The 144,179-nt window shown below is 38.6% G+C and overlaps 2 protein-coding genes and 2 pseudogenes across 3 annotated transcripts; 1 reads left to right on the plus strand and 3 right to left on the minus strand.

Annotated features, from left to right (window-relative positions):
- Window positions 1–20,247: 20,247 nt before the first annotated feature.
- CDC73 (cell division cycle 73) lies at window positions 20,248–111,551 on the plus strand. The gene is made up of 17 exons (XM_006061422.4): window positions 20,248–20,442; window positions 22,963–23,068; window positions 26,586–26,655; window positions 28,630–28,692; window positions 28,772–28,824; window positions 31,970–32,058; window positions 35,796–36,012; window positions 39,677–39,775; window positions 41,620–41,698; window positions 43,545–43,609; window positions 83,373–83,430; window positions 89,535–89,570; window positions 89,870–89,957; window positions 97,965–98,126; window positions 101,366–101,466; window positions 107,869–108,010; window positions 108,902–111,551. The coding sequence occupies exons 1-17, from the start codon at window positions 20,312–20,314 to the stop codon at window positions 108,936–108,938; spliced, it is 1,596 nt and encodes a 531-aa protein (XP_006061484.1). The 5' UTR covers window positions 20,248–20,311; the 3' UTR covers window positions 108,939–111,551.
- On the minus strand, window positions 64,209–71,842 carry B3GALT2 (beta-1,3-galactosyltransferase 2). Of its 2 annotated transcripts, none has more exons than XM_006061421.4 (2): window positions 71,278–71,842; window positions 64,209–66,867 (listed from the first exon to the last, which is right to left on the minus strand). In XM_006061421.4, exon 2 carries the CDS (start codon window positions 66,741–66,743, stop codon window positions 65,475–65,477), a length of 1,269 nt encoding a protein of 422 aa, XP_006061483.1. In that variant the 5' UTR covers window positions 66,744–66,867; window positions 71,278–71,842; the 3' UTR covers window positions 64,209–65,474. The 2 variants fall into 2 exon arrangements, with proteins under 2 accessions (XP_006061483.1, XP_025141892.1); XM_025286107.3 differs by lacking the exon at window positions 71,278–71,842 and adding an exon at window positions 67,286–67,600.
- Window positions 90,547–93,891, minus strand: LOC102398496 (annotated as a pseudogene).
- On the minus strand, window positions 94,535–95,668 carry LOC102396888 (annotated as a pseudogene).
- Window positions 111,552–144,179: the final 32,628 nt, after the last annotated feature.

A 144,179-nucleotide genomic window follows, 5' to 3' on the forward strand; every position in this document is an offset into this window, starting at 1 on the left:
AGGAAACATCAGTATGAACAAAGCTAGTGGAAGTGATGGAATTCCAGGTGAGCTATTTCAAATCCTATAAGATGATGCTGTGAAAGTGAAACACTCAATATGCGAGCAAATTTGGAAAACTCAGCACTGGCCACAGGACTGGAAAAGGTCAGTTTTCATTCCAATCCCAAAGAAAGGCAATACCAAAGAATGTTCAAACTACTGCACAATTGCACTCATCTCACACACTAGTAAAGTCATGCTCAAAATTCTCCAAGCCAGGCTTCAGCAATACGTGAACCATGAACTTCCAGATGTTCAAGATGGATTTAGAAAAGGCAGAGGAACTAGAGATCAAATTGCCAACATTGGTTGGATTATCGAAAAAGCAAGAGAGTTGCAGAAAAACATCCACTTCTGCTTTGTTGACTATGCCAAAGCTTTGATTGTGTGGATCACCACAAACTGTGGAAAATTCTAAAAGAGGTGGGAATACCAGACCACCTGACCTGCTTCCTGAGAAATCTGTATGCAGGTCAAGAAGCAATAATTAGAACTGAACATGGAACAGCAGACTGGTTCCAAATTGGGAAAGGAGTACATCAAGGCTGTATATTGTCACCCTGCTTATTTAACTTCTATGCAGAGTACATCATGAGAAATGCTGGGCTGGATGAAGCACAAGCTGGAATCAAGATTGCAGGGAGAAATATCAATAACCTCAGATATGCAGATGACACCACGGTTATGGCAGAAAGTGAAGAAGAACCAAAGAGCATCTTAATGAATATGAAGAGGAGATTGAAAAAGTTGGCTTAAAACTCAACATTCAGAAAACTAAGATCATGGCATCTGGTCCCATCATTTCATGGCAAATAGATGGGGAAACAATGGAAACAATGTGAGACCTTATTTTGGGGGGCTCCAAAATCACAGCAGATGGTGACTGCAGCCATAAAATTAAAAGATGCTTGCTCCTTGGAAGAAAAGCTATGACCAAACTAGATGTCATATTAAAATGCAGAGACATTACTTTGCCAACAAAGGTGCATCTACTCAAAGCTATGGTTTTACCAGTAGTCGTATATGGATGTGAGAGTTGGACTATAAAGCAAGCTGAATGCCAAAGAACTGATGCTTTTGAACTGTGGAATTGGAGAAGACTCTTGAGAGTCCCTTGGACTTCAAGGAGATAAAACCAGTCCATCCTAAAGGAAATCAGTCCTGAATATTCATTGGAAGGACTGATGCTGCAGCTGAAGCTCCAATACGTTGGCCACCTGATGCGAAGAATTGACTCATTTGAAAAGACCCTGATGCTGGGAAAGATTGATGGCAGGAGACAGGGATGACAGAGGATAAGATGGTTAGATGGCATCACTGATGCAATGGACATGAGTTTGAGTAAGCTCCGGGAGTTGGTGATGGACAGGGAGGCCTGTCGTGCTCCAATCCAAGGCGTCACAAGAGTTGGACACGACTGTGTGACTGAACTGAGTTGAACTCTGAGTAGCTACAGAAGTGGTGTTTTGGAGGCAAAATTGTGATGTCTACAATGGCACAAGAAGAAATATGCCAGCTGTTTATTTACATGAAAGCTGTGGCTATAAGAGGGGATGGCCAGTACAGGTAGATCAAGGATACATTGTTAATTACAACCTGTGAGTATGCCTGCTAAGTAGCTTCAGTCGTGTCTGACTCTTTGCAGCCATGTGGATCATAGCTCTGTCAGATTCCTCTGCCCATGAGATTCTCCAGGCAAGAATACTGGAGTGAGTTGCCATGCCCTCCTTCCGAGGATCTTCCCAATCCAGGGATTGAACCCACATCTCTTACGTCTCCTGCATTGGCAGGTGGGGTCTTTACCACTTGAGCCAACTGGGAAGCTCCAAACAATTTTAGGCATTCTATAGTTGTTTTCATGATTCAACATGTTATTCATTAAAATAATTAACATATCTTTCAATGTTTTTTCAAACTTGTTTTTTATATTTTAATTGTCAATTAAAGCTCACACATTGTGTTTACATTAAAAGCAGTGTTTTCCCCTTCCTAGCATTGAAAGTCACCAAGATCTAATGAGATCTCCTTGAAAGAACCTTAAGGGAGTTTCTCTAGATTGGTCCAGCCTGTGGACCTTAGCCATCTAGGAACACTTGTAAATTCTTCCTCCAAAACTCTTCCTTTAAATAGAATGTGATCATGAGTCCTCAAGGATCAGCTATTGTATTGCTGTTGTTTATTTAGGGCTGTCATAAAAAAAACTACCACAAACTTAAAAGAACAGAAATCTATTCTCTCACAGTTCTGGAAGCCCAAAGTCCAAAATCTGGCAGGGCTGTGTTCCTTCTAGGGGCAACTATAGAGGAGAATTAATTTCCTTCCTTTTCCACGTCTGGTGGCTCCAAGTGTTCCTTGACTTGTAGCCACATCCCTTCAATCTCTGCCTCTGTCTTCAGATCCCCTTTGCATCTGTTAGTCTCTTACAAGAACATTGTGAATAGAGTGAGGGCCCAGCGGGATAATCCTGGATGGTTTCACCTCTAGGCCCTTCACTAAATTACCTCTGCAGACTCAGTTTTCTACATAAGGTAGCATTCCCAGGTTTCAGGGGTTTGACCTCCACATGGTGAGTGAAGGACCATTTTGCAGTCTACCACACATAACACAGCCTAGAGAAATCCTGATATTTCGTTGAAGTCCTGTGTGTTTTGTTAAAATCCTGTGGATTTCACATTATATTCATTTTCTAGGTTTGTTTTACTGTATTACTTCATCTTTTATTATGTCAGCCTCTGTTCTAGACATAGGATACAAAAAGGTATCCCTCATAATGAGGAACTAATAAGAAATAACACTCTATCTTTTCAACAATTTTTATTAAATTTTTATTATAGTTGATTTACAATGTTATGTTAGTTTCAGTTGTGTAGCAAAGTGAATCACTTTTATGTATGTACGTAGTATGTATGTGTGTGTATATATGTGTGTGTGTGTGTGTATTTATATATATGGGCTTCCATATGACTCAGCGGGTAAAGAATCTGCTAGCAATGCAAGAGACACAGGGTTCAATTCCTGGGTTGGGAAGATCCCATAGAGGAGGAAATGACAACACACTCAGTATTCCTAGCCAAAAAATTCCATGGACAGAGGAAAGACTACAGTTCAAAGGGTTGCAAAGAGTTGCACACAACTGAGCAACTAAGCACACAAACATACATACACACACCTGCGCGTGTGCACACACACATATATATATTCTTATTTTTTTTTTAGATTCTTTTCTGATATAAGCCATTACACAGTACTGTGAAAGTGTTAGTTGCTCAGTCATGTCCAACTACTCTTTGCCACCCCATGGAGTGTAGCTGCCAGGCTCTTCTGTCCATGGGATTCTCCAGGCAAGTAAACTTGAGTGGGTTTCCATGCCCTTCTTCAAGGGATCTTCCCAACCCAGGGATTGAACCCAGGTCCCCTACATTGCAGGCTGATTCTTCACTATCTGAGCCACCAGGGAATTGACATATACACACTATTATATTTTATGTATAGTAGTGTGTATATGTCAATCCCAATCTCCCAGTTTATCCTTCTCCTCCTTTATCCTCTGGTAACCATAATTTTGTTTTCTACATCTGTAACTCTACTTCTGTTGGTAAATAAGCTCATTTGTACCTTTTATTTTTAGATTCCACATATAACTGATATGATATTTGTCTTTCTGTATCTGACTTACTTCACTCAATATGACAATCTCTAGGTTCATCCATGTTGCTATGGATGGCATTATTTTGTTCTTTTTTATGGTTGAGTAACATTCCACTCCAAACATAACATTCCAAAATCCCTGCAGATGGTGACTGCAGCCATGAAATTAAAAGACGCTTACTCCTTGGAAGAAAAGTTATGACCAACCTAGATAGCATATTGAAAAGCAGAGACATTACTTTGCCAACAAAGGTCCGTCTAGTCAAGGCTATAGTTTTTCCAGTGGTCATGTATGGATGTGAGAGTTGGACTGTGAAGAAGGCTGAGCGCCGAAGAATTGATGCTTTTGAACTGTGGTGTTGGAGAAGACTCTTGAGAGTCCCTTGGACTGCAAGGAGATCTAACCAGTCCATTCTGAAGGAGATCAGCCCTGGGATTTCTTTGGAAGGAATGATGTGAAAGCTGAAACTCCAGTACTTTGCCCACCTCATGCGAAGAGTTGACTCACTGGAAAAGACTCTGATGCTGGGAGGGATTGGGGGCAGGAGGAGAAGGGGACGACAGAGGACGAGATGGCTGGATGGCATCACCAACTCGATGGACGTTGAGTCTGAGTGAACTCCGGGAGTTGGTGATGGACAGGGAGGCCTGGCGTGCTGCGATTCAAGGGGTCGCAAAGAGTCGGACACGACTGAGCGACTGAACTGGACTGAACGTTCCATTGTATACATGTACTATATCTTCTTTATCCATTCCCCCATTGATGGACATTTAGGTTGGTTCCATGTCCTGGCTATTGTAAAGTGCTGCAGAGAACACTGGGATGCATGTATCTTTTTGAATTCTGATTTTCTTCACATATATGCCCAGGAGTGGGGTTGCTAAGTCATATAGTAGCTCTATTTTTAGTTTTTTTATAGAACCAGCATACTGTTCTCCATGGTGGTTGTACCAATTTAAATTTCCACTAATAGTGTAGGATCGTTCCCTTTTCTTCATACTCTCTCCAGCATTTACTGTTTGTAGATTTTTGATGGTGGTTGTACTGACCAGTGTGAGACAATACCTCATTGTAGTTTTGATTAGCATTTCTCCAATAATTAGTGCTGTTGATGTTTTCATGTACTTTTTGACCACTTGTACGTCTTCTTTGGAGTAATGTCAATTTAGATCTTCTGCCTAGTTTTGATGGGTTGTCTGTTCTTTTTTTATATTGAGCTGCATGAACTACTTGTATACTTTGGAAATTAATGCCTTGTTGGTTGCTTCATTTGCAAATATTTCCTCCCATTCTGAGGGTTGTCTGCTTGTTTATTCATGGTTTCTTTTCCTTTGCTGTACAATAACTTTTAAGTTTAATTAGATCCCATTTGTTTTTTGTTGTTTTTATTTTCATTCAATAAATTTTTGAACATTGTAAAGTTCAGTGTAAACTTCATCATTTACAAAGACGTGTCATATTTTTACTTTGACATCGCTGTTAAAAACACCCCCATCTGAAAAGGTAAAAACAAACTTATGTGTGTCCATCCACTGTCTCATTCTGAACAATGTCTCCCCCTTGTGTTTTCCTCCCAAATACACTCCAACTCTAAATTAAAAGCACATTAGTTTAAAACTTGGAGAAGGCAATGGCACCCCATCCAGTACTCTTGCCTGGAAAATCCCATGGGCGGAGGAGCCTGGTAGGCTGCAGTCCATGGGGTCGTGAAGAGTTGGACACAACTGCGTGACTTCATTTTCACTTTTCACTTTCATGCATTGGAGAAGGAAATGGCAACCCACTCCAGTGTTCTTGCCTGGAGAATCCCAGGGATGGGGGAGCCTGGTGGGCTGCTGTCTATGGGGTCACACAGAGTTGGACACGACTGAAGCGACTTAGCAGCAGCAGCAGCAGCAGTTTAAAACTATGCCTGAAATTCATTACAAGCTTTTTGGCATTACAGAGTTTCTCATTCAACAAGTACAAAAATTAGAACACATTATCTCACAGGAAAGCTTGATAAGGGCTCCAGTTTTTCAAACAGCAGCCAGTTTTCCTATGCTCTGACATCAACTGGGTGTTCTGCAATTCTATTTAATTCTGACACTAACTACCCAGAATTGACACAGACCCCAAAGATCAAGGGCTCAGTCCTACAACACTGTCTCCACTTCAAACACGAGCCACTAATGGGGTGTCCAGGCTGCCCACACTTTTGCCTAGCTAGTAACTTACAAGTTACTATGACCTCACCTCAGGTTCAATAATTGACAAAACAAACAAAACTCAGGAGAGCACTGTATTTACAATTACAGTTTTATTATGTAGGATGCAATCCAGGAACCGGCAAATGGAAGCAATTCTTGGGGTGCAGTTGGGAGGAGGTTGGGTTCCAAAGTCCAGTACCCTCTCCAGGAGCAGCACCCTCGCAGCAAATCACCCTGTTCACCAACCTGGAAGGTCCCTGAAACCTTGTTACTCCAGAGTTGTATTAAAGTCCCATTGGGTGGGTGACGCTGATTGGACCACTGACTTAGTAGTACTTGAAACAGTCCCTTCCTTTGAGATGTGTATTTGGGGAAGGGGCAAGAGGTATTGAAAGTCCATCTTTTAAGCAGAGCTAGCGCTTCCCTTTGGAGAAGGCAATGGCACCCCACTCCTGTACTCTTGCCTGAAAAATCCCATAAATGGAGGAGCCTGGTGGGCTGCAGTCCAGGGGGTCGCTAGGAGTCGGACACGACTGAGCGACTTCACTTTCACTTTTCACTTTCATACATTGGAGAAGAAAATGCAACCCACTCCAGTGTTCTTGCCTGGAGAATCCCAGGCACGGGGGAGCCTGGTGGGCTGCCGTCTATGGGGTTGCACAGAGTCGGACACGACTGAAGCGACTTAGCAGCAGCAGCAGCAGCAGCGCTTCCCTTGAAACTAAATGTGGGGCCATCAAGAATAACTTCACAGGGTCTTCCCTGGTGGTTCAGGGTTTAAGAATTCTCCTATCACTGCAAGGGACACGGGTTCGATCTGGGAAGATCTCAGGTCTGGGAAGATCCCACTTGCCGCAAGGCAACTAAGTCCGTTTGCCACAACTACTGAGCCCATGAGCTGCAACTCCTGAAGCCCATGTGTCTTAGAGCCTGTGCTCGGCAACAGGAAAAGCTACGGCCTGCGCATGGCAACGAAGAGTAGCCCCTGCTCACTGTAACGAGAGAAAGCCCGAGTAGCAATGAAGACCCAGCATGGCCAAAAATAAATGAATTAAAAAAAAAAAAACTTCATTAACATAAACTCAGTTATGAGAGAAAGAGACTTGTTATGGATAACAAGACACTTCAATCACTCAGGAAATTGCAAGAGTTTTAGGAGCTCTGTGCTGGGAACCAAACCAGAAGCAAAACTCAAATATATATTTTTTTATTACACCACAAGGACCTATCTGATCTTTTTGTAGAAACCCAGGGTAAGCCGTAATGAATGGGCATGTCAAATGTTATTTAAGTTCTTATACTCAGAAGGCATATAGCTAAGGTTCCTAATTCAAGAATGAAATGAATAAGAAAATATCTTTTGATAGGTAGATTAGAATATCAGCCAGCATAGCAAGAAGGGAAAGGATTATGTCAAAAGTTACTCAGAATCTGTAAGTGTCAAACTAAGAGATATCTAAATGCTCTAGCCTGGAGAACAGGGGACAGAAAAACAGATAGGGAGTATTTTATACCCATATGGAAGACTTGGAGAATTCCTCAACCAAGTATGCCCTGGACATACTTAAGAAGGAAATGAAAGATAAATCGTGAATTAGGGGAACTTTTAAAAAAGTAGCTCTACTACTTTAATTCACTGAAGATTTAGCATCCAGTAGGCTCTAATGAAGAGTTTCCTAGGTGGTGCTCGTGGTAAAGAACCCACCTATCAATGTAGGAGACATGAGACACAGGTTCCTGGTTCAGGAAGATCGCCTGGAGGAGGCCATGGCAACCCATTCCAGGATTCTTGCCTGGAGAATTCCATGGACAAAGGAGCCTGGCAGGCTACAGTCCATGGGGTCATAAAGAGTCGGACACAACTGAGCAACACACACACACACACACACACACACACACACACACACATGCTCTAATGAAAATATTTATTTAGCTTTTATTTTTTGTCAAGCACTTCTTAACTTCTGTGTCATTTCTACATTCCTAATATGTGTGTTCTTAAGTCTCTGGTCAATAGACTTGGAATGACAAGACCAGAAAATATGTTTTGAAGTGTGAGCAAATTGTTTTTTTAAATCTTGGGTGAACACACAGATACAGAGAACAAACTAGTGCTTACCAGTGGGGAGAGGGAAGAGAGAAGGAGCAAGATAGGTGTTAGGGATTAAGAGGTATAAACTACTATGCATAAATAGATAAGCTACAGAGAGAAGGAAATGGCAACCCACTCCAATATTCTTGCCTGGAAAATCTCATGGACAGAGGACCCTGGTAGGCTACAGTCCATGGGGTTGCAGAGTCAGACATGACTGAGCGACTTCACTTTCACTTTAAGGATATGTTGTACAGCACAGAGAATAGAACCAATATTTTATAATAACTATACATGGAGTACGACCTTTAAAAGTTGTGAATCACTATATTGCATACCTGAAACTTCTATAATATTATAAATCAGCCATACCTCACATTAAAAAAAGATCTTGAGTAGTCTTTAAGCCTTGCACTAGACAAATTAATAACTCAGAGTGCCATCTGGTGTTAAACAAACAGCATTTGTGATAAATGTTTCCTAACCTTTGCATTGGAGAAGGAAATGTAAACCCACTCCAGTATTCTTGCCTAGAGAATCCTGTGGACAGAGGAGCCTGATGGGCTGCCGTCAATGGGGTCACACAGAGTCAGACATGACTGAAGCGACTTAGCATGGATGCGTGCATTGGAGAAGGAGATGGCAACCAACTCCAGTATTCTTGCCTGGAGAATCCCAGGGACAGAGGAGCCTGGTGGGCTGCCATCTATGGGGTTGCACAGAGTTGGACACGACTGAAGCGACTTAGCAGCAGCAGCAGCAACCTTTGCGTGCCAAAGTTTTATCTCTTCTCTCTGTCTCCATGGAGGTCAATATTGCTTTGTGCTGTCCTATCTGTTTTCTTAAGAGGAGGCTGGACTTGTTACAGAACTCAGGTTCAGCTGTTTGCTGCTCAAAAGCCAATAATCCGAGGGCAAGTGCCAATAGAAAAGAAATGGTGATTTAACCAGAAAAGTTGACAATCTGGACTCATATCCAGAGACCAACACCAAAGATCCTGCTCAACTACGACGATTTTTAAAGGGAAAAGTGGGGTGAAGGGAAGAATCTCGGTGAATCACGGAGGCAGGTAGTTGGGTTCTGCATCATTGTCCCTTGTAAGCAGACAGCAGACTGGCTGATTCTTTCTTCAGATGTTATCTTACCTGCAGGATCTGCCTGCAGGTCCTTAGGAGGTCTTTGGGGAGAAAGAGTTTATCATTCTTCAGTTATTTAATTCTTAATTCTTACTTCTTTTTATCTAGGAAAAAAACTGACAGATTAGACAAGGCATGGTGTGCATTTAGGAGAGCATAAGTCTGGGGTTAGGCTATATTGCCTAGTGATCTCATTCTTAGGTTCTTTCAAGGTCAGAGGGGACAGAAATGGGTAAACAGGAAAGGGGCAGAAGTTCAGTTCAGTTCAGTAGCTCAGTTGTGTCCGACTCTTTGCGACCCCATGAACCACAGCACGCCAGGCCTCCCTGTCCATCACCAACTCCCAGAGTCCACCCAAACCCATGTCCATTAACTCGGTGATGCCATCCAACCATCTCATCCCCTTCTCCTCCTGCCCTCAATCTTTCCCAGCATCAGGATCTTTTCAAATGAGTCAGCTCTTTGCATCAGGTGGCCAATGTATTGGAGTTTCATCTTCAACATCAGTCCTACCAATGAACACCCAGGAATGATCTTCTTTAGGATGGACTGGTTGGATCTCCTTGCAGTCCAAGAGACTCTCAAGAGTCTTCTCCAACACCACGGTTCAAAAGCATCAATTTTTCGGCGCTAAGCTTTCTTTATACTCCAACTCTCACAGCCATACATGACCACTGAAAAAACCATAGCCTTGACTAGACGGACCTTTGTTGACAAAGTAATGTCTCTACTTTTCAATATGCTGTCTTTGGTTGATCAGAAGAGCTGCTTTCAATGCCCCATTGTCAAACATCATTTCGTTTCTGTGGGACTGGGGGCCAAGGTTTATCTTTTGTAACTTTCTCATGCTGACATAGGGCGCCATCTCCTCCGAGGGGAAGATGTCAACACAGGTCTGTAGCATCTCTTTGCTGACAATTTTATCTGCCCCCTTACGTATATGGGCAGAGCAGGTTACAATTATTTTGATGCCCACAAAGATATAGATTACTATGAGCAATCATGTTAATCCCATGCTCTTGAGGCCAGTTCTTAGAGTCTCAACAACCATAGATTCAGTACTATTCAGGTTGGAATAGCTATGTCATGTCCTCTGGTGGCAGTTACAGTATCTGTAAAACAACTCAGTGATGTGCATCAGACACTGAGTCTCTGACTCTATTGTCCTAATCATCTACTGCTTGAGAATGCTACTCTGTGATTTTGGGAAGCCTGGGAGGCTTCAGCTTTTCTACAAGCAAGAGTGGCACAGTTCCAGGTGGGGAGGTGCAGAGAGGAATTCCCCGTGATCCACTGGTTAAGACTCCATTTCCATTGCAAGGGGTGTGAGATCTGTCTCTGGTTGGAGAACTACGATCTAATATTCTGCATGGCACAGCCAAGAAAATATTAAAATGATAGTAATAATAAAAAAAAGTGGCAAGAGACATAGAGGGACTTTGGTATAACCTGTTTCGTTTTCCTTGAAGTTTATCTTTTATTATTTCCAAAAATCCACGCAAGACAATGTAGGCAGAATTATGAAGGGAAAAAGTTTTCTGAAAAGAGAGGCGAGGCTATAGTAGCAAAAAAAAAAAAAAAAAAAAAAAAAAAAAGGAAATTAATGGGAGTGAGGGACTGAGAACTTATACAGATTCTTAGATTTGTAAGAGGAAGATATTGTTATCTTTCAAGGGACCAAATTCTCATTGAATGGTCATGGTGGTAGCAGAAGTCAGATTAGAAGTGACTGGCAAAGGGATTGATTGTGAAGCTGTGGATGAAGCAGGCCCAGGTGGTCTGGACAGCTGAGGTGAAGGAAGGAGAAAAAAAGGTAAAGGGGCAGGTCTAAGGCACACAGAGAATCTCTCAGCAATGCTCCAGGTCTGAGCTAGAAGGAAGGGACCTGGAGCCTGTAGAAGACCACTGCTGTCTTCACTCCATCCTCCTACTAGGTAACAAAGATCAAAATGCTGGACCCTCTCCCAGGTGAAAAGGAGGTTTTCAGCACGATGAAGAGGGGAAAATAACTCACACTTAATGATATGTCAGATGCTGCATTTGAGTGATTCCAATATAGAAACTCACTTGGCAAACAACAGCTTACTTGGAAAATCCAGTTGACCCTTGAACAATGCTGGGGTTAAGGGCACTGCACAGCTAGAAATCCCCACGTGTAATTCCTAGTTGGTCTTCTGTATCCTCGATTTCTCTATATTTAAGGTTCTGGATCTGGGAGTCCAACCTACCTCAGATTGTGCAGGACTGTAGTATCTACTGTAGAAAAAAAATCCATGTACGAGTGGACACATTAATTCCAAATCTGTTGTTCAAGGATCAAGTGTACTTGACATGTTTTTTCATTGACTATTCTTAGCCACTCTATGAAACAGGTTTGTTCTTACCTCCATTTTACATATAAAAACCCCAAAGCACCACAAGGTTAAGTAACTTGTCTAGAGTTACGCAGCCGATAGATTGGGTTTTTAATCCAAGTAGTCCGAAACCAAACCCCAGGATGAAATATTTCTATCTCTAATCAGTAATGAAAACAGGAAGGGCAAGTAACAGGACCAAGGCTATACTTACTGCTGACAGAATTGAAATTTGATTTCAGGTTTCTCTAATTCAAATCTCACCAACGTTCCAGTATGCTATGAGGATCAAGCACAGAAAAAAAGGCCCACTAAACTGTTCGCTGCAAATGTAAATCTTACTGGGCACCTGAGGAGGGCCCAGCTAGGCCAACAGTAGTGAGAGAAGTCAGTCCGGCCCTCTGTCTGTCCACAAAGAGAAAAGTTGTCCTTGCCATCTAGGGTCTGGGTCCACACCAACAGCGAGGCCATGATGCTCTCCTGCTAAATACAGAGAATTTTACAGAGCACTAACTTCAAATGAGATCACTCTGTGACCACGATGGATCAAGACAAAACAAGATCACTCAGGAATCAGATCTGAGCACACATCAAAGCATGAGCACTATTGGGGCTCCTTTGCCAGTTACAGCTTAGGTTGCACTTCATTCCTCTCGCCTTCGAGATAAGACCAGATCTGGACCTTGACTGTTCCCATATAGCCTTTGAGTGAAGAATGGTTTTTAACATTTTTTAAAGGTAAAAAATAAAAATAAAAACAGAGAATAATATGTGAAAGAGACCATAGGTAACCTGCAAAGCCTAAAATGTTTTTTCCATCTGGCCATTTACAGAAAAAGTTTATCAACCATTGTGTTGGAGAAAATTAAGATATCCAGTCATAAGCTGAGAAAAGCTCCACATCCATAAATACTTTCCCAAATTACCTAAGTCAGGCCCCAAAGCCTACAGTAATCCTAACATCCTGTTACATAGATACTGTACAGATACACATAATGTGTAGTCTTTCTTAGAGCAAATAGTCAGTATGCCCAACTTCCTTTGACTAATAAATGTATCAAGAACAACAGCCAGCAAACTCAAGCCAAATCCTCTCTGTGGCCTTTTTTTCCTATGACTTGAAAGCTATGAGTGATTTTTTGTAAATCAAAGGATTGTTTCAAATCAAACAAATAAATGAGGAAGAATATGTAACAGAGACTATATATGTCTCACTAATGCTAAAATATCTCTTATTTGACCCTTCAAGAAAAATTTGCCAACTCCTGGTCAAGAACTGTGAAGGGTCTGAGATTTTACTGTACTTACAAGCTGCCAAGCTAATTTGCATCAGTTTCATAGATGATGACAAAAGACACAAGATTCCTGGATCAGAGAAGGACTTTATTACTAGAAGCAGTAGCTAGATTGTCAGCATGTTTACACTGGTTTCCTGAGCCCCAGTTCTAACAGGGAGATGTGGAGGGCCAGATGACACCAGTATATTCAGGGTGTTGCTTTACAGAAAAAGAACCCAGGGCTAAGCAGCGTCCAGCACTTTTCAAGCAATAGCAAAGGTTATAACAAGATGCCGTTACAGAAGTGAGGTTGCAGTTACCTTGACATTTAGTTGCCTCTATTACTTTACACAGAAACTATTTAGAATCAGAAGATGGGTGAGCCTTGCAGTCTGGCAGCCTCAGAAAGAACACATAGGGGCACCCAGGGCCCTTGATGGACTGCCTCTCCCCTACAGTGGGCTCCTGGTGGTCACTCTTTGAAGGTCATTGACAGAAGTGAAATTTCCACCAAGACTGAGTTCAGATCTTCATGGCTACAAACAGGACCCACAACTTTCTAGGCTGGACAGCTGAAATCTCTTCCATAGTCTCCTGATTAAAGCCCTCATTCCTGGAATGGGGTGGAGAAGGCAATGGCACCCCACTCCAGTACTCTTGCCTGGAGAATACCAGGGACAGAGGAGCCTAGTGGGCTGCCGTCTATGGGGGCGCATAGAGTCGGACACGACTGAAGCGACTTAGCAGCAGCAGCAGCAGTATTTTGTTGAGGGCCTTCGTGTTGGGTTTTACTTTCTTTTCCTTGGAATAAAGTGTCAGGGATCCTTCTGTTATTTGATCAGAAGAGTATCTGTTATCAGATATCTGTTATCTGAACTGCTCCTTAGTGAAATTGTTTTCTAGCTTTCTAACATTTTTTTCCCTGAGGCCTGTCTGCTTCTTTTGTTGTCTATTAGAAGGAAAGTCTATGGGAAGAGGACAGGCAGAGACCTCATAAGTCTATGCTTGAGCTGGTCCTGGGCTGATGAGCGCAGTCTCCTTGGACCAGTGTTTCTGAACCAACTTTGCCTCAAGTCTCTGTTTTAAAATTATATGAAGACTTTCTCCTGAGTATTGTCTTTGTGTCTCTGATTCCTTTAATTCCACCTGCTTCAAAGCAAGAGGTTTGTCCAACTTGTGTTTGGTGATGCTGAGCCTTTGGCCAACTTCCAGAGATGCAGCGTTGCACAAGCATATCTTTGGGGAACACTGCAGTTCTCATTCCTTGCAATCGAAAACTGCCACTTCCATGTCCCAAACCTTCTTCCTTCATGTTTCACACCACAACATTAACTTGTATGCTTAGCTTTCTAACTGGCATAGTTAGGAATATCTAGTCCAGATAAACAGTCAAAATATTAAAAAAAAAGTTGTCAAACTCTTAGCGTTTATTTTGTGAACCCTGAGAAGTGTTTATACTGAATAGCCCTAGTTATATACTTATAAGAATACAAAGCTTAACTTAATTCCAAAAGAAAAGAAGACGTTATGGTATGTATTTTACATTTTAATTTACTATATAAAAATAATGTCAACACAATATTTTGTTTTATACAGGACTAGGGTTAAACTTCTCGTGATTTAAATTTCTTAAATTTGCAAAGTTGGTTTTATGAGTTAAATGAATTATCATTGTTTCTACAACATGGTTAAAATTATATTCGTATATGTGTGCATATATAAATACATATATAAAAATAAAATATATGTTATTGTATTTAACTAAATGAAATGGTAATAACAGATACCTTTTTCAATAGTTAAATTCTTAGAATGCTACAAATAATGAGGAATTAATGTGTTAGCTAAAAATCATAAATTCCAGATCCTTAACTAACTTTAAGATGTGAGACACAGAATTAAATTAACTAATAACTAATCTTTTGATGCCTGGACAATTTCTAAGTAAAAAGCAGAATGAAAAACCATGGTTCAGTTCAATTCAGTGCAGTTCAGTCACTCAGTCGTGTTCGACTCTTTGTGACCCCATGAATTGCAGCCCACCAGGCCTCCCTGTCCATCACCATCTCCTGGAGTTCACTCAAACTCACGTCCATTGAGTCAGTGATGCCATCCAGCCATCTCATCCTCTGTCGTCCCCTTCTCCTGCCCCCAATCCCTCCCAGCATCAGAGTCTTTTCCAATGAGTCAACTCTTTGCATGAGGTGGCCAAAGTACTGGAGTTTCAGCTTTAGCATCATTCCTTTCAAAGAACACCCAGGTCTAATCTCCTTTAGAATGGACTGGTTGGATCTCCTTGCAGTCCAAGGGACTCTCAAGAGTCTTCTCCAACACCACACTTCAAAAGCATCAATTCTTCAGCGCTCAGCTTTCTTCACAGTCCAACTCTCATATCCATACATGACCACAGGAAAAACCATAGCCTTGACTAGACAGACCTTTGTTGGCAAAGTGATGTCTCTGCTTTTGAATATGCTATCTAGGTTGGACATAACTTTCCTTCCAAGGAGTAAGTGTCTTTTAATTTCATGGCTGCCGTCACCATCTGTAGTGATTTTGGAGCCCAGAAAAATAAAGTCAGCCACTGTTTCCCCATCTATTTGCCATGAAATGATGGGACCAGATGCCATGATCTTTGTTTTCTGAATGTTGAGCTTTAAGCCAACTTTTTCACTTTCCTCTTTCACTTTCATCAAGAGGCTCTTTAATTCTTCACCACTTTCTGCCATAAGAGTGGTGTCATCTGCATATCTGAGGTTATTGAGATTTCTCCCAGCAATCTTTATTCCAGCTTGTGCTTCTTCTAGCCCAGCGTTTCTCATGATGTACTCTGCATAGAAGTTAAATAAGCAGGGTGACAATATACAGCCTTGACATACTCCTTTTCCTATTTGGAACCAGTCTGTTGTTCCATGTTCAGTTCTAACTGCTGCTTCCTGACCTGCATACAGGTTTTTCAAGAGGCAGGTCAGGTGGTATGGTATTCCCATCTCTTTCAGAATTTTCCACAGTTTATTGTGATCCACACAGTCAAAGGCTTTGGCATACTCAATAAAGCAGAAATAAATGTTTTTCTGGAACTGTCTTGCTTTTTTGATGATCCAGCGGATGTTGGCAATTTGATCTCTGGTTCCTCTGCCTTTTCTAAAACCAGCTTGAACATCTGGAAGTTCATGGTTCACGTATTGCTGAAGCCTGGCTTGGAGAATTTTGAGCATGACTTTACTAGCGTGTGAGATGAGTGCAATTGTGCGGTAGTTTGAGCATTCTTTGGTATTGCCTTTCTTTGGGATTGGAATGAAAACTGACCTTTTCCAGTCCTGTGGCCACTGCTGAGTTTTCCAAATTTGCTGGCATACTAAACATAATTTTTGTTTACTCCTATTTTTAGGAAAGGAAATGGATTAACAAAATACACATATGTCTCTGGGTGGTATGTATGCTTATTTTTACTACCTCCAAATTATTAAAATGCTATAAAAATGCACATTCATGGAGAAAAAAATTAGTGAGATAATTACTGGTTTCCTGTCCTCCAATATACTCTTTTTAAAAATTACTGTTTAAATTTTGGCTGTGCTAAGTCTTTGTTGCGGTGCATGGGCTTATTTCTCTAGTTGCAGCTTGCAGGGACTTCTTTAGTTGCTGTGCATGGGCTTAGTTGCCCCATGGCATGTCAGATCTTAGTTCTCCCACCAGGGATCAAACCCAAGTCCTCCGCATTGCAAGGCAGATTCTTAACCACTGGGCCACCAGGGAAGTCCTGCTGGGCTTTATAGTAGACTTCAAATTGAGGATTGTTAGGAATTCTTTAGAAGATGATAATGACTGTGGAAAATGAGCAGCTTTCATTCTAAGACCAAGAAACAAAGCTAATTTCTCAATATTTTTCTATTTGTTGTTGTTCAGTTGCTAACTCATGTCTGACTTTGTGATCCCATGGACTGCAGCATGTCACGCTTCCCCGTCCTTTACTATCTCCCGGAGTTTTCTCAAATTCATGTCTATTGAGTCAGAGATGCTATCTAACCATCTCATCCTCTGCCATTCCTTTCCCCGTTTGCCTTCAATCTTTCCCAGCATCAGGATCTTTTCTGATGTGTCAGCTCTTCGCATCAGGTGGCCAAAGTACTGGAGGTTCAGTTCAACATCAGTCCTTCCAACGAATATTCAGAGTTGACTGCCTTTAGGATTGTCTTCTTTGATCTCCTTGCAGTCCAAAAGGACTCTCAGAAAAGGCTTCTTCAGCACCACAATTTGAAAGCATTAGTTCTTTGGTGCTCAGCCTTCTTTATGGTCCAACTCTCACATCTGTACATGACTACTGGAAAAATTAATTTTCTAACTTTTCAGCTCTACAACTGATCTTGCCTTTTATTATATTTTGACAGCAACATTACTGAACCAACATTAGTGGGGCAGTTTTAAGGGATTTTAAAACTAAATGATCTACAATTTTTAGCCCTTTGTTACAGGCAATAGATTATTAATGCTATATCTTACTACATTAAATATCATTACTCTCAAGGTGTGGAGAAATGGTACCCCCTTCTATACTGTTGGTGGTAATATAAATTGGTGCAGCCACTATGGAGAACAGTTTGGAGGTTCCTTAAAAAAGGTAAAACTAGAACTACCACATGATCCAGCAATCCTACCCCTGGACATATATATGGAGAAAACTCCAATTTGACAAGATACATGCACCTCAATATTCATAGCGGCACTATTTACAATAGTAAAGACATGGAAGCAACCTGAATGAATGGATAAAGAAAACGTAGTATGCAATGGAATACTACTCAGCCAAAGAAATAATGAAATAATGTCATTTGCAGCAATATAGATGGAGCTAGACATGATCACACTAAGTGAAGTCAAAGACAAATAGTATGACATCACTTATATGTGGAATCTAAACTATGATACAAATGGACTTATTTACAAAACAGAAACAGGCTCACAGACATAGAGAACAAACATGGTTATCAAAGGGGAAAGAAGGAGGGATAAATTAAGAGTTGGGGATCAGCAGATACAAACTACTGTACATGAAACAAGATAAACAACAAGGGCTTACTGTATAGCCTAGGAAACTACATTCAATATCTTGTAATAAACTTTAATGTAATAGGAAAAAAAAGACTCTTACCCTTCAAAAAAAAACAAAAACAAAAACAAAAAACAACCACATAATTTACCCCCAGAGAAACTGTTTTTGCTTATTGCTATAAAACTGAATGTTTGTGTCTTCCTCAAATTCATAAGTTGAAATTCTAATTCCAGAGTGATAGTACTAAGAGTGAGACCTTTGTGGGGGTGACTAGGACCTTACTCAAAAAAGACCTCAGAGACCACTCTTCTCCCCACCAGATGAGGATGCAATGTGAAGACTCAGGTGTTTGAAGCAGCAAGCATGCTCTCACCAGACACTGAGTCTACCGGTGCCTTCATCTTGGACTTCCTAGCCTTCAGAATTATCAGGAGTAAATTTGTCTGTAGGACACCTGCTGCTGCTGCGTCGCTTCAGTCGTGTCTGACTCTGTGCGACCCCATAGACGGCAGCCCACCAGGCTCCCCTGTCCCTGGGATTCTCCTAGTATACATCATTCTCTTGTGGCAGCCTTAATGGACCAAGTCGTTGTTTGTGTGGGAAGTAAAGTTCAGTATCTTCTGAGGAGACTCTAATTGACTCTCCTAATGTATCATACTTCCTTCCTTGGAGAAGGAAATGGCAGCCCACTCCAGTAGTCTCGCTTGGAAAATCCCATGGACGGCGGAGCCATGGTAGGCTGCTGTCCATGGGGTCGCAAAGAGTCGACACGACTGAGCCAAGAGAAGAATGTATCATAGGACTTCCCTGGTGGCTCAGACAGTAAATCGTCTGTTTACAATGCAGGAGACCCGGGTTCTATCCCTGGGTTGGTAAGATCCCCTGAAGAAGGAAATGGCAATCCACTCCAGGACTATTGCCTGGAAAATCCCATGGACAGAGGAGCCTGGTAGGCTACAGTCCATGGGGTCGCAAAGAGTCGTATCATAAAACCCTGACTTCCTCTGCGGTGAGATAGTCAAGAAGTACTGGATGTTCTGGATACAGTAGTACTGGATACAAGTATAAATAGAGTAGATAGTACTGGGGATAAATAAAAAGGTTCTTTTTAACGTGTTTGTGGTGAAGTTTAGGAAAATACTATTGTAACAGGAAAATCTACAGAATAGTCAAAATTTCTCAAATTCAGCTGCAAAATGGCTGAAGAGTGAATACAGAAAAGTGAACCACATTCTTCTACAGATCTCTCTGCAGTGCACATAACGAAAATTGCTTTCTTTCAAATCAGGTAAAAGAATTTGGTTATGTCAATCACAAAGTTGACTTTTCCCCTTTTCTGCTATAGTAAGAGACTTTTTTTTTAAATGGCCCATGGGATATGTTTAAGGTAGACATGCCATAGTAAACTGAATTTATATCAATAAATTGAGCTTGTGTTCTCAACTCTCCTATTAGCATCTCGGAAGACAGCTATTAAACTGTAGCCCCTTGAGGCTGGCCAGGAGAAGGGGACAAGATGGAAAAAGCCACCATCTAAGGAACTGAGAGGTGGAAGACCCAATATTTATGATTTTTTGATTTGCGTGATGCTTTTACCTTCCATGTTCTCCATTAACCAATTGATTATGTGAGAAGGTGTGTAACTTGACTGAGGTCAAAAAGCAGCTAACCACCACCAGTGTCCCGGCATTGATCTTTGGGCTTTTTCACTAGGCAAGTCCACTAAAAACACAAAATAAGAAATAACCCCCAAAGCAACACCTTCCCCCAAACACCTTTCCCTTCTATAGGGGTTTATCAAGAGGCCATTTGATAGGCGGGTACGACCTCGTCGGGACGGCAACCTTGGCTCGGCAAACCTCTCACCAGGCTGCAGCGGGGTTAAAGGAGAGACCACACTGCACTGGCCAGGGGCCAACACTGCGGGGCCGTCCGGCAGCACTCAGCGCGCTCTCTGCGGACTGACGTCCCAAACCCCCAGCGCAGGTGCGCGCGCACCTGTCGCCTGCCGCGTGCGCGCTGCGCGTGGGGGCGGGGTCGGGGGCGGGGAGGAGGATGAGGTACGTGTTCCCGCGCGTGCGCCGGTCAAAGCTATCCCGTACGTGCGCCGTACGTGGGCGCTGCGCCCCCGCGTCCTGTGAGTTGCGGGCCGGGAGTCGGCCCCGCGCGCCAACTGGGAGTCTGGGCGGGGCGTTTCCCGGGCGGGCGCGGCGCCCCCTGGCGGCGGGCGGCGGCGGCGCGCACGGTCAGGCGTTCTCCGCGGGCAGCCCGCGGCGGGGCCTTGCCTCCTAGCGCGGGGTCCTCGGCGGCCTGGGTGGCTCCTTCCCCCGCTGCTGTCGTAGGCGCGGACGGCTGCCAGTGCGGCTGCAGTTGGCTCGCGGCGGCGGCGGCGGCGGCGGCGGCGGCGGCCGAGGCAGAGGGGCGGGGGGTGGGGGGGTAGAGGCGACAGGCGAAGGGGGCGGCGGGCGCGGCGGCGGCGGCGGCCGGGCCCGGGGCCGGCGGCGGCGAGGGGGGCGAAGATGGCGGACGTGCTCAGCGTCCTGCGACAGTACAACATCCAGAAGAAGGAGATTGTAGTGAAAGGGGACGAAGTGATATTCGGCGAGTTCTCCTGGCCCAAGAACGTGAAGACCAACTATGTGGTTTGGGGGTGAGTCTGCTGCGGCAAGGGGCAGGGCTGGGCGCCCCCGGGTCCCTCTCTCCGAACCCTTCCCCCCCGCTCCCCTTGGGGGTGGAGGAAAACGGGTGCTCCGGGGAAAAGTTTTCCCGGGAGCAGAAGTTGCAGCTTGTCTGTGAGGAGGGCGCGGGAGGAGCGGCGTCCGGAGGGGTCTCTCCTCCGCGGCTCCGTGTGGAGGTCTCTGCCTCTGTGTGTGGAGAGCCGGCCGGGTGCATAGGTGCATATAAAGGAGCTCCCCGCCGCGTCCTCGGGCTGCTCTTTTTGTCCTTTAGTAGTTGTTTTTTAAATCTGTCTCGGAGGCTGTTCTGCGTTGGTCTCTGCCGGCCCTTGGCAGCTCCTGGTCGGTTCCGTCTTCTTTCGCGATTCCCTCAAGCAGAGAGAGAAGGGAACCCACTCCATCAGGTTAGGACGGGAAAAAGATTTCGGCGACCTGGGACGAGTCGTCGGAATCTGTTGGAGTTGAAGGCAGGGGTCTTCCTCAGGGAGAAACTTCCTGCTGAAATGAAGTCAACTTTGCCATTCTAAATGGGGAACGGGTAGAGTGTGCGACTGGGGGAAATGTGTGTGAAGAGAGTGTTTCTGGCAATGTTGATCCCGGTGGGGGTTGCCCGAGTTTAAGTCCTTAAGGAAGACACCTGAAGGGAGGTCTGTGGGTAACCTACATGGGAAAAGTATCTGAAAAAAATAGATATATGCATATGTATTTCAAAAGAAAAAAAGGTCTGATCATCGTGAGGGGCTTTTTGAGTGAACCCTCTCTCAGTGGCGTTTCATTTGGATAGCTAGAACCCTAGACGAAAACTTCCATACTTGCTTTGCTTGATTGAATGGGAGCAGTGGACTTGAGGAAGAGTTGATAAAAAGCTAGGGGAAGTTTAGTTCCTTGGTTTTTATTTATTTTTTTGGCATCTTGGGCTGCTTATGGTTTAATTAGCTTTGTGCAGGTGGCTAAAATCATTCTGAGTTTTCTGTGTTTTTTTTTTTTTTTCCTTTCAAAAGGAACTTGCACAGGCAGATTTACATTTTAAAAACAGCTTATGTGAAGAAAAGTCTATTTGATTTGAGGAGGAACAAGCTGGAAAAGGTTAGGAGTCCTCTGCCCCACACATTGTGTAGGAGCTCAGCGCTGATTGGATTTTTGACTGATTGGTTTTTCTGGAACAAATGGTTGAGTATTCACAGTGTAAGGCTGTTCAGTCCGAGAACTGGAAAATATTTTGAAAACCTGGGTCGGTGCCTCAAAGGAGGTTACCTCAGTCAGAGTGGAAGAGATGACACACAACTTGATAAGAATCGAATTCCAGTTCCTAAAGAGAGCAATCACTTCTAACTGGGAAAGTTTTCATAGAAGTGTGTTTGGCCTATGGACATGCTAGGTTTTTCTTGAATAAATGAATGAACAATGTTAAGGAATGGATAGGAATTCTGAGGACGAAGTAGTGGGCTAGGTCTTTGCAGCTGAGGGAACTGCATGCTTAAAGACCTGAGAGCTGGAAAGGAAATGTTTTGATAGCTGAGTGAAGCCAGTAGTAAGAAAAGTGTGCTTAGAACAGTAGATTTCAAACTTTTGCAGCAGTGAATCACACCAGTACATGTATTTTCATTGAGTGTTATTCTCTGTATAGGGGAATGCACACATATGCATGACATTAATATTTACCCTTACTGAATGCAGTGCAGTTTTTTTTTTAATACATCATGAAGAGATACAACTTGTTGCTCATGTATTATTTACTTCACAGTACAGTGATTGATAAGTGATATGTGGTTTGAAGTATATTGATTTAGAGAAAAAGTGGAAATAGAGGCTAGAAAAATAAGTTTGAGACTGATTATATTGAGCCATATTCAGATGGATTTAAACAATACATTGATATTTCTAGATGGGGAGAATGTAATAGGACAGTGGGATTGGACAGTAACATTTGTTGAGCAAGTAGTATTACGTATTTGCATGAAAGGGCTTGCACTCCTGGACGACTGTTTTATCACAGGTAGAATTAGTTTTGGTTTTACATCACTGGTTTAATTTGAGAGAAGTCGTAAGAATCATAAGCATCTCTGAAGTTAATTGTAGTGTTAAAGAATGTTGGTAAGGGTGTTTTCTCAGCAGAATCTTACTTAGAAAACATGATAAGTTTCTTGCAGGTTTAGCCTAAGTGACTAGTGTGCTTCTTTTAATCAGTTTGTTTCTCTTATGGATCCTTCCTAACTGATTAGGTTTCTCTATTAACAAAGCCCAGAAGCTAATTTGGACCAAATTCTAAAAAGTCTGTAGTAATAAAGTTTGAATAGTACTTTCCTTACCTCTTGCTTTTTGTCATTGTTTGCATTTGTATTCCTTTTGCCCAAATGACATTTTCACTTATTAGATTTCATACTCTTAAGAATATTTTTCTTTGGATAGCACCGTGTGTGTGGATAATATTATATGATTAAGCCCAAGGAGTTGTATTAGAATTGTGAGTAACAATCTTGTCTTAATCATTTCAGGACTGGGAAGGAAGGCCAACCTAGAGAGTACTACACATTGGATTCGATCTTATTTCTACTTAATAATGTGCACCTATCGCATCCTGTCTATGTCCGACGTGCAGCTGTAAGTAGAATTCATATAGAGACTTGTTTTGAATTTGATAGTTGATCCTATTGGCGATAACTTCCCTCATGAGTTTCAGATCAAAAGAATGAAAGGTTTATCTGTAAGAAAGTCTCCTGGAGGGTCAAAGTTAGATCAATTTAATTTATGTGGATTTTTTTAAATTTGTGATTTTCTTTTTTAAATTTGTGAGTTGTGGGTAATGTTTATAGTAGTAGGAGTTTCAGAGCTGTTTTTTAGGGATGTTTTAAAAATTGTGTAAGCCTGTGGGAAGACCCAGATATTCAGAACTCTAGTTTCAGTTCAGTTCAGTTGCTCAGTCGTGTCCGACTCTGCGATCCCATGGATTGCAGCACGCCAGGCTTCCCTGTCCATCACCAACTCCTGGAGCCTACTCAAACTCATGTCCATTGTATCGGTGATACCATCCAACCATCATCCCCTTCTCTTCTCACCTTCAATCTTGTCCAGCATCAGGGTCTTTTCCAATGAGTCAGTTCTTCACATCAGGTGACCAAAGTATTGGAGTTTTAACTTCAGCATCAGTCCTTCCAGTGAATATTCAGGACTGATCTCCTTTAGGGTGGACTGGTTGGATTTCCTTATAGTCCAAGGGACTCTCAAGAGTCTTCTCCAGCGCCACAGTGCAAAAGCATCAGTTCTTCGGCGCTCAGCTTTCTTTTTAGTCCAACTCTCACATCCATACATAACTACTGGAAAAACCATAGCTTTGAGTAGATGGACCTTTGTTGGCAAAGTAATGTCTCTGCTTTTTAATATGCTGTCTAGGTTCTTCCAAGGAGCAAGCGTCTTTTTATTTCATGGCTGCAGTCACCATCTGCAGTGATTTTGGAGCTCTAGTTTAATCTCAAAGAAAAAAGGATTTTTTGGCATCAAAAAGAGTCAGGTTTATTAGACAGCTCCCCCCCTCCTTTTTTTTTCAGGGATTCTAGTTCCCTGACCTGGGATCAGACCCATACCCCCCTGTAGTGGAAGTGTAGAGTCCCTACCACTGGACTGCTGGGAAGTTCCAGTAGACAGCTTTTTAAAATGAATTTTTTAATCAACAAACTTTTTTCATTGTTTATAAATTTATTTGTTTTCAGATGATTGAAAGGTGCCTGCTTTCTGCCTCAGAGTGCTTGAACACAGCTTCTTTGAACAAGAAATATGTGTTTAGTGTGTATTGAAAAATGCACTATGTGGGGTGAAACTATTTGTGACTTGGGAAATTGTGGTATAAAATAGCATCTTGCTCTATAAAGCTCTGTTAACTCAGATCTTTACAAATGAAATCAGGCACTGATTAGAATGTTTTGTTGAATAGGTCCATTCATTTTGAGGTAATAAAGATAGTCCAGACTCTTATGTTTAGGTTTACATTATGTCTCTGGGGAATGACTGTAGCACATAACTGATGCCATAATTGTTACTGTGGTCCTTAGGACCTTTGGTCCCATAAGGTTTAACTATCATTTCTCTTGAATATTTGCTAGATTGAAAGGGTAGAATTTGGAAAGTCTAGGGTTCTATAAAATTTTTAACTCCTTTGTTGCTCTTTCTTTTGAGCAGACCTTTTGAAACAACTTTTTCTGACTCATAGCCCCTGTTTTCTGTTGGTGATAACGTAATACATAATCCATTAGTGACTAAATGGTCAAGTGTATTATCAAACTTACATACAGTAATTTAAAGAAAATTAATTCAAATCTTTTAACTTAATGGTAGTCCATGTAGACTAATTTTTAAAAACAAGCCCCAAAAAACCTCTGCGCTCTTACTTGTTTATACTCATAAGCAGAAATTAAAATTTAACCTAACTTAAAAAACAAATTAATTTCAAGTGATTAAATATTGTTTATCTCGTGTCATCAAGGTGTATGTGCAGAATATTTGGTGCAGTAAAATATGGTCAGTATTTAGTATAAGGTAATTAGCCAAAATATTAAGGGTGCTCATTCATTGTTGCCTAAATAAAGTAACAGAGAGTTTATAACTGTATAATCCTGTAACCAGCTTTTCCCTGTACTCTGCTATTGCTTGCTTACATTATGAAAACTGTGGAGAAAACTGTGGTAATGACAGAATTCATTGGATTTATCACCAAGGACGACTTGGTGCCTAAAGTATACAGTTTTATTTGTTTTGCTCACCTCTTTACAAATTGCTAATATAAGAGAACAAAGGAAAACTACTCATTTATCACAACAGACACATTTTCCAAATTTAATTTTTTACTCTTTTTCTCCTGCTTACAAATTTATACACACTCAACAGTAGAGAAAAGAGATACGTAATGTAGAAAGTAAACAGCTGTCATTAACATTTTACTGTATAGTCTCCTAAATTTTTTCCCATTCCTAAACAACACATACCTGTTTTTTAGTCATTTTCTTTTTTTCTTTATTGAAATATAGTCAGCATTCAGTAGTAGTTTCAGGTGTACAGCATAGTGACTCTGCATTTATATACATTGTGGCTTGATCACCACAGTAAGTCTAAGTAGTAACCGACTGTCATCATACAACATCTTTACAGTATTATTGACGATAGTCCTCATGCTATACATTACATTCCCATGACTGACTTCATAATTGGATTGATTGGTTTTTGATGTTGAGTTGTGTGAGTTATTCTATTTTGGAGGCTAATCCCTTATTGAATATATTGTTTGCAAATATCTTTTCCCATTCAGTAGGTTGCCTTTTCATTTTGTTGATGGTTTCCTTCATGGTGCAAAAGCTTTTTAGTTTGATGTAGTCCATTTGTTTATTTTTTTATTTTGTTGCCCTTGCCTGAGAAGGCAGATCCAGAAAAATACTGCTAAGATTCATATCAAAGAACACACTGCCTATTTTTTCTCCTGGAGTTTTATTGTTGTATTTAATCCATTTTGAGTTTATTTTTGTATATGTTATAAGAAAGTGGCCCAGTTTGATTCGTTCCTGTAATAGTCCAGTTTTCCAAGCACCATTTCTTGAAAAGCCTGTCTTTTCCCCAGTATATATTGTTGGGACATGTACTTATTGTTAATTATAAAAATTTAGTTTAAGTGCTAATTTAGTTTATTTGCAAGAGTTCAGGTACCATATTTTGAGGAGGTGTGGTTAGGGTGTTAGAAACAAAAGCACTTTGGAAACCTTAAATAAAATGAGCAGTCTATGGGACTAAATCCAAAACATCATGAGTAGAATTAATAAATACTTAGAATAATCCAAGGGAAAAAATAAGAATATAGTTGGTATTTTGAAGAGGGTTAGGATTATTGTTACATTTCTAATGGTTATCTTTTGTATATGTTACTGGAACTGAGAATAAAGTTACCAAAAATTAATATGCTTAAAAATTTTCAAGATTTTATTATTTGTTCAGTCTGGTTATTTTCTGGAAATATGATTCTAATATATGTTGCCAAGGTAAGTTGGAATAAAATTCAGATGTTAAAAGTTGTTTAACTTTACTAAAGCATCTTATAATTGTTATTGATTTGATATCTATTTTAAAATTTTGGCTTTAGACCGAAAATATTCCAGTGGTTAGAAGACCTGACCGAAAAGATCTACTTGGATATCTCAATGGTGAAGCATGTGAGTAATTTTTAAGTTGGTCTCACTCTTAAACAGGAGTTGGTTTCCACTCCCTGTAAAATAAGAATCAGTGGGAAGAGATTATGAATTCTCATTATAAACTTCCCCTACCTGCAACTCTGTCCACGTGCTGCTTTCTCTTTCCTGTTACCGTGTATGCACTTCACTCCTAGGACCAGCTAGCCCTTCCCTGCATGTGAAATCCATCGCCTTTTGCACTCTCAGAGACTTTTCCTTTGTAAATGGTTGCTTCTCTCTTGCATCATCAGTTCTCTTCTGAATCATTCCATTTAGGATGTACACAGTAATATCTCTCATTAACAACTTTTTTAAAACTCCCTCCTTCCTATTTGCTGGGCTTCCCAGGTGATGCTAGTGGTAAAGAACCTGCCTGCCAATTCAGGAGACATAAGATGCAGGTTCTATCTCTGGCTAGCAAAGATCCCTTGAGGAGGAAATGGAAACCCACTCCAGTATTCTTGCCTGGAGAATCCCATGGACAGAGGAGCCTGGCAATACAGTCCATGTGGTCGCAAAAAGTGGGACACAACTGAACAGACTTAGAACACATACACTTCCTGTTCTCTACTGCTCCATTTTTCTTCTCCTTTTTATTACAAAATTCTTTGCAAGAGTTGTGTGGTATCACTGCTTCCTCTTTACCTCTGATTCTCTCTTGAGTCTAGTCTAACTTTCTTCCTCACTGTCTCACTCACATCACTCTTATAAGGTCAGTGCTGATGCATGATTGGCAGATCCTTTGGTCTCTGCTTTTCACAGCTAACCTGACCTCAGTAGCATTTGATACTGTTGACTGCTTACTCCCCTTTGGAAAGCTTTTCTTGACTTGACATCTGGGGCAACAGACTCTTGAGGTTCTCTTTCTACTCATTGTCCATCTCACTTTTTTTCTTGATTCCTTATCTCCAACATTGACATTTTACTGAGCTTCACATTTATAAATTCACTGTCAGCATCTTCTCTTGGGTATTGAACAGGTGTCTGAAATGTAACATATCCTAAATAGAGTGCAGATTCCCTCTTTCCCTTCTCACCACAGACAATGAAAGAGCAGGTCTGGTCTCCCAGTGTTTCCGTCTTAGCAAATGGTCCCCCATTCATGTAGTGGCTTAGGCTGCAAACCCTGGAGAAATCTTTGATTCCTATTCTCTCACAGCTCACATCCTTTCCACCAGCAAGTCCTTTCTTTATCTTTGAAAGTATGACAGCTTCTTAGCATCGTATAACCACCCTGATCCACCTTCTTCCTTAGACCATTGCACAGCCCTCTTGAAGGTCCTTGCTGTTCATTTCCTACCGTGTAGTCTCTGCTCACCAGTTAGAGGGACCTGTTTTTGAAGAGCATCTGAACTTGATTGTGTCACTCACCTGCTCAAGGCCATCCTGTACCTTCCCATCACACTTGGAATACAGCTCATCCTCCTTCCCTGACCTGCACAGTCATGCTCTGCTCATCTCTGTGACCTCATCGGCTCTCAGTCTCCCTGGTTCTTGTAGCTTTTCTGACTTTAGATCCTATGCACTTGCTATTCCCTCTGTGTTAATTTTTGTTTCACATTGTCACATGGCTCACTACTCGCCACTTGATTCAGAGCTGTGCTCTAATGTTGATCCCTCGTGAATTAATACATACGTTTATATTTTTATTTATGTTTTCATACACTTCTACATACCTACGTTGTAATATGTTGGGAATATGTTCTTTATAGTTGATTTCAGTCACATTGTAAGTTAAATGGTCAAAAATAGTTTGTCCTCTTACATACTTTTTATTACAGGTCAATCTTTTATAATAAAATGCTTTTAAAAACTTGCTTTAAAACTTAGTTTTTTAAGAGACGTAATCCTATGTTAAGTAAGAAATGTAACAGATCTTGAGTATTTCCCTTGCATAAATTTCTGATCTTACATATTCAAATATTTATCTTTTCACATATCTTTTTAAATCTTCAGCAACATCGGCCAGTATAGACAGAAGTGCCCCTCTAGAAATAGGTCTTCAGAGATCTACTCAAGGTATGTCTTGTTTCATGTTTATACTGAACTCTCAAACACCTGTCCCCAAACTGTACATTTATTTCTTTTTTTCTTACAGTCAAACGAGCTGCAGATGAAGTTTTGGCAGAAGCAAAAAAACCACGAATTGAGGTAATGGAACTTTATTTTTAAAGTGATTCTTTTTTTTTAAATGGAGATTGAAATTGTGTAGTAGTAAGAATTCTTTGCTCATTGTAGTCCTAAGAGCTTTTTTCCTTGAAAAGTGGTTATATTTGCAATTGATTAATAAGTAGCTTGAGCTCTTATATTCTATAAGATCTCTCACATACCGGCTGCATGATGGACAAATTATTTTCTTTGCTTTTATATCCTTGTTGATGGAAGTGTTGGACTAGATGAGTAGTCAGAGCCTTTTCTATAAAGGGCCAGACAAGCCCGCCTTCAGGCTTATGGGGCCTTGTCTTCCTCCATCTCCTCCCCTCTGCACTGTAGGTGGAGCGGTGCATGAATGACGAGGCGAGGCTGTACTCCAAAAAAACTTCATAAAACGGGCAGATGGGGCAGATTTGGCCTTTGTGTTGTGGTTCACTTTCCCTTGGAAAAGGTGGTGTGGGAGTTTGCTCCCCTCTGAAGAGCTGTGAACAGTTAACTTTTTCCTATGTTAACTTATCAGGTTAGATGATTTGGTAGTATTTTATAGCCAGCAAGTGGAATATTACTGTTGGTAAACAAGGACAGTTTATGTTGAATAGAACCCTGTAAGAAATGCAGCTAATGTTGAAAAGATAATTTATTAACTAGGTCAGTTGTCTTAAAACTTTACAATGTTTTAAAATGTTAGGAATTTAAATTGTATAATTACAGTACTGTTTATTTAAGTTTGTAACAAGCCTCAGATCAGTTACATATAAACATTCTGAAAATGGAAGATAATGCATTAGAGGCTTGCTTAAAATCTGAGAAATGACTAAATCGGCTATAAATAAATGACCAGTATAGGAATAACACTTGTAATCACTGGTAGGGTTAACATTACTAGAAACTGTAAGTCTTTTCATTTGACACTTGTGTAACAGTCCAATAGTTGTACCTTTTGCCTGCTTCATGAACAGCAAGGCATCCACAGTTAGAAAAGGATAAGGAAAGTAACTCTTAGGGGTAAGGTTGGTTGGTAAATACATACAGTAGAATCACTGACAAAATTTGATGCCAAGATTATGTAATTTTGCTTCAGTGTACTCTGAGACTTGTTTTTTCAGATAATGATAGAGATAATTAGCTCACTGTTGTTATTCTGCGCCAGGTGATACTCTATGTACTTTATGTACTTTATTAACTCCTGTAATCCTCACCATCACCTCCTGAAGTCGGCAGTACCACATATGTCATCTGTGAGCTCACCGGCTCAGAGAGCAGTGACTTGCTGGGGAGCACATAACCGGGATTAGAGCCCAGGCAGTCTGGCTCCTGGCTGCTCCCCTCTGCAGGGTACAGATTTTGTGGCAGCAAAACTGAAATTTTCCACAACTCTGTGTGTGTAAAAGGAGGTTGTAACACATTGTGTACAAAATAAGCGAATTTAAAGGCTTCATTTATTGGGGAAAAACTGAAATTCATGGTTTAATTATTTGAAAGAGTTGAATATCTCAGAATTGCAGATTTGCTAGGATTCTGATAACTTTAAAAATTAACAAGAAATAGCGTAATAAAATTCTTTCCAGAGTATTTGTAGAGTTAAAATGAATTACATAAATAGCCATATTACACACCGAGAGTTTTCGGTTCAAATATCTGTTGAGGGCCTGCTAGGCACTTTGCCAGCAGAGAGAAACCTTGGGATCTGGTTGAAACCTAGGCTGCAGTTGTCTTTAAAATCAGTCTCTTAAGGAACTTGAGTAATATGTGTTAAACTTTTATTTTCGATGTAATTTAACACATTTGTTGAGGTCTTAATCTTTGCATTCACCCCGGCAAGATGGCAGTTTTAAGTTTAACATGGTTAGGACACAGTTAGAGCACGACGTTTCTCTGGGTTTGTAGAATCTACTGATGGATTTTATACAATTTCATATTCGTTAGCCATAGACACTGACTCTGGTTCTCAGTTTTGTCATTTGTTGAATGTAGGCATTGAACTAGATCAGAGTTAGTAAGTTTTGTTTTTTAAGTAACTACTTTTCAGACTTAACTTTTACCTGAGATTCTAATACCTAAATAAGGTAGAAGCTGAGTTGCAAAGGTTGAAGTCAGGTATGAAATGGCTCATGGGCACTTTGTAGGAAGCGCCTGGCGTTCTGAAGAAGATCCTTTGAAAAACATTCAGCTTTCACTTCTGGTGTTCTGTGCTAAAAGGTTCAGGACCTGGGGCAATATACGAAAACCATCTGGATCCAAGATGAAAGTTTTGACTGTGGTGAAGGCCCCTCATCAGTTCAGTTCAGTCGCTCAGTTGTGTCTCACTCTTGGCGACCCCATGGACTGCAGCACGCCAGGCCTCCCTGTCCTTTACCATCTCCCAGAGCTTGCTCAAACTCATGTCCGTTGAGTCGGTGATGCCATCCAACCATCTCATCCACTATCATCCCCTTCTCCTCCTGCCTTCAGTCTTTCCCAGCATCAGGGTCTTTTCCAATGAGTCAGTTCTTCACATCAGGTGGCCAAAGTATTGAGGTTTCAGCTTCAGCATCAGTCCTTCCATTGAACATTTAGGACTAATAAAATGTTACTTTTCTGAGGAGAAGGAATTTTTTGTTGTATATTGTCTTTCTGAGTAAGGGTAGCTATGCTATATTATAAAAAAGCCTTAATCATAGGAAAAACTTACTAAAGTTTATTTGTAAGCTTTCAGTTCTAATCTTAGGTGCTCCAGCATACATTTGTTACTGTTTTTATGTAAAGTTCAGTTCAGTTGCTTAAGTCGTGTCTGACTGCGACCCCCTGGATTGCAGCACGCCAGGCCTCCCTGTCCATCACCAACTCCCGGAGTTTACTCAAACTCATGTCCATCGAGTTGGTGATGCCATCCAACCATCTCATCTTCTGTCGTCCACTTCTCCTCCTGCCTTCATTCTTTCCACATATCAAGGTCTTATCCAATGAGTCAGTTCTAGTCTGTAACTAAAAGTCTGTAACTAGTTTAGTCTGTAACTAAAAGTATTATAAAATTGACCCAAGGCCAGTGATGCCTGGGACTTTATAGGTGGGACCTTTGGCAAAAGTTACGTGCAGTGTTTATGGTTTTTTTGTTGTTTTAAAAGTTAAGTAATATTTTAAAATATTTACTGACTGTTTTCAGGATGAAGAGTGTGTACGCCTTGATAAAGAGAGATTGGCTGCTCGTTTGGAGGGTCACAAAGAAGGGATTGTACAGACTGAACAGATCAGGTAAGAATTTCTTTGATAGAAAATAGGCAAGTTAGGCAGTATATATAAGCGTATGTGGAAACAGGGGTATTAACATGCTGTTTGCATATATGACATTCTTCAGTGTGTGTCTCCCTGCCCTCAGTTCGAAAGAAGATGCTCAAGCATTTTTTATGATGGAGGATTGGAAGCCATTGTGCTGCTTAGGCTTTCTGGAAGTTTCTTGATTTGTTACCATATTGATCTTTTAAAAAATTATTCCATAATCCAAGCCACTCATTTGTCATGAAATCTCTTACTGGTTTATAGCAGTGATCAGCAGACTTTTCTGGTAAAGTACCATATGTTAAATATTTACACTTAATGAAATTATTAACATGCTTAATTCTAGGTCAGTAATTCGCTGCTGTTTTCTGTTTGTCTCTCTGTTCTTTTTAAAATTTTGTTCCCTAAAGCGGAAATTAACTTGATTTTGGATTAAATGAACGTGTGCTGTGATTCTGTTCTGTCTGTTGGCTGAGTCGTGTGTGCTGCTGCTCTCTCTGAGTGGCTGCTGGGGGTCGCTGTGTGTGGTGTGCGGCATCACAGTCTGCCTGCAGGGTCTGCCACCTTGTGTGCAGGGCAGGAACCTCGGCACGAGGCGCTTCCTTCCTGTTCTCTCTTGGCGTTTGTGCTGCTGTTGTCATACGTTTTACTCATACACATGTTCCAAACACCACAGTGCATTGTTCTTACTCTTGTTTGAACATCTAGGGAAAATTGTGTGTACTATTTCCATGCCTCCTCTTCCCTGTTGTAGACTTGTGTGCCCGTTTTTTCCTCTTTGGCCTGACTGACTGACTTTTTTTTTTTTTTTTTAATTTAACATTCTTTTAACATTTCTTTCTGTTTAGGACTGCTGGTGTTTCTTTCAACATTTTTATTTTGGAAAAAATCCCCCCCCTTTTTAAAAAAATTTTCATTGGATATGGAATTCCAGACTACCTCTTTTTAAAGTGTGATATACCACTGTCTCCTTGATTGCATTGTTTCTGGTTAAAAGTCTGCTGTTACCCCTTTTTCTTTTTTTGGTGGCAGCTTGTGGCTTGTGGGATCTTTGTTCCCTGATCAGAGATTGAACCTGGGGTCCTTGGCAGTGAAAGCATGGAGTCCTGACCACTGAACCACCAGGGAATTCTCTTTTGTGTCTTTTAATGTGGCTTTTTTCCTTTGACTACTTAAAAAGTTTTCTGTATTGCAGGTTTGGAACTATTTAATTATCACGTAACTTGGGAGAGTGTTCTTCATGTTTCTTGTGCTTGAGTTTTTGAGGGGATTTTTGGGTGCATAATTTTCAGTGAATTTAGAAAAGCTTTTATACCGCTTCCTCAATTTTTTTTTCCCCCTTTTTCCCCTCTTTCTGACCTAATTACTCGTACTCATAATTGTTCAACAGCTCACTTATGTTCTTTTCTTTTTTTGGATTGATTCTTTTTTCTGTTCATTTTGGATAGTTTCTATAGTTCTGTATGTAGTTCTCTCATTTTTTCTTATGTAATTATATTCGTATTATATTGGTAGTCTTGAACATTGTATTTTTTACCTTTACAAGTTAAATATACAGCCCATGTCTCTCTGTTGAATGTGTGGAATAGTTGTATTATTTTGGTGCCTTTGCCAGTCCTGCAGTTTTTTTCAGTGTAGATTTCTCCTCGTTCTGGCTCACATTTTCCTGCTCCTTTATATGCCTGTACTGTTTGGATACCAGACATTGTGCATCTTACGTTGTTGAGTGCTGGATGTTTTTGTGTTTTTCTAAATTTTCTTTTTTGTTTTGTTTTGGGACATAGTTACTCCTTTGAAACAGTTTGTTCCTTTTGAGTCTTGATTTTTTAATTTAAAGAATTGTTGTTTGAACAGTGTTTAGTTAGGGTTTAAGAACTGGTGTTTGAACAGTGTGTAGTTACTGCCCACTGTTGTTGAGACAGGACCATTTTGACCATTATGCCATCTAACGCCCCATAAATATGAGGTTTTCAGTCTGGCTGGTGGGACTAGGTTCTGCTCTTCCTCCTGTGTGGGTGCTGGACTCAGTTCCCTCTAGGTGGTTCTGTTCCTCACTTTAGTTTCCAACTACTTATGGGCTAATCAGTAATCTGCCAGAGTACTCGAGGGGTCCTCTGCAGCTCTCTCTTCTCAGGCACTCTGGCCTGTGAGTTCGTGTACTCTTTGATGTTGCTGGAATCCCAGCTCTATTTTCCCAAATCAGAATATACGGTAAGTTTTGCCTGAGTTCTTCTCCCTGTGCTGTGTTGGGAACTTTCAAGGGTGTAAATTGCAACCTCCATAGGGCTTACTTACTCAGTTTTCATGTGTGAGAGATCACTGTCTTTCATTACTTGATAGAAGATATTGAGTAAACTGTTGTTTCATATATTTTGACTGTTTCAAGGTAGGAGGATTAACCAGTCCCTGTTACTTCATCTTGGCTGGAAGTAAAACTCCAGAGCTTGTCCAGTGCACGTTTTGATTATAGTTTAGAAAAGTGTTTCAATTTGGCTCAAGGTATGCTGGTATGCTTTCGATTTTAAGGGAGTTGCATAGTAGTATATAAAATGAATCAAATGCTGATACATATTGAGCATCTGCTATAAAGTACTTTCATACCTAATGGAAATAAAATAGCATACTACATAATACTACCATGTTTAAACCTGCAGGAATTCCTGTCTTTTCCCCACATGTTGTTTAAACGTATTTCAAGATTGTCATCTTGTGATTAGAGTAATAATTTTATCAACTGCTGTTAAGGTATCCAAACTCTTTTTCTTGTTTTTATGTTGTGAGAAATGACACTAAGCTTACCATTTTAATGAAATCTATACTTTCATTGTTAAGTCTGTTTTTTTTTTTATTACTTCTGAAAGCATAGCTTCTGTTTGCTATTTCAGTGCTTTTTGAAAATGAAGTAAAAGAAAGAAAATGAGAACTTCAAAGTATTGTTTTATGTTCCAGACTTTAAAAGGGGTATATGTTTATGTGGCACATAAATGTTTCTGTCAGCTGTAAAATTGATATGTTGTATATTATAACATAGATTTGAAACCTTGAAATAAATTTCAAGGAAAACCTAAACTTTTGATTCTTTACAGAATGAAATTCGCCCCCCCCCACCCGCCTTTCAAGGTGTTGTGTGCACGTACTTATGGGGGGGTGTGTGTGTGTTTGTGTGTATGTATGTATGTGTGTGTATTTGCATGCAGGATGGGGAGGGTTAGCAAACAAAAGTCTCATATAAAAGGCTTTTTTGTGGAGGGAGAGCAGAGAAAGGTTTATTACAGGGCCACACAAGGACAGGTGGCTTGTGCTCAGAAAACCCAAACTCTGATGGGTTTCAGCAAAGTATTTTTAAAGACAGTGAGGGAGCGGTGTCCCAGGGTATGTGATTGGCTTGTGCAGAATTCTCTGATTGGTTGATGGTGATCAATCTAAAAGGCTATATTAATGAATTATTTGGGTAGGGGAAGAGAATTTTAAAAATGTGAAAAATATTGTGCATCGTTCCTCCTAAAAATTACTAATTTGCTTATAGTGTAGTATTTTTATGTGGACTCTTAGATGATTATAAGTTATCAAGTGTGTCAGTTTTATGTATATGGAGGAAATCTTAATAATTGCCACTTAAAGTATTATTACAGGAAGTTATAAATGTAACAAAATATTTTATAGTATGCTCAGGAGATCCTTGCTGTGAATATTAAAAACGACGTTGCTTTCAGGTCTTTGTCCGAAGCTATGTCAGTGGAAAAAATTGCCGCAATCAAAGCCAAAATTATGGCTAAGAAAAGATCTACCATTAAGACTGACTTAGATGATGATATAACTGCCTTAAAACAGAGGAGTTTTGTGGACGCTGAAGTAGATGTGACCCGAGATATTGTCAGCAGAGAAAGAGTGTGGCGGACACGAACAACTATTTTACAGAGCACAGGAAAGGTAATTAAAATATTCCACTTCTTGTTTGTTAGTGTCTGTGTGTATTTCAACAACGGTTGATTTTAAAGTTGGTTAAAATTGCCTGCGAGGAGGAATTTTTTTGTATCTAAGAGAGCAGTAATTTAGCTTTCTAACTGACCTGTTTACCATTCCATGCTAGTGTATGATTGGTGGTTGGTCATCAGAGAAGCTGATGAAAAAGTCTGAGTCAAAGTGCGAGTCCCTTTCTTTCCACCTTGTTTATAAATCCATAGAGATTTACAGTTTTCTTATTGGTGAGATTTTTTGCTTAAACCCAATGAACAGGGAATATTGATGGTGAGCTCTCTAGTCATTAATACCAATATTAATTTTTTTCTTCACAAAGTAGAGAACTTAATGAAAATGGCCCAACAAACATTTATTTGTTTATTTGATACATTCTCTTCTGTTGGGTGGTTGTGGCAGTGTTTGCTGGTTCCTCATTAATGGAGTTGTTTTGTTTTTGGCTGCAGAATGGTGGGTTTTCTTCATTTCCTTTCCCCTTTTTTCCTGCTTCCTCCTCTCTCCTGTCTTCTTCTCTCGTTTCCTATTCATGATTATAAATAACTGCATTAAAAAACATCCTTGTACATACACCTTCACGCATTTATTACTACATAGCAGAGGGATTAATGCCTAGAAGCCAATGCTGGTTAAAGGAGACATGTACTTTAAATTTTGAAAGATAAGAAGTTCAAAGATACTGGATATTTAGTGTCTTAATATATCTCCAAAAAGGTTGAATCAGTTCTCTTTCACTTACCTATTTTCACCTCTCTTTTCCTCCCACACATCTGAATTTTCTCTTAAATGTTAATTCTTCACTGAGACACAGTTCACAGTGATGATTTGGTGAGAAGATTTTTTAGAAATTGTGAGATTACTGTTGAAAGTGAACTTCATCATTGGTCTAGGCAGACTCATTTTGTTTGCACATTGTTTTTGGATTCTGGCCCTAAGTTCACTGTGCCATTTTAGTAGAATAGCTACTACAAGGAATATATGAAGGGAAGAGTTTTTTCTCTTGTACTTTGACTTGTTTTGTAGAGCAGTTGATGTCAAGATTAAGAATCATTCTCTAGAGCTTAGAATTATGAAGAAATCTGAAAACATGAGTAAACCTTAAGTTTGTATTTAAGTGATCTATTGATGAAAGATAGTGAAAGTCGCTCAGTCGTGTCCAACTCTTTGCGACCCCGTGGACTGTATAGTCTGTGGAATTCTCCAGGCCAGAATACTAGAGTGGGTAGCTTTTTCCCTTCTCCAGCGGATCTTCCCGACCCAGGAATCAAACCCATGGTCTCCTGCACTGCAGGCGGATTCTTGAGCAACTGAGCTATGAGGGAGCTGTCATAGATAGATCTGTTGGTACTCATTTTTAATGCCTAGGGTGGCTAATAGTTAAGTATCACAACTTATATTGTTCTACCAGTGTTCATTGTAATTTTTGAAATGAATAACTTCTTTGAGCTCTAGGTGGCAGGATTGTACCACCATTTCAAAACTAAGTGTTACAGTAGAATTTAGCATTGTTGGCACCAGTGTGTAATTTAAAAATAAGTTAGCATTAGAAGAACTGTTTTGTAGCTAGGTTTGCTTCTGTGAGTATTAACATTTTTAAAAATCAAAATGACGATTTTGACTGGTAGTCCCTCTGTATACTGTTTTCATCTGACAAACTCTTAAAAAAAAAAAAAAATTTTTTTTTTAGGTGCTTATTGCCCTGAATGGCTCTATGATTTTAAACAGATCTTCATTATTACCACATAGCAGGGTTTTCTTATTGGCTGAGTTTCTTGAGCAAAAGCTATTTTTTCAAAATTCCATTTCAAGCACCTTACAAAAAAGCAGTCTAATTTTATGATACTGTTTAAGATATACTTTTAAATTTACACACATTAATATATAGTCATTGTTGAAAAATTGATAAAAGAGATCACTAAAAGGAAGGTATAATAATTTGTAATTTTATCACATAAAAATAGCAACATTTTAATTAATTTTTTTCTAGAGTTTGAGTCTCTCATGAAATGCTTTATTTTTAAAATAGTGAAATTTGCTTTTCATGTTTTCAGCTATTTTCTTAACAGGATTAAGACTTTATTTGCATTTGTCACTGTGTTGACATTTGCACTTCTGGTGCAAAAGCAGTGGTTAGTTAGCTGTTGGTTTCTTGGTGTGAATTAAAGCATTGGCACCAATCTTTGCTAGTGGCCATTTTGTTCTTCACCACTAATGATGGCCTTGATGAAATTAAAAAATTCAGTAATTTTATTAAATCTTAACCTTTAAGTATATTCTTACCAGTATTTTCTGTGATGAAATCAGAACATACAAAGCACTTCTGCATACCAAAATATGATGATTGTCTCCATGAAAAGCGCATGTGCATTTGGCATTTTTTGGAAAATGAGGGAGGAAAGGCTGTGGGTTCAAGAAATAAAATTGACAGTATTTTTTTGTCAATTAAAAGAAAGTTAGAATTTGGGAGGTTCCTTTTTGCTACTGAGACCATAGCAGTTTCCTAAATTTAACATAGTGTCACACTTGCTTGTCATTAACATTTTGTGCATTTTGGAAAATAGTTTTTCATAAAAACAAGTTATTTTTACTTGGAATACCTTTTCCCCTCATTTTTGAAGGAATTAATATTTTAAAAATAGCTCAAATCTCTAATTTGATAATATAATAATATTATAACCTATATAAACAAAATCTCTTTGGGGTGTGCCATGATTTTTAAGAGTAAGTGGTTGTGAGATGTGTGTTTGTTGTCCTAAAGAATTAAGGAACTAGTAAGTGCTGTTACTCTGGCAGTGGTTAACGTTATGTTTCAGGCTGTCTCTCCTCTCCTATCCATGTTTATTTGTGTGACATTTATGTGACATCCTCCAGCAGGCACATGGGGGCACTGACTTGGGATGCCTTGGTCCTGGCCTTCACAAAGGTTATATTCTTCAACAGGAGACAGAATGTTGCTTAAAATGATGAGTGATTAACAGGCAGAATTAGAAGAGCCCCAAGGGAACTGAGGGAGAGTCTCAGGTGAAAGAAGAGTATTTCATGAAGGAGTGGTCCGATTTGTCAGCTTTGTTCAATGTTGCTAAGGTTGTTCATGTAAAAGTTGTTATGTTTTTAAAAATCTTTCCAACTTAACACAGCTTTGAAAAGTGCATGTTGACTCCTAACAGTATCTCGAACTTTCAACATCTATAAAGTGTAGTAGTCTGAAATTAGCACTGGAGTTTATCAAGAAGAAACTTTAATAGTTGATTTCTTTCAGAAGAATTAATTTCTTCTACAACTAAGAACCTCCCTTGACAGCAAATCTGCTATAGTTTTGTTTTTAAATGTTACCTTGTTTTCTGCTTACATTTTTTGAATAAATGGAGAATATCAATGAATTTATAGACAGTTATGTACTTTAAGTAAAATGAAAATAAGTGAATAACATTGGGTTTATAATAACTGGTCTTTGGATGAATTTCCTAGTAGTAGTTGATTTTTACTTTCGTGTGTATAGTAATCATGCCTCATTATGATGTAGTAAGGGAAGAATTAATAGAGAAAACTGAATCTGAAATTGTTTATTGAGTACTTAATTCTAAGTGGATTCAATAATCGAAATCCATTTCTGTTTCAGAATTTTTCCAAGAATATTTTTGCAATTCTTCAGTCAGTAAAGGCCAGAGAAGAAGGGCGTGCACCCGAACAGCGACCGGCCCCAAATGCAGCGCCTGTTGTAAGAACATTTTGTTGCTTCTGTAGTAGTTTTATTAAAAGTGATTATTCAGTGTTGTCATATTGAAAACATCTTTAAGTATTTATTTGCTTATTTATTTTAGAATTGAGACATACAAAATTATATTTTTTCAGGTATACAGCACAGTGATTTGACATTTATATGTATTGCAAATTGATCAGAACCAGAAGTCTAGTAACCATCTGTTACCATACAGAGTTATTGCAATATTATTATTTATTGACTGTATTCCCCATGCTGTATATTGCATCCTTGTGACTTAATTATTTTATAATTGGAAGTTTGTACCTCTTAATCCCTTTTATTTGTTTTGTTCCAACTCCTCCCAACCCCTGTAATGACCTCACGTTTGTTCTACATCTTTCTGTGAGTGTGTTTCTGTTTCGTTTGGTTTGTTGATTTGTTTTCTTTTTTTAGATTCCACATATAAATGAAATCTATGAAGCCAGTTTCATAAGATTCAGCAAAGGAAAAATAACATGCAAATAAAACCTTTTTCATTTTATAATTTCTAAAAGTATGTCAAAATTTGGTAGAGTACTAATACAGTCTTTGCAAGAGTAAGTAGGTTTATTTGTTCATGAAATTCTTGGTGTTTAACCTTTTCAAGGTAGTGAATTTTTGCTGGTATTTAGATAAACACTTCAGGTGACTTGCTGGCCAGGTTTTTTTTTTTTTTAATTGGAGGATAACTGCTTTACAGTGTTGTGGTTTTTGCCATGTATCGGCATGAGTCAACCACAGGTGCACATTTTTAAGTGCCTCTTACTTGTCAGGCAGTGTGCCGACAGAGATACAAGACATATAAGAGTGAAAAGCTTCCTTTGCACTTACAGTCTAGTGGGACATACAGATAAATAAAAAAGGCAGGGATAGGTGCTGTTATGGCAAAACAGAGTGTTTATAATTATGAATTGGTGGACTTGTTGAATAGCAATTGGTAGGAAACTTACATCAACTCCTAAAATAGTTCAACTGTTAACTTTGTGACTGAATATTCTCTGTATTCTCATAATCATTAAACTACTTGAAAATTTTAATGTTTGGCATTTGACTGTGGAAGTATATACCTAGTGACAGTCTTGAATGAATATGTTTTATTTGGAGTAATAATTGCGGTAGCATCCTATTGTAACAAAATGAAGAATATTTCAGTCTTTACAAATACCATGAATTTCCCAAGCAATTTTGGGAATATTCTTTAAATATACTTTTTTAGTTTATCACAGGCTTTTATAGAAAGTATTTGTGAGTTAATTAGATGTTAGATTGGCAAGTTTTTCTGAGTGTTTTAAAAAAACAGCTTTGTTAACTTCAGTTTGCACTGTACATTGATAAATGGGTTTATTGTCATTATTTTATTTATTTAATATAAGGATTAATAATTTGGGGAATAATTCAGTTAATAGACTCCAACATGCCAGTTGAATATAAGGTTTGAATTAAAAGTTTATTTTTTGGGTTAAAGAAAAATAATTTATGATTGGAGTGAGTTTATTTTTAAAGAAATTGAATCATAATGAAATTATTAAGTGCACCCATTTTATTTCTGCAGTTTCTGAGAATTTTGTTTTTGCCTCGGTGCACGTTTACTTGGTGTTCTTTACCTCCTCCCTAGTTGAGATGGTTTTCTAGCAGTGAACAGTATCTTGAAAATCAGCTTAAGATGATTCCCCAGTTTTGTCTACTCCTTGTTTTGGTATTATTGGCCAAAGTATTAAGAGGAAAGCTTAGGAAACATTAGCTTTATTGTGGTTTTTATTATAAGTATTAAGTAACAGTTTAGACAATATTGACGTATAACTTACGATGTTTTTCTTCAGGATCCCACATTGCGTACCAAACAGCCTATCCCGGCTGCTTACAACAGATATGACCAGGAAAGATTCAAAGGAAAAGAAGGTGAGTTACTTGATCTTTCTCTTCCCCTTGCTGTGGTTGTGCTGGACCTGAGAGGCAGGGCGACCTCCTGTGTGGGAGCAGGAGTTGGCTAACTTCTGCAGGCCAAGTCTGTGCCACCACTTGTTTTTCTGAATTATGTTTTGTTGGAAAACAGCCGCGCTCATTCATTTTTGTATTGCCCGTGTCTCCTCTAGCACTGTGACAGCAGTGTTGAATTGTGACAGAGATCATGTGGCCTACAAAGCCTAAAAGTACTGTGTGGCATTTTACAGAAAAGTTTTGATGTTCCTTTAACGGTAGTCTGTCTCAGTTTCCTTCTGTGTGTCATTACGATACTAATAGTATTAATAGTAATCCCTTTGGGTTATTGTGGGGATTAAACTAGTTAATAAAGTCCCCAGAATAGTGACTGGTGTATATAATAAGCTACCTATAAATAATTGCTATTGTTAGCCTTAATTCTATTTCTCAGAAGTTTATTTTAGGGTAGAAACTCTACGTATCAAATCATATTTCCCCAGTTATAAATGTGTGCGTTGAGGACTTGGGCACATAGACTGGAGTAGCCACATGAGGACTGGCTTTGTAATGGCTCCATGGCTCATTCAGCAGTGAGCCGTTTCCACATCAGCGAGGTGCTTACTGAGGGTGGGACTAATGTCAGTGTAACTTTTCTTGGGCTCTTCATTTATCTCATTCATGAAAAAATGAGACAGAAGCAACTGTAAAAGGATAGCATTTATGATTTCTTTCTTGCATAATCTGAAATCCCCATAAGTTTATTAAAGAGCTTGTTGCCTTGTTGCAGTGAATTTTGTGTGCTTGTTTCATTGGCTGGGTAAAGGTAGGTACTGAATGGCATAGAAAGACGGTTGCTGCTGCTGCTGCTAAGTCACTTCAGTTGTGTCCGACTCTGTGCACCCCCATAGAGGGCAGCCCACCAGGCTTCCCCGTCCTTGGGATTCTCCAGGCAAGCACACTGGAGTGGGTTGCCATTTCCTTCTCCAATGCATGAAAGTGAAAAGTGAAGTGAAGTCGCTCAGTCATGTCCGACTCTAGCGACCCCATGGACTGCAGCCCACCAGGCTCCTCCGTCCATGGGATTCTCCAGGCAAAAGTACTGGAGTGGGGTGCCATTGCCTTCTCCGAGAAAGACGGTAGTTTGTCCTTTTATCCAGTTTTTCTCTTGGAATGATTTTTGTCAAGTAGGGGTTGTCAGCTTACAGCCCATAGACCAAATCTGAACCTCCTGGGGTAGAATCAGGCTATACTCATTTGAATACTTATGTTGTTCATCCTGCCTTTGCACTCCAACTGCAGAATTCAGGAGTTGTGACAGAGACTGTATGGTTTGCAGTGTGTAAAATATTTACCTCTCTGACCTGTTACAGAAAGGTATACTGAGACTCTGTCCTGGAGTGCCTGTCGATATTTAGTGTTGCTTTTCTACAAACTACATAGCATGTACTGGTGATTGTTACTTTGGAACACAGATTTTTATGTTAAAGAGTTCATATTAGGACTAAATAACTTGGGGATTATAAAATATTTTATTCAGTTTCACTGTTTGTATTTCCAGCCAGCTATATGACTTGAACACAGTTGTAGAGACAGTCCTAACCAGCTTCTGTACTTTGGGCCCATTGGTGTGTGTTGTTTGCATCTTTAAGCCTGGTATTCCTTTGAAAGTTTTCATCTTCACAAGTATGTAAGTTAACTGTATGTCTAGTAGATTCAAGGCTTTGTTATTCTATTGAGCTATCAGATACAATGTAGATTATTACTTTAAATTTGCTGTTTATCATAAAATATATAAAATCTAATGGAAACCTCACTTTCTTTATAGAAACGGAAGGTTTCAAAATTGACACTATGGGCACCTACCATGGGATGACTCTCAAGTCTGTGACGGTAAGTCACTCTGACTGCAGAGGTTCTTTTGTTCCAGTCATTTTATGTGAGTAGCAGATGTTGAAGGAAATCTCTAGTAGTTTCTATTTCAGGCATTTATCTTTAATGGCCAGTTGTGCTGACAGAGCTGAGGGGTATTATTTGATTCATGGGTGTCTTTTTTTTTTTTTAAAGCTGAGTATGTTTAAATGAAAGTTGTTTTGATTAACTTGCAAGTAGATTGGATGCTACCTGGTTGGAGATTTTAAAGTTAGTGATGAGATACACGGTTACATTTGGGAGAGTTCTTTGCCATAATATCTCATGTCCTTAAAATGTAATGTTTTACGTTCTGAAAAGACAGATTGTAGTAGTTCATGTCATGCTACAAATTGCATACTTGACACAACCGAATACTTAATGTCTGTGATTGTAAGCCTTTGGCTCACTTTTAGCAAATTTGTCTTTTTTATTTTTTAACCTCCTAAAGATTATTATTTCTAGATGATCTGACCAAGCCCTATTTTTTTTAGAAAAAATGTTTCAGTTGTACAGCGTTATAATTTAACATCTGTGTACGCTACTGAGCAATCACCACAAGTCTGCCATACAGCTGACCCCCTCACCCATGTCTCTTACCTCCCAACTACCTATATTTCTGGTCACCACTTATGGTTAATGCAGTAATCTTTGTATCAGTGAGTTTTTCTTGAGTGTTGCCATTTGTTGTGGGTTTTTTTTTTGGTTTCTGCATATGAATGAAATCACATGGTATTTGTCTTTATCTCTGTTTTGCTAATACACTTATTTTTAAATTGTCATCAGATTTGATTTTATATTATTAAAACTGTATGAGGACTCCTTATTCATTCAGCAAGTGCTTATTGAGTACTTGTGTCAGACATTGTTCTGGTTGCTAGGGTTGTTGCTGTGACTAAACCAGATAGGACTCTTTAGACAGAGGAGTCAGCGAGGCCTCTCTGAGAAGGTGACAGCTGAGGAGAGGCTTGGTGAAGAGCGTTGTGTGAAAGACATGCGGGCGTCGGGACTAAGGCCCCACACGCCACAGAGTCCGGGCGAGGTCACTGGAGTAGAGTGGGTGAGGGGAATGTGATAAAAGACTAGGTAAACCATTTTATGAGAGCTGCTTAGTTCTTCCTGACTTCAAAAGGTAACTCACAGCTGTAAGATTTAACTTAAATTCTTAAAGATTTATTTATTGATGTTTATTTGGGGGTGGAACTTGCCTATTGGCCATTCCTCAAGTGAACTATAGAACTGATGCTGTTATGTAGCCATCAAAGTAAGGTTTTTGTGGTTATTTTTGTCACTGTTGGTTTTACTTTTGTCTCATCTGAAATGCTGTGAAATAGATTTCATAATTGAACTTCTATATGAGCAGTAAAATGTGTGATAGTTTTTAATAGATGCTTTCTACAGAACCGTTTTTTTAAAATCCAAGGACAGCTTCTTAATTAAACAGGGTGAGAATGATGAGGCTGTGCTTCCTTATCAGAGTCTTTGTTCCTAAATATACTTGTAAGAGGCAAATTTAAACAGTTCTATGGTGTGTGATTTTACAGAACCAATCACAGAAACACATTGTGTAGGAATACAGCAGAAAGACTAAACATGGTTAAATTGCTAGTACTTTTAATGTTTTAATGCCCGGTTTGAATCTCTGTCCTGCTCATGACCTGAGTCATTTTAGCGTTGTTAGAGAATAATACACTGAGAACTTTGAATCTGAAAGCTTTGAAATTTTAATTGAACCTCTGATTCATCCTTTCAATGTAATTTTTTTTCTCTCTTTTTTTAAAAAAAATTATTACCTGTTTGTGAGCTTGTGAGTTTCACCAGCTTTCTGCCTTATTCTCCAATTAAGAAAGTTTCTCTTGTGAGATCCACGCAAACATACAAAGCTATTAAGAGTATGTTAAAGGCTTTGTTGTACAGATATGACTTCCTTACTAATTTATGTGCAGTTTATTTTTGCTACCCTTGTTCTTCAGGGTTTTGAAATGCCTCGTTGATATACATAGTTATTAAGGTTAGTTTCAGTCTACATTAGGATTGATCTGCATATCTTTTAAGTTGACACTAGAGTTCTCTTAGATTTTAGACTAAACTAGTAAGTTGACTTATGCAGACTAGAAAATTTTTGTACAAATGAGTTCTCTACATGTATTATACAGAAGGAATATGTGGGGTTTTTTTTTTTCTGCATCTTTTTTGGCTGCCCTGTGGTGCTTGAAGGATCTTAATTCCCTGACTAGGGATTGAACTCATGCCCCCAGAAGTAGAAGCACGGAGCCCTAATCACTGGACCACTGGGGAATTTCCAAGGATATGTGTTTTGATAATACTTCATAAGAATCATAATTGAAATCTATAGAAATAAAGGCCCAGGCAGTGTATTTTGTAATGTTTCATGAAGATGATGATTTATTGAAGTTTATTATAGAAACAGAAGCCCAGGCATCTTTAAAGTCACAAGTTTGTGTAGTTGGGCCTCTGGTTAGATTTTGAATTGTGCCAAGAAATGCAGGGTCACAGGACCTTTATGTTGAAGAATAGCTGGGGGCTTTCCTGGTTGGGAGACTTCCCTCCACATTTGTCACTTGGGTTCTCTAATATTTAAGAAATACTGGATTAAACATATTTTGTGGTACAGGAATGTTGTCATTTTAAAATTATAAATATCTTAACTGAAAGACAGAGTGTGAACTCTTTCCCGGGCTTGTTTACCCTCCAGGTTGGCCCCTTTCTCCCTCCTGTTGAGAATGCTGCAGAGAACCAGAGTTGCATGGCATCAATTTAATTGACGTGATCTTAGGAGTCGTGGTTTGGGAGTAGGAACAGTTCGCTATGGAGGGCATCAGAGTATATTTTCATGTATTTCTTTAATGAAAGGGGCCTTTTTAGACTAAAAAAATGCCATTAGAACGTGCTTTTCATTGTATAGTAAATAAGGGCTGGTGATGAAGACCTTTTTTTGTTGGGTGGTAGCAAACCTGTGGTTCCAATGGAGAGGGAATAAGAAGATGTGGAAATCCTTCATCACAAACCACTTTATTTTAACCTCCCAGTCTAGCTTGTTTATGTGAAAGGGCCACATATTCTAGCCCCTGTTCTTACTGAATATCATTGACTCCTTTTGCTGTTTTTATTTTTGAGGAAACCTTTTGCAGTCTGAAATCATACAGATCAAAAGCTTTCATTTCAGGTTGTTATTTGAAGCCACTCCAACACTCATCATAGTTCTTATGATCTCTTTTTTTGGGAAACCATTTTCCTGATAGTAAACTGGGGTGGGTTTCCCATATCTGTGCGAGAGGTTTAATAATAGCATCATCAATTTTCACTTTTCAGAAGGATCCAGAACCTCAGTTTTCACAAAGTTACACTGTCAGTTAGCTTGCTCCTCTGGGATTGAATTGTCACGGGAGTGCTAGTACCAGGACTGCTGTGAGGTGGGTTCGGAGCCCAGGCCAGTGGGAGATGGGGATAGCTGATCAAGACTTGTCAAGTGGGACTCGCCTCCCTCTACTCTCCCTTCAGCAGATGTTTGCTGGGTGCCTGTTGTGTGCTAGCCTCGGTGCTGGCACATCACTGGTGAGCACAACCATACATGCATGTGGACTATTTTTAAATGGACTGTTGGAGAGGCACATGGCTCTTGTGCAGTTATGATTGTGCCAGGTGTGTGCAAACCCATTGTGCCATAAAACCTAAAATTGGAGGATTTCTGTGAGAGTCAGAACACTTCACTGAGGAGGTAGCTCTTGAAGTAAGGTCCAGAGTTTGAGTAGGAGCTGACATAAAGATTGCAGAAGAACACATTTTTACAGCGAGGGATCAGAAGGCAGGAAGGAGCAATGCCCGGGGGGAAGGATGTGTCACTTTGAAAGACTGGAAAGAAGATGGGTTACTGTGTGGGTTTGAAGGGTGCCTCTGGGAAAGGAACTTTCCAGAGCTAGGTGCAGCTTGCCTGTCTGTGCTTGCCAGGGCCTCTTGGTGCATTTCTGGGGTCCTTCACTGTGGCCCCACATGAATTTTATTTTTATTCATCAACACTTAAAAGATCAGAGTCTGTCACATAAACAGTTTGCATTTCCAGCCCCTTGAGAAGCCTCTGGGCCCACAGTCCACCGTGACAGCCCCATGTCCACCTGAGCAGTTCACTTTCTCTACCTCCTGTGTGTTCTCTGGGTTGCTCCAAGCTTCACTACTTTGGTCTTTTATGCCACCTTCTTCACTTCTGTACACCACTTAGGTTCTATTGGCCTTTGAGTTTGAAATCCCTGCTCTAAATAAAGGCAGTACTGGCTTGCGAAAGAGAAGTCAGTCAGTTGGAAACACAAATTTAAAGCTTTGAAGTCAGTCCTGGCTTTGATTCTCAGCTCTTCCATTCATTCCACCACTAAGTTGAGAAGGTTATGTAACCTTTTTGCCAGAGGTTTTGTTTTTATAATAAGGATAGTAGAATTTACATCATAGTATTATTAATGAGTGAGTAAAGTGCCTAGCACAGAAAGGACTCAATAGATAAATGATGGCTACTTTTATTATGAATTTATAATTTTATGTATAATCTCAGTTTGTTGTATGGGTAAATGTAGGCAACTCTACTTTCAGTGATGAACTTAATATTACATGTTTAATGATACAATTTTCATTCAAAGCTATGAAGACTAGTTTATTTAAATTTATGAGAACCCTTTTCTTCTCCAGTAACTAGAATGTTTTTTACTGTAGCCGTGTGTTTTTATGAGCTCTTTATTCTTTGAGATAAAATCACTACAAAGATGTTATCATATTGAGTGTGTGACAGCTTAGCTAGTTAGGCTTTTCCATTTACCTGCTAGGGCTCATATATAGAAAGAGGCTTAATTTACTTAGATTTAAACTATTTATTTTGATCCAAAAAGTATATAAAGTGTTGAGATTTTAATATATGGTCACATAATTGTAAGTAAGAATATTAACTTTTATAATTTTCTGCATTCTGTATTTAGATTGGCATGTTTTTGCTTGAGAACATTACACTTGAAATAATTTTCAGAACTTGTTGACTCGATGTTTTGGGGGACGGGAGGGGCACTCTCTACTTTGTCAGCCTGAGCAACATAAAGGTGTACCCCTAAACAAAACAGAGCATTGTATGTTTTCTGTCAGTCACTCGTTATATGACTTAAGCTTTTGAAAGTCAATTGTATATCTTTGATTTACCTGTTACATGAAGTAAATACTTAACTTTTAACATATTAATATTTTGTGCATAGTTTATTTTTTTATTATATCTGCATTTTCATAGACTTTTCTAAGATTTCACCACTAAGTTGAATGTTTTCTTTGTACTCTTAGCTTCACTTGTATCCCTCTTATAGTAGTTTTCCCCAAGTGATTTTTCCATACTGGTTTTTAAAAATTCTTTTATAATGTGCTTATTGTAGATTTGGGGCATACTGTTAATATAAGGGAGACTGAGGAGAGCACCTTGTTTTGATTTCTTTGCCTCTTTGTTGCAACAGATTAGGTATTGATTTTTTCATCTGAAAAATGGGATTATGATAACCTCCTTTGAGGTCTTCAGGGTTTTAAATGTGCACAGATGTACCTAGTTTAGCATTGTTCTTTCAGTGCTGTTTGTAGCACTGAATTAATTGTAGTTATTGCAGGAATATTTATATTATAGGTATTTTATAAACTTTCTACACTGAATAATGCAGTGCCCCCAACTCCCTTTTTTTAAAAATTTATTTTATTTTATTTTTTAACTTTACAATATTGTATTGGTTTTGCTATACATCAACATGAATCCACCACGGGTGTACACGTGTTCCCCATCCTGAGCTCTCCTCCCTCCTCCCTCCCTGTACCATCCTCTGGGTCGTCCCAGTGCACCAGCCCCAAGCATCCAGTATCGTGCATCGAACCTGGTATACCAACTCCCTTTTTTAAATTAAGTTGGGCAGTATGTGGAGTGAACACTTCTTTGGGTGGGTATTCATCTCCTGACACTGATACCTTCTTATAGGTATTAAAATCTCATTTTACCTTAATATTTTGTTAATAGAATCAGCATTTTGATGCTGATATACTTAGAAAAAAACAAATAATAGTACAGATCATGTTAAAAAGTATCAGGGAATTTTAATGCTTATAAAGTAAAAGGTATTTTCATGATATTGCTGTTTTATACTGTTGCTTTCAGTTTATGTATCTTGTTAAGATTATTGAAAATCCATTACACAGAGGATAGTACCTTTGGTGTAAGCCGAGATGGTTAAATGCCATTAATGTAACTTTTCATTTCATTAAAGAGTAGTTATCAGTTTATCCACAGTATCTTAAAAACATTGTCTATAACATACCTTTTAAATCTTTTCTACCAGTGACCAGATAGTTAATGCTGTGGTCACACAGGTCCTGAGACCTATTTTGAAAGAAGTATAGACAGAGATTGAGAAGCTCTATACAGTCAGCAAAAACGAGACCAGGAGCTGACTGTGGCTCAGACCATGAACTCCTTATTGCCAAATTCAGACTTAATTGAAGAAAGTAGGGAAAACCACTAGACCATTCAGGTATGACCTAAATCAAATCCCTTATGATTATACAGTGGAAGTGAGAAATAGATTTAAGGCCCTAGATCTGATAGACAGAGTGCCTGATGAACTATGGAATGAGGTTCGTGACATTGTACAGGAGACAGGGATCAAGACCATCCCCATGGAAAAGAAACGCAAAAAAGCAACATGGCTGTCTGGGAAGGCCTTCCACATAGCCGTGAGACGCAGAGAAGCGAAAAGCAAAGGAGAAAAGAAAAGATATAACCATCTGAATGCAGAGTCCCAAAGACTCGCAAGAAGAGATAAGAAAGCCTTCTTCAGCGATCAATGCAAAGAAATTGAGGAAAACAAGAGAATGGTAAAGACTAGAGATCTCTTCAAAAAAATTAGAGATACCAAGGGAACATTTCATGCAAAGATGGGCTCGATAAAGGACAGAAATGGTATGGACCTAACAAGCAGAAGATATTAAGAAGAGATGGAGATGGCAAGAATACACAGAAGAACTGTACAAAAAAGATCTTCATAACCCAGATAATCACGATGGTGTGATCACTGACCTAGAGCCAGACATCCTGGAATGTTAAGTCAAGTGGGCCTTAGAAAGCATCACTACGAACAAAGCTAGTGGAGGTGATAGAATTCCAGTTGAGCTATTCCAAATCCTGAAAGATAATGCTGTGAAAGTGCTGAACTCAATATGCCAGCAAATTTGAAAAACTCAGCAGTGGCCACAGGACTGGAAAAGGTCAATTTTCATCCCAATCCCAAAGAAAGGCAATGCCAAAGAATGCTCAAACTACCGCACAGTTGCACTCATCTCACACGCTAGTAAAGTAATGCTCAAGATTCTCCAAGCCAGGCTTTAGCAATATGTGAACCGTGAACTTCCTGATGTTCAAGCTGGTTTTAGAAAAGGCAGAGGAACCAGAGATCAAATTGCCAACATTCGCTGGATCATGGAAAAAGCAAGAGAGTTCCAGAAAAACATCTATTTCTGCTTTATTGACTATGCCAAAGCCTTTGACTGTGTGGATCACAATAAACTGGAAAATTCTGAAAGAGATGGGAATACCAGACCACCTGATCTGCCTCTTGAGAAATCTGTATGCAGATCAGGAAGCAACAGTTGGAACTGGACATGGAACAACAGACTGCTTCCAAGTAGGAAAAGGAGTACATCAAGGCTGTATATTATCACCCTGCTTATTTAACTTATATGCAGAGTACATCATGAGAAATGCTGGGCTGGAAGAAGCACAAGCTGGAATCAAGATTGCCGGGAGAAATATCAATAACCTCAGATACGCAGATGACATCACCCTTATGGCAGAAAGTGAAGAGGAACTCAAAAGCCTCTTGATGAAAGTGAAAGAGGAGAGTGAAAAAGTGGGCTTAAATCTCAGCATTTAGAAAACTAAGATCATGGTATCCGGTCCCATCACTTCATGGGAAATAGATGGGGAAACAGTGGAAACAGTGTCAGACTTTATTTTTCTGGGCTCCAAAATCACTGCAGATGGTGACTGCAGCCATGAAATTAAGACGCTTACTCCTTGGAAGGAAAGTTATGACCAACCTAGGTAACATATTGAAAAGCAGAGACATTACTTTGCCAACAAAGGTCCATCTAGTCAAGGCTTTGGTTTTTCCAGTGGTCATGTATGGATGTGAGAGTTGAACTGTGAAGAAAGCTGAGCGCCGAAGAATTGATGCTTTTGAAGTGTGGTGTTGGAGAAGACTCTTGAGAGTCCCTTGGACTGCAAGGAGATCCAACCAGTCCATTCTGAAGGAGATCAGCCCTGGGATTTCTTTGAAGGGAATGATGCTGAAGCTGATACTCTAGTACTTTGGCCACCTCATGTGAAGAGTTGACTCATTGGAAAAGACTCTGATGCTGGGAGGGATTGGGGGCAGGAGGAGAAGGGGATGACAGAGGATGAGATGGCTGGATGGCATCACTGACTCGATGGACGTGAGTCTGAGTGAACTCCGGGAGTTGGTGATAGACAGGGAGGCCTGGCGTGCTGTGATTCATGGGGTCGCAAAGAGTCGGAGATGACTGAGCGACTGAACTGAACTGAGAATTTAAATTATGCCACTCTTTGACTTTTCAGAAGAATTTTAACTTCAATTATGCAAAAAAATTTTAGTTTTCCTTATAAATCTCCACAGCTGCAAATTCAGTTTCTAATATGATTAGACTATTATAATTTACCCTAAAAGGCAATACAGAATGGTTCGTTGTATCCTTAGCAATTGTTGGCTTTTAACAGAGAGAGCTACATTTTAATAACTAGTCATTCTGATGGTAAATTTGTGGATACATTATAATTCATCAATGACTTTAGTGTATGTTATCACATCCGCCCCCTTCCCCAAATTACTGTAACAGGAAAAGTAAATGTTAAAAGTTTAACTATTTAAATACATTGATTTAGGGAACATTTTTTCTTTATCTGGATTGACTGTAATAGATATAATTGATTTAATACCTTGTAATAAATTGATAGATAACAGTTTTGGGGAGATCTATGACATGCATTTGGGAGCTTCCCTGGTGGCTCAGATGGTAAAGAGTCTGCCTGCAGTGTGGGAGACCCAGGTTTGATCCCTGGGTTGGGAAGATCCTTTGGAGAAGGAAATGGCTACCCACTCCAGTATTCTTGCCTAGAGAATTCCATGTACAGTGTAGCCTGATGGGCCACATTCCATAGGGTCATAATTACTTGGACACGATTGAGCGACTTTATGGCACACATTTGACTTATTTCTAAACTTCCTGAGTCCTCAGTAGTTTTGAAAAGTTCATATAATTTTTTTAGAAGCACTCATCATCAGCACAAAGGTCATAGGATAGTAGATTTTACAAAAATGTGCTTCCCCATGTAACTTCCCCATGTAATACATGGTAGTGTTACACTTACAATTTACATTGGAACCCTCTTTGTAGATTACTGAAGACAAGTCCCTGGTCATACAATCTGGTTGTGAGTACCTGAAGAATTTTCACCACTGTCTTTGTAGTAACAGATCAAAGCATAAATAACTGCTGGGGATGAGCCACAGTGCAGAAGATTATTCTCCCTGGCAGAGTTCAGGCGTGTGGATCCCAGGTTGCCTTATAAGGTGGCCTTTCCTTAGCAGTTTGCCGTGGCCCAGAGCAAGGCTGAGAAACTGGGTAATGTTAATGTTTCATTGTCAGGCTTGTGAAACAGTAACATTTCAAATGCTGAGTTATCAGTTTCCAGTGAGGAAGGTAATGGCCAAGGACAGCAGGCTCTCAGTTCCTCTCTCCCTCAGAGAAACTTCTTGGAAATCAGAAATAGTATTTGTGTTTCCCAGTAAAATCAGACCAAGTGCAAAGGCCAGGAGACCTTTGGTAGTGACTGAATCCCTCCCCACCGACCCCCCCCACCCAAACCTCCTTTTTTCTTAATTATGAAAAATTTCAGGTGTACATATAATTAGGGAAAGTAGTATATGATTTTTTAATCTGTCCATCACACAGATTCTATGATTGTTTTTTAATCACTTTTACTTCAACTGTTCACCTCTCCCCCTTCTCCTGGACTTCTGCTGCTAAGTCGCTTCAGTTGTCCGACTCTGAGCAACCCCATGGACTGCAGCCCACCAGCGCCTCCGTCCATGGGATTTTCCAGGCAAGAGTACTGGAGTGGGGTGCCATTGCCTTCTCCAAAACCCAGACAGACATTTTGTTCCTATGTACTTTGCACTTCTTAGAAAAAATGGTCTTTTTTAACCTCGCATTATTACATACAACAAAATAAATAGTAATGGTTGGTATTCTCTAATATCCAGTTCATTTTCCAGCTTATTTGATTTTCCTGAAAAATCTTTTTGTAGTTTGTTTATTGGAAGTAGGATCCAAAGAACCACTGGTAGTTACAGGAGTTGCATTTAATTGATAGGAATCCTACATTTCTTTCATTCAGGGTTAGAAATTCATGATTTTTTTTTTTTGGTGCCGTGGACCCATTTAGTAGACTAATGAATCTTTTGAGTCCTCTCTCTCTCATGTTTTTAATGCATAAAATACATAAGATAACACAGAAAGCCAATTGTATTAAAATAAGTTATCAAAATTAAAAAAAATACAAATTATGCACATGGTACTTTGTGCTGCTTTTACTAATGCATTATATAACAAGATGTAGGGACAAAACTAATAAATGCCAGAATTTTAAAGTACTACTATATACAGTGTTTGAATATATCTGTAACAGTTGTGATATGAAAATATTCAATTCTGTTGGTGACAAAGCCACAACCATTGTTAATAGTACTGTGATTTGTTGCCTACATCATGAGAGAAGGCAGTGTCAATTTCTCTTAGATATTGGTGAAAATTAAATTGTGGATTTTTTTCCCATCCAGATTAGGGACTCTGAATTCTATCCACAACGCCCTATTCTAGAGTAAACATATTAAGAAAGAGCCTGGCTGCAGGTCTGCCTCACTGGCTCATTTCTGGTTTTTCTACAGGCTAATCTCAACCTTCCTGGCCTTTGTCTTTTTAGTTCTGTTTGCCTGGCTCATTTTTCCTGTTGCTCTTCATAAGACTGCCTCCTCAGAATTCAGATCTCAGTTTAATGGTCACTTTACCAGGAAGCCCTCCCAGTTTTTTTCTGCTAGTAATCTTACGTATTTGTGTACATGGATGATTTTCTTTGCCTATGAGGGTCTGAAGTCAGGAAACACATCTTTTTTGCTCTCCACCACATCCCCAGTGCTGAGCACAGAGTAGTGGTCACTTGGGTGTTGCTTGAAAAGTATTTATTGAATGAATGAATCTTAAGCTCTTAATATCCATATATTTCTAGTTACTTCCCATCCTTTCATATGCCTGTAGACTAGTAGTTAAATTTATTATCATTATTGTCTGTACTTTGTGCTGTATAGGCCGTCAGGCCGCTTGACGGTCCTCTGTATAATTTCCAGTGGCTTTTCACTATGTTATCCTTGATGAATCAGGTTGTCATACAGCGTCTTCCCTCCTTGCCCTCAGTGCCCTGGCCAGCATCTTAGGCCTTGCCACTCATTTCCGTTCCCTCACCTCCAATAGCCGCATGTCTTGAAGGCCTGTGGACTTTGCTTGCTAACATCTCTGCAGTTCTTATTTCCACACCACCACCATCCTTCCTGGTCCAGCTACTTTTGTTTCTTCCCTGGATTCTGCAGTGGTCTCCGAATTGGTCTTCTCGTGTCACTCAAACATCTCTTCAGGATGCCTCATACTGAGAGAGGAGCTGTTAGGCATGTGCTAGACTCAGTTTTTTCTGTTTTCCAAATACTGCTGTATCTCCAGTTGCTTTCCATTTCTCTTACGGATAAAAGCCATAAGTAATACTCTGTGCTACAAGTCTTCATGTGATTTTACCTGTTTTTACCTTTTTGTCAACAGCTCATACCAATCTTCCTCTTTATTTTTGTGCCTTGGTTTACTCCAACCTTAGGGCTGTTGTACCTGCGGATTCCCCTTATTGGAATTGTTCCCCCTTTGCCTGATTAGTTATCTCTTATATGTTAACATAAACATTTCCTCAGAGAAGGCTGTTCTGACTCTAGGCAACACAGATTGGGTCCTTCTGTTATGCTTGCAAAGCACTGTGTTTCCTTTGTGACAGATAACATAGTTATCTTTTCCAGTTGTTTCTATGAAGATCTGATTCATGACTTTCTCTATCAAAGGAGTATTACTGCAACAACTTAATGATTGTTTTTGTTTATCATTGTATCTACAGCTCATGTATTAATGCCTAGGTGCTCAGTAAATATTTATCGAGTGGACCTTTGGAAGTTTCTTCAACACTAAGGAGGGGTTGACTTGAGAAATTTCTATTGAGCTAGTGTTAGAGTTCTGGAATTTAGCATGGTAAACTGGTCTGTTTGGGAAATGGTGTTTCATCAGCATTGAGTTTCTGTTGAGGAAAGTTAACACTTCTTGATCATCTTCAGCGTCATGGTTGCTGTTTAGAAATGCACTGTGATATGAGGGACCTTCATTTTTGTAGAAATGATTATAGTAATTATTTTAAGAATACTTGTGCTTTCTTTTTGTCAACATATATTTACCTTTATGTTGCTTTACTTGCAATGTGGATGAGCCTGTATCCAAACCAGTGGTTGACTCATCACTGTAGAGAAATATTGATTCTGACATCTTAAAAATAAGTTTCCTTTCAAGTAAGATGAGAATGGTGCAAACCAAAATGGTGAGGATGTTTTATGGAGTCAGGTTGCAGTTCAGTGTTTATAATCTAGGATTTTTTGGTTTGTTTATTGCAGCAGTGGGCTTCCCTGGTGGCTCAGTTGGTAAAGAATCTGCGGGCAATGCGGGAACCCTGGGTTCGATCCCTGGGTTGGGAAGATCCCGTGGAGAAGGGAACGACGACCTACTCTAGTATTATGGCCTAGAGAATTCCATGGACTGTGTAGTCCATGGGCTCGGAAAGAGTCAGACACAACTGAGTGACTTTCACTTTCACTTTTTCATTGTGGCAATAAACAGCATCCCCATTGCTTTAATGAATAGCTTTGTGGTTTTGAAAGTATTCTTTTGACTGCAGTACGAGAAGCAGTTTGGGTTACTGTGAAGAAACCAGTTGTTAAGGTATTGCTCACTTGAACTACTGGAGGTGTGAGGCAAAGAGAAGTGGGTGGATTTCACCGGGAATCCAGGTCTTGGGGATAGATTGATATGGGTGATAATATCAATATAATATCAGGCAGTGGCAAGGATGACTATGGAGGCGAGGATGACTCTTGATATTTTTATGTGACCACTGATTGGATATAGCCATTCATTGCGATAGGATCTTTTATTTTAAAAGTTCTTAAATTTGGAGATGAGAGAAGATAACTGGGTTTAAATATTACTGTTAAATGTTTGTACTTAAAGATGCCCAAAACATACAAATACTTTAATTTGGAGTTATACTTATGAACTTTGGTTAAGAAATTGCATTTTATTTTTGTAAGAATTAACTTTAGTTGTCTTTTTTGGCCCAGTTATTAGCTTTTTCTTTTCTAAATCTGCCAGGAAGAACATTGTAACTTTTTTCTTTTAAACCTTACCCAGAGATGAGAAGATCTCTGATAAAGGAATAGTTTTAAACAGGAAGTGCGAACATGCATTGCAGGCTTCTCCCTGCATTTATTTCTAAGCTCACAGCATTTATAGCGCTGGGGGGCTCAGGCAGCTATGCTGGTGGTCACTCCCCTGCTGGTGGTTACGTGGGAGATGGTGGGCTCTCCCCCCGCTGGTATGACTAGAAACACAGCTCCCAAGCCTGTTTGTTTCCCTCATCGCTCTTCAGTAATAAGATATCGACAGCACCCTGCTGGTGGGAGTTTTATGTCATATGCACAAAAACTACTTTGTTGCTCTTGTGAGGCTTGGCCATGAATGTGGACTGTGAAGAACTCTTAAAATTTTCACCCTATTTTCTTTAACAGAGAAGTTGTTCTTGGACCCCTTTGCGCTCCTGACTTGTTCAGATGGTGAAGCGCACAGAGGGTATGGTCTTATGGAGCATTCTAGGGTCATCACAGGACCGAGGAACAATTTGATTACTGCAGCATTTGCTAGCTGTGGGTTTTCTCTCACATAGGATTCTTTGGTTATGAGAAAAAATCGACTTTGGCTAACTGAAGCCAGAAAAACAAAAAGTATCAGAATACTATGAGTGAGTTCATAAAATGAGAGAACCAAGTGGTGGAAGGGACAGGAACCATAGCAGCTCTGGGGATGTAGAGAGCAAGAATTAGTGGGTAATCTCTGCAGGTACTGAGCCCAAATGAACCAGCCCCAGCCGTTTTGTGTATGTGGCTGCACCTCAGTATGCATGTATGTGTGTATTTCCTTCAGAATTCACATTGCCGTGAGAGAGGGTCTCGGGTTGTCTTAGCCAGTGCCAGGCAGGGTGTCTGGATTGAAAGTTTTCCTGGAACTTTCTTATTGGAGGATGGAGTAGCTTCCCAAAGGACATCTGCAGGTATGTTTGAAAAGTTCTCGTTGCCGGTAGAGACTAATACTGATTCTGGTTCTTGTTATATTCAAAGATATGTTTTGAGTAGCCTTTTAGGTATGACAGTGATGCAGACAACCCTTATTAATTTTATTGTATTGTGTAAATTAGTGTCTTTTAAACATTTAATTAAGACTTACACAGATATGAATTTAAGATTTGGCATATAATGTTATAGCTTTCTGTTGTTTAACATTTATTTTTTATGATGCTGCTGGTTTGTTTTCGCCTTTGTTTTTTTTGTTTTTCGCTTCTCTTGTTTTCACAGCTATTTGTAAGGCCTCTGCAGACAGCCATTTTGCTTTTTTGCATTTCTTTTTCTTGAGGGTGGTCTTGCTCCCTGTCTCCTGTACAATGTCATGAACCTCTGTCCATCATTCATCAGGCACTCTATCAGATCTAGTCCCTTAAATCTATTTCTCACTTCCACTGTGTAGTCATAAGGGATTTGGTTTAGGTCATACCTGAATGGTCTAGTGGTTTTCTCCACTTTCTTCAATTTAAGTCTGAATTTGGCAATAAGGAGCTCATGATCTGAGCCACAGTCTGCTCCTGGTCTTGTTTTTGCTGACTATATAGAGCTTCTCCATCTTTGGCTGCAAAGAATATAATCAGTCTGATTTTGGTGTTGGCCATCTGGTGATGTCCATGTATAGAGTCTTCTCTTGTGTTGTTGGAGGAGGATATTTGCTATGACCAGTGCGTTCTCTTGGCAGAACTCTGTGAGCCTTTGCCCTTCTTCATTCTGTACTCCAAGGTCAAATTTGCCTGTTACTCCAGGTGTTTCTTGACTTCCTACTTTTGCATTCCAGTCCCCTATAATGAAAAGGACATCTTTTTTGGGTGTTAGTTCTAGAAGGTCTTGTAGATCTTCAAAGAACTGTTCAACTTCAGCTTCTTCAGAATTACTGGTCAGGGCACAGACTTGGATTACTGTGATATTGAATGGTTTTCCTTGGACACGAACAGAGATCATTCTGTTGTTTTTGAGATTGCATCCAAGTACTGCATTTCGGACTCTTGTGTTGACCATGATGGCTACTCCATTTCTTCTAAGGGATTGCTGCCCACAATAGTAGATATAATAGTCATCTGACTTAAATTCTCCCATTCCAGTCCATCTTAGTTGGCTGATTCCTAGAATTTTGATGTTCACTCTTGCCATCTCCTGTTTGACCACTTCCAATTTGCCTTGGTTCATGGACCTAACATTCCAGGTTCCTGTGCAATATAGCTCTTTACAGCGTCAAGCCTTGCTTCTATCACCAGTCACATTCACAACTGTGTGTTGTTTTTGCTTTTGCTCCATCCCTTCATTTTTTTCTGGAGTTATTTCTCCTCTGATCTCCAGTAGCATGTTGGGCACCTACCGACCTGGGGAGTTCCTCTTTCAGTATCCTATCTTTCTGCCTTTTCATACTGTTCATGGGGTTCTCAAGGCAAGAATACTGAAGTGGTTTGCCATTCCCTTCTCCAGTGGACCACATTCTGTCAGACCTCTCTACAATGACCCATTCGTCTTGGGTGGCCCCACAAGGCATGGCTTAGCTTCATTGAGTTAGACAGGGTTGTGGTCCATGTGATCAGATTGGCTAGTTGTCTGCGAAAAACAAAGGAGAAAAGGAAAGATATACCCATTTGAATGGAGAGTTCCAAAGAATAGCAAGGAGAGATAAGAAAGCCTTCCTCAGTGATCAATGCAAAGAAATAGAGGAAAACAATAGAATGGGAAAGACTAGAGATCTCTTCAAGAAAATTAGAGATACCAAGGGAACATTTCATGCAAAGATGGGCTCAATAAAGGACAGAAATTGTATGGACCTAACAGAAGCAGAAGATATTAAGAAGAGGTGGCAAGAATACACAGAAGTATACAAAAAGATCTTCACAACCCAGATAATCATGAAGGTGTGATCACTCTCACTCACCTAGAGCCAGACATCCTGGAATGTGAAGTCAGGTGGGCCTTAGGAAGCATCACTATGAACAAAGCTAATGGAGGTGATGGAATTCCAGTTGAGCTATTTCAAATCCTTAAAGATGATGCTGTGAAAGTGCTGCACTCAATATGTCAGCAAATCTGGAAAACAGCAGTGGCCACAGGACTGGAAAAGGTCAGTATTCATTCTTATCCCAAAGAAAGACAACTCCAAAGAATACTCATACTACTGCACAATTGCACTCATCTCACATGCTAGTAAAATAATGATCAAAATTCTCCAAGCCAGGCTTTAGCAATATGTGAACCGTGAACTTTGAGATGTTCAAGCTGGTTTTAGAAAAGGCAGAGGAACCAGAGATCAAGTTGCCAACATCCGCTGGATCATTGAAAAAGCAAGAGAGTTCCAGAAAAACATCTTCTCTGCTTTATTAACTATGCCAAAGCCTTTGACTGTGTGGATCACAATAAACTGTGGAAAATTCTGAAAGAGATGGGAATACCAGACCACCTGACCTGCCTCTTGAGAAACCTGTATGCAGGTCAGGAAGCAACAGTCAGAACTGGACATGGAATAACAGACTGGTTCCAAATAGGAAAAAGAGTATGCCAAGGCTGTATATTGTCACCCTGCTTATTTAACTTATATTCAGAGTACATCATGAGAAACGCTGGGCTAGAAGAAACACAAGCTGGAATCAAGATTGCCAGGAGAAATATCAATAACCTCAGATATGCAGGTGACACCACCCTTATGGCAGAAAGTGAAGAGGAACTCAAAAGCCTCTTGATGAAAGTGAAAGAGGAGAGTGAAAAAGTTGGCTTAAAGCTCAACATTCAGAAAACAAAGATCATGGCATCTGGTCCCATCACTTCATGGGAAATAGATGGGGAAACAGTGGAAACAGTGGCTGACTTTATTTTTCTAGGCTCCAAAATCACTGTAGATGGTGATTACAGCCATGAAATTAAAAGACGCTTACTCCTTGGAAGGAAAGTTATGACCAACATAGACAGCATATTGAAAAGCAGAGATATTACTTTAGCCACAAAGGTCCATCTAGTCAAGGCTATGGTTTTTCCAGTGGTCATGTATGGATGTGAGAGTTGGACTACGAAGAAAGCTGAGCGCTGAAGAATTGATGCTTTTGAAGTGTGGTGTTGGCGAAGACTCTTGAGAGTCCCTTGGACTGCAAGGAAATCCAACCAGTCCATCCTAAAGGAGATCATTCCTGGGTGTTCATTGGAAGGACTGATGATAAAGCTGAGACTCCAGTACTTTGCCACCTGATATGAAGAGCTGACTCATTTGAAAAGACCCTGATGTTGGGAAAGATTGAGGGCAAAAGGAGAAGAGGACAATAGAGGATGAGATGGTTGGATGGCATCACCAACTCAATGGACATGGGTTTGAGTGAACTCTGGGAGTTGGTGGTGGACAGGGAGGCCTAGTGTGCTGTGGTCCATGGGGTCGCAAAGAGTCGGACACGACTGAGCGACTAAACTGAAGTGTACTGGTTTGTTTTCCTTTTTCAGTGTTCAGGACACTGTCTCAGGTGAAATTCACGTTGAGAGTCTGGAGGGTTCAGTTGGAAGTTGAATTAAATTAGATTAGTGACAGGATGGAGGCAGTTGCTTTCTTTCTGGTCATTCTTCAGTTTGGATATTTGCTAGTTTGAGGGAGGAGAAACACTTCCTGCCAATACAGAAATGGTTTTCTTCCTTCTCTGGCAAATCAGATCTTGAAAGTAATAAGGCTTACAGTTACCTTGCACTTGGGGGAGGGTGTGTGTGTGCGCTGATGGAGTAGGCAGCAGCAGGTTTCTTGCCGAAACTTGTGACGTCCCTTGTTAGTATTTGGTGTATTAATACATTATCCGTCTTATGAGAGTCATGTTAAGTGATACATTGATACTTTGTGAGGTATGTTAGGATGTATGTAAGGTAGAGACTTTTTGGCTCCTTAAATCTGTGTTAATAGTCAAATGTTGTCAAACCATTAAAAACTGAATCTAACCTGAATCAGCTGGATAAAATGAGTGTTACCAGCTCATGACAAAACTGTAGGTGACTAACCAGTAGAGTGAGAAAATACGGTGCTGCTTTTGTCTGCCAACAGTAATCAAATTATACTTCAAAAGAAGCACCTTTTGTATAATTTCTGTGTCACTTGCCTGTTTGTTTACAAATGGGTCTCAGTGCCCAAAGGAATAAGACATAAGCAGTAATTTGTAACTTTTCTAAGTTTCTGACCCCCAGACATCAATAACTGAAAAGAAGAAAAAATGACTGAGGGACCAGCTTTCCTCTCCTTCCCCGTCTCTGTATTTGTGCTTTACTCCCCTCTCTGTATTTGCCCTTTACTTGACATCAGGTGTCCCGCCAGTGTGGGAAAATGGTTGTGCAGCCTGAGCGCCTCACAGAAGGTGACGGAGGAGCGCAGACTAGGAGAGAGGACAGGTCGTTTTGCTTAGCTCTTAGACTCTAGCAGGAATCATACATGCAGACTGTAGCAGAAGAGCATAATGGTGAAGAATCTGAGCTGGAACCCTGCTCCTTTACTGTGTGTGTGATCTCAGATATTTAACCTCTTGCAGTCTTTCCTGTCCTTTAGTGTTACTTGGAAGGATTATATACGATCGTGTGTGTACAGTCCTTTAACACACTACCAGGCACACAGTGTGTGCTCAGTCAGTAAATAGTTGCTGCTGCTTTGCTGGCACTATTTTTATAGGGGTTTGGGAATAGATTTTAATAAGATTCCAATTGACTTTATGTGATAATACTGTATATTCAGAGGTGAGAACTTTAAATTATTTAGTTGAATTAGAATTTCACCACCTATACTTTTAATCAAAATAAACTAGTGTGGATAGTGAAACTTTTGGTATTTTTATCTTACATAATATCTCTTGACACTTTGAGCATAAAGATTACATAGTTGTTCCTATAATTTTTTCTTTGACCAGACATAAGTGCAGTCATTAAAATTATATTTTCATGTATAATAAAAATTACATGGTACTTGGCATAATGAATATTTGGTGAGATGTTTAAATAAGTATTGTATTTTTAAAATCATAATGTGAACATGAAAGTCATCTTGCTGAAGAAATCAGCTTGCATATTCAGAATGGAAGATCAAAAATAAATTAATGATAGAATATTTATTTTAAAATAAGGATTTTCAGCAGTACTAAAGCACTTTATTATTGGATTCAGTGCTCTTTGAGAACTTGGAGTGTCATTAGATTCCCATAAGTTTTCAAGATAGTGTTATCAGGGATATAGAAATGATTTTAAGTTGACACCTGAGATAGGAATTTATTGTCTGTTAAGAATTCTGTTTTTCATTAGTTATCTTTTTAAACTTGAATTTTTCTGGAAGGAAAATACTAGCTTTTAAAGATACTGCACTGTAGTAATAATTTGTACAAATAGTGTTTGGATTCTGTTTGAGTGTGTATACCTGTGCATGCACACATGTGCACGTACACTTTTAAAAAAGAATTACTAGAATTCTCTATACTGAGGGAAGGGTTGCTTTTACTTTTCATCACACTAATTTGGTATTATCCTCCTATGTGTGAACTTTGTCTAGTAATTTTGGTACTTAGTAATTTTAGTCTTTTTATGACCAAACAGAATAAAGTAAGTGAAAAACAGACCTTACCAAGAGGTGGGGTAATACAGCTCAGCATTCAGAATTATTCTGTGTAGAACAGAACATTTAGATGACTGAATTAAAAATGGGAGATAAGCTGAGTGTCAGTAGAATTCAACACATTAAATTTTAAGTACTGAAACATTCTCTGTGATTCTGAACTTTAATAGATGTTTCAGTGGATAACTCTTCAAAATAGAATCAAGGATAAAAATGATTGATGTTAGAATTAGCATAAGTAACATCCTTACTGAATCAAGATGGATAGATTTATATACTGGTATGAAATAAAAGCACTGTTTTAAAATTAATGGGTTAGTATTTCTTGATTTTAAAATTTGTAATGGAACCAACAAAATTTCTGTGAAATATTTGGACCATAACAGTGAAGGTTTTTTTGTTTACCTTTTTTATTAAAAACTTGGTAAAAGTGCATTGTATACATTGTTCATCCTAGAATCAAGTGTTTCATCAAACATTTGTAGTTTTCCCCCCATCCCTCCCCGAAAGTGTTTAATCGGTGGAACAGGATATTTGTCACCCACCAAATTAAAAACTGCAGGCAGTTTGTAAACTTGGCACTCAGAGAACGAAGTAGGTGCCATAAAATGATGAAGTATCGGCATGTGTACACTTGCTGTCAGGAAATAAACTTCCTATATGTTGTGGTTTGGCAGACATGCATCTTAAAATGTATTAAATGAAACTGCTGCTGCACTCTTTATCCTTTATCTGTTTTCAGCAGTGCATCCTGTTTGTGCCTGTAAGTAACCAGCAGTTGCTTCAGTTAGAGGAGAATGATAGATTTTTTTCAGATATGCTTGAAGTTAAGTGATGATGCTCCTTGAGAGTGCAGTAACTAGCTGATTGAGGAAATCAGTGAAATACTAGCTTCGCCCTGAACACCAATGAGAAAACAAATTTTCTGTTTTGAACATTTAAATTTTTTTTTTTTTTTAATAAAAACTTGAGCCTGAGACACACTGATTTTTCACATTTTATCACATCATGTCAAAATAATTTCCCCCAATAAATGTGAGTACTGATAAAATGAACATCTCAGTTGTTTTTAAAAAGTGAATACTTAGATGAGAGCTTCATTGCTGAAACCTCTGAACTTTATAACTATGTTTATGGAATACCTCAATTAAATCTTATTGCATGGAATATGGTTTTTAGAACCCTAGAATAGGTCAGAAAATTTGTCCTTTGCACAATTAAAAAGTTTACTTAAAATTGACAGTAATGTTTTATTTACATATATTGAAATGGAAAACTAAATCTAAAATGAAGAGTCTTTTGACCATCTCCATTTCTTAAATTAAAATTTACTTGGAAAACATGCAGATACATCCTCTTGGCCCCTAACATAAGATTCGAACCATTGATGTATGCATGCCTGTTATTGCGTGTTAATACACAGAATCCCCCATGTGGATTTTTTAAGTAGATTTTTTAATAGGTTGTTTTGGGATACTTTTTTGTTATAAATAAGAATTACCTTCTTCAGAAATTAAAAAATATATTTTTGGATTCCTTTATGTGATGAGTTTTAACTAAAACTTGTCCTATGGATGTAATCATAATCATTTTAACTACACATGCTTTTAGCAATATTTTACAGGTTGCATGTTTTGGGGGGGAAAAAACGTCTTTTCTAATGTAGTTTACGGTGGCGATATCTGCCTGCCTTTTCTTTTGCTGCGTTGGCACAAGCATTGTGCTTATTTTGTTGTAAATGGTTCCAGTATTTTATCAGTTCACTAGGCTGGAACTGATGAGAGGTAATTAGGTGGCTGTATTTACAGCTTGAGTAAGAAACTCGCCAGTGATTGAACACAAACTCATTGGGAGGGGGCACAGGATCAATTCTCAACTTGGCAAGACAGATCCCCACATATACATCTTCCAAGTGCAAACGACGGATGCTTAAAGAAACTTTAAATATCTTCTCTGCCAGATCTCCAGAAAAAACATAACCAGTCCCGGAGCAGAAGACAGGATAGCGTTCACTAGGGTAGAGGTCTGGTGGCATGTACCACTTGCTGTCTTTGTTTCGATTGGGTGCATATCCCCTCATTAGGTAACCAGTAAAATAGTTATGTCTAGGAGGCAGGTCTGGCTTCAATAACTTATGTATTAAATACTCTGTATTGACAAACATGTCACTGTCAGTTTTCATTACATACGGAATACGCGGACAGTATGTTGCAACCCAGTTCATGCCCATGAGTGTTTTAATGGTCAGATTATAGTATGTATCTAAGTATTCCTGTTGGATAATATCATGGTACTGTCTGCTTTCTTCCAATATTGCACGTTGAAGGTAGCCACTTGACTTAATACTTACGCCTAAAAGAAAAATCCGTGTGATTTGAATACCAGGTGCTAGGCTCTCATTGCCCCAAGTTTGCCGAATAGCTCGTCTAGCTTCTATTTGTCCAGGTTCCGCAGCGATTAGTAGTATTAAAAAGGGGCTTTTCTCCTTGCACTTTTCAGGTTCATTGATAATGTATTTGAAATGGTAAGCATTTGGGTGTCCAGTACCTTTCTCGTTGTAAATGCTTCCGTTAGCACCGAGCGTGTTCTCCAGCCCTGTGACTCCTTGCAGTGACAGATCCGTGTTGTTGGGGTCAGTTGCTGTTTGAGGCCTCAGGGTCTGAGGGACAGTTTCTTTCCAAATGTTCCGAAGAGAGCTGTGGTTCGTCTCACTCTTTGTAGAACGAAATCCACGGAAAGTGTATGTCACAGGATTTTCTTTGAATCCAGCTCTGCCTGGCAGCCAGTCATGATGATTGAAAAACAAAAACATAGCAAAAAGAAACACGAGAGAAAGTACACCAATAAGATGGGTCCGAAACAGAGACCTCTTGGCATTCCAGCTCATCTTTGCGAAGCAGCAGTGTCTCCTTCTCCACTGAAGCATGTTGTAAATACCCAGTGATGGATGAGAGATCCTGGTGGCTGGGGAACGTGGCCTTCTCCTGAATCAATACTGTTCTTTGGTAGTCATTTTCTAATTCGGTCACGTCGTCTCCCTCGCAGTCATTCTATAAAGATGAATCATAAAAGTTTACAAAATGCTAAATACCACAGAACTGCTTTAAAGAGGCTAATAAAATTAGGGCAGATGGGAATTTTTAAGCTGTGAAAATATGATTGCCCAGGAACAAAGTTTGTAATTTGTCTTCCCTTGGCATCCTAATGTCCTGAGAACAGGATTAATTTCTTTAAAAATATACCTTTGGAGCGCAGTGAGCACTTTTAAGATAGGTGATGGATTTTTCTTCCACTTATTTCATCATCTCAGTAGCTCTGGTCATTTATTCTTTTGACTAAAGTTAAAGACTGAAAGTTGTGTGCATGGAGGAGAGAGAAACGCTGCTGGATTCCTGGGAGAGGCCGTGTAAAAAGGCCTGAGAGCAGATGGAAAATGTATTGGCATTAATTAAAATTGATTTGACATACCATTGGTGGTATGGTGCACAGTCAGCGGCCTTTTTTGTAAAATGGTCATGTATCAGTTGTGGGACAGACGGTGCAAGGTTGATTATGGCAGAGTTCTGTTAGTCACAGTACACTGCCTGGCATGTTTCCATTGGCCCCTACTGTGTGGAGAAAGTCAATGAGAAGATGCACCTGTCAAAATTAATTTTCAGGGTTCAGTAACTTCAGTGCAAGATTTTAAGACAGTAATAAATGATGAACATTTGCAAATACCCTTTTCTCATTTTAACCTTCCACTTCAAATGTGAGGCATTCAGATCACTGTCTTTACTTAGACTTAAGATTGATTTTTAAAATATAGAAACTAATTATCTGTGGCCTTCACAGAGTACTATCATGTACTTCAGTTGAATCTCCATATTAGAATTAGCAAAGAACTGCTTTGAACAGTCTTCTGAGTTTTTCAAAATACAGACATTAGGTACTGTTATATCCTCAGTTTAAAATTTTAAATTGCACAGAATGCATTTTAAAAGATTTTTGAGTTATGCTGTGTTCTAAATTTGCATGTGGAGAATTTATTACATTTGTAGGACTTGCATGACACTTAGACTTGCTTGACACTTAGAGCCCTACATTTAGAAGACAAAAATTATGAGCTGTCAATATGGGAGATTCATGATGCCACATATTAAGAATTGGTCTTCGAAGTTTCTCAGTGCATAGCACAAATTTGTTCATGTTTTTTCAGTTCTTAGTTTTTTCTGGATCAAGGTGTGGGGGTAGATGATAGGTGAGCTATAGCTTGAATTCTATTACAAGAGAATAAAAACTTTTTGAAATGGGGACTGATGTTTAATTTTAACTTTTTCAACTTTTTATCGTGAAAATTATTTAAGGAAAACTGGTCAATTAAAAATTTATTGTAAGAGCATTTGTTTATTAGAAATTTTCTATATATATATATGTGTGAATATGTTTATCTAGCTTGTGATACTGAGAAGTTTATGGTTAATACCAAATATACTTAACTTTGATATGAAATTTAATTATTTGGGGGAAATAATGACATTTACATGGAAGTCCTCATAAAATTGAATAACTAGAATAACATTCACTTATATAATATGAAGTATTTAGAAAATATTGGTTGAAAGTATTAGACACATGTATGAATGAAAGTTCTACTATTCTAGTAACAGCCACTAGGAGGAGCAAGTAGGTGGGAATTTGAACAGACTTCTAAAGTATAATAGTATAGGCACCATCTTTTGATAATTTCTAGTATATGAAATGTACTTTTAAAAGTTATCGTTTTTCTCAGAAATAAGAAATTATTTAATTATCTTGTGAGATAGGAGCAATGTTTTTTTTTAATTTTTAAGGTTTTAGAAACATAGAATCTAGTTATTTATTTATTAGAATTTATTCACTTGAATTTTATTTTCACATTACTCTGATGAAGACCAAGACTTCACTGTACCAGTAAAACAGTTCTGTTGTGAACTCAGCTGAAAATAATAGAGCTGAGTGTTCTAATTTAGAAACTCACTTTTTTTCTTATAGTTGGCCATTCTGCTGAGATGAGAAAACTAAGCTTTTATTTTCAAATGAAATATTAGATAAATAATAATAACTCTTCTTCTACCCCATAAAGAGGCCAATAGCTTCGAGGGTTATGTATTTAAAAGAAACAAAACTTGCTTTTAATGTTTATTTGATAATCCATTTTAAACATTCCAAAACTAAATTAAATGTATCAGCTTTCTGTTGATAGAGAATGCTTGAAATCTGGTTTAAGTCTAATCATTTAGATCTTTCAAGAGTGTAAATTTGATGGTTTAAGAAGCAATAAATAGAAGTTCAGATATTTGAATGAATAAAGGACTGAAAAATGAATGCAGGTAAATATATTAGTAAATTGTATTTTTATGAAAATATGCCTGAAGTGATGTTTCTAAAGTATTTCAGTGTTACAGAAAAGAGCCAATTATTATATATTGTAATCTGGCATAGTACCCATAGTTTATGGTCCTGTGTGATTTTGTAGCAATATGTGATGGAGATGCATCTTAATTTAAATTCATGATATTTGTATGTTTGTAAATATTAAGCTGCTCAAACTTGAAATCTATATATACCCGTTTGAAAACTCTCTCATTGGTAAATGTAGTGCATATGTCTAGCCTTTAAAAATTCTTTATTAAAAGTTTTTCGGGTATTTATCATAATTGTTTTGTTAAAAAGAAAGTACAATTAAAGTAACGATTCTTCCTCCTATTAAATGATAAAATCCTTTTCCAGTTACTGCCTGTTGTACATTCATTCTTAAGAAGTGGTAATAAAACTAGAAAGTTGAAATATTTTGATATTCTAAATAGTCTTTGCACTTTTACATTTTCAGAGTAGCAGTAGCTTTGATTTATATTTTATGGGTTTTTATGATAATATTGTTAAGTTGTTCATGTGTATTTACATCTTATGGGTTGACGCTCACGGAGAGGATGTTACTGTAAAATGTTGTTCCCTTTCTCTCTCTCTCACACACACGCATGCACTGTTTTTATTATCTGGCTTTTAAAAGTGTTGATGTTTTTAGTCTGTTGGAACAGTTCTAGAGTTTAGGGGTGCTTGAATAAAAACTCTGCACTCCTATTTTGAGATAGCTAGCTAATAAAAATGTTTAATGGGTGACTTTAACATTGAGAGATAAAGGCTCTAAAAGAGACTTGAGGTTTTTTTGTTTGTTTAATACTGTCTGATTTCATTCTTTAATGGACTAAATGCTGTGAGTGAGAGTTGATGTTGAACTGTAATAATAATAGGCCTGATAGACTTGTTTAATCTTAATTTTAGAATAGAATGCTTACATATGTCTTTAAAATGTTTGCCTTTTGTGATTATTAAATAATGAGTTGTGCTCTGAAGTTGAGCAAAAATCAGAATCTTTGAGGACCTGTAAAAAATTTTAGAAATACATGAGTTCCTGAGCCATGAGCTGCTATTCTGGGATTGTTACTAAAATAGTAGATTTCATTTTTGCCCTGCACACACATACTGTGCCAATAGTTCACTATTACATATTTATATAGCCTGGCACAGTGGCTACATTTAAGTTGAATTTTTTGACCTTGTATTGCTGTTACATGGATATTTTTATATCAGAGTATTTTCATATTATGTTTTTGAGTTTCACTTTAAAAATGATCACCCAAACCAGTTTTATATTTTGATCATTTAGAATCAGTCTGTTGCCTCAAGTCAAGTCTTGCTTTTAGCAATAGGGGTAATAGTAGCAAATATTTATATTTCTTTGTTTGAAGTTGTATTCGTGGACATGTAAATCTCCTGTGGTAGTGTGCTGTGCATAAACACACACTGCCTTCTGTGATCCTGTACAAATGCTTTCCTTTTAGTATCTTACAGTTCAGTGGTACTTAAAATTTGTTGATGGTCTTCAGAGGTTGTGTTCGTTACTTTTATTTAGGGAGATGCACATAGGAGGGAAGATTTTGTTACTAAAACCTGCTCTATATTAAGATTTTGCTTTAAAAGGACTGAAAAAGCTCTTAATGTTAGGATCATTTTTTTATACCATTTAATGTGATTTTACTGCATTGACTCCTTTGATAGCCATTTTAAGGAGAGCCCTTTAATTTACTGGATAAGGCTTCAACTTGACCTAATTTGATAGAGGATTACTGTGTTTTCTTTAGCGGGTTTCAGATTTTTTTTTTTAAGTTTCATTTTTCAGAGAAGCCTTTAAGCACAGCTTGTTACTATTTGTCTTTTCTGTAATCCATAATTACTGCGAGCTACATATTTACTTGAATAAAGCAGTGACAGCTTGTCTTCTAAACAGTGACAAATTTTAAAATCATATATTTAGAAACCCTCTCATAGTTTCAAGGACAGTGAAATGTATGAACTTGTTTATTAGAGATTAGTGCCTCCTGGGCTATCAAAAGGTAACAGACATTTAAATGAGTATCACACACAAGATATCGACATACCTTCCTTGGTCAGGCCATTTATGTGGCGAGGATTATGCCCACTGAAGATACTTTTGGCACGCCATCGCTCCAGCAAAAAGACGCTATCGAACACGCACACCTCCCCCAACAGTCTGCCTCCTGCGATTGCTTATCACATGTCCAAAGTGTCCATCTGTCTGCTTGTCTTCGAGTACCCTTGTTCATATGGGTGCTAATCTTCTGAGGTCTTTCCTTTCATTTTCTCTTTAACAAAAGAGCTGTGGTGGTTTCGTTCTGTTTGGAGCACTGTCGACTCTTCTGACAGTTGATGCATTGAAGCTTTTTACATCTGCTGTCTTCCTGGCCGGACAATGCAGTGCTCTATTCTCTTTTCAGTATCCATATTTCTAGTAAGAACCCTGAGCTGCAATGTAAAGCAGCCAGAGCTAGAATGGAGTGCTTCGATGGTATTGGAAAAGAGCAGGATTTAACTCTCTCGTCGTTGCCTGGCAGCTGCAGGAAGGACTTTGAGCCGTTTCACTGGGGTTTTAGTCTGTAATATGAAATCCACGGTTCCTCAGCTGCTGCACAGGCAGGCAGCAGTTTAAATGTGGGCTTGACAGATGCTCTCTCTGACAGAGCAGAATTTAACGTCACTGCTTGGCTGAATCCCACGTGATTGTTTGCATTCATTTTGATTAAAAACCCAAGGTAGGGAGACGCTTAGAGATTTTGCTTCTTTGTGTTAAATTATATGTAGTCAATGTAAGTGTAGTGATAAGTGAATAATACAACAATGGAAGGATTATGAAATGAATGGTTATTTTATTGTTTTCAGCTTATCCCCCCTCCCTTTTTTTTTAACTTTACGTTCAAGCACAGATTTTCTAAATGTTTTCAGTGTTAGATGTTGGTTTTCATGTTACCTGAATGATTTTACCAGGCATAAGCCATATAGCGTTAGTATGGTCCTTGGTGTAATTTAACCCTTTCATTGCTCTCCTTCCCTTGAAATTTTTTTTTTCCCTCAAATTGTTCTAACTTTAGTTTTACTAATATCTAGTTACAACCCATAGACCATTTTTAATGAGTAACTTAGACATCTCTCCATTATTTTCTGGAGTTTATATAAATCAGCTGCCATGAATTGTTGTCCTGACACATGATTTGATACAGCCACTTCTTTTTTTACATGCAGTTTCTAGTGTTCTTGAAGGCAGCAAAACTTTATTTTTAATCACTTTTTAATATCATTTATTTTTTATTTTTCTTTAAAATTACTTGTATGGTGGAATTCAACAAAAGATGTAATAGATAAAGCATAGTTAAACAGGATCTTCTTGGGTAGTGAGATCATAGTAATCATATTTATTTGTCCTAATATTTCAGGATGGTTTAGTAACTTGCCATCAAGCAAAGTTTTCCGTAAACACTAGATACTCACTCTGAAATATTTCTTTGTATGTTTAGTCTGTTGGGCACCTTGCTGCTTTTTTTCTACAAGTACTGGAGCATTGTCCTTTATTAAAGTAACTTGAGTTATCAGTTTTTCCTCAGATTTTAGGGACATTAACTCATAGAAATTTACCATTTTGAAACTTAAGCTATATATTTGTGGTCATATATTTTTGGTCCTGCCTTTTTTCCCTACTAATGTATGTTGTTTCAAATACAGATTTATGTTTCCTCCAATATTTTTAATTTTTTGTTTTTGTTATATTTTTTAGTATAAAGGATGAATTGTGTTTTGTAGTTTTAGGAATCCTAAGACTTCTTTTTTTAAGGGGTGTATGTGATTTTCCTGGAAATGTTAGTCGGAACATTAAGAGTTTTATAGATGGGAAACCTAAGGCCTGGAGCTTTGGCTTTTCCTGGTAAAGTGTGAAGGATAGAACTAAAACCCAGGTTTCTTGGCATTTAGTCCCTAAGCCCACACATATTATATGTTCACCACTCTGTTTTTAATTAAACTTAGGTGGCAGAGTGATGGTTAAGTGTCTGCTTAAAATGACTTATTTTATAAAAGTATAAGTAGATCTTACTAGGTCACTGTTTATCAGTAATTCCTGACATAGGGTTTGACTGTGCTAGTAGCAGCAGTGACTCCATTCATGCTGCACGCCAGGCCTGCTTGAGCTGTTATATAAATGGCTTTTTTTCGGATAAGGTTTTATTATTGTAATACCCATTTTAAAGATGAAGAACCAGTGTTTAGAGTTACAAAACAGTTATCCCAAATATCAGATGATTAGTGATAAGAAAGAGTCCAGCTGGGAATTAAAGCAAAAGTAAGTTGTTCTCAACCATTATGCTGCATGGCCCTGCTGGAGAACTGTGGGACTTTTTTTCCTGTTACTAGTACAGCATGGGGCTTCCCTGGTGGCTCAGTGGTAAATAATCTGCCTACTAATTCAGGAGATGTGGGTTCAGTCTCTGGGCTGGAAAGATCCCCTGGAGAAGGAAATCGCAACTCACTCCAGTATTCTTGCCTGGGAAATCCCATGGACAGAGGAACCTGATGGACTACAGTCCATGGGGTCTCAAGGAGTCAGATGTGACTGAGCACACCAGCACAGCATACCCAGAGATCATTCATAGGATTTTAAATGGATGTTTATATTTTTGTTTTATTCACGTGATCAATAGATAGGTATCTGATCAACTACTATGTGCCAGCATTTGCAATTTGGCACACCTTAATAAATGATACAAAGATGGTTTAGATGCCTCCCTTGCCCTTTCCCCAGGAAGGATAAAGCAGTTATTTTTGGCTCTTTTTTTGATTGCCCCACTGAATTTCTTATGGATCTTGTATTAAGAGAACTCAGTAGATAAGCTGCTGCTTAGTGGTCCCTGCAGTGTTACGTGGAGCCCCTGAATTCCCAGTAGACTATTGTCTCAACTGTGCTTGCAGAGGAGCAAGTGTTCATATAGCAAAGGAGACTCCTGAAAGCTCATGAAAGGATACCTGTGTGCCGAATCAGAATTTACTTTGAACTTGCAGGTACAACTGCATTCTGTTTCTTATGTTTAAGTTAAGCTAGCTTAGGAACTTTACAGAAAAACAGCAGTCATGAGATAAAAGTTCCTTCAGTGACTTTTTCTAGCAACCTGCATGTTTCTAGCCAAGAGAAGCTGTAAAAATCTTATGACAGGCAAGCTTGTAGAATCTCTTCCTTCAGTCTAGTTTCTTTTAAAATCTGAATTCTATGGTAAAACTTTCTCACTAAATGTGACAGATTTCTTTATCAGACTCAGCAGACTGGCAGCTATTTTGTTAAGTTTTATAGTTATAAATGTCTTGTAATTTTTACTTGCATAGGTCTGCTTTTTAATTTTATAGCACATCCCTGGTGGGAAAATAGGTGAATATTACTATATGCATCATGGCCAGAATTATCCAGGTTCATATTAGGGTTTCCCCATGCATGTCTAGAATATCCCTTAAGGAGCCAGAATTTAAACACAGAATTTGCTGTGCCTCGTAACTCTTTTAAGTCTTAAATCGGTACAGAAATAATAATAATTTTTTAATTCATGTTAATAGTTTTTGAGTGATTATCACATGATCAGTCAAGTATAGATTTGTTCAGTATGTAAAAGGAAAGGTAAGTGATTTCATGGAATTATACTACGTATCTATATAAATTCAACTAAATGTCCTTAGTAAAAAGAATGCTAGAGAAAGGAATGTGGAGATAGCACTTCATCCAGGGTGGGTGATGAACAAACAGCCTAGGGAGACATGAATCAGTTTTGCCTTCATTGGTCTCCATTCCTGTTTATGCTTTAGTCTGGCTAGTAGGCCCCTGAATGCAAGCCATTTATTTCACCTGAAAAACTAGCTATCTTTTTCCACTCCTGGAGAAAAATCTTAATGTTTTGAAGCAGATGTAATTTCCAACGTAATACACTGAAAAATTCCATTTGAACCAATTAGTTAGGTAACACCTTCAGTTTTATTGAGATAATCAGCAGTTTTGCATGGCAGTATTTACTTGGAGTTTATCTAGAGACTGCTTTGACTTAAAATCAAATGACATCTTTTTCATTACATAAAAAGATTTGGACAGATGGCATATTTTTGACTATTTAATATTAGTAGTTTTCCTTTTTGGGAAAAAAAAAAAATGGTTGTGTTTATTAAGAATTTGGTATTTTCCTTTGACTTTTATTGATGTTTTACAAACCAGTTTTACTTTTCTTTGAACTCACAGAGCAGGAATTAGCTGGTTGCAAATTAGCAATCTCAGAATGACCACAAGTGTCAGTGTTTGCCTGCCTTACTATTTTGCCTTCAGTTTTCATAAGCTTATGCTGCAGTTACTCATAATGTTTAAGAATTTCTTTTGACTTGAAAGCGGAACTAAATTTAAATGTCTCTTTGACATTTGTCTATTTTAATTCACACAAAATATTAATGATCCTAAGAGAAAAAGTAAGCATCTAAAACCAGCAGTAATGTGGAAAGTACTGTAATAATAAAGGCATATCTCAGAGATATTTGGGGTTCAATTCCAGGCTACTGTAGTAAGTGAGTTACAGGAATTTTTTGTTTACCAGTGCATAGAAAAGTTATGTTCCCAGTACATTTTGTGCAGTAATAGCATTATGTCTAAAAAGCAATGTACATATTTTAATTAAAAAATGCTAACCGTGATCTGACAACATAAGGTTGCCATAAACCTTCGATCTTTTTTTTTTTTTTTTTTAAAGTGCAGTATATGCAGTGCAGTTAAACAAAGTATGCCTTTTTGCTTGTATATGCTTTGGTTTCTCAGTAGCACAGGTCTTTCTTTTCAGCATAAATCAACTAGAATCTTTCAATTGTTTTTTTGGCACACACAGAATAATCTTAGAGGTTAGAGCTGGAGTTATCAGTGAGGGTGGTATTGAGCTTGATACTGCTTTCCTAGGACATGTTCTAGAAGTTTCCGAGGGAAGGTGTTCTGGGCTGACAAAATAAATGAAGGGCATTTAGTAAATGTGGCCAGGGAATGTAGTGTGTTGGGACAGTTTTTGAAAACAACAAAGACTAGTCCTGTGTGCTGCAGGAGTTCCAAATGTCCGTGGGGCGGGGGGGGGGGGGGGGTGCGGAGATAGTCCCCAGTCTCTGGGATCTAATGCTTGATGGTCGGGGTTGGAGCTGATGTAATAATGACAGAAAGTCCGCAACAAATATAATGTGCTTGAATCATCCTTCACACCCCTCCTCCTTGGGTCTGTGGAAAAATTGTCTTCCGTGAAACCAGTCCCTGGTGCCAAAAGGTTGGGGCCACCGTGTTAGACCATTTTTATTAAACGAACCTAAAACATAATTGGAATACACTCGGAGAAGGCAATGGCACCCCACTCCAGCACTCTTGCCTGGAAAATCCCATGGACGGAGGAGCCTGGTGGGCCGCAGTTCATGGGGTCGCTAAGGTCGGACAAGACTCAGCGACTTCACTTTGGCTTTTCACTTTCATGCATTGGAGAAGGAAATGGCAACCCACTCCAGTGTTCTTGCCTGGAGAATCCCAGGGATGGGGGAGCCTGGTGGGCTGCCGTGTATGGGGTCGCACAGAGTCAGACACGACTGATGTGACTTAGCAGCAGCAGCAGCATGTTACCTATGCATTTCATTTTAAATGGTTAGAGGGGTCAGTGTAAAGTATTCTTAAAGGGGATGTGTTGAGTTAGATAGAGTTGCGAAGCCTACTAGGTCCGCACCTTTAAATTGTTTCAGGCATCTTACTGGCCAGTAGCTGTAATTCTTTGATTCCCAAAATAATCAAATTAATATAATTCCAAACATGTAACCTTTGATAGAGGTGGGCAACAGAGTATTGTTTATCCACATGAAACAAAAGAATAGCCAATTTACAAGCTATAGAGCAAAATTATAAGCTGTAGAGGTTTGAAGAAACCCACGTTGAATTGTCTTCAAATGTAATCATTTAATTGGACCCTTCAGGTTGTACTGTAATGGCATTGTTCCTAGTGAAAAAGTATTACTTACATTAGAATAATGGAATTTCAGAGTAGAATTGGACCTTTGCGGTCATCTAAAAATCTAGTTTCCTCATTTTACAGGCAAGGTAACTAAGACCCTGAGAGGTTGAGATTTTTCTCAAAGGTTTGCTCTTAATGTAGCAAAGCCACATTAAGGTAGAACCTAGAGCTTGAGACTTGGAAGTCAAGTGTTTTTTTGCACTGATTTACTCTGTCTCGAGTTACATTAGTGTATTTGTTTTTAGTCCATGGACCCATGAGATTCACAAATGATCCTGTGGACCTTCTACATTACCTGTGTCCCTCTTCCACTATAAGAACAATTCTGCTGACTTTAAGTGAGAAAGAAAGCTTTTATTAAACCTCAGTGAGAAAGAATTGTTCGTTATGGACTTCGATGTTAAAGGAGATCGGTACACACACTTTGGTTTGTTTCCAGTTGCAATGCTCTAATTGGCATTTTATCTAAATTATTTATCTGTGGGTTAAGGAACTACATTCATGTGGATGTAATTTTTTAATCTCCAGATAAATAATTTTTAAAAACCTGATGTTTTCCCAGTATGATAGAATGCCTCTTTAAAGAGTTTTGCGTTATATCTCACTCTCTTTTGAAAATTTTTATTGCTGTATTTGTCTGGGTTTTCCAGAGAAAGAATCAGTAGGGTAGATAGATTGATTGTGAGGAATTGGCACATGTGGTTAGGAAGACTGAAAAGTTCCAGGATTTGCTCTCGGCAAGCTGGTGACCCAGGAAAGCTGATGGGCTAGTGCAGCTCTTGTCTGAGCCTGAAGGACTGAGAACTGGAGGACGCATGGTGTAAGCGCTCCAGTCTGTGTCCAGGGCAGGAGAACCCCTGTGTGCCCCCTCGACGCAGCCAGGCAGAGGGGAACGCTCCTCTGTTTTGCCTCTGTGTTGTCTTCAGTTCTTCAGTGGATTGGACGAGGCCCGTCTGCAGTGGGAGGGCAATCTGCCTTACTCAGTCTACAGATTCAAACATTCGTCTCACTCAGACGCATCCTCATAGACACATCCAGAATAATGTTTTAGCCAAATGCCAGGGATATTAATTCCTTATCAAATCTTTTCTCCCATTCTTTGGATTGACCTCTCTGTTGTTAGTGTCCTTTGATGCAATTTTGATCAAGTCAAGTTTATCTGCTTTTCTTTTGTTTTCCTGTACCTTTTAGTACTACTTTCACATTCACATATTCGTGAAACTGATGTCAAATCTAATGTCATGAAGCTTTTACTCTTTGATTTTTTATCTGTAGGTTTTTAAATTTTTTTTTAAGTTCTATCTCCTAAATTTAGGTTTCTGATCCATTTTGAGTTATTAATAATTTTTGTAGATGATGTAAGATAGTGGTCCAGCTTCATTCTTTTGCATGTGCATATCCAGTTTTCCTAGCACTCTTTGTTGAAGACTATCCTTTCCCATTGCATGGTCTTAGCGCCTGTGTCAAAAATCAGTTTGCCATGTACGTGAAAGTTTATTTCTGGGCTATCTTATTCTGTTAGTCTCTGGATCTGCCTTCATTCCCTGCTACAGTATTTTGATTACTCTATCTACAAGTTTTAAAATCTGAAAGTTTTAGTACTCCAACTTTGTTCTTTTTCAGAATTAGTTTGGCTCTTTGGGGCTGCTTGAAATTCCACATCAGTTCTAGGATAAGTTTTTCTTTCTGCAAAAACACCTTTGGGATTTTGAAAGGGATCACATTGCATCTATAGATTGCATTGGGTAATTTTGAAATCTTAATGCTATTAATCTTAGCAGTCCATGAACATAGATGTCTTTCCATTTGTTTATGGCTTTAATTTCTTTCAGCATCAATCTGAAGTTTTCAGTGTACAGTTTTTTTTTTTAACTTCTTGATTAAATTTATTCTTGACTATTTGATTTTTAAATGCTATTCCAAATGGAATTGTTTTCTTAATTTCTTTTTTAAATTACTGATTGGTAGTGTATAGAGTTGCTGTGGATGTTTGTGTATTGATTTTGTATCCTGCAATTTTGCAGAGATAGTTGTGTAGACTACAGTATTGTATGAAGGTAACTTTTATATGCACTGGGAAACCAAAAAAATTTGTGTGGTGCACTTGATTGAGATACTAGCTTTATTGCAGTCGTATGGAGCCAAACTGGCAGTATCTGTGAGGTGTGCCTATATAGACACACCGTACTGGGTTTTAGAAATGTGTCAACTGTTTTCTGTGTTAGCAAACATTGTATATGTATACTCCAGGTTATGACTAGTCTAAAAAACAAAAAATAAGTTGTACTTAAAATTTGTGTCAAGTTTTTTGCTCCTGAAACCTTTAGTGCTTTTCAGCTGCTTTGTGATTTGCTCAGAGTTGCAGTTTCCTTTTTGTACCTAGTTTTTCTGAAATGATTTTCTTAAAGACTCATTCTGGAACTTAAAAAATTCAGCTGCTTAAACAAAAATCCTAATATTTGTGAGTTCTGAATATCAAATACAGATTTCATGGGAATAAGTTACTTTTTAAAAAGACAAAACATGCAGCTGTACAATTAATATTGATTTACTTTTTAAAAATGTTACTTTTTCTCTCATAAGTACAGCAGTCAAAGAGGTAGATTATCAACTCCTAGAATCTCTTTGTGTGTGTGTGTGTACATATCTATATCTATATCTATATCTATATCTATATAGATATAGTCCATATGTTTTCTTCATTAAGAAATTTCAGTCTTATTAATTTTTATATAAACAGCATTTTTCAGAATTAAATACAGTATATTTTTCATACTGATACTTGTTACAAATATCTTTTCTTACAATATTTTATATTATGGTGTTATTTTCTACTTAAACAGTGGCAGATACCAGTGTTCTTTCTCCCAATACCTAGACTCTCTTCACTTGCTAAAAGAAAGCAAGGAGGGATTGTAAACAGTTACCTTGTTTGGTTGTGTTATGTTTTGCAGATAAGGATTCTGTCACTTTCCCCCATCCTTTTTGCCAGTTACTTCTTTGCCAGAATGCCTCAAGTCTTGGTGAAATTATAATGATTCTGATTTTTTAAAAGAAAGCAGGTTTTCCTCTCCAGTTAGCACAACTCGTCAGCTCTTTCAATTGTTTTGTGCTGATACTTTTCTTCTCCCAGCTGAGTAGCATTTTCCCCCCAGTCCAAATATCTTTAAGAACACAGAGTTGTCAGTCTGCTCCATATCACTGCCAATTATTATTTCTTCATTTTGTTTCTTTTATTCTTTGTTTTCCTTCTATTTCAGTTTCTTAACATATGCCAGATAGACCTCTGTGTAGCCTTTGAAAAGCTATTTTACCTCTCTTTTCTTCATCTTTAAAGGGTGCTAGAATTAGGTTATATGGTTTCTGAGGTCCTTTATGTAATGACTTACACAAAATAATGCAGATCAGAGTAATATGAGCTTTTAGCTGCTCTTGTATTCGTTATAGAGACCTAGAAATGGCTGTGAACTAACCATATGATTAGCAGAGGTCTTTGCTGTTTTCATTTCAAGGAGCTCACAGCCTACTGAAGTGGCATGGCTATATATGTGTGTGCGTTTGAACTTATTTGTGTTTACTTACCCAAAATTAAGCAAAGTTGTACTATAGTGACTGACAACTCAAAATTTTCAGTGATTTTGAGAAGACAAAATTAGATAAAACTCTCCTGGTTGCAGTTAACAGATTCTGCTCTAGTAAGACAAAAAAGTGTGTGGGTTGCATAGAATGAGATGAGGGATTTTGGTGGCTTTTGGAATCAAGAAGATTCCAAGGATTAGCGGGAGAAGAGGTCTTAACAGGCCACTGGAACTAGATAGGTGTTATGAGGGATATTGTATTCCATGTCTCTTCTTGCATGCTGGTAACTTCTTTACATCATTCTGCAGATGGGTTTTCTCCATGAGTCATGAGACATGATTATCTGTAATTTTAGACTTAACTCCTTATGGGCTTATGACTAGCTGACTCCCATTTATAAAACACAGAGAACTCTCTATAGACTGAGCCCAGGACTAGCCAGCCTTCTAGTCATATGTAGACAGAAGGAGGTCTGCATATGTGCGTGCTCATTGTTCTTCCTGTCTCATTTTCTTCATTTTTCTTCCTTTTCTGTGTACTTAAACTGACCCAGTTTACATGTGTGTGCTGTGCTTTGTCACTCAGTTGTGTCCAAACTCTTTGTGACCCCATGGACTGTAGCCTGCCAGGCTCCTCTGTCCCTGGGGGTTCTCCAGGCAAGAATACTAGAGTGGGTTGTCATGCCCTCTTCCAGGGGATCTTCCCAACCCAGGGATCGAACCCAGGTCTCCCACACTCCAGGCAGATTCTTTACCATCTGAGCACCAGGGAAGTCCCAGTATTCACATGTAAGAATTCAAAAGGAATACAGTTAAGACTTAATCTTGTTATTATATAATATCTAGTTGATTCCTCCTTATAAAAGAAGATGGGAGAGAAAGCTAAAATCTCTTTGGTTAATTTCTATTTAGTGATTATCCTTTGGCTTCTGGTTTTTAGAAGTCTAAAACTGAGTTCAGTATGACCAACATTTGTTGAGCATCTGTTGTGTCCTGGGTACTAGATTTACAAAGATGAGTAAAAGCAGTTGTGTCCCCTAACATGAACGTAGAGAAAAATATAGATCAGACAATTTCAGTGCATTAAAGGAAGTTAAATGTTGAAAATGGTCTCCACCTTAATAGTGACTCACTTCCTTTACATTTAAAATTTTACTTGAATATAATTTGCTTGTAGTATAATGACCGTATCATTAGTAAGCTTGACAAATTTTTACAAAGTTAACACATTCATGGAACCAGCAACCAAAGTGACTCAGTCTCAACCACACCAGTGTATATAACTAAATGCATAATAGTGAAAATATTGGAAAAGGATGTTCTGCTGTCCTCAAGTGTTTTTCCCCCAAAGAGTTTTTGCTAGTTGCCTCTGCTGCTGCTGCTTTTTTTTTTTTAATTTAGCTTTTTAGGTTTTTTGAGGGGGAAGGTATGCATGAGGCGTTTGGAATCTTAGTTCCCCACCCAGGGATGGAACCTGTGTGCCTTGCATTGGAAGCAGAGTCTTAACCACAGGACTGCCAGGGGAGTCCTCTCTTTTAACCCTTTTAAAAAAAAGCCTTTAAACTGAATGCCAGGAATCCTATTGTATTCCAAGTGAAATGCATTCTCTGTGCATTTTACCATGGTAAAATCTCAGATTCTGAAGAAAATGTAATATGATTAAAGTGAACATTGTTTAGCAGGACTTCTTTAGAAATGTTTCTGTGGTTGTAGTAGTGATTTTTCTTATTATGGATATGTGTAATTTCCCTGATACTTATCAAATTTTCTTCACTTAAGTACAGCTAGAATAAAATCTTCATGAGTTACTAGCTGTTTTGAAATTTACACTTGTAGCTTTCTATAAAGAAAAATGTTTTAATGAAAATTTAGTGTGGATATGATTGAAACTATTGCAGTAAAGATAGACAACTTTTGAAGTCTGTTAAGCACTTCAAAGGTGTCTGTTCTTGAGTATATAATTGATGTACTTCAATCCTTAGCATATTTCCTTATATAGATTATGTGCTTTGTAATTACTTGAGATTTGTTATTCAGCTTTTAAGAAATTTTCAACCACTCTTAAATGTAACAAATCTCATGTTTGTAAATGGATTATTTTCCCTGAATATTTTAAAGATGTTTAATTTGAAATATTTGTGTTTTTTAAAGATTCACTGAAAGTAACACTGTTTACATCTTTCTAATGTGAGATTATGTTATCACTTACTCATTTTGAGATTCTTTACGGGGGAAAAGATTGACTTGATTTTAAAACTGGTAATGACATTTTTGAGAATATTAAAATTGTCAGCAATTAAGTAAATCATTGAATATTTGAAAAATCTTACATACTTGTAGTAACTAATGAATAGTAACAATTTAAGTATATTTTCGACTAAAGATTTCTCTTACCAACTCACAACCAGTAACATAAAAGGTAAGGTGCTTGTCTGTTTTAACTCATAGCATGTTCCATGACTGAGGGAGAGACAGACATTAATTTTTTTTTTTTGCAGTAATTAAACAAAAGTGTTTATTGTGCAAAGGAATTTTAACACATCCATTTTTATTCTTTTAAAGGAAGGTGCATCAGCCCGGAAGACACAGACTCCTGCAGCACAACCTGTACCAAGGCCAGGTAAAAATAGAAAAATTTTAGTTTTTTTTCTATTATCACAACTGAAATTTTTGATACTATGTAATGCTTTGAAAGAATTAAATTTTACTTAAAATACTTCAAAACTAGTATCATAAGAATATTTACTTGAGTAAATAGGTATAGTAGAGTTACAGAAAATTTTTAAGAAAATATTTTTAACATTTTAGGAAAATGTTTTAAAAAGCTCTTTATTACATACCCATTCTCTCATCAGTCTTGTTGAGTTCCGTGATAGTATGGTGGATGTGATTTTTGTCTTTTCCTATGGAAACATAGAATCATAATTTTAATAGATTGATAAGCAGTTTTGATGTTTAGGATTTCAGATATCTGTATTATTGAGCATATTAGGTTCTATAATTTTAAAAATATATATATTAATAAACAAGGCTACTATTAAAATTATTTTTTTAATTTAATCCTTAAATTTTTTGGTTACACTTCACAGCCTGTGGGATGTTAGTTCCCTGACCAGGGATTGAACCCAGCTCCTCAGCAGTAAGAGCACAGAGTCCTAACCACTGGACCACCAGGGAATTCCCTGAAGTTATTTTAAAAATATTTTCTTTCCTTTTCCTGGTACCTAAAAGGATTGATCTTTATAAATGCATGTAGATACAGACACTATATTCATTTTCAGTGTTTTAGGTTTTATTTACTGTTCATTTGTTCATTTTATTTTAGTGTTTAGCATAGTCTAGTATCAGTGCTGTTAAAAGTGGCTATTAAGAAAATGGTATTAATTGAAAAGGCCCAGTCAGGAATTTAACTGGTTGATCTTCCTTTTCAATTCGTTAGTGTCAGTAGTGCAGATTTGCATATCTTTTTATTCATAGTATGTTCACACATAGGCTAATTCTAAAATTATATAATTATAAGTGTTCAGATTTTTGGAAGCACATTAAAAGCATGATGTTAAGAGGGGTTATATTGGGATGGTGTTGTAGGCTCTTTGACTGTGTCTTGGATCCACCTGGATCTTGGCATGACCAGTATTTTCTTTCTTTCTTTTAATGACATTGGGTTGGTTTGAAATCTTTGTTAAATTTGGAGCACACTGGATATAATTTATATCAGATGACAGAACTATGGGACTGTTTTTCAGTAGACAAGACCATGCCAAAAGCTGTTATGTGAGTACAAGGAAGAACAATTAAATCAGTTAAATATTATTTGAATGCCTTCCATGTGCTCAGTGCCAGAAACAAGAAGGAGCTAAAGGAGCTCCTTAGAAGAAGGAAGAAAAAGTCAGGGAAATAGGAATGGGCAGGCTGACATGGACCCCAAGAATGCAGCCTGGAATACTGTAGAGACAGTGGAATGATTGGTGTAGAATTCTTCGTTTTCCCTTGGATGGGGAAGGATGGTTAGTCTAAGGAAGATCACATGAGAAATTCAGAAATGCTATAAAAAGGAACAAGTCACCACCTGAGGATTCTAGCTCTGTACTGTGCTGTGTATGAATAATTGTCTCTATTTCACATTTGCTCAAAATCACATGGCAAACAAAGGAAAGGGGTCGGGGTGGCACTAACACCCGCGTAAACCAGCTTGTGTGCGTGTGCCATAGAATAGAGGGACAGGGAGGGGGGCTGGGTCCTCCCAGCTAGTGTGTGATCTTGGAGACGGTCACGTGTGAAGCAGGGAGCTGTGGGTCCTTTCACCTCCTAATCTGTCATTCTTTCTCAGATCTGCCAAGGTGCACTGGTGATTAAAATGACTGAAATAAATCTCGAGAATATCTCATAATATAACAGATATTCTGATGTCCATCAATGTGAGGTCTCATTTCACTCGCTGATTGACCCCCATAGATCCACAGTCCCTTTCTATCATTCCAGAAGCAAAGATTATAAGTTTTAATACTCACTGGTCAATAAGACTGACTTGAGTGGGTGTTAGCAGTTTGTCATCTTTGTCTTGATTAGTGTATTTTTGTTTTGCAGATTGTTAAAAATGTATTTGCCTTTTGGGTGCCACCCAGTTTTGAAGGGATATTTTGTAATATAGGGTAGGTTCATCTGGATTATCTTTTTAAAATGGAAAAAAAACCACAATATTTCTGGTAGTGTAACATATTATACATGAGACAGCATAGATCTATATACTGTTGTTTGTTAGGTAGAGTTTGAATTATTAGGAAATAGGGACTGAACCATCTGTCCTTTTTGCCTTCAGTGAAGGGACTCAGGGATGGTGTTCCATTTTTGTTCACTGTTTCTTTCTTCTTTATTTTTTCACCAAATATTTTGCACTAGTTTTACCAGGCAAGTCCCTGGGTAAATGTAGTATTTTAAAGTGTTTACAATCATTCCTAATTTCTAAACATTCATTTAGGGAATGTAACTAACAAGAGACACATGTTTTCCAGTGAATTAAGAAGCTCAAGCGTTTGATAAGCTCCATAGTGGAATTTAATGTCATTTCCTTTTTTAGCCAGATTAAATCTCCTGCACACATCCCTACTCTTGCTGCCTCTTGCATAAGTGACAATGCATAAGTCACTTCTCTGGCTTTCATTCATTACTTCTGTCTTACAGATACGCTGATGTGGGTAGGTGACTACCCATAACCCTGTAGCTCTAGTTTATCTGCTGTCTTAAGATCTGCACGTGAGATTGAGAGGGGATTAGCCCTTTGTATATTTTAAACACATTCCTTATGCTCTTCAGTCATCCACTAAAGAATGTAGGTGGATTGCCTCATTCCATAGTTTTAAATCAATGTGCTGATGGTTTTCAAATTTGTGTCTCCAGTTCTTCTTACCTCTGGTGTCTTATATTAACTGTTTAACATTTGGATGTGCCATAGGTATCTTAAAACTGGCTTAAAACCTTTTTTCTTTGATATTTTCCCCACAAGGTCTTCACATTCTGCTTCTTCACAAGTAAATGACACCACTATCAACTCTGTTTAAGTCCAAAACGAGTTCTTCTTTATTCCTCATATTTGTTTATTCTTCTCATCTAATATGCCAGTGAGTTTTGTTAAATTTACCTTTTCTGTATTCCATATTTATCTATTTTCTCTTTATCTCCACTGCCACAGTTCAAGTCTAAGCTACCATCATTTCTCTAGACTAGTGCATCTTGAAGTATTAGTCCCTGACCTGTTTATTTCTGGTCCTTAACAAGATACAGATAGGAGTTGAGAATATAATACTGTTAACAGCATCCAGGTGCAGGCCAGGGTTCTAGCTGTTCATTTTTATTGCATGTTATTCAGTCGACCTTGAAAAGTTTACCAAAAACCCTTGCCTTAATTAACCACATTTAATTTGGGCGGCACCACTGTAGAATATTGGTAATCATCCTGAGCTTGCTGCTTACACAGTTGTCCCCCCCCCCCCCTTTTTTTTTTTGTTTTGGTTGTCTCCCTTTGACCTCTTAACTAAAATTACTATTTTTCCCTTACAGAAAGTATAATATGAAAATCAAATTATGTCACTTTCTGGCTTAAAAGTTACAGGATTTTCTGACAGAATTTAAATACAGGCTTAACATCACCTAGCAGGCCCTTCATGAATTGGCTCCTACATATATTTTTAACCTCCTGTCCTGCACCCTTCCTTTTGCCTGTCTACACATTTGCAGTTCCATAAGCACGACAGTTTCTTCCTGCCTTTGGCATTGGCCCACATTCCTACCTCTTATCTAGACTGTTCTTTCACTTGTTCTTTGCAGGTTTGTTCCTTTTTATCCTTCAAATCTCAGCTGAAATGCCATTTCCTTTGAGAGGCTTTTTCTAAGCGTTCTGTCTAAAGGACACTTTAATATCAGTGTACATTCATTTTGTTCCTTAATATTGTGTATTCAAATTTGTTTTTATGTGTTTATTTGCCTGTTTTGTTATGGTCTGGTTCCCCTCCTTTACTTGAACGGTCTTTGAGGGCAGGGATTATTTTTGTTTTATTTATCATTATAAAAATAAAAACCTAGCAGAGTGCCCTGTACGTAGGCTCTGAATACTTAAGGAGAAAATATAATTCTATTTGGAAGCAAGTACAGCAACACTAATTGCCTATTCTCAGCTTGTCAGGGGTCAGTTATGGTGTTTGCTGAAGGCATTGGTCGTGGCAGTTCTGCTGCAGTACATTTAGCATCAGCCATGGCTGTGAGGTTCGGTAAATAGTAAATATTAAATATGCCCAGGATCTGGAGAAGAACTTAACTTGCTTTGTTGTTCTTATGAGTCTTACAACAGAATCAAGATGTAGAAATTATTGTCTCTGTTTTATGGCTGAGGACAGCTGACGCTGAGCGGCATTCATCTCAGTGTTCTGGGGGGGTCATTGTCTGGAAAGTGGCAGAATGGAGACAGAATCAAGTCCGACTCCAGGCTCTTGCTTTCCTTCATGCTCCTCATGGACTCAGCATTATTCCACTCTTTGCTCCTCCTGCCTTTAGATCAAGCTCATCCTTAGCATGTTCATCACTGTGTCCCTGCCTTGGTCCTTAATTGTAGTTATTTATTTATTTTTTTTTACTAAACATCTAAAGTTTATTTTTAACATGTGAGCTTTTATATTTCATCTTTTTCTAACTCTGTCTTCTCAGCTTTCATTTTAATGAATCTTTCTTTATATTCCTGAATCCATTATGGGCTTCCTTAGTATATCTTATATTTCAGTCAAAGATTGCTTTGTTCTCCTTACTCCTTCTCATAGCCACTCCTGTCTCCAGTTTGTACATCTGTCTGTCCATCCCACCTTTCCTTTATCCCTCTGTCAAATTCCACGTGTTTATTGAGATTGTATTATATTGCAGATGATAATGTCTTGCTCTACATGTTGATGTATCCATGAACCCTGTTTCTAAAAATAATTTAAGAAAGTTTTAGTATCTGTTTCTCAGCAAAAAGAAAGATGACAACACTTTGATAAATATGCATGTGAACTTGTGTTTGTATTTTATCTTTCTTTGCTTTCTGTGGCTACAAGATCATACTTCCGGACTCCATGATGTTTTATCATAATCAAATAGCTATACAAAGGAGTGCAAAGAACTAGTTAAAATGTAGCATTTTACTGCCTCCGTAATGTTTTATCACAATGAATAGCTATACAAAGGAGTACAAAGTACTAGTTAAAATATAGCATTTTACTGCCTCTATAATCCTTTATCACAATAAAATAGCTATTCAAAGGTGAACAAAGTACTAGTTAAAAATGTAGCATTTTACTGCTTTTGAAATAGAACATATTCCAAAGATGTGTGTACTTTGCTTTAAAAGTGGTATGTTGAAGAACTGATGTTGAATTAGAATTTTAAATTGTTGACTTTTTATTTTTTGTGATTTAAAAAATTCTAGCACAGCACATGGCACATAGAAGGCAGTCAGTAAAAATTTATTATATGAATAAATACTGAAAATTGAACATGCAGCACTTTCTAAGCTAAAATACGTTCGTCTTGAACTAGACTGATGTTACCATTATTATGCCAACAAATGTTTTTATTTATTATAAAGTCCATTGTATATATAAATAATAAAGAGAAATGAATATTCATGTTTTTATAATATACAAAATTATTGATAATATGGGCAGTTCCAGAAAAAAGACCTTCACATGACTCATTGCTAATAAAAGAAAAACAAAAAATTTTGAAAAGAGAGATAAAGATAAATATTTTAGGTCTTAGTTACTGGGGTAGCATCTTTGTTTTTCCTCCACAGAGATTAATTACATTTCCCTTTCCCAGCCCTTCTCCCAGTCTTATATCCTCTTGTAGTACTCTGTGTTTTTATATTTATCACAGAGTAATCAGTTAATTCAGAAATTATTTATTTGCCTCCTTTTCTGGACCCTAACGTCTATGAATGTAGATTCTCAGTGCCTAGCAATGCTGTATATCCACTTTGTTTATAACTACTGATTGTTGAACTGCTGAGGCACTATAGTGATTTTCTGAAGCAGAGAAATAGCTTCATATTATTTAAGAAACTTGCAGTACATTAAAAAAATTTTTAATGAGTCATGTGTAAATACAAATATTTTTGGCCTTATTTGCTTTGTAAGTTTGAAAATAAGAATGTGATTTTTATAACACTCAAATATTTGGATTTTTTTTTTTTTCTTACAGTTTCTCAAGCCAGACCTCCCCCAAATCAGAAGAAAGGTAAAGTTGTGTGTGTGACTCTAAACTTGCTTTAAAAAGTAAGCTCTTGCTTACACAACCAGGGCTGATGGCCTTCTCATGCAGTTGTAGCAGATGTTTGTGTTTGGTGTCCATTCTGAGTGGTTAGTGCTCAAGCTGTCCTGATCATTAACTAGTCTGAATATCACTGCTGCTTAAAGTAGCTTTTAGCTCAAAAGAGTGAAAAATATAAATTTGCAGGCTTTTACTTTTTAATTATGAAAGTAACTATAATTCCTTTAAATAACCTATTTGATACCTGGAAAATTCTGTCTTTATAGGATCTCGAACACCCATTATCATAATTCCTGCAGCTACCACCTCTTTAATAACCATGCTTAATGCAAAGGACCTTCTCCAGGACCTGAAGTAAGTAATTTGCTAAACTGTTCTTTTTGTAGGACATGGAGCTTTTGTTGAGAACTACTAGTTACTGATTCAGTATTTCTTATTTTGAGAAAACAAATGTTCAATTTCAGTGCTATTGTCTTTGCAGATAGTCTAAAATATAATTTTCAAATACAGAATATATTCTTTTATATCTGAATCCTTCAGGGAAAACTATAGAAACTCTAACTAAAGTCTTAATGAAAAGGTTATCATTTAATTTTTAACATGAATTGTTTTGCTTTGGCTAGAGAGCTTGAAGGGGTTGTAAAACAAATTCAGGTTGTCTTCTTCCCATTTCCAAGTTCCAGGAAAGAACCAGAAAAGTAAAACGTACTTTAGATTAATAGATGTGTATACCCTAGAGGGAGGAGGGGGGACCATAGTTGGTGTTTTTTTTTTTTTTTAAATTATACGACATTTTTATTTTGGGCTGCAAAAACAAAAATGAGCAAACAAACAAACAACCAAAAACTTGAAATAGGCTTGTCAGATGATGTAAATTCATCCTTTCCAGGGAAGCAGAAGGTAGATCAGTGCAGGTTATCCTCAAGGCCACAGACATCCTGCTTCACTGCTGCTTGCACTCTGCTGGATTTTGATCCTTTTTGGGTTATAGTCTGGATCATTTTCCTCATCTCCTTCTTCTTCTCCTTCCTCATCCGTTTCTTCACCTTCTTCATCATAATCATCGTCATCATCTTTAATAGCTTCTCCAGTAAAGTATAACACTAATTTTGGGATTATATGCTCACGTAAAAAGTGACCAGTTTCAAAGTCTGCAGCGAGGATAGTTTAAGAATCATCATCCAGATCTCCACTCTCAGGAACTTCAGGAGGGGCTAAAGAAAGAGTCATTAGAAACTGTTTTGGTCACAGTATGAACTGTCCCACACATCCCTTGTGTTTCTGCTTCCTCTTAATCATTTTCAGAGTGACATTCTTCCCTTTTTTCCAGTCTATCTGGGACCCTATACAACCCACAATTTCTGGTCCATCAAAAGAAAAGGGATCAGAATCATTTGGTTCTGACCTCATCCTATATGTCTTTGTCAACACTTCATTTGTGAAATATTCATTGGGTTCAAAGTGAAATTCTAAGACAAAACTCATAGGTTGACCAGCATCTGAGAACTTCACTTTAATGTCTTTCAAGTGCTTCAGAATAGGTTCTTCATGTTCCTGAACCATATCACTGAGTAAGTCAACATTCTTAAAAACGGTCAGCCAAAACTCAGGAATTCCCTTGGGGTCTTCTTTTTCTTCATCCTTTTTCTCATCTTTAATCTTGGCCTTTTCTTTTAGCTCCTCTGAAATTTCATCTTCCTCATCTGATTTCCATTCACATTCTTCTTCTGTAGGTTCATAAATGGCATTAATGGTCTCAAATTGCTTATCAAACAGAGGCTGATAAAGAACAGCATACTTTCTTTCAAGATTATGAACTTCCTCATAGAATTTGGCTTCTATCTGTGCACATTTAACTTGAAGGTTTTTGAGAGCATTCACTCGTCTTTTAACTACCCTCGGCAAGCTTTCAATGTATCCTGTTGGTGTTTCTACCAGGCCATCAAGTCTTTCTTGAAGGGCTGCAAGAATCTGAGGATTTTGCATCATCTGAACAGTCGGCTTACACGTTTTGATTTTTCTTTCTTCACCAGTTTCTTCTACTTCTTCAACATCATCCAAATCTTGATCAAGTTCAGACTGTTCTTTGTTGTTGATATCTGCCGTGTTGTACAAATGCCAAATGTCGGTGGCTAGCACGGGGAGCCAGGCGGCCCAAGCTGTGCAGGCAGTGACTCAGGGTGGTGGGAGGAGCAAGAGGCGGCGCCGTGAGCAGATGGTGCTAGAAAGGGGACCGTAGTTTGTTAACCTAGACATTAATTAGTAAAAGTTGGTTGAAGAAGCAAAGAGGAAACCTATATCCTGTGTTAAAATTTCCAGATGCTTAACTTTCGCAGTAAAATAAAGATGACAGTTCTTAAAGAAACAAAAACAACCTTCAAAAAGAAAATCATGCTGCTTCTAGATAACTTACAACTTAAAAATGAGTAGCAAAATAAGTTGTAATACTTACTGACTCTAGGTTTTAATAGATGCAGAATTGAATTTTAAGTGCCAGTGACTTAAATAGCTGTATAAAATCCTATGTAACTGGCACATGCAAGTGTATCTTTAGTATTTTTTCTTTAATACTTATGAGTGAAATTTTCAATGACCTTTTTTTCCAATAACAATATAGAAAGAAGGAATTTTTAGGTTTTATTTCCTCATATTTTGTTAGGCTTTTTTTTTGTGGAGTTTAATATTGAGACAGTGCTGTGGATTACTAAATAATCTACAGTTCCTCAAGTACTCTGCAGCTGGGCAAATATGAAACATAATTGTTTTTGCCCACCTCTTGAAATAGATTTGATAATAATTAAAATATTATAATAAAAGTAGTAATTAGTACATAGAAGTCACAGACTAAATTTTAGCATCTTTCTCCTTAGCCTTCCTACCAAGAAAGCAAAGAATTTTAACAGACTACCTTCTTTGGATAGATCATGCCTAATTTTTCTTCTGAGTTTAAAACACTCCTTTCATTGTTTAATACCTCATTGCAACTGACATCTCCCCTACAGCTTGAGTCAGCTTGAGGCTTTGCTATGTAATTAATGCATAATTGAAACCTCCTCCACACAATTATAGTACTGGCTGTATCCCATAGCTCATGTTGGCATAGATTCTGTTTGGTTTCATGTAAACTGAGGATTCTTCAGTTTTCTAGCCCTTCAGTAAGTAAATGAAATGAGGCAAAATAAATCCTGCCCTCACCTTTAACATTCTAAGTAACAAAATCAAGGTTCTATTATGGAAGTATTAAGAAGCGCTTTGGCATTTATAAACATGATCTTGAGAGAAGTTTCACTGGGCCCGTGAGCTTATTTAAAATAAACTGGTTGGATGGTGCTTGTGATTCTGGCTATGACGGTCCTCGCATAGGGCAGAGTTCCAGTGGGGAAAGAGGACACAGAGGGAGTGCTCCAGAGATAGACCGAGAATTCCCCTTGCATCAGTCGAACACTGTTCAGCACATGCATATGGGGGACTACTTAAGGCCTGGGAAAGAGCAGGCAGGAGAGCAGTCGGAAGCTCACAATGGAGCATGAATGCTTCATGTACCCAGCTGCCACAGCAGTGCAGAATGCTTCAACCACTTTGGAAAACCATATAGGAATTGATTTATTACATTGAAGATGTTATTGCACCATCTTTATAATAGCTTCCTTTTTTGATGATCAGAGGTCAGCTGTGATAATCAGTACTTGGAAGGATATCTGCTTAATCTTGTTAAAGGTCATTGTAAATTTGTTTATCTGCTATACCTAGGTGTAGATTTCTTACATATCCCTCCTTGGGATTCATCAGAATTGAATCTGTGGATTTGTTTTTCATCAGTTCACAAAGTCTTGTCTCTTAGCACTTTGACATTATCTCTTTGTTTCCCCTTCTTCCCTTTTTGTTTCTCTCTCCTTTCTGGGACTTAAATGAGACGTACTATAGACTTTCTCATTTCATCATCTCTGTCTGTTATACAGCTCTGCTTTCCTTCTGTTTCTCTGTCACCTGCATTCTTGATCATTTCTGAAGATTTAACTTCTAGTTGTCTGTTCCTTTGGCTATCTCCTAGTGTGATGTTGTCTATTCATTTCATTTTAAAATTCAGATGTCTTATTGTTTCTATTTTAGAGGTTCTGTTTAGTTCTTTTTCAAATCTTTGGTGCTCCTTCGCTCCCCATTGCCTTTTTTTCAATAATTTCTTTTTCCCTCTACATACTTGCAAGCTTGTTTCACAAGTTTGGTCTTTGATGGCTGCATCGTTGGAAGTCCTTACTAGTCGCTTTCTTTTATCTGTTGTTTCATTCATGATACCTTGTTTCCTTGTGATTTAGGGGTTTTTCTTTTGTCTTTTAACTGTTCATTTAGTGGTTTTCTTTGTTTTCATTTTGTGATTTCTGTTTGTTCTCCTTGGAATTTTTTCTTGTAGAAATTCTTTGAGTTCCAGAATGAAGATTTGCTTCTCCCCCTCGCCCCTAAAAGAGGTGTTATTTCCTTTGGTCCACAGTTGGTATTTTCACATTATTTCTTGGTCCCAGGGCTCCTGGGCAGGGGCTGATCCCTGTGGGGGCCTCTGGGTGGGGGTCCCTGTGCAGTACTTGGTCGGGGAGTGAGGGGAGCGGGGGCCGGCTTTGTCTCAAGCACTCAGAACTACACTGTCCTGCCTGGGCCTCAGTGTCCGCACTAGGCCCCTGGGAGGGGCCAGGATTGGTGGTCTGAGGGTCCTTGGGAAATCGATGAGACCTAAAATATTTTGGGACTATGGCCTGACCTTCTCTCAGCATCATTGCCACCCTTGCCGCCCTCCCCCCCCACCACCCCAACACACACACACACTCCCCTGAACAAAGTATTTTCGATTCACTAAAACTGCCTGAAACTTCTGTGGGTGCAGAAACCATAGACTGATTGGCAGGAAAAAGAGAAGTGGGGTAGATGTAACCGGAAGCTACTCAGGGCCAGTTCCCCTCCCTGCCTGGGTTTCTTTTTCTCCCTAACCTAACAGCTTGGCCCAAAGTCTGCTGGGAAACCTGATGCCTGGAGCTGCCCTGGTGGGGACCCCCACCCCACATGCATCTGGCTATGGCCTTTCTCCCTTTCCCCCAGACTCTTAACTGGTAGCACTCTGACATGTAGTAAAACAAGACAAAAAACAGGAAAACCCAGATAGAGCAATGATGTGGGAAGACAACCCACACGGGTATCTCAGGAGCCCGCCTCCTCCTGTAGTAGAGGGGGCACTCTGAGGGTGCCACTGGGCCCTGAGGGCAGTACTTGGGGTCGTATATCTGCCGGCCCAGGCCAAAGACCTAACCACTCTGGTTGGCACCCTGCGTGTAGCCCATCTGTAGGGACATGGAGGAATTGTCACATTTGTCTGTCCCCAGCTTTGTGTTGTAAATGTGCCACCGGGTCCCTGGAGCCATCGTGCCCACCTGGCTGTCACACTTGTTTGTGCCCATCTGGAGGCTGATGGTCAAGTGGTCCATGGGGGGCAGGATATGGTTTTTGGGGTCATACAATCCCATCTGGTGCCAGAAGCGGTTATGTCCAACTGGCTGGCACATTTGTTGGTGCCCAACAGGAACCCAGTGACGCACTGGCCCATCTTCACTGTGGCATCATCAGAGTCTCACCCCTACTTCTCCGAGTATTTGATGCCAGTGTCCACGCCACTCTGCATCCCCTTTGTCTTGGCCTTCCTGGCCAGGGCAAGAAAGAGACACCTGCACCTGCATCAAGTTCCCACTTTCAAACAAGTCTTTAGCCTCCAACAGGTCAACGGGGTTCATGCCATAGCTGACCATGGCCTTGATGAAGTTGGAGAGGTTTTCTAGCTGGTGCCACTTCTGCATGGAGCGGTTGGTCTTAGGGGTTGAGCCCAGCTGCAGTTTTTTCATGCATGTGCACAGGATGGTCCTGTCCTTCAGACCATTCTGGAAGTCCGGGTTGATGGAGAGGCCGGTCAGTCCTCAATCTGGCTTTAGAGCTCCACCTCCTCCAGGGTCGTTTTTGGACTGGAGCTGGTTCTTGACCTTGGCCGAGAGCCTGTGGGAGGGCCCCTTGTTGAAGTGCGTGGAGCTCATGGCTGGCGGGCGAAGATTTGCTTTTGCGTTTGATAAGCACCTGGTGGCATATGCAATCCAACATTGATAGCTTCACGTTAAATTCTCAGTTTGAGGGTTTTTTTTAACACCAGATATTATTGCTGATTTTTTTCCCACACAAATTTCAACTTCTTTTATTTAGAAGAAAGGAAAACTGTTTTTTTAATCTGGGAAATACTGATAAAATTGTTCATTTTTCAAAATGATATATAGACTTAAAATCTGGAACTTGTCTAATGATATCTCATTTGCATTTTATATTATACTAAGGAAATTATTTTAGAGATTTGTTACTTGTTTAAACACTGGTGACTTTAATCATATTATCCATACTCCTTCAAAGTCATAGAATGTTAAGTGGAATAAATAAATAATGGTAGAGTCAGTGGATGTCAGAATATTTCTCCAGATTGCAGATATCCATCCAGTCAATTGTGCAGTTCTGGTTGTTTTTGTTAGATAATTTTTTGTGTTAAGTATTAAAAATCAACTCAAAGTAGCTTTATTGTAAAAAATAATTGGCTCAACATAACTGAAAAGTCCTGGCTTCTGACACAGTTGAATTCAGTGCTAAATGAAATAAGCTGGAGTTGGTGTCTCTATCTCTTAGGCTGGTTCTCCTTCTTCGGGGCAAAGATGACTTATCAGAAACTCCAAGTTACCAGTCACCACAAAGAGACAGTGCTCATTTCCCAGTAATTCCAGCAAAAATCCTGGGATTAAATCCTGTTTGCCTGGCTTGTACAGTGTAACAGGTATATTTCTGAACCAACCACTGTGGTCAGGGTTGTTAATTTTTGCTTTAAATCCAAATGAGGTCGAATTTACAATTCTGAGATTTGATTTTTCTTTCAGTTGTCAGGGTGTTGGTTAGGGCTGAGATGAGGTTAGGAAAATGGGTGGGCAGTAGGTTTATTTCTGGTTTACATTATACTGAACTCCCAGAGTCCTAACTTTATGAAGGAAGGAATTTCTGTTAGATTCTCTACCTTGAGCAGAATATGGGATTTGTTTCTTCTTCCAAGAGTCTAGTGAAATAAAGTAAGAGACAAAACTTAAGTTTAATTAGTTTGCCACTGCGTTCCATGGGTTGAAGTCTGCAGTGTTATCCTGACCTTTTTGAGTTCCATTCTTTACTCAGTTCTCTGGCCCAAGGATTCTTTACTTCTTGCTAGCTAGCGAGAGAAGGAAATGGCAACCCACTCCAGTATTCTTGCCTGGAGAATCCCAGGGACGGGAGAGCCTGGTGGGCTGCCGTCTGTGGGGTCGCACAGAGTCGGACACGACTGAAGCGACTTAGCAGCAGCAGCAGCTAGCTCAGAGATGCCTTTAGAATGTTCTTTATAATTTATTCCACATTGAAAAACTTTCTGACAGTTTCTTTTAAAGTTAAACATACCCTTCGATCCAACAGTTCCACTCATAGGTATTTATGTAAGAGAATGAAGTGAAAACATGTCTGTAAAAAGGCTTATACCAGAGTGTTTATAGTATCTTTATTTGTAATAACCCCAATTTTGGAACCACCCAAATGTACCACAGGAGAATGTATAAACAGATTGTGTCAGATTCATACAATAGAATTTTGCTCAACAGTAAAAAAGAATGAACTACCAGTCTGCCCCCCAGCATGGATAAATGTCAGAAACGTTAAATTGAATGAAAGAAGCCAGGCATGGGAGAGTACATTCTTGTGTGATTCCATATATAGAATTCCTAGAAGTCACCTGTGATGATGGAAAGCAGAGTTGTGTGGTTGCCTGTCAGGGAAGAAGTGTAGGGATTACTGAAGGGTGCAGGAGGAAATTTCTCTGGTCTGTTGCACGTGTTCTGTATCTTGGTGGGCGTGGTGGTTACCATGTGGAAAGGGGTATTTGGTGACACTCCTTGATGGATTGAATCACCTATCTCTATATAGCCACCTCAGCTCCATTTCAAGTGATCTTTGATTTATAGTAAAATTTCCCTTTTATTAGCATTTGAGAAATCAAGGATTAGTGTGGTTGTGTATGAAACCATTGGGAATGCTAAGTGTCACACCAACACAAACAAATTGCGTCTGAATGTGAGATTCACACACCGACTTCTCATGTAAGCGAGCTTGACTTCTGTTTGGCGTGTAAAGGAAAGACCCATATTCTGTACATGCAGAGTGAGTTTATTTTTAAAATAATGTTTTTGGTTTAAAACTATCATTTTAAAAGTAATTTCAAAGTACAGTTTCTTTCTCATTTAAGATTGTTGTAGAATCATTTTGTCTCCTATTTTTTAAAAGATTTGTTCCATCAGATGAAAAGAAGAAACAAGGCTGCCAACGAGAAAATGAAACTCTAATTCAGAGAAGAAAAGACCAGATGCAACCGGGGGGCACTGCCATTAGTGTCACAGTTCCTTACAGAGTAGTCGACCAGCCCCTTAAACTAATGCCTCAGGACTGGTGAGTTAATTGATGCTTTTATGTAGTCCTTCATTTTTTGTGTAATTAACAAATACCAAATTTTATCATGAATTCGAGATACTGAATTCTATCCTTGAAACCTGTGTTAGTATCTAATTTAGTCATCAATAATGTTAACATTCTGCTGCTGCTAAGTCGCTTCAGTCGTGTCTGACTCTGTGTGAGCCCATAGACGGCAGCCCACCGGGCTCCCCCGTCCCTGGGATTCTCCAGGCAAGAACACTGGAGTGGGTTGCCATTTCCTTCTCTAATGCATGAAAGTGAAAAGCGAAAGTGAAGTCTCTCAGTTGTGTCCGACTCTTTGCGACCCCATGGACTGCAGCCTACGAGGCTCCTCCATCCACGGGATGTTCCAGGCAAGAGTACTGGAGTGGGGTGCCATCGCCTTCTCCGGTTAACATTCTAGTATTAAGTAAATATAATTTGGATGTCTATAAGAAGAAGCATTGATGCTTTTGAACTGTGGTGTTGGAGAAGACTCTTGAAAGTCCCTTGGACTGCAAGGATATCCAACCACTCCATTCTAAAGGAGATTGGTCCTGGGTGTTCTTTGGAAGGAATGTGCTAAAGCTGAAACTCCAGTACTTTGGCCACCTCATGCGAAGAGTTAACTCATTGGAAAAGACTCTGATGCTGGGAGGGATTGGGGGCAGGAGGAGAAGGGGACGACAGAGGATGAGATGGCTGGATGGCATCACTGACTCAATGGACCTGACTCTGAGTGAACTCCGGGAGTTGGTGATGGACAGGGAGGCCTGGCGTGCTGCGATTCATGGGGTTGCAGAGTCAGACACGACTGAGTGACAGACCTGAACTGAACTGAAGAAGAAGCATAAACTTGTGGTAAACAGTAAAAAGTCTTTCCACTTGTCCACTTATTCTGGATCAGCTTTTGGAACAAAACAAGTAGACTGATGTTTTAGAGGGCCTATATTTTAGATTTTTGATTTGGAGAATCAAATTTTCCTTGGTAAAGAAATGGTAAGTGAAAGCATTGTTACTTTTATTGTGAGGGGATAATTTAATGAAAATCATAGCATCATCATCCCAGTTCAGCTCTTTTATTGAATTAAAATATCCTTTAATAAAATATTGAGCTATTTATAATATAAAGTGCCTATATATTCAGATACATAAATTACCTTAAATTATTTCATTAATCTAAGCCAGAATAAAAATACACAGTCTGAGTGTGCATTTCTCTGATACAGAGAGTGTAACACATTGACTCATTAGCTGAAATTTACCTTTGACGTACTCATTAGTCTTCAGATATTAGAAAATCAAGCCAGTGAGAATACTAGTATGTTAAAAATTTTAGTGAAGAATTAAGAGCTCTCGTATTAGAATTCTGTCCTAGTACCTAACAGAGATACTTTGAGTTACATATGAAGTGTAAGATGAGAATTTCAGGTATGTTTAAAACTCGTAGTAAGTCGAGAGTTACGTCATTTGTATGTTTGCACATATTTGCAGGAAACGGTCCTGCAGTGTGTGCAAGTGCTGTCACTGCATTGTGCTGCTGTTGTGTATCAGCTTGGGCCCTGGCCATCCGTGTCACAACCTAGGGAAAGTATTTTCCTTACCTTTCTTCTTCGCTTCTCTGTTAATTGTCCTTTTGGGAATTCACTGGGAGTAGTATTTTTATTATCTTGCTTCCCTGCTGACCCTGTGAGACTCAGAAGGATCTGGGTGACCTTTGTCTGACAAATTCCCTTTTGTTTAGCAGGCACCTTTGTCCTTCAACTAGTGTGTGCTGCAAGTTACGTCATAAAATTGAGAGGCCAATTAATAGTGTGCTCCATTCCCAAAGATGGTTTAGGCAGTGTGGAGCACATGTCCTATGAGATTTTTAATTTAAGATTTAATTTTAACCATAAGAGATTTTGAGCTGTTAAGAATTTTAAGCTGTGGTTTTTCACAGTAACTATGTTGTTGTAGGTCTTTAACTTGAAGGTAACCTTGGCTTAATAGTCCCTTGGATGCGTAAAGTCTCCATCTAACCCAGTGATTATCACAGTATGGTCTGTGGTCCTCTGGGCATTCCCAGGGCCCTTTAAGGGAGTCATGAGGTCAAAACTGTTTTCCAGTATAGCAGTGAGTTGGCTGTTGTCATGATTTATCAGTCCCCATATAGGACGGTAGCATGGCTGGTGCACAAGGTCAGTCATTGGTTCCCCCCTCTCTCTCTTCACACCCTCCTCTTCTCCACGCTCTTCCTCCCTCCCCACGTCTTGCCTCCTGCTCGCCAGCATACTCTGCTGTTCTGTAAAATAGGGGTAATAGATTACCTCACAGGATTATTTTGAAGTTTAAATGTATAGACATGAATAGGTTGTGTAGACCAGCACTGGAACATAGTGAATGCTTGTGGTAAATCTTACAATGTTGGTTATTACTGTTAATGTTATGATTTTGCTTCCACTTCTTTAGTTGTAGGCTTAAACTGTTTATGGTAGTTGTTTTTATTGTAATTTCTCAAGTTAATTAATATTTTGTAAACTAATGAAATGTAAGGTCCCAGAAAGAGATTTGTGCTTTTTTAGGAACAGGAAGTTAAATGTCTGGGAAAAACAAGTTGGTTTAGCACACACACACACACACACACACACACACACACACAAAGTAGAGAATTCAGAGTGAGTGAAATAGTTGTAAAACAACTGAAAAAGTTTAAAAGTTTAGGTGATTTCTGTACTCAGATTATTTTCCAGATAATCAGAAGAACTCAAAATAAGGTGTTGGAGCTTTAGTGAATAGTGAATTCAAAATACTGAACTATTGTAATTTATGCTATTTTTAATTAAAGCGAAACATTTAAGATGTGTTTGAATTTTAAATGATTTTAAAACCAACTTTTTCAATTAATAGATACACTATTGTTCCCTATTACATTTAGAAAAATAGGCCCACTAATATAGATCGGGCAGAGATAAAATTCTGAAAGGATCTCATGTAAGGACTGTGCACGTAATTATGTTTAAATGACTTAGGTGTTAAAAACAGCGCATGGGGAGTGTAGCCGTCGTTAACGTTCTCTACTGCTGTAACATAAAGAGAATGGTGGACATGCAGCACTGTGTTTTCCCTCACAGACGTGTGGACAGGAGACTCCACTGCAGGAGTGGTGGCGAGACTCTTTCCCTAAGGGTTGTAGTAACTGAGAATGCCTGAGCTACTCAGTTTCCGCTCTTCCCTTTCCTCTTCTCTGCTAACAGGGACCGGGTCGTAGCAGTTTTTGTGCAGGGTCCTGCTTGGCAGTTCAAAGGTTGGCCGTGGCTTTTGCCTGATGGATCACCAGTTGACATATTTGCTAAAAGTAAGATTCTCTTTGTTTTTACTGCCTATCTAATGTAGAAATGTTTTATTATTTAAAAATAAATTTAATAAATGCTTTATTATTTAAGAGAAAGAGCCATCTATGGCTCTGCACGTGATGTGTATATCAAAGGATTCTTATTAAGTACCATATATTTTTACTTTTAAACACCTGTGAAATATTTTAAAAGTCTTTTTTGGAATATTAATATTTTCTGTGTATTTATATCTAAAAGTGAATTATTGCCTATGTTTCAACATTAATAATTACTTGGTAGGTTGCTTAGAAATCATTAACCTTGTTGCATGTACATACATGTGGAATTGATTGCCAGTCTTTGAATAGGCTGACTTTTGCTGAACTAACAGTGCCACTTGGCTGTTGGCTGCTGTTCCCGCTGTCTGAAACGGTTGCAGCAGAAGCGGCCCTTTTCTATTTGTTCAGATCTCAGCCAATTACTCTCTCCTTTAGGGAACCCCCTCCTCTGACCATCCTGGAAGTAGCCTTTACTTCCTACTGGTGATCTCATGGTAACATTCGCTGCTTGACTTGACCTCATGTTTATATCTGTATTGTAAGTCCTCCGTGGCTGTAATGCCAGTTCCAGGATGTGAGCAGCATGGTCTGACTCATTGAGTCTCGTGTCATCAGCACAAAAAAGAGCATGGCATTGGGAAGCATTTTGTAGACACCTATTATTAAATATGTAGATTTCATGTATCATATCTTTTGTGGGTCATATTTTGGCATTATTAATACACCAAAAGTAGAAGAATTAAAGTCTGACTGAGTAGCAATTCCAAGAACTGTAGCCTGTCAGGCTTCTCTGTCTGTCTATGGAATTCTTCAGGAAAGAGTACTGGAGTAGGTTGCGAATTTCTTCTCCAGGGGGTCTTCCTGACACAGGGATTGAACCTGAGTCTCCTGCGTTGTAGGCAGATTCTTTACCATTAGAGCCACCAGGGAAGCCCTTTTATTCGTAGGGATATTCAAATTATTATTTAATTTGAGTACCCAGTGAAGTTAGTATCAGTAATAAAATCGTGTTTTAAAAAGCGTCCTCATGAAACAAGTTTGTTTGTTAGAAATAACAACTTTAGTTCTTTTGAATGTAGATTGTGCTACTATGAAATCCAGCTGTTTGTTGTTTTAAATAAAGCAGTTTAGTTTTTGTCAGTGGTGCCACCGTTCTTTTAGGCCGAAAACTGCCCAAGCTTGAAAGCTTTTAATCATCATTCTCCTACCTTCATTCAGTTTTTAAAATGAATGCTAATATGACGATAGTTTTTTTTTTGTTGTTATTTCCAAAACCTGAGTAATGCACAGATTTGATAAATAGAAGTCAAAGATACAGAGAGAGTGGGAATTTTAATGAAAGCAAAATGTCACTGAACACTAATTTTGTTGTGTTTTACCTACTTGCTTGCCTTGTTGACTGGTACTGTAATAAACAATGATTAGAATGTCTTGAAGATAAAAATACTCTCCAAATTTCATTAAGAACATAACTTTTAATTGTGGTTTTGTTCAGATCATTAGTCTTCAAAAACTTAGATAAGGACTTAGAGAATTTTTTTTTTTTAAGTTAACAATTATTATTTTCTTCCATGACTTACTCTTTCTCTTAAACCTTACTTCTTTACTTAACCAGCATTTAAAATGAAAGTACTCTTGCCCTTCCATCTAAAACACATGGGAAAAAAAACCCTTTCCTCTTCCCTCACCTTTTCTTCTGGCTTCCTCTCCTTTCCCTCCACAGCCAAGCCTTTGAAACAGTTGTCTCAATTTCTGTTTGATCGCAAGCAGCTGTGGTGGTACTCTACTGCTCACTCGCTGAACTGCTCCCACAGGGATCCAGATATTGGCTACTTTTGGTCTCCTTATAATATTACTCTTGATCCATTTCCTCTTCTTAAAATGTTCTTTTCTGAGGGCTTATTAAATTTATTCAGACTCTAGCTATTTTTCCTCTGGCTTTCAGTGACATCGGTGACATTTTTGTGTTCCTGCTTCTCTCCTGCTTTAATTATAGACACTCACTCGAGGAGATCTGGTGGCATCCCGTCACCATCTCTGTCCTTAGTTTTAAGTTATGTCTCTGGCTGATGTTCTGGGCCTCTCTCACCGATGACCAGGTGGCTCCCTGTGAAGTCCCATTGGTGCATCAGACTCTGCCTCTTCCAAGAGGAATCTGTTGTCTTACGTTCTCCATCCTCCCCAGACTGTTTTTTTCCTCAGTTTTTTTTTAGTAATTTGCATAAGCCAGAAATTTAGAAATATGTCATCTCCTAGCTTTTAGCTGGTCTGCTTGCTGTAAATTAACTCTTGACTGTTATAGCTTCTCACCTTTCCCCCAATCTACATGGAAAATGCTAATATCTGTATAGCATAGGGATAAACTGAGGGTACTTGGTGAAAAAATGTATTTTCTTTGTGCTGCATAATAAAATACAGAGGTTTAGAGAAGATCTTAAATATTAAACTCTATAAAATTGCCAAATAAAATCTTTTCAAAATTATGAGAAATTTGAGCTTGATACTGATTTTGTATACCTGTGGTGGATTCATTTTGATATTTGGCAAAACTAATACAATTATGTAAAGTTTAAAAATAAAATTAAAAAAAAAACAAAAACGGGGGAAAAAAAAAATACTGTTTTTTAGGCTTGAAGTCCAAGATTTTTAAGTGACAATTTCTTCAAATTTTTTGGTTATCATTGAGAAAATTTTCTGATTTAATAATCTTCTCTATTCTGTCCCTTTGTCATTTTCCATGCCATCATCTATCTACCAAAATGCTATACGAGAGCACCTTTTCTGTTTTTTTGTTTCTGCAAAAAATGGATTGACAACAGTCATGCAGTTTGCAGAAAATGAACAACAACAAATTTTGTAAAGTTTTGCTTTAGTACTCCCAGATAACTGTCTAATTATAAAAGAATCTTATTTCTTCTATTTTTGGTGAGGCTTAAAAACTATGTCTTTTTCTGAATAAGAAAAATATTTTATGGTGATGTCTTGTTTAGGTTTGCTTGCCACCATTGCTTCATGCTAATAAGATATTTTGTGTGATGAAAGAAACTGTTTCCTCATTTTGTGACATAAACTTTTTGAACTCTGATATTCAGTTTTAATTTAAAAAATGTGTATTCTGTAAATAATACACAAAATAAATGTAAAAAATAAATGTTATGTAAACTAAATCTACTGAAATTAGTAAAGGGGATTATTGGCCCTTGTGACTTTAAATCAGTCATTTAAAAAATTATAACTCATGTATTTTTAAGAATGATTTGAAACAAATAATGAGATCAGAAAAGAGAAACGTGTAATGAGCAGAGAGTACTGAATAGTGACTTCATTTGATTTAAAAATTTAAACAAATATTTTTTCCATATATAATTTTTTGAAAATGGCTTTTCTGAATCCATAACATACAGCCCCTTTAATGAATTGGTTTAAATTGATTAATTTGAATTAAATTCAAAATAAATAATATACTCAATGAGGACACCTTTATGTATAAAAGCAAATACTTCAGCAATAATGTTTATGTGTTTTTTGGGCCATTGGAGGGTCACAAATGGTTTATTTTGTATTTTAATCAAGAATTAGACCTTGATTAATTGTTAACATCAAAAGCCAGTAAGCCTGCAAATGATATGGAACAAGCAGTCTATAAAGAGCTATTAAAAACAATTAACAGTCAATCATTTTTCTCTTTAGAAACTCCTAATACTAGAGATCATAATGGTGATAGTAATGTTTATATCTTGAATGTTGGAAGATAAAGTAAAAAATGGAAAGAAAAGCAAAACGTCTTCCATGTGCACAAGTAAAACTAACACTCCACTGATGATAAACTGATTGCAGATACAGTGATAAACTGCCGAGGATGGTCCAGCCAGATAGATAATCAAGGAGGAAGATTCAGAGTCAGTGTTTTGTGGTCACCTGTCAACCTTGGCAGCATACATTTGTTGGGAAGTTTTGTCCTGGAGTCTCTTATCTCCCCAGAGATAGCTTTTGAAAGTGAAAATAATTTCACCTTCTTGGTTCAAACTACCCAGTGGTTTATTATCACATTTGAAAAAAATTTGAGAATTTTTTTTTTTTTTATCATGGCTGAGTAGGATCTACACGTAGGACATTGCCTACAGAGAGTTGTTCTTGGGTAGGGCATTCTGAGCTTGCTTCTGCCCGAAATCCTGTTTTTCAGGATCTTTGCTAGACTCTTTTTATATCAAGTAAATATCTATTTCTAGGTCACCTTCTCTAGAGACCTTCCAATTCTTCTTTTTCATCATTTCTTACCATGTCCCATCATTTCTTACCATGTCCCACTTGCTAATTACCTCTTGAATCTTTCCTGTCATATGTGTATCTTCTCCCCAGTAGAGCAGATCTGTCTCTCTCTCCTCTACGTTTTATACCGTATTATTCAGTTCAGTTCAGTTCAGTCGCTCAGTCGTGTCCGACTCTTTGCGACCCCATGAATTGCAGCACGCCAGGCCTCCCTGTCCATCACCAACTCCCGGAGTTCACTCAGACTCACGTCCATCAAGTCAGTCATGCCATCCAGCCATCTCATCCTCTGTCATCCCCTTGTCCTCCTGCCCCCAATCCCTCCCAGCATCAGAGTCTTTTCCAATGAGTCAACTCTTCACACGAGGTGGCCAAAGTACTGGAGTTTCAGCTTTAGCATTATTCCTTCCAAAGAAATCCCAGGGCTGATCCCCTTCAGAATGGACTGGTTGGATCTCCTTGCAGTCCAAGGGACTCTCAAGAGTCTTCTCCAACACCACACTTCAAAAGCATCAATTCTTCGGTGCTCAGCCTTCTTCACAGTCCAACTCTCACATCCATACATGACCACAGGAAAAACCATAGCCTTAACTAGACGGACCTTTGTTGGCAAAGTAATGTCTCTGCTTCTCAATATACTATCTAGGTTGGTCATAACTTGCCTTCCAAGGAGTAAGCGTCTTTTAATCTCTTGGCTGCAGTCACCGTATCATTGGTCTCTGCTAAACGCTTTGCAGAGTGGGTCGTCATGTCTCTTAGGCAACCATGCAAGCTCCTTAATGTGACCTTTAGGACCAACATTGCTCTGAACCTCTGTGGTCTTCATCCATTTCCTGTGTTACTTTGCATGATGCAACTTTGTTAAATTTCTTTCGTTTCTAAACTAAACCAATTTCTCTTTGAACATGCTCTTGAATCTTTCCTGTCATATGTGTATCTTCTCCCCAGTAGAGCAAAGCTCTCTCTCTCTCCCCAGTAGAGCAGAGCTCTCTCTCTCTCCTCTAGGTTTTATACTGTATCAGTGGTCTCCGCTGCGATTCATGGGGTTGCAAAGAGTCGGACATGACTGAGCGACTGAACTGAACTGAAACACTTTGCAGAGTGGGTCGTCATGTCTCTTAGGCAACCATGCAAGCTCCTTAATGTGACCTTTAGGACCAACATTGCTCTGAACCTCTGTGGTCTTCATCCATTTCCTGTGTTACTTTGCATGATGCAACTTTGTTAAATTTCTTTCGTTTCTAAACTAAACCAGTTTCTCTTTGAACATGCTCTTGAATCTTTCCTGTCTTATGTGTATCTTCTCCCCAGTAGAGCAAAGCTCTCTCTCTCTCCCCAGTAGAGCAGAGCTCTCTCTCTCTCCTCTAGGTTTTATACTGTATCAGTGGTCTCCGCTGCGATTCATGGGGTTGCAAAGAGTCGGACATGACCGAGCGACTGAACTGAACTGAAACACTTTGCAGAGTGGGTCGTCATGTCTCTTAGGCAACCATGCAAGCTCCTTAATGTGACCTTTAGGACCAGCATTGCTCTTCATCCATTTCCTGTGTTACTTTGCATGATACAACTTTGTTAAATTTCTTTAGTTTCTAAACTAAACCAGTTTCTCTTTGAACATGCTCTTTTGTTAACTGGGTCACTTTCTTTCTGTGTTTGCCTAATTCTTACGCCACCCTGCCTATCCAAGCCTTTTCTGAATCCCGTAATCTGGGTAAACTACTCTCTGATGTTTCTGTGATATTCTACAACCTTTATTATGCTGTATGTGAGTAGGCATTTTCTTATTATCCTTCACTGGGTCATACACATTTTATTTTACTTCATTCTTCATTGCAGTCCCCAGTGGCTGGCGTGTATAAGCCTCAGTAAATTTTTGTTGAATTAAATGTTTTGGGAGATACTACAGTGCTTAGTCTCTATTTTAGAGATCACTTAGGTTGTAATGAAGCTTTTTTAGTAGAAGAAAGATTGAACTTTTTTTTTTTTTTTTTAAGTTTTTTTGGTTACTGTCTGTGGTTGGTTTTTTATTCCTTTGTAAAATATTTTTATAATGTTGATTACAGTTTGAATAAAGAACATTATTTCTCCTACTTCTAGTTAAAGCCTTCCATCTCAAATATGATGAAGTTCGTCTGGACCCAAACGTTCAAAAATGGGACGTAACAGTATTAGAACTCAGCTATCACAAACGTCATCTGGACAGACCAGTTTTCTTACGATTCTGGGAAACATTGGATAGGTAATCATGATCCTAAAATGCACTTACTTCTGCTTTACTGCAGTTGTATTTTAGGTTCCTTAAAGTTGTGAACCATATCCCACAGCTCCCCTTTCAAACATTGCTTAATTTGATGTTTATCTAAAATATGTAATTAGCAAAGTATCTTTGTTGTATTGACTTTGGAAACAAAGGGAGAAAGGGCTTAAAGCTTAGAGAGAATATTAAAGCTGAGTTCAAAGACTCAGATTTGGTCTTGGTTTTGCGATTTGGCTCTAATGAACCCTGTGACTTTTCTGAACCTTGTTTTCTGTCTGTCCAAGGAACTGGCTTTAAGCAGTCCCTTCATTTTTTGACAGGACCTTTCAAAAGGTTTCTGACTCGAGGTATGGGTGGGTACCTTGTAGCTTGTGAAAGGAATTTGGTTTTTGAATTTATCCTAATTACTAGTATAAATTGTTTTTTTCTAAAGCCCTTGACAATAATATCAGTTTTATAATTGGAAAGTAAGGACAGCGTATGATCACAGTACCACTAAACCTGTTCTCATTTGAGGTACTTTCTAAAGCCTGTAACTTTCTTGGTCTCTCTCCAAATATTATGTGTTTCCTCAGACTCAGAGATGATTGAGATAACCCAGTGGTTGTAATTGATAATATATTAAAGAGAATCATTTATTATCCTAGCCAGAAGCTCTTACATTGTAGAAATTAATAAGATGAATGGTTTTTCTGGCTTACTTCAGAAATCTTCATATTCCCAAAGGTTACAGTATCTACTTTTTAGAAAGCAAAACATCCTGTTCCACTGTTGATTTTAAGCTTTAAAAATACCAATACTTATTTTTACATGTAGTATTCTAAAAATTCTAAAATTCCTATAATCATTATGACCTATTATCATATTTTTCAGGTACATGGTAAAGCACAAATCCCACTTGAGATTCTGAGTTACTTGTTTTCTTGCTTTTCTGGAAATCTGAATTAAGATGATAACACCACGGATATACCATGATACACCATGCTCGAAAGACTGGGACTGAAGCTTTATGAATTTATCAAGAACTTAAAAATGAAGAAGGTCACAGATCGATCTTTTATAAAACCTTATTTGATGATTTATGCTTCAAAGGGATGATGCCTGTCATCCATATAAGCAAACTTTTTGGCTTACAACTATTTTTTTAATATTAGTCTTCTAGTCTGTAATGGAAATTGTATATTTTGATAGAAGTTTTTTCTCCATTGGTTACATTAGCATCACTTAAAATTTGTTTCTCTAGAAAATAAATACAGGTTACAAATGTGTATGTATATGTAGAGGTTATAAGGCTCTCTAAGCCATCTTGCTTCTGATTTTTCATTGCTCTTTAATTCCTTTTATTGAAAATACTATGTTATGAATGGTATTAAATTTTAGTCTCTGAAACTTCAAAAACCAAGCAAAGGGATGTGACTTTTGAATGAATCAAAATGTCAGCCTGTATGTGTACTATACTTTCTCTTTATTTAAAAAGGAATAATGAGAAATCAAGAACAGTTCTTCAGCTTTGGTTGAACTGTTCAGTTTTTCAAGACTTCTTTACTTATAATGAATACATTTAATGAATGTACATTCTTCTCACTGACTTTGGTAATTTTAAAACTTAGAGTGATATATTTCTATCTGTGATATCTTTCCACTTGAAAAATCTCAAAACACAAGATTAAAAACCTAATAGGCTATAATACTTTTTATTTTGGGAGCCAGAATATGATTCGGGGAAAAGAAATGTGTAAGTCCTTCTGCAGTGTAACTTTATCTTTTCTCATAAGTCCACCTTCAATTCTTCCTTTATATGGTATAGGATTTTGAGTCTTCTATTTCTAGGCATGTTCTTATCTTCCATTATCTTTAATATTGATAACTCTCCCAGACACCAAAGAACATATTTGCTTAATTAAGTGTCTGAACAGAAACAAGATGAAAACACTGGTATTTTTATGTGTGTATTCAATATCGTATAAAATATAAAACCTATATTTTAACTTAGTAAAATATTTTACTACTTCTGTACTTTAGACAGAGTGTTGCCTCCAAGGTACAATGAATGAGCATTTTTCTTGAGTCTTGATCCATCTTTTATTCCTTAAAAAGCAACTTGGACCCTTTACTGCCCTAAAGAGTTTTTACCACTAGAATTGTTGCTGATCATTCATCTTACGCCATTCCCGTCCTCCTCCTCCCCCGACATTTAGCTCCTTTCTGGGTTAAGCTGACATTACCTAGCCTCATTTTGAAACTTAATGCTGTCATAAAAATGAGAAGCACTTATTATTTATTTTTTAAGTAACCACCAAAGTCCATGTCAGTAATGAATAGGAAAAGTATTTATTCATATGAAATTTACTAGGTTCTTCAGGAAAAAAGCAGTCAGCATTTTAAATTATTAGGATTTAGGATATGTATAAGATTTGAACAGATTGTGCCCCGCCCCCCACTTCTTACCTTCTCTGCATCCTTTCTTCTTGAAAAGAAAACTCAAATTTGTTCACATTAGAATTTCTCAGTATATAAATTGTTTTCAAAATAAATTATGTATTGTATGAACTTTCTCCATGATGAAATAGTCAAGGACTAGAATCTGTAATATTTTAATGTAAGATTACTTGTTAAGACTACTACAAGTGGACATGAACTACCTTTCTATAAAGATTTTTAGTATTTATACTTATGTATGAAATTTACTTTTACAGAGTGTGGTTATAACTCAGAACATCTACTTTCAATAGGGTTTATTTTTCTATCTTGAATTGCCTTACGTGTATTCAAAGGCTCTGGAAATCATTAGGAAAAGTACAAATATGCTATTTCATGTATCTTAAACTCAGACCCTTAATACATACTTAATTTCTTTTCCTTTTTTAAAAATTCATTCCTTGGTCTAGGTCCATGGAATTCATTTTATAGCCATTAGTTCTAAGGGGAAAAAAAAAAAACCAAGCTTCTGGCCAATCACTCTTCCTCTGTCATGACTCCAGGTCCTGTAGCAGTGCCTGTCACAGTGCCTTGTGCATAGTAGGCATTCAGGAAATGTTCTGTGCATGAATGAGTGATGGAGTTTCAGTATAACTGGTTTATTACAAAGCATTGACTTTACTTGATCTTGGAGCTTAAAAATATAGAATTACAGTGAATGAAGAGTCCTATGCACATATTTTGATGGAAATGAAATACACATTAGTAAGCTTGATTTATCCACAAGTAACTGGAGACACCCGTGTCTTGTCCCACCAGTAAAATAAAGCTCCTTTTCTTCATTCATAAGATACCTTTCTGAGTCGGGCAACAATCAGAAGCTTGTGGGTTTCCATCAGCAGCTCTCAACTCTGACTGTATACTAGAATCACTTGGGGGCCTTTAAAACATTCCATTACCTGAATCCTGTTTCTGATTTTATTTGTCTGGGATGAGACCCGTTCATCAGTATTTTTAAAAAGTCCTTCAGGTAATTTTATGTTCAAAAAGGATTGAAAATCACTGGTTAAATATGAAAACAATTAAATATTGTGTCGTCTCCTCCTTTTTTTTTTTTTTTTTTTCTTTTGTGGCCACCTTTTGCACTAGACCATCCCCATTATTGGTGGTATTGGCCTATGAGTTCCACATGACAAATTCAAGTCTTATTTATTTAATGTAGGAATATTTTGTTTGATATTTAAATAATGTTTAATATATTTCCTTATAAACTAGTCTTATACTTTATGATTTGTTTCCCATGTATCCATCCTTTACTAACTTTTTCTTTCAACAGCAGCGTGACAACAGTCCAAAAGAAATAACTGATTTATAATGGGGAAAATTCCATAATTTTTAAGGTAGAAGGAAGTAAAGTATTAATTTCTTATCTGCCATGCAGAATTAGACAAATAGAGTTTGCTTATGAAAGGAAAGAGGCATACTTTTTAATTGGTCTACACAGAAAAGTAAAAGTAAATTATTCAGATTCATTATCTAATGAACATTGAAGGAAATATTTTTCCTAAATAAAAAATATTGTGACTCGTAATAAAATCAAAGTGATGACATTGTTCTTTTTTTGGAAGGTGGGGAGGGGGGTATTTAGTTGCCATATTTCTTATTACATAGCAATTCTATTTTATTGGTATTAATAATAGAAGCTGTGATGATAAGGGTATACATATGTGGCCAGGAATAAATTGCCACTCTTCCAGATAACTGTTCTATGAGTCTTACTAGTTTATAAATTAGTTTATGAAATTTTTTAAGACCAGTGGTATATTTTATAATATTACAAATGCATTCTTTACAAAAGCTGGTCAAAATTAAAAGAACCATGAAAAATAATCACATTAACCTTAATATTATATGACTGAGCTTTTATTATTCAGTTGGATTTGATGTGAAATGGACTGCTCTAACCATGGTATATTAACTTTAGAAATAAAAAGGGGAGAAATGACTGAATTTGACTTAAGAATTGGATTAGAAATTTTGAAATGCCACGTGCTGTGTGTTCTGGCTAGCTCGAAGCCACATTGCCAGCTCATTGCCGACTCAAGACCCCAGCATGGTTTCTACATTAACATGTTGGAATAATAAGTAAGAAAAGAAATTTCAATGTATAATAGATGTATAAAGAATTACATTTAGTAAATGGATAATAGGTGATAACACTTCCAGGTTATTGGTCTGTTTGTTTTTTTTATGTATTATTTTAGGTAGTGTTTATAAGAATATCTTGGGAGTTATAAATGTGTGCCATTTAAGTGAGTAAAGTTAATGAAATAAAACTAATTTTATTGCCGAAGTTCAAAAAGTGGGGTGATACTATGTCAAATTTTAGTAAATGACCTACCTCTCAGAATATTGCCACTGAATTCCATTTCTATCCACTTTAAAGTTACTAAAAGCTATTTAACCTCCATGTTTGATTATAGTGCTTCATATGTAATGCAGTTGATGTACATGGTATAGGCAGTATCAGTGATTATCTATCAATTTTTTTATTTCTTAAGCAAAATGGTTCTTGAATAGAGTTTAAGTCGAAACCTGATAAAGTGTTCTACTCATTCTGATTTAATTTCACTGGATTTTAAGTCTCAGGTTTAATTGTGAATAAAACGTTTTGTAGTACTTTAATATTACCCCCCCCCCCCCCGCAAACATGCATGCACGCACGCACGCGCATGCGCGCGCACACCCCCCCCCCCCCCCCAACCAAGAAGACAGAAAAATTACATTCAATCAAGAAGACACTGTAGTGTGGGGTAGGATATAGATGATGAAAGTCTTTATGTAAAATGATTCATGAGATTTTTTTTCAGGCATACTATTCCTCTGCTTGGGAAATAAATGCAATATAAGTTTCCGCTTTGAAAACTAAGTACATTTATAGTCACCTTTTCTGTTAATAAGTTAAATAATACAGCGACTCATAGTTCTTCATAAAGATAATAAACTATGTGCCTGGCTGAACTTACAGCTTGGTTATGGTCAAGTTTTCTATATCCTTGTAATAGAATTAAGAGTATATCTTGATAAAATGACATTATCTTTACAGTTTGAGCATCCCAACTTTTAGTTTCAAAAAAAGCTCTACTCCCACATAATCAAGTCATTAGCAGCAGCATCATATCGGTGGGGCCAGTAATAATGTGTGAATCTTCTGCAGCAGAATGTCTTTAATGAAGAGTTTAATGGGCCATATTCAAACTTAATTTCCATCCAATTCATAAGTGCCCACTAAATATGTATTTTATTCTGCTCCCTGTTCCTTTAACATCTGCTCTTGGATGAGCTTTCACCTAACTAAAATAGATGTAGCATGAGTTGTAAATGTTGAATTTGTTTTAGGGCTCAGAGGTGCTAGTATATAAGTAACAGCACATTGCCAAATAAGCTTTTTTTTTTTTCTCTCATTTTCTAAAACACTTTCCTTTTATATTTAGTTGTATAATGATCAGCATTTATGGTTGGTTAGAAGACTTTCCCTGTCAGTTTTCTTAAATGACCACAGGAAAACAGTAAAATTAGCCCTGGAGAAGGCTGTGCTGTTGAGTCTGTCTCATAATTATTTGTAGATCCTTTGGCGTAGAATTACTTACAGTTTATAATTCACCCTCATCTAGAGAATGTTGATTTATATCATGAAACTGATATGAATAGGGCTGAGACCGTAAGAAGACATCTGAGAGATTCTATTTATCACACATTTGGATATTTTATTGGGCTTCATTTGCCAAAAAAATCCAAGTGGAGGTTCATTGGGTCATACAACATTCACTATGAAAAAATATGGTAATGTATATTCACAGAACTGCCATCATGGAATTTACAGTGTTAAAGATGTAAGTGTGGTAATAGCATTGATTTTTTTCTTTTTTAAACTTGTTAAATAACATGAACATGTTTCTCTTTAAAATGGAGTAATGTGATCAAGTAAGTGTATTTGTAATGGTTGGGGGAGATCAGAGGAACTTGTTCGTGGCTCATTAGTTATTTTAGCCCAGCTGGGCATTACTAATGTTTATGGTGGTTAAGAGTTTGCATTCTAAGTTATGCATTTTTGTTCCATAATGCACCACTGAGCACAAAAAGGAAGTATAAAAGAGTTACTGATGATGAAATAAATTGAGGAGCATTAATGTAGTTTAAAGCAAGTTGATGTAGGAATTTGAGGAGAAAAATTATAAGGGAACTCCACCCCATGGAGAAGTGCAGTAGGATTTGGGCAGCAACATATCCTTCTTGGATTTTGGTCATATAGTGACTAGGTAGAACTGTGGTGTGATACTGTCCCCCGCCCCCAGCATTTAGCTGCAGGTGGTGGTGGTCAGTCAGTCGTGTCTGACTCTGCAACCCCATGGACTGTAGCACCCCAGGCTCCTCTGTCCATGGAATTCTCCAGGCAAGAATACTGGAGTGGAGAACCATTTCCTTCTCCAGCAGATCTTCCTGACCCAGGAATCGAACCTGCATCTCCCGTGTCTCCTGCATTGGCAGGCGGGTAATTGACCACCGAGCCACCAGGGAATCCCAGCATGTGTTCACTTTTATAAAAGGTGAGTTTTGCAGCTTCCCCAGCTTAAACTTTTTTTCTCCAGTTAGGACTTCAGCTTCATTAACCAAATTTTGACCCAACCTGGTATATAGAGCCTGAATCCAGCTCTAACTGGTTATCTCCGTGTCACCAGGGTCTGACCCTTCCCGGACAGGTATGCTATGTATGGTCCTCACCTGATCCCATCCTTTCTTCTTCCTGTCCAGGGTTCTGTTGGCTTTTGCACTCCTGACATTCCCTGACCCTGAGTCAGCTTACCACAGAAAATTAGCCCCAAAAGCCAACCCCTCAGGGAGAAACAAATGAAAAGTGTCCTGCTCTGTTTCACAGAGAAAGGCATCTCTCACTCCCAGGTTAAAATTCAGCAACAGAGTACAACTAAGAACATTTTCTTTTTTCCACAAGAGATGAAATTTTTAAAAAATGTGTAGCCCCTGAGTGCTTTCATAAGACTGTAAGGTTTATGATCCCGTCACCATTTAGCCAAAAGCAACTTTCTAAAAGACTTAGGCATTTGGTAGAGTGTGATTATAAATGTGTTTCAGCTCTCCCCAAGGACATTTAGATTATGTAAACTTCCCTGGATTCACTGTGAGAGAATCGCACATGAATATGAAAGACAACCAATTAGAAATCACCCCACTGTGTAACCTTTGCCAAGCCACTCAACCTCTCAACGCATCTTTGCTACATGGTGATGGTAATAGCAACATTATAAAGTGGTTATGAAAATTATGTATGTAAACAGGATATTTACAGATTTAGTGTTTGGCTGTATTAGCAGGCAATTTTTTTTTTTACCCCTGAGCCACCAAGGAAGCCAATAGAGGGGATAGGTTTAGTTGCCCAGTCGTGTACAACTCTGGCCCCAGACTGTAGCCCGCCAGACTCCTCTGTCCATGCTACTTCCCAGGCACGAATACTAGAGTGGGTTGCCATGTCGTTCTCCAGGGGTAGAGGGAATAGGGAGAGAAAAAAAGTATTGGGTGGTGAATAAAAATATAAAACCATTAAGTCCTCATCTTTCATGAAGAAAGTCAATTGATAATGTCTTAAATTGAAAAATCAAGAGATATGACTTGAACAAGTTGTTTAGAAATAAGAGTTTTGACCTGGGTTCCTCAGAATGCAGACCCTGAGGCAAAGGCAGACAAGCTGCTCCTTTATTAGGGGCAGAGAAGGATAAATGGGGAAATGAGGGCACTAATGAAAGGTGGTTGCCAAGGTGTGAAACAGATCAGCCTCTCTCGTCAAGCACAACCACTAGTTCACTCTCATGAGAACATCCAGTGAGAGGCCATATAAATGGCCATGACTGGAGACAGCCCATTCTGGTGGGAATCCAGGAAAGAAGGTTTCCCTGGAGGTTCAGTGGTAAAGAATCCTCCTGCCAATGCAGGAGACTTGTGTTCAATCCCTGGATCGGGAAGATCCCCTGGAGGAGGAAATGGCAACCTACTCCAATATTCTTGCCTGGAGAGTCCCATGGACAGAGGACCCTGGTGGGCTACAGTCGATGGGGTTGCAGAAGAGTCAAACACAACTTAGCAACTAAACAATAACAGAGGGAAGAAGACAATCACCAGCTTCCATATCTCACTGGCCAAAGGTTCACTTCACATTAAGTTAAGCAAACATAGTTACCAAGTGTGCCAGCTGATACATCAGTGCCAATAGGGAAGTCTTCATGTGAGGTAAGAGGTGTAGGAGGTGGACTGGACGTGAGAGCCTGTTGGTACACGACTCAGGGAGGTGACCTAGAGCCCCAGAGCTGGTTCCTGCAGAGATGACGGAAGCTAGTAGTCAAACGCTGGAGGCAAGTCAGGTTGTCTGGCTCTGAAGTTGCACTTAGGGGTGTTTGATAAAAAGGGTAATATTTTTTTTAAAACAACTAAAAGAACAAAATGGAATTTGATTTCCTATGGAAAAAGGAAAAAAAAACATTTCCTATGAGAAAAGACAATCAGGAGTAATAAAAATTAGGACAAGATTCTTGAAATATAGTTCTAGGGTTTTGATTCATGTGCATGTATTATGCAATGTAATCCCTATCAAAATACCAGTGGCATTAAAAAAAAAAAAAAAGATCTAGAACAAGAAAGGTTAAAATTTGTATGGAAGCACAAAAGACTCCAAATAGCCAAAGCAATCTTGAGAAGGAAAAATAAAGCAGGAGGAATTGGACTCCCTGACTTCCGACTATACTACAAAGCTACCAGAAAAACAAAGACATAGACCAATGGAATAGGATAGAAGACCCATAAATAGACCCAGACACCTGTGGTCAATTAATCTATGATGAAGGCAAGAACATGCAGTGGAGCAAACACACTCTTCAACAAGTAGTACTGGGAAAACTGGACAGCTACATGTAAAAGAATGAAACAACATTTTCAAAGTTGCTTGGGGAGGGGGGTCTTTTGTGTTTTTATAACTAAAATTTTTTTGTTCTAATTCTGTGAAAAATGTCATTGGTAATTTGAGAAATGCAAATCAAAACTACAATGTGGTATCACCTCACACCAGTTAAAAGGCCATCATCAAAAAATCTACAAACAATAAATACTGGAGAGGATGTGGAGAAAAGGGAACCCTCTTACACTGTTGGTAGGAATGCAAACTAGTACAGCCACTATGGAGAACAGTATTGAGGTTCCTTAAAAAAAAAAAAAGAAAATAGAGTTACCATATGACCCAGGAACCCCACTCCCAGAGAAAACTATAATTCTAAAAGGTATGTGCCCCCTAATGTTCATTGCAGCACTATGCAATAGCCAGGACATGGAAGCAATCTATATGCCCACCAACATGAGCAGATAAGATGGTACAATGGAATATTACTTGGCTATAAAAAAGAACAAATTGTGTCCTTTGCAGAGATGTGGATGACCTAGAGACTCATATAGGGGGAAGCCAAAAGAGAAAAAAAAATAATGCATATATGTGGAATCTAGAAAAATGGTACAGGTGAGCCCATCTGCAAAACAGAAATAGAGACACAGATGTAGAGAATATTCATATGGACGCCAAGGGGGAAAGGGATGAACTGGGAGACTGGGATTGACAAGTATACACTACTATGTTTAAAATACATAACTAATGAAGACCTACTTATAGCTCAGGGAACTCTGTGGTGACCTAATTGGGAAGGAAATCCAAAAAAGGGCATATATGTAAATGTGTGGATGATCCGTTTTGCTGTACAGCAGAAACTGATGGAGCAGTATGAAGCAATAATACCTATTTTTTTCCTTAAAAAAAGCTATTTTGTAAGAATTTGTCTTCTGTAGAAAAGGAATAATGGAAAACCCTTGTGCCCCTATCAGGGTCTGCCACTCTTCTCAGACATACATGTAGTTATCAATAGCTTTTTGAAGATAATCCTTTGATTTTAGTGTTGAAAAAGAGAATTGGGAGTTAGAGAATAAAAACAGGACAGAAGTAATATCTCTGCAATGCAGCCTTGGAAAAGATTAACAAGTCAAAAACAGAAGGACCACGGATGGAGCTGAAGTTGAATTTATCTGTTTGTGTGTTCTGGGGACAGAACCAGGTCAGAACGTCCTGCTGGGATTAATCTGTCCAGGAATGGAAGTTCCCTGGGTAAGACTAAAAGCATTTAAAGCAGGGTATAGAATAGCAATGGTTGGAGAAGCCCCTCAGGTTTGACCTTTAATTAAGCCAAGCTAATTACATTAATAAAAGATTATCCAAAGCTATTCCTGTCAAAAGCATTCAAATTACCCTGCACTTCTGGCTGCAATTACACTGGGAAGTGGAAGCTAACAAGACTAAGGGGAATGACCCAAATCATATGACATTAGAGCTCGTAAGGAAGGCAGAACTCAAAAGTCACCCAGTGGAGAGGACTGGATTTGAGGATGAGGAACATTAGTGTCTTTCACAGTGCACAAAGGCACACACTTTTACTTAAATTGATGCACTCAGATTCGGTTAAGTGGGGTGTTACGATGAAATCCAAAGCTTTTAAAATGTTACCTAAATTTTTTGGATGAAAATTCTTTGAAAAGTTATTTATAGCAGTATCACATATATGAAAAATGAAACTTAAAAAACACACTGACTCAATGGACATGAACTTGAGCAAACTCCGGGAAATAGGGAAGGATAGGGAAAACGGGAATGCTACAGTTCATGGGGTTGCAGAGTCAGACACGACTGAGCGACCAAACACACACACAAAATACTTGAGACTATCCTCTTTCACTTAATTATTTGAATTCAAAATCACATATTTTTTGGAATGAAAACATAGTAATAATATGAACTGTAATCTGGTTCCATTTTTACTCATTCATAGATAATACCTAGCACAGTTCTAGGTAACAAAGACACTACCATGAATGATGCACAGGTATGGTTCCTGGTCCCTAGAATATAATGGGGTCTTTATGGAGTTTATATTCTAATGAGGAAGATGGAGAAAATGAGAAGCCCCTGACCATAAATACACAAATATGTAAAGTATATCATAAATGCAAACTAGAAACAAGTAGCTAAGAGAGAGAAGCACTGAGGGGATGAGTTTAAATAAAATTATTAGGGGAGGCAACTCTGAGAAGATGACATTAAAGCTCAGACCTAATAGTGAGAAGTTATCATGCAGAGAGTGGAGAGAAGCCCTCTCCTGCCAAGATGGAAGCAGTGCATATGCTCTGAGGAGGAAGAGAGCTAGACTTGTTCAAAGATCTAACAGAAGACAACTGTGACTGGAGCCTGGCAAACAAAGAGGAGAGAAGGAAGGATGAACTGGGGAAGAGAGGAAAACGAGGGCAGAAGATGTCTGGTATCTCGGCAACCTCGATGTGACCGGTGTCGCTCACTGTAGCTTAGTTCAGGGAATAGTATGGAAGAGCCAGCATCAAGACTTCTGCCAGGATGAGTAGGAGAGAAAGCCAGCAGGGAAGCAGACACTCACATCTCTGTCTCTCTCCCTTTCAGCTAAGAAGAGGATATTGGTGGGGGAAACTTAGAAGGTTTGAGATTCTGTCCCAAAGACAGGAAACATCAGAGCATCTTTGTGTTCTGATAGGCTTGTGAATGGTCCAGGGAGAGAGAGTTATGGTTGAGAAGCAAGGACGGGGCCCAAGAGACAAGTGAAAGACAGAATGTGAAGAGAGACAAAGATAGGAAAAAATTGGACACAAGTCGAGGTGTGGAATTACTGGTAGAAGCTTCGAGAACACTGTTCCCTGTCACCCTCACCTCCTCCCTACCTCAGAATTTCCGAGCTACACCATCACACTTATTTACACTTTGACTCTCAAATTTCTTTCTGGCTTCAAACCATCGACACATCCCATCTGCTTTAAAATCTCTTAAGAATTCCATGTAAATAATTGTTTACTTTCCTATGCACAGCCAAGTCAATACAGGATTTTGTGGTTTGTTTGTTTTGATAACACAGTTGTCCTGCAGTTTTGTTTATACAACATAATGTGATAAGCAAAACATTTTAGGACAAAGGATAAATTAAAGGTGGCCCCCCAAAGTGGCAAGATCCAGAATCACCATATAGAGTTTTCCATACGTCCTTCCTCAGTATCTTTTTTATTATATCACCAGCATCTTCGGACTCATTTCCATCCCTGCCACTTCCACTTTTCCTATCCGCATGGCATTCAAATTCTTTCTCGGATATAATATCTGCAGTGTTTTGTAGAATGTATCCCTTCTTTGAAAATGTGTGTATTTATATATTCCTATATCCCCTCATTTACTTCCCATTACCAAATTAAGAAAGAAAGAATAGATGTACCAAAAAGCATATGCTATGCTTGTCCGACTGGATAGATAGATCATTTTCAAATATAGTAGCAAACACTGCTTTAGTTTAAAAGAGTTTTTAACTTTTCAAATCCAAATGCACTGAGTTATTTTAAACTCTGCCACCATCAGTCAGTTGCTTCGTGTGGAAGAACATGTAACTTAGATAAAGCTAAAGAGGCTGGAGCAATCACCACAAATCACCAGTGAGAAGGCTGCTCGCAGTTGTGACACAGACAGAAAGGCAGCCCCCTTGCCCCAACCCCAAAACACCCATGAAGAAGTTGATGCGGTGTTAGAGCCAATATCTCATTGTTGTTCAGACCATCTGTCATCCCACTGGACCACACAAGTAGGAGTCAAGAGGAAAGTCATCTTTTATATTGACATCACACGTCTTTTTTTTTTTTTTTTTTTTAAAGAGGCATTGGTAAATTTCATTTGATATCAAAATCCAGACATTTCTAACTAAAAGAAGTAGTGAGAAAGTTTAAAATGAAGTTTCAAATCTCTCTAAAAGGATGAAAATTATCTAACATAGGGGGCATTTCTAGTCTTCTGTAGAAGAAAAGCATTTCTCCTGTAGCATGAATTTTAGGTAATTTTATTCGTGCAGTGCTTGTCTATGTTCACAAATCCACATAGCAGGCTAATTTAAATAACATAAAACTTTCCCAAGTGCCATTAAACTCAAAGTGGCATTCTATTACATACCCACCAGGATGGCTAAAATTAAAAAACAAGATAATAAATGGTGGTGAGAATATAGAACAACATGAATTCTTTTATGTTGTTGACAGGAGTATAAACTGGTAAGCTGGTAAATACAAATTTGGAAAACTATGAGAAAATAACTACTAAAGCTAGTGGAATGCCAGTAAATGTTGAACAGCTGACTTTCAGAACACTGGATGGGACTGGGAGGGGGGTGTGGATTCTAGTACTGCCTATGATGCAAATGCTCCCCTGAGAGCCAGTTTCAAGCTACTAATGTGACATCACTGAAGAGGAACTTTCTGAACATCTTACCTTTGACTGGAGCCAAATATATATCTTCTCCACAATCCTAAATGTTTCCTCCTAATTATAATCCCCAAAGAGATGTATATGTATATATGTATAATGTTCACCAAAAGCTGCATACAAGAATATTTATAGCAACAAAATCTATAAAAATTGGAAACGGGCAACAACCCAATTTTCTTTCTCCCCTCAAGCAGCCGCTCATCTCAACTAGTCCAAAGTAGGCAGAAGTATTTGTCTATTATTCACTACAATACCTTCTACCTCGTAGACAGTCGATAGTAAGTATAGCTGTTGACTGAAAGAATAGATTAACTGATGAATCAACAGCAGATGTCTTTTTTGCCCCAGAAAAAGAATCAATATTTCCTCTTGGATGTTCTCAATCCAATCTGGATTAGAGATGAAGAAAGAACCCTTTGGAATATTCTTGTGCTTCAAAAGAGTTTATGAATCTGAAAAGTATTTTAGGAAGAAATGTACTGATCACATCTGCTTCCTTAACCATTCGGTCTGTACATGCCAGTGCTCATGTGCTTCCTATTTTAGCCCTATCGGGACAAGTTAAGGAGCCACCGGAAAGAAAAATGCAGTGTGCCATCTCACCCTGGCAAATGTACTCATTTGACAGAAAAAGTTGTTTCAAATTGTAATCACTAAAGACATGGACAAGCTTAGACAGCATATGAAAAAGCAGAACCATCACGTTGCTGACAAAAGGTCCGTATAGTTAAAGCTAAAGCTATGGCTTCTCCAGGAATCATATACCGACTTGAGAGTTGGACCATAAAAAAGACTGAGCACCAAAGAACTGATGCTTTCAAACTGTGGTGCTGGAGAGAATTCTTGAGAGTCCCTTGGACTGCAAGGAGATCCAAGCAGTCCATCCTAAAGGAAGCTAACCCTGAATATTCATTGAAAGAACTGATGCTGAATCCGAAGCTCTAATACTTTGGCCACCTGATGTGAAGAGTTGACTCATTGGGAAAGACCCTGGTGCTAGGAAAGATGGAAGGCAGGAGGTGAAGAAAACGACAGAGGATGAGATAGTTAGATAGCATAACTGATTCAATGGACATGAGTTTGAGCAAACTCTGGGAGATAGTGGAGGACAGAGGACCCTGGCGTGCTGCAGTCCATGGGGTCACAAAAGAGTCAGCTGCAACTTGGGCAACAAGAAAAGACATTGACTCCCACACATGGGAGACTGTGTTAATCTAAGACATAATTTTTGAACCTGCATTAAACTTTTTAGGAGATATGCTTAGAGTCCTTTCTCCCCCATGGGATTTCAATGGAGAAATCTTAGAATCCTTGCCTTCAGCACAGCTTTTTTAAAAGCAATTCTTGTTGCTATTCCTGGGAAAACAGATCTGTAAAATCCTTAATAATTTTCCAAGATATGAAGTGAGCAACCCTTTCAGGACATCAAAAATACTGTTCATCTGCACGGTCTCCTGTGTCCCAAAATATGTGTTCTCTTTCTTATTGTCTAGACTGGGGTTGAAATAATTCATTAAAATGAAAATCAATCACCAATAATGTAAACCAAACCAGAAGGAGATTTTTCAGTGTTTCTCTAAGCCAAATGTTTAGATCTGCCTTATTCAAAATCACTTATATTTGAAATTGTTTAAAATCTCATTTGATTTATTAATCCCCAGAAGTATATAAATGATATATAATTATTCTACCAAGTCACAGAGGCTGATGTATACGATTTTATGGCACCTAACTGGGGGGCCACCAGAAGGATTCCTATTTATAACAACAACAACATCAAACTGTATTTCTTTTAAGAAAAAAACTACATCATAAAGTGCAGTTTTATTTTTAACACACAAAGAGGATCCTTCTTTATAGCAAATATAGATGGAGATGGACTGGGAGTAGGGAAGGAAATGGTGCAGACCTGAGAAATGAAAATGTGCAACAAAATGATCTGGAAACCTTATAGACTTAGCCTGGTAGGGGTCTGTCTGTTTTAGAGAGAATTAGTGGAAGAGCAAGAAAGATGTTGATGCCTTTGATCAATGAGAAACCCTGGAGAGGTGAGACTTACAGTTCAGGGTTAAAAAGAGATTAAAAGCAAAATGCTTAGAGGAGATGGGGTGGCAGAGAGAGCCAGAAATTCTCTACATAAGGGGAGCCAGCGAGCACAGGACCACAATCAATCTCTAATTTCTCACACTTTGTTCAGATCTTTGCTCAAACCACTGATACCATATTATTTCACAGCATCTGTGCCAGCTTTAACTATGAAATATTTAAAAAACTGTCCCTGAAAGGATGCAATTTCCCTTCAATATCATAATTCAATAAATGTAGTTAAAAGGAAGCTCTTATAACAAGCTTAGAAACGAGATCATTTCTTTCCTCAAGAGGTGGCCTTCTTTTATGGTCCAGATGGCAATGCTGACCCTTATTAACACAAATTGTACAGGAGGCAGTGATCAAGACCGTCCCCAAGAAAAAGAAAGGCTAAATGGTTGTCTGACAAGGCCTTACAAATAGTTGAGAAAAGAAGAGAAGCTAAAGGCAAAGGAGAAAAGGAAAGATAAACCCATTTGAATGCAGAGTTCCAAAGAATAGCAAGGAGAGATAAGAAAGCCTTCCTTAGCAATCGATGCAAAGAGACAGAGGAAAACTATAGAATGGGAAAGACTAGAGATCTATTAAAAAAATTTAGAGATACCAAGGGAACATTTCATGCAAAGATAGTCACAATAAAAACCAGAAATGGTATGGACCTAACAGAAGCAGAAGATATTAAGAAGAGGTGGCAAGGATACACAGAGGAACTATACAAAAAAAAAAGATCTTCATGACCCAGATATCCATGATGGTGTGATCACTCATCTAGAGCCAGACATCCTGGAATGTGAAGTCAAGTGGGCCTTAGGAAGCATCACTACGAACAAAGCTAGTGGAGGTGATGGAATTCGAGTTGAGCTATTTCAAATCCTGAAAGATGATGCTGTGAAAGTGCTGCACTCAATATGCCAGCAAATTTGGAAAACTAAGCAATGGCCATAGGACTGGAAAAGGTCCGTTTTCATTCCAATCTCAAAGAAAGGCAATGCTAAAGAATGCTCAAACTACTGCACAATTGCATTCATCTCACATGCTAGCAAAGTAATGCTCAAAATTCTCCAAGCCAGCCTTCAACAGTACATGAACCGTGAACTTCCTGATGTTCAAGATGGATTTAGAAAAGGCAGAGGAACCAGAGATCAAATTGCCAACATGTGCTGGATCACTGAAAAAGCAAGAGAGTTCCGGAAAAACATTTACTTTTGCTTTATTGACTACACCAAAGTCTTTGACTGTGTGGATCACAACAAACTGTGGAAAATTCTTCAAGAGATGGGAATACCAGACCATCTGACCTGCCTCCTGAGAAATCTGTATGCAGGTCAGGAAGCAACAGTTAGAACTGGACATGGAACAACAGACTGGTTCCAAATAGGGAAAGGAGTACATCAAGGCTGTATATTGTCACCTTGCTTATTTTACTTATATGCAGAGTACATCATGAGAAATGTTGGGCTGGAAGAAGCACAAGCTGGAATCAAGATTGTCGGGAGAAATATCAATAACCTCACTCAGATGACACCACCCTTATGGCAGAAAGTGAAGAAGAACTAAAGAGCCTCTTGATGAAAGTGAAAGAAGAGAGTAAAAAGTTGGCTTAAAGCTCAACATTCAGAAAACGAAGATCATGGCATCCGGTCCCATCACTTCAAGGCAAATAGAAGGGGAAACAATGGAAACAATGACAGACTTTATTTTTCTGGGCTCCAAAATCACTGCAGATGGTGACTGCAGCCATGAAATTAAAAGACACTTGCTCCTTGGAAGAAAAGCTATGACCAACCTAGACATATTGAAAAACAGAGACCTTACTTTACCCACAAAGGTCCGTCTAGTCAAGGCTATGGTTTTTCCAGTAGTCACGTATGGATGTGAGAGTTGAACTATAAAGAAAGCTGAGCACCGAAGAGTTGATACTTTTGAACTGTAGTGTTGGAGAAGAGTCTTGAGAGTCCCTTGGACTGCAAGGAGATCCAACCAGTCCATCCTAAAGGAAATCAGTCCTGAATATTCATTGGAAGGACTGATGCTGAAGCTTAAGGTCCAATACTTTGAGCACCTGACTCATTGGAAAAGATCCTGATGCTGGGAAAGATTGAAGGCTGGAGGAGAAGGGAACAACAGAGCATGAGATGGTTGGATGGCATCACCAACACGATGGACGTGAGTTTGAGTAAGCTCTGGGAGTTGGTGATGGACAGGGAAGCCTGTCCTGCAGTCCATGGGGTCGCAAAGAGTTGGACATGACAGCAACTGAACTGAACTGTGCCTATCACCTAAACTGTGCCATGTAGTTTATCCAAGCAAAACAATGACTGTTAGCAGTCCAGATTTACACAGAAGTGTCTTCCCTGATAAAATAAAACTTCTCAGAAAAGATTAGTCTGACCCTCTCTTAACACTGAGATCTGACGTAGCTGTCTAACTGCTGCTGCTGCTGCTGCTGCTAAGTTGCTTCAGTCGTGTCTGACTCTGTGCGACCCCATAGATGGCAGCCCACTAGGCTCCTGTGTCCCTGGGATTCTCCAGGCAAGAATACTGGAATGGGTTGCCATTTCCTTCTCCAATGCATGAAAGTGAAAAGTGAAAGTGAAGTCTAACTGCTACATATATGTAAAAATACAGTTTTTGTACCGAATATGTGTTGGAGCCAACCAAATTAAACCTATTACCCTAATTTCAGTTGCTTTGGAGCAACTCAATGTCACTGATACCATAGGGTAGTCCAGTATAGATAAAAATTCATTTAAATAAAAGAATTCAATTAAATCAAACATGAAGAAAATTCTCTTTAAAGTAAGAGTCATACAGTTCTCTTTTTTAAAAAAAATTTAACAATGGTCATTGTTCTGTGATATATATACACATTAAATCTTTGCATCTTAAACTGATACAGTGCTCTATGTCAATTATATCTTAATAAAAATGGAAGAAAAAATAAAATAATTTTAAAAAATTTAAAAAGCACATCTTGGTTGGATAATAACCATGCTGAAAATTATTCCTTACACAATCAGGCTGAGACACTATATAGAAAGAACAACTTTCTATACAGTGAAGACAGCTACACCATCAGTAACATAAAATTCTGACAAAATCAAACCAGATGCAAAGAATGGCAATTATAGTGAAAGTTCTTACCACAGTATCCATGAGTACACAAAGGTGGGACTGATGTAAATTTTAATAACTTTTCCATAATGTAAAATGTGTTCAGAAAATGACAAGAAACAAACTCTAGGTTCAAGTTCCATGATGTGAAGTATCACATCAACATGCTACCTAGAGAAGCTGTAGGAACAGGCTAGGGAGGCAGACTCCAGAGGTGGGCTCCGATTCCCATCTCACCTGTGCTGCCGCTGGCCCTGTCCACGGTTCATGACACCTGCCTGTCCTCCTGGGGGCCCCGAGATGGTACACAGATGGCCCAGGGTCACACGTCCAGTCATTCAATTGTTCTCTGAATGGACCCCAGTACAGAGCCAGGTTCTCCACACTGCAGAACCAGAAAGGGGTCTTGATCAATGAGCCCAGCAGTTTCTCAGGAACAGCACAAAAGAGAGAGATCATAGGTCACTTAGAGTGCCAGTCCTTAAAAAGCAACCCCGTGAAGTAAACATTGCTATGTTCATTGTTCACATGAGGGAACTAAGATTGGGATGTCTGACTCTCCCATGGCAACAAAGCGCCTGAATGGTAGAGCAGCTCTTCAGGCCCTAGCCTGGACTCCCCAGGACTGCCATGCAGGAACGGTCCCCATAAATGCCCTTCTTCCACAAGAAAGACATATGTATAAGGATATCCATATTTTTATAATCTAGCCCAGTGTTTCACAAGTGTGGTCTGGGAACCCCTGGGGGTGTTCAAGACCTTTTCAGGGAGACCATGAGATCAAAACTATGTTCATAATAATGAGAAAACATTATTTGTCTTCTTACTCTCACTCCGCTATGAGCTCACAGTGAAGTTCACCAGAGGCTGCCTGACCTGTGATGTCACAACAGATTGAACGCAGAAGCAGATATAAGAATACACCTGTCTTCTATTAAGCCAGACATTAAAAACACTTGCAAAAAAATAAAAACAATGCTACTCTTCTCACTAAAGTTAATTTTTACGTTTAGAAAATAAGACTTTTTTTTTTTTTTTTGGCTGTGCCACACAGCTTGTGGGATTTTAGCTCCCCTACCAGGAACTGAAAGCAGGACCTCAGCAATAAGAGCACAAGTCTTAACCGCTGGACCACCAGGGAATTCCCAAGATTATTTTTCATTAAGACATTATTTATGTTAACATGTAAAGGGGATTGCTATTTCTAAACAAATCATCCATATATTAATTATATTTCAGTTTTAAGTTTGAATACACTAAGTATCTCTAGATATATATACTCATAGAGAAAAGCTTTTTCAGAGCCTCAATAATTTTCTTGTAGTCCAAGAATATGTCTAAAAAATAATTACACTCCATTTACAATAATTTTTAAGAGTCTAGAGATGAGTCAGTTCAGTTCAGTTCAGTTGCTCAGTCGTGTCCGACTCTTTGCAACCCCATGAATCGCAGCACGCCAGGCCTCCCTGTCCATCACCAACTCCCGGAGTTCACTCAGACTCATGTCCATCGAGTCCGTGATGTCATCCAGCCATCTCATCCTCTGTCGTTCCCTTCTCCTCCTGCCCCCAATCCCTCCCAGCATCAGAGTCTTTTCCAATGAGTCAACTCTTTGCATGAGGTGGCCAAAGTACTGGAGTTTCAGCTTTAGCATCACTCCTTCCAAAGAAATCCCAGGGCTGATCTCCTTCAGAATGGACTGGTTGGATCTCCTTGCAGTCCAAGGGACTCTCAAGAGTCTTCTCCAACACCACAGTTCAGAAGCATCAATTCTTCAGTGCTCAGCCTTCTTCACAGTCCAACTCTCACATCCATACATGACCACTGGAAAAACCATAGCCTTGACGAGATGGACCTTTGTTGGCAAGGTAATGTCTCTGCTTTTCAATATGCTATTTAGGTTGGTCATAACTTTTCTTCCAAGGAGCAAGCATCTTTTAATTTCATGGCTGCAGTCACCATCTGCAGTGATTTTGGAGCCCCCCCAAAAAACAAAGTCTGACACTGTTTCTACTGTTTCCCCATCTATTTCCCATGAAGTGATGGAACCAGATGCCATGATCTTCATTTTCTGAATGTTGAGCTTTAAGCCAACTTTTTCACTCTCCTCTTTCACCTTCATCAAGAGGCTTTTTAGTTCCTCTTCACTTTCTGCCATAAGGGTGGTGTCATCTGCATATCTGAGGTTATTGATATTTCTCCTGGCAATCTTGATTCCAGCTTGTGTTTCTTCCAGTCTAGCATTTCTCATGATGTACTCTGCATGTAAGTTAAATAAGCAGGGTGACAATATACAGCCTTGACGTACTCCTTTTCCTATTTGGAAGCAGTCTGTTGTTCCATGTCCAGTTCTAACTGTTGCTTCCTGACCTGCATACAAGTTTCTCAAGAGACAGGTCAGGTGGTCTGGTATTCCCATCTCTTTCAGAATTTTCCACAGTTGATTGTGATCCACATAGTCAAAGGCTTTGGCATAGTCAATAAAGCAGAAATAGATGTTGGCAATTTGATCTCTGGTTCCTCTGCCTTTTCTAAAACCAGCTTGAACATCAGGAAGTTTACGGTTCACGTATTGCTGAAGCCTGGCTTGGAGAATTTTGAGCATTACTTTGCTAGCGTGTGAGAAGAATGCAATTGTGCAGTAGTTTGAGCATTCTTTGGCATTGCCTTTCTTTGGGATTGGGATGAAAACTGACCTTTTCCAGTCCTGTGACCACTGTTGAGTTTTCCAAATTTGCTGGCATATTGAGTGCAGCACTTTCACAGCATCATCTTCCAGGAACTGGAATAGCTCCACTGGAATTCCATCACCTCCACTAGCTTTGTTCATAGTGATGCTCTCTAAGGCCCACTTGACTTCACATTCCAGAATGTCTGGCTCTAGGTGAGTGATCACACCATCATGATTATCTGGGTCGTGAAGATCTTTTTTGTACAGTTCTTCTGTGTATTCTTGCCATCTCTTCTTAATATCTTCTGCTTCTGTTAGGTCCATACCATTTCTTTCCTTTATCGAGCCCATCTTTGCATGAAATGGTCCCTTGGTATCTCTAATTTTCTTGAAGAGATCTCTAGTCTTTCCCATTCTGTTGTCTAGAGATACCCTAAGAATAAAATTTTTGAGAACTCTGAAGAACATGCCGCTGTCATCACCAGAGCATAGAGAGAAAACAAGATAATATAAACACTGTTTTTGTTTGTTTTTAATTTTTTAAATATAAATTTATTTATTTTAATTGGAGGTTAATTACTTTACAATATTGTATTGGTTTTGCCATACATCAACATGAATCTGCCACAGGTATACACGTGTTCCCCATCCTGAACCCTCCTCCCTCCTCCTTCCCCGTACCATCCCTCTGGGTCATCCTAGTGCACCAGCCCCAAGCATCCAGTATCATACATTGAACCTGGACTGATGACTCGTTTCATATATGATATTATACATGTTTCAATGCCATTCTCCCAAATCATCCCACCCTCTTCCTCTCCCACAGAGTCCAAAAGACTGTTCTATACATCAGTGTCTCTTTTGCTGTCTCGTATACAGGGTTATTGTTACCATCTTTCTAAATTCCATATATATGCATTAGTATACTGTATTGGTGTTTTTCTTTCTGGCTTACTTCACTCTGTATAATAGGCTCCAGTTTCATCCACCTCATTAGAACTGATTCAAATGTATTCTTTTTAATGGCTGAGTAATACTCCATTGTGTATATGTACTACGGCTTTCTTATCTATTCATCTGCTGATGGACATCTAGATTACTTTCATGTCCTGGATATTATAAACAGTGCTGCAATGAACACTGGGGTAGACGTGTCTCTTTCAATTCTGGTTTCCTTAGTATGTATGCCCAGCAGTGGGATTGCTGGGTCATAAGGCAGTTCTATTTCCAGTTTTTTAAGGAATCTCCACACTGTTCTCCATAGTGGCTTACTAGTTTGCATTCCCACCAACAGTGTAGGAGGGTTCCCTTTTCTCCACACCCTCTCCAGCATTTATTGCTTGTAGACTTTTGGACTGCAGCCATTCTGACTGGCATGAAATGGTACCTCATTGTGGTTTTGATTTGCATTTCTCTGATAATGAGTGAAATGCAAATCAAAATCAGATCAGTGGAGAAATAACTCCAGAAAGAACGAAGGGATGGAGCCAAAGCAAAAAGAATACCCAGATTGGATGTGACTGGTGATAGAAGCAAGGTCCGATCCTGTAAAAAGCAATATTGCATAGGAACCTGGAATGTCAGGTCCATGAATCAAGGCAAATTGGAAGTGGTCAAACAGGAGATAGCAAGAGTGAATGTCGACATTCTAGGAATCAGCAAACTGAAATGGACTGGAATGGGTGAATTTAACTCAGATGACCATTATATCTACTACTGCAGGCAGGAATCCCTCAGAAGAAATGGAGTGGCCATCATGGTCAACAAAAGAGTCCGAAATGCAGTACTTGGATGCAATCTCAAAAACGACAGAATGATCTCTGCTCGTTTCCAAGGAAAACCATTCAATATCACAGTAATCCAAGTCTATGCCCCAACCATAATGCTGAAGAAGCTGAAGTTGAACAGTTCTATGAAGACCTACAAGACCTTTTAGAACTAACACTCAAAAAAGATGTCCTTTTCATTATAGGTGACTGGAATGCAAAAGTAGGAAGTCAAGAAACACCTGGAATAACAGGCAAATTTGGCCTTGGAATATGGAATGAAGCGGGGCAAAGACTAATAGAGTTTTGCCAAGAAAATGCACTGGTCATAGCAAACACCCTCCTCCAACAACACAAGAGAAGACTCTATACATGGACATCAGCAGATGGTCAACACCGAAATCAGATTGATTATATTCTTTGCAGCCAAAGATGGAGAAGCTCTATACAGTCAGCAGCTGACTGTGGCTCAGATCATGAACTCCTTATTGCCAAATTCAGACTTATATTGAAGAAAGTAGGGAAAACCACTAGACCATTCAGGTATGACCTAAATCAAATCCCTTATGATTATACAGTGGAAGTGAGAAATAGATTTAAGGCCTTAGATCTGATAGATAGAGTGCCTGATGAACTATGGAATGAAGTTTGTGACCTTGTACAGGAGACAGGGATCAAGACCATCCCCATGGAAAAGAAATGCAAAAAAGCAACATGGCTGTCTGGGGAGGCCTTGAAAATAGCTGTGAAAATAAGAGAAGCGAAAAGCAAAGGAGAAAAGGAAAGATATAAACATCTGAATGCAGAGTCCGAAGAATCGCAAGAAGGGATAAGAAAGCCTTTTTCAGCGATCAGTGCAAAGAAATAGAGGAAAATAACAGAATGGGAAAGACTAGGGATTTCTTCAAGAAAATCAGAGATACCAAAGGAAAATTTCACGCAAAGATGGTCTTGATGAAGGAAAGAAATGGTATGGACCTAACAGAAGCAGAAGATATTAAGAAGAGATGGCAAGAATACATGGAAGAACTGTACAAAAAAGATCTTCATGACCCAGATAATCACGATGGTGTGATCACTCACCTAGAGCCAGACATTCTGGAATGTGAAGTCAGGTGGGCCTTAGAAAGAATCACTACGAACAAAGCTAGTGGAGGTGATGGAATTCCAGTTGAGCTATTCCAGTTCCTGGAAGATGATGCTGTGAAAGTGCTGCACTCAATATGCCAGCAAATTTGGAAAACTCAGCAGTGGCCACAGGACTGGAAAAGGTCAGTTTTCATCCCAATCCCAAAGAAAGGCAATGCCAAAGAATGCTCAAACTACCGCACAATTGCACTCATCTCACACGCTAGTAAAATAATGCTCAAAATTCTCCAAGCCAGGCTTCAGCAATATGTGAACCGTGAACTTCCTGATGTTCAAGCTGGTTTTAGAAAAGGCAGAGGAACCAGAGATCAAATTGCCAACATTCACTGGATCATCGAAAAAGCAAGAGAGTTCCCAAAAAACATCTATTTCTGCTTTATTGACTATGCCAAAGGCTTTGACTGTGTGGATCACAATAAACTGGAAAATTCTGAAAGAGATGGGAATACCAGACCACCTGACCTGTCTCTTGAGAAACTTGTATGCAGGTCAGGAAGCAACAGTTAGAACTGGACATGGAACAACAGGCTGGTTCCAAATAGGAAAAGAAGTTCGTCAGGGCTGTATATTGTCACCCTGCTTACTTAACTTATATGCAGAGTACATCATGAGAAATGCTGGACTGGAAGAAACACAAGCTGGAATCAAGATTGCCGGGAGAAATATCAATAACCTCAGATATGCAGATGACACCACCCTCATGGCAGAAAGTGAAGAGGAACTCAAAAGCCTCTTGATGAAAGTAAAAGTGGAGAGTGAAAAAGTTGGCTTAAAGCTCAACATTCAGAAAAGGAAGATCATGGCATCCAGTCCCATCACTTTATGGGAAGTAGATGGGGAAACAGTGGAAACAGTGTCAGACTTTGTTTTTTGGGGGGGCTCCAAAATCACTGCAGATGGTGATTGCAGCCATGAAATTAAAAGACGCTTACTCCTTGGAAGGAAAGTTATGACCAACCTAGATGGCATATTCAAAAGCAGAGACATTACTTTGCCAACAAAGGTCCATCTCGTCAAGGCTATGGTTTTTCCAGTGGTCATGTATGGATGTGAGAGTTGGATTGTGAAGAAAACTGAGCGCCGAAGAATTGATGCTTTTGAACTGTGGTGTTGGAGAAGACTCTTGAGAGTCCCTTGGACTGCAAGGAGATCCAACCAGTCCATTCTGAAGGAGATCAGCCCTGGGATTTCTTTGGAAGGACTGATGCTAAAGCTGAAACTCTAGTACTTTGGCCACCTCATGTGAAGAGTTGACTCATTGGAAAAGACTCTGATGCTGGGAGGGATTGGGGGCAAGAAGAGAAGGGGACGACAGAGGATGAGATGGCTGGATGACATCACGGACTCGATGGACCTGAGTCTGAGTGAACTCCAGGAGTTGGTGATGGACAGGGAGGCCTGGCGTGCTGCAATTCATGGGGTCACAAAGAGTCAGACACTACTGAGAGACTGACTGATCTGATCTGATCTGATAATGAGTGATGTTGAGCATCTTTTCATGTGTTTGTTAGCCATCTGTATATCTTCTTTGGAGAAATGTCTATTTAGTTCTTTTGCCCTTTTTTTGATCGGGTCATTTATTTTTCTGGAACTGAGCTGTAGGAGTTACTTGTATATTTTTGAGATTAGTTGTTTGTCAATTGCTTCATTTGCTATTATCTTCTCCCATTCTGAAGGCTGTCTTTTCACCTTGCTTATAGTTTCCTTTGTTGTGCAGAAGCTTTTAAGTTTAATTAGGTCCCATTTGTTTATTTTTGCTTTTATTGCCAATATTCTGGGAGGTGGGTCATAGAGGATCCTGCTATGATGTATGTCAGAGAATGTTTTGCCTATGTTCTCCTCTAGGAGTTTTATAGTTTCTGGTCTTACGTTTAGATCTTTAATCCATTTTGAGTTTACTTTTGTGTATGGTGTTAGAAAGTGTTCTAGTTTCATTCTTTTACAAGTGGTTGACCAGTTTCCCAGCACCACTTGTTAAAGAGATTGTCTTTAATCCATTGTATATTCTTGTCTCTTTTGTCAAAGATAAGGTGTCCATAGGTGTGTGGGTTTAACTCTGGGCTTTCTTTTTGTTCTATTGATCTATATTTCTGTCTTTGTGCCAGTACCATACTGTCTTGATGACTGTGGCTTTGTAGTAGAGCCTGAAGTCCGGTAGGTTGATTCCTCCAGTTCCATTCTGCTTTCTCAATATTGCTTTGGCTTTTTTAGGTTTTTTGTATTTCCATACAAATTGTGAAATTATTTGTTCTAGCTCTGTGAAAAATACCATTGGTAGCTTAAGGGATTGCATTGAATCTATAAATTGCTTTGGGTAGTATACTCATTTTCACTATATTGATTCTTCTGATCTTTGAACACGGTATACTTCTCCATCTATTAGTGTCCTCTTTGATTTCTTTCACCAGTGTTTTATAGTTTTTTATATGTAGGTCTTTAGTTTCTTTAGGTAGATATATTCCTAAGTATTTTATTCTTTTCATTGCAATGGTGAATGGGATTGTTTCCTTAATTTCTCTTTCTATTTTCTCATTATTAGTGTATAGGAATGCAAGAGATTTCTGTGTGTTGATTTTATATCCTGCAACTTTTCTATATTCATTGATTAGCTCTAGTAATTTTCTGGTGGAGTCTTTAGGGTTTTCTATGTAGAGGATCATGTCATCTGCAAACAGTGAGAGTTTTACTTTCTTTTCCAATTTGGATTCTCTTTATTTCTTTTTCTGCTCTGATTGCTGTAGCCAAAACTTCCAAAACTATGTTGAATAGTAATGGTGAAAATGGGCACCCTTGTCTTATTCCTGACTTTAGGGGAAATGCTTTCAATTTTTCACCATTGAGGATAATGTTTGCTGTGGGTTTGTCATATATAGCTTTTATTATGTTTAGGTATGTTCCTTCTATTCCTGCTTTCTGGAGAGTTTTTATCATAAATGGATGTTGAATTTTGTCAAAGGCTTTCTCTGCATCTATTGAGATAATCATATGGCTTTTATTTTTCAATTTGTTAATGTGGTGTATTACATTGATTGATTTGCGGATATTGAAGAATCCTTGCATCCCTGGGATAAAGCCCACTTGGTCATGGTGTATGATCTTTTTGATGTGTTGTTGGATTCTGATTGCTAGAATTTTGTTAAGGATTTTTGCATCTATGTTCATCAGTGATATTGGCCTGTAGTTTTCTTTTTTTGTGGGATCTTTGTCAGGTTTTGGTATTAGGGTGATGGTGGCCTCATAGAATGAGTTTGGAAGTTTACCATCCTCTGCAATTTTCTGGAAGAGTTTGAGCAGGATAGGTGTTAGCTCTTCTCTAAATTTTTGGTAGAATTCAGCTGTGAAGCCGTCTGGACCTGGGCTTTTGTTTGCTGGAAGATTTCCGATTACAGTTTCAATTTCCATTCTTGTGATGGGTCTGTTAAGATTTTCTATTTCTTCCTGGTCGAGTTTTGGAAAGTTGTACTTTTCTAAGAATTTGTCCATTTCTTCCAAGTTGTCCATTTTATTGCCATATAATTGCTGATAGTAGTCTCTTATGATCCTTTGGATTTCTGTGTTGTCTGTTGTGATCTCTCCATTTTCATTTCTAATTTTATTGATTTGATTTTTCTCCTTTGTTTCTTGATGAGTCTGGCTAATGGTTTGTCAATTTTATTTATCCTTTCAAAGAATCAGCTTTTGGCTTTGTTGATTTTTGCTATGGTCTCTTTTGTTTCTTTTGCATTTATTTCTGCTCTAATTTTTAAGATTTCTTTCCTTCTACTAACCCTGGGGTTCTTCATTTCTTCCTTTTCTAGTTGCTTTAGGTGTAGAGTTAGATTATTTATTTGACTTTTTTCTTGTTTCTCGAGGTATGCCTGTATTGCTATGAACTTTCCCCTTAGGACTGCTTTTACCGTGTTCCACAGGTTTTGGGTTGTTGTGTTTTCATTTTCATTTGTTTCTATGCAAATTTTGATTTCTTTTTTGATTTTTTTTGTGATTTGTTGGTTATTCAGCATGTTGTTCAGCCTCCATATGTTGGAATTTTTAATAGTTTTTCTCCTGTAATTGAGATCTAATCTTACTGCATTGTGATCAGGAAAGATGCTTGGAATGATTTCAATTTTTCTGAATTTACCAAGGCTATATTTATGGCCCAGGATGTGATCTATCCTGGAGAAGGTTCCGTGTGCGCTTGAGAAAAAGGTGAAATTCATCGTTTTGGGATGAAATGTCCTATAGATATCAATTAGGTCTAACTGGTCTATTGTATCATTTAAAGTTTGTGTTTCCTTGTTAATTTTCTGTTTAGTTGATCTATCCATAGGTGTGATTGGGTATTAAAGTCTCCCACTATTATTGTGTTATTGTTAATTTCCCCTTTCATACTTGTTAGCATTTGTCTTATATATTGTGTTGCTCCTATGTTGGGTGCATATATATTTATAATTGTTATATCTTCTTCTTGGATTGATCCTTTGATCATTATGTAGTGTCCTTCTTTGTCTCTTTTCACAGCCTTTGTTTTAAAGTCTATTTTATCTGATATGAGTATTGCTGCTCCTGCTTTCTTTTGGTCTCTATTTGCATGGAAAATCTTTTTCCAGCCCTTCACTTTCAGTCTGTATGTGTCCCTTGTTTTGAGGTGGGTCTCTTGTAGACAACATATGTAGGGGTCTTGTTTTTGTATCCATTCAGCCAGTCTTTGTCTTTTGGTTGGGGCATTCAACCCATTTATGTTTAAGGTAATTATTGATAAGTATAATCCCGTTGCCATTTACTTTATTGTTTTGGGTTCGAGTTTATACACCCTTTTTGTGTTTCCTGTCTAGTGCATGCCCTTTAGCATTTGTTGGAGAGCTGGTTTGGTGGTGCTGAATTCTCTCAGCTTTTGCTTGTCTGTAAAGCTTTTGATTTCTCCTTCATATTTGAATGAGATCCTTGCTGGGTACAGTAATCTGGGCTGTAGGTTATTTTCTTTCACCACTTTAAGGATGTGTTGCCATTCCCTCCTGGCTTGAAGAGTTTCTATTGAAAGATCAGCTGTTATCCTTATGGGAATCCCCTTGTGTGTTATTTGTTGTTTTTCCCTTGCTGCTTTTAATATTTGTTCTTTGTGTTTGATCTTTGTTAATTTTATTAATATGTGTCTTGGGATATTTCGCCTTGGGTTTATCCTGTTTGGGACTCTCTGGGTTTCTTGGACTTGGGTGATTATTTCCTTCCCCATTTTAGGGAAGTTTTCAACTATTATCTCCTCAAGTATTTTCTCATGGTCTTTCTTTTTGTCTTCTTCTTCTGGGACTCCTTTGATTCAAATGTTGGGGCGTTTAACACTGTCCTGGAGGTCTCTGAGATTGTCCTCATTTCTTTTAATTCGTTTTTATTTTTTCCTCTCTGATTCATTTATTTCTACCATTCTATCTTCTAATTCACTAATCCTATCTTCTGCCTCTGTTATTCTCCTATTTGTTGCCTCCAGAGTGTTTTTGATCTCATTTATTGCATTATTCACTATATATTGACTCTTTTATTTCTTCTAGGTCCTTGTTAAACCTTTCTTGCATCTTCTCAATCCTTGTCTCCAGGCTATTTATCTGTGATTCCATTTTGATTTCAAGATATTGGATCATTTTCACTATCATTATTTGGAATTCTTTATCAGGTAGATTCCCTATCTCTTCCTCTTTTGTTTGGTTTGGTGGGCATTTATCCTGTTCAGGGATATCCAGGAATACCCTGCTGGGTATTCCTCTGTCTCTTCATCTTGTTTATATTGCTGAGTTTGGGGTGTCCTTTCTGTATTCTGGCAGTTTGTGGAGTTCTCTTTACTGTGGAGTTTCCTTGCTGTGGGTGGGGTTGTACTGGTGGCTTGTCAAGGTTTCTTGGTTAGGGAAGCTTGTGTCAGTGTTCTGGTGGGTGGGGCTGGATTTCTTCTCTCTGGAGTGCAATGAAGTGTCCAGTAATGAGTTATGAGATGTCTGTGGTTTTGGAGTAACTTTGGGCAGCCTGTATCTTGGAGCTCAGGGCTGTGTTCCTTTGTTGCTGGAGAATATGCGTGGTATGTCTTGCTCTGGAACTTGTTGGCCCTTGGGTGGTGCTTGGTTTCAGTGTAGGTATGGAGGCGTTTGATAAGCTCCTATCAATTAATGTTCCCTGGAGTCAGGAGTTCGCTGATGTTCTCAGGGTTTGGACTTAAGCCTCCTGCTTCTAGTTTTCATTCTTATTTTTACAGTAGTCTCAAAAGTTATCCTTCTATACAGCACCGTTGATAAAACATCTAGGTTAAAGATGAAAAGTTTCTCCACAGTGAGGGACACCCAGAGAAGTTCACAGAGTTACATGGAGAAGAGAAGAGGGAGGAGGGAGTTAGAGGTGACCCGAATGAGATGAAGTGGAATGAAAAGAGGAGAGAGCAGGCTAGCCAGTAATCACTTCCTTATGTGCACTCCAAAACTGGACCACTCAGAGATGTTCACAGAGTTATACAGAGAAGAGAAGAGGGAGGAAGGAGACAGAGGTGGCCAGGAGGATAAAAGGGGGGAAACAAAAGGAGAGAGACAGATCCAGCCAGTAATCAGTTCCCTAAGTGTTCTCCACCATCTGGAACACATAGAAATTCACAGAGTTGGGTAGAGAAGAGAGGGGTTAGGGAGGAGATACAGGCGACCTGGTGGAGAAAAAGGAGAGTCCAAAGGGGGAGAGAGCAGTCAAGCCAGTACTCTCAGTCCCAAGCAAAAATGGGTACTGAAGATTGGGTTCTTAAAGGTACAAAATTGATAACAAATACCAAAAAGCAAAGATGAAAAATCTAGAGTAGAGTTTGAAATTTCAAAAATACAATATTAAAGAAAAGAAGAAAAAACAGAAAGAGAAAAAAACACAAAGTCACAAAAATCATTAAAAAAAAAATATATATATATATATGAAGTTTGCTTTTAAAAAATAGTCTTTTTTTTTTTTTGCAAAGTAATAGTAGGTTATAAAAGTGAAAATTAAAGGAGTAATAGAGGACTTAAAAATTAAAAAAAAAAGAATGATCGTAAAAATATATCTAGGACTTTCTCTGGTGTTGTTGTGGGTATTGTGGGGTCAGTTCATTTTTGGATAGTTCCTTGGTCTGGCTTATATTTCTCAAGATCTATAGGCCCTTTCCTATGCAGTCAGTACTAACGACAGGGTTTTAATCTATTGCACCTGTCACTTCCAAGGTGGTTCCTTCTTTTTTAGCTTCTTCTGTTTGCTGGTCTCTTCAGTGTCTGATTTCCACCCTGACACAAAGTGGGCGGTGGTGGACACTTTTTTTAGGTTCGCTTGTTCAGTCATGCTGTGGGGAGGGAGGGACGCTGCAAACAAATAACACTGGCATGTGCTCGCAGTGCCTCAGCCACACTGGGCCTGCCCCCGCTCGTGGCGCGTGTACCCTCCCTACCCATACTGCTCAGGCTCTAGGTTGCTCCACTGGGAACCGTCCGAGGCCTGCCCTGGGCTGCGTGCACCTCCCAGGTCTAAGCCGCTCAGGTTCAGGCACTCGGGTAGTCCTCAGAGGTGCAGACTCGGTTGGGCCTGCGTTTTGTGCCCTTCCCAGGTCCGAGCAGCTCAGGTGATGAGGTGTTTGGTGAGCGCCGTCGCTGCGACTTATCGCCTCCCCTGTCTCTGCCGCTCAGTTTTCTGGGTGTACAACCGGCGCACCTTCTCAAGCAGATGTTGACCATCTAGAACCCCAAGAAGTCTTAGTTAGCAAAGAAGCCTGCTTACAGTTTTGTAGATAATGTCTCTCTGGGGCTGCAATTGCCCCCTTCTGGCTCTGGCTGCCTGTCATTGGAGGGGGATGGTCTGCAGCCGGCTATCTCTGTTCAGTCCTTTGTTCTGTTCTTGGGCCTGGTGGTGTCTTAGGTTAGGGCTTGCTTTTCGCATGGTAGTTATACCACAGTCTGGTTTGCTAGCCCAAGTTAGTTCGCTCTGATTGTGCTCAGGGCATTCAGGCCAGATCCTTACTCTAAGCAATGCAGCTCGCGCCTCCCTGCCCAGCCCCCACTTGCTAGTGGTGGGTGCAGGCGTCTGCGCTGCTTCTCCACTGGGGGAGTTACCGTTGGGCTCATAATCTGTGGGTTTTAATTGTTTATTTATTTTTCCTCCCTGTTATGTTGCCCTCTGTGCTTCCAAGGCTTGCCACAGACTAGGCAGTGAGAGTGTTTCCTGGTGTTTGGAAACGTCTCTGTTTTTAAGACTCCCTTCCCAGGACAAAGCTCCGTCCCTACCTCTTTTGTCTCTTTTTTGTCTTTTATATTTTTTCCTACCTCCTTTTGAAGACAATGGGCTGCTTTTCTGGGTGCCTGATGTCCTCTGCCAGCATTCAGAAGTTGTTTTGTGGAACTTACTCAGCGTTTAAATGTTCTTTTGATGAATTTGTTGGGGAGAAAGTGGTCTCACCATCCTATTCCTCCGCTATCTTAGGACCGCCTCCTTGCTTTTAATTTTTATGGGCACATAGTTAATTTACAATGCTGTGTTAGCCTCAAGTGTACAGCAAAGTGAATCAGCTACAACATACCCATATCCACTCTTTTTCTTTAAGATTCCTTTCCCATATAGGCAGAGTATCAAGTAGAGTTCCCTGTGCTGTACCGTAGTAGGTCCTTGCATGTGTGTGTGCTAAGTTTCTTCAGTTGTGTCTGACTGTTTGCTACCCTTGGACTGTAGCCCACCAGGCTCCTCTGTCCATGGGATTCTCCAGATAAGAATGCTGGAGTGGGTTGCCATGCCCTTCTCCAGGGGATCTTCCCGACCCAGGGATTGAACCCATGTCTCCTCCATCGGCAGGAGGGTTCTTTACCACTAGTGCCACCTAGGAAGCCCACAGTATCGTGTCCGACTCTTTGCGATCCCATGGACTGTAGTCTACCAGGCTTCTCTGTCCATGGGATTTTCCAGGCAAGAGTACTGGAGTGGGGTGCCATTTCCTTCTCCAGGGGATCTTCCTGTCCCAGGGATCGAACCCAGGTCTTCTGCATTGCAGGCAAATGCTTTATCCTCTGAGCCACGAGGGAATCCCTATTTTATACAGTAATGTGTCTATGTCAGTCCTGTTCTCTCAACCCATCCCTCCACTCCTCATCCCCTGGAAGCCACAAGTCTGTTCTCTACCTCCCTGCCTCTGCCTCTGTTTTGCAAATAAGATCATCCATATCTTTTTAAGATTCCACATGTAAGCAACATCACATGACATCTGTTTCTCTGTGTCTTACCCACTTCACTCAGCATGATAACCACCAAGTCCATCCATGTTGCTGCAAATGGTTTTCAACAGGCACATATTTAACCTGGCAGTTCTTGGGGTACCCTGAAATTCAGTGTCATTTTCATCCCTGTATCTGTCCCCACTGAGACTACTTTTCTATGAGAAAAGACCTTCAAGGGATTATTGTCAGGTGATGCAGTACAATTTTTTTTTTTTTAGTTGTGTTGGAATAGAGTGAAGTATGAATTAGAATGTGAGAAGCTGAATGCTTTTATCACATTTTATTGCATGTGTTTTAATGAGTCCATATTGTAAAAGATTGTCAAAATAGCTTCAGCAGACTACAGTGAAAGAGGATGAAGCACCTAGCTTACCACAAATTGTGACAGCCCTTAACTTTAAAAACACTGTACATGTGTATAATATAAATGTAACCACAGTGAAATCTTTATATAATTTCTATTATATCAGGAATGTTACATACTCTGAGCTAGATAGATAGTATATAAATAAATCAAAAGTTAAGTCTGAAAAAGAAGAAAAATTAAGGTGTTCACTTGATCAGTGTGACAACTTTCTTGATCCATAAGTACCTACCTAAATGTTCAGAATATAAACTAATACCTCTATATGTAATACATATATTTAAGTGGAGTTGTTCATCTCTAGGATACCTTCAAAGTAATCATAGAAGATTATTAGAATGAATTAAAATTTTTTATTATTACGTAGGCTAAATGGTTTAAAAAGTATAATTACCACAGCCTTCAAGAATGAAAATTATGATGATATACCCATCAAGATGAAAGTATATCAACAAAACATTAACTGCTAACCAAACCCTGGCACATCCATACATAATCTATGTCATGGCGGAGGGGTAGGAAGAATACAGTAGCAAACACATCTGCCACCTTAATAAAGCAGGAGCAAACCTCCACCAGGCATTTTGATTCCAAGATTTCTTAGATTCACTATTTGACATAAACGAATGCAAATGAGTTAAATAGAGCAAGATACATGAAAGGAACAGGGAAGACTGTGAAAGAGAAACATGTGCTCAGCATAAGCTCATAACTTACCTCTCAACCACAAAGAAAACATGATCCAATGCTGCCCAGTCTTCCTCAAACACAAAGTCATTTTTTAAAAGCAGGTGGTGGTGTGGTGGAAGGAAAGAGATTTGACTTTAATATTTAATGTTATTCGAGTTAGCAAACATTAACTCAAGACAACTTTTCTCTTTGATTTACATAAAGGTCAACCTCTGACTGAAAAATTTGAGTCGCAGGTGGGATATTTAATTTCCTAGATGACCTCCAGTAGTCATCCAAGACACACATTGGCATGAGAAATAGAGTTGTTCATATTACAAAGTATAAAACGATCAAATAACAAGAAGGATCCTGAAAATATCCTTGAAGAAATGAAAGAAATTCTCACTTGATAAAATAAATTGAGTGTATCCAAACACTTAAAATGTATACCATTAATCCTGAAATTTTAATTTTAGGAATGTATCCTAAAGGAAGAATTTGACAACGACTTAAAAAATGTTACGAATAGGAAAGTTTATTTTAGGACTGCTTAACAACAGATTATAATGTCCAGCAATGCCTAATGTTTAAACAAAGTATGGTATAGCCATAGAGTGAAATAATGCAGCCATCAAGAATAATATTGATGCTACATTACTGAAAAGAAATGTGTGAGCAAAATACTGTTGAATTAGAAAGCAAGTTAAAATCAGGGTAAAATTGCATATCTCTTGATACTATCCAGGCTAAAAAATTGTGTGGAAAGTATATAATAAGTAATCAAAGGATTAGAGATTAAGCTTTGGGTGGTGAAATTATAGATTTCTTACATGAATTAATTTTCTACTTTATTCTAGGATAAATAAGCCTTGCTTTGTAATAATGAATATATTTTTCTACAAATTTACATAAAGGGATATTGATCCATGAGATTATAGCCAATTTCACACAGAAGTTATTAACATTTTTTTCCTTATCCAACCAGTTTTATCTATAATGTTCATTGTTGTTTAGCTGCTAAGTTGTGTTTGACTCTTTTGTGTCCCCATGGACTGTAGCCCGCCAGGTTCCTCTGTCCATGGGTTTACTGGAGTGGGTTGCCATTTCCTTCTCCAGGGTATCTTCCTGATCCAGGGATCGAACCTGAATCTCCTGCAGCGAAGGCAGATTCTTCACCGCTGGGCCACCAAGGAAGCCTATCTGTAACAGACTATGCAGTTATCTCAGGAAAGTCTTTCTGACTCACATGTTTTATCTTTCTCTTTG

The sequence above is a fragment of the Bubalus bubalis genome, chromosome 5 (genome assembly GCF_019923935.1).
Source record: "Bubalus bubalis isolate 160015118507 breed Murrah chromosome 5, NDDB_SH_1, whole genome shotgun sequence".
Taxonomy (NCBI): domain Eukaryota; kingdom Metazoa; phylum Chordata; class Mammalia; order Artiodactyla; family Bovidae; genus Bubalus; species Bubalus bubalis.

Bases quoted from the DNA above. Each gene is read 5' to 3' on its own strand.
- CDC73 (XM_006061422.4), top strand. From the start codon at position 20,312: ATGGCGGACGTGCTCAGCGTCCTGCGACAGTACAACATCCAGAAGAAG. The intron at 28,825-31,969 runs GTAATGGAACTT...GACTGTTTTCAG, and splicing joins CAAAAAAACCACGAATTGAG to GATGAAGAGTGTGTACGCCT. The intron at 89,571-89,869 runs GTAAAGTTGTGT...CTGTCTTTATAG, and splicing joins TCCCCCAAATCAGAAGAAAG to GATCTCGAACACCCATTATC.
- B3GALT2 (XM_006061421.4), bottom strand. From the start codon at position 66,743: ATGCTTCAGTGGAGAAGGAGACACTGCTGCTTCGCAAAGATGAGCTGG.